The following is a 131,783-nucleotide window of genomic DNA, read 5'->3' as shown; positions in this document are numbered from 1 at the left end:
CAGTTGCTAAGAAATTTTGTACAGCTCCTAATATCATATATTGTTCTTAGATTTATACATATAGGTATGAATAGAGAAAAAATTTTATCATAAAATAGAAAATCTGACATCTTTTTAGATGTTTATTGAGCATCTGCATGTATCTTTTTTTGGGGGGGGAGAGGGTCACACCCAGCAACGCTCAGGGGTTACTCCTGGCTCTACGCTCAGAAATTGCTCCTGGCAGGCTCGGGAACCATATGGGATCCTGGGATTCGAACCACCATCCTTCAGGGATGCAAGGCGAATGCCTAACCTCCATGATATCTCTCCAGCCTCTGCATGTATCTTTTGGGGGACATGTCTGTTCAAGTTCCTTGCTCACCTTTTTTTTTTTTTTTTTGGTTTTTGGGTCACTCCCGGCAGTGCTCAGGGGTTATTCCTGGCTCCAGGCTCAGAAATTGCTCCTGGCAGGCACGGGGGACCATATGGGGCGCCGGGATTCGAACCGATGACCTCCTGCATGAAAGGCAAACGCCTTACCTCCATGCTATCTCTCCGGCCCCCTTGCTCATCTTTTAAGGGAATTGTTTGTTTTTTTCTCTGTGTGGTTGATTTATAGTAGTTCTTTTTTTACTTGTTCTATTTTTTTAAGTTCCATGAAAATAATTCATTTTAATTTCTTTTTTTTTTTTTTTTTTTTTTTTTTTTTTTGGTTTTTGGCTTTTGGCTTTTGGGCCACACCCAGCGGTGCTCAGGGGTTACTCCTGGCTGTCTGCTCAGAAATAGCTCCTGGCAGGCACGGGGGACCATATGGGACACAGGGATTCGAACCAACCACCTTTGGTTCTGGATCGGCTGCTTGCACGGCAAACACCGCTGTGCTATCTCTCCGGGCCCTCATTTTAATTTCTTGAATTAATAACTGAAAGTCAAACACGATTCTTGCTTTATACTTTATTTCCACATATTATTAAAATTTTGTACAATGTTTTCCCAAATTTAGTTGAGCAAAGTAATCACCTAGAGTTTCTTTTCAACACTTAGGATTTCAGAGAGTATGAGAATCTGTAGTTTTTATTTTATTTTTGGAGGTTCTGGGGTCACAGCTCTTTGCTCAAGGGTTGTGGGGAGTGGTTTTCAAGGAATACTGCAGTAAGTAGGATCAAATTGGAGTAAGTCACAAGGCAAAATCCTTCTCTTTTATCAATTCAGTCAAATCTTATATAAAAATTCTTTTAAAAATAATGTTTAAGGACCGAGAAATAGCACAGCAGTAGGGCGTTTGCCTTGCATGTGCCCCACCCAAGACGGATCCAGGTTCAATCTCCCGGCATCCTATATAGTCCCCGAAGCCTGCCAGGAGTGACTTCTGAATGCAGAGCCAGGAGTAATCCCTGAGCGCCACTGGGTGTGGCCCAAAACGAAACAAACAAAAGTTTAATTGTAATATTATTTAAATCTTACGTATGAATAATTAAAATCAACATCATAGATATTCACTTTATCTTTATTCCAGTACCATTCCGTTTGAACTTCTATGGCTTTGTAGCTCCCAGTTCCCAGTTTATTATTTTTCTGTATGGTTTTGGGTATTTTGGGATCTTTTATGATTCCACACAAACTTTATAATTCATGGTTCTAAATCTTTGAAGAACATCGTTTTCATTCTGGTCCAAACACTGAATTTGGATAGGAATGCATTGAATTGATATAGGTAAAGTGGTCATTTGGACAATATTAATTCTTCCAATCCATGAGCATGGTATGCTTTCCTATTTCCTAAGATCTTCCTCAATTTCTTTCATAAAAAATTATTTTGTAATTTTTGTGGTATACTGCACTATTTTTTGTTTTGTTTTGTTTTGTTTTTTGGTTCACACCGGCAGCGCTCAAGAGTTACTTTTGGCTCTATGCTCAGAAATGGCTTCTGGCAGGCTCAGGGGACCATATGGGATACAGGGATTCGAACCACAGTCCTTCTGCATGCAAGACAAATGCCTTACCTCCATGCTATTTCTTCAGCCCCAGTATACTGCACTTCTTTTATTAAATTGATATCTAGGCAGTTGATATTTTTGGACATTATTTTAAATGGGATGAAATCTTTGACCTCTTTTTTCCTCTGATTTATTATTTGTATGTAGAAATGCAATCAATTTTTGTGTATTGACATTGTAGCTGGCCACTTTATTTCATTGATTTATTGTTTCTAGATGCTTTCTGTAGAGTCTTCAAAGTCAAGTTATTTCTCTGTAGTGTCATTTGATGTTATTAAATTTGCTGAATCTCAATTTTATCTTTTTTTCTTTTCTATTTTTGGTATCATGTCAGAAGTGATTGCCAAATCCAGGCCATGAAGATTGATCAGGTGCTCTCTAGGAATAGTTGTCATTTTAACTTCTCTATTTAGGTCATTGGCTCAATTATTTGATTTTTAAATATGAGATAGGAAAGACAATTTTATTCTTTTGTTTTTATGTTTTAGTTTTTGGGATCACATCTGGCAGTGCTCAGAGGTTATTCCTATCTTGGCGCTTCATAGTCATTCCAGATGCTATAGCACCATGGACTGATTCTGGAACTCCCATATGCAAGGCCTGTGTTATTTGTTTGACCCCAATCAACTTCATTTATTTCACATGGAAATTCAGTTATTCCATTACTATTTGTTGAAGAGTCTATTCTTTTCCTGTTGAATGGTCTTAGCATGCATTGCTTTTCTTTTTTTTTTTATGTTAAAAATTGTGGTGAAATACACAGAATATAAAGTTTAGACTTAAAAAATTTTGTTTGGGGCCGGGCGGTGGCGCTAGAGGTAAGGTGCCTGCCTTGTCTGCGCTAACCTTGGACGGACCGCGGTTCGATCCCCCGGTGTCCCATATGGTCCCCCAAGCCAGGAGCGACTTCTGAGCACATAGCCAGGAGTAACCCTGAGCGTCACCGGGTGTGACCCAAAAACCAAAAAAAAAAATTTTTTGTTTGCAATAATTATAATTAAAAATTTATATATAAAATATGGGGGCGGAGAGACAGCTTGGAGATAAGGCATTTGCCTTTCATGCAGAAGGTCATCGGTTCGAATCTCGGCATCCCATATGGTCTCCGGAGCCTGCCAGGAGCGATTTCTGAGTGTGAAGCCAGGAGTAACCCCTGAGCGCTGTGAGTGTGACCCAAAAACCAAAAAAAAAATTTTTTTTTTTGATGTTTCATACATAATTTTATTTTCCTAATTTTTAGTTCATTTTTAATATAATTTTTATTTTGATCATAGTGGCTTACATATTGTTGACAGTAATATTTTAGGTACATATTTACATAAAATCAGGGGGGATTCCCATCACCAATTTGTCCTCTCTACACCTCCGTTTTCGTCCTACCTCCCATATCCTCTTCCCTCACTCCCGGAGCTGCTAGAATATGTGGTCCCCTCTGTCCCTGGCTTACTACTTAGTAGTCTTGCACCTGTTTGGTCTTAGTGCCTCCCTTATTTCCCCCTCTAACTGGGAGGCAGGACTAGCTAGTTCAAGTTACATGGTTTTGTTTGAAGAAGAGAAAAGTAATAAACTGGGGTAAGTCTAATACGCTGAAAATGGGCGGAATCCTTCTAGAGGCTCTCATCATCGGTTTGAGAGATGAAGGAGAAAAAGAAGGTGAAACACTCCACCAGTACAAAAAGAAGTGTCAAATATCCAGTGAGGACTCCAACAATAACGATAAGCACCACACACACACACACACACACACACACACACACACACACACACACACACACACACACACACACACAAAACCATGGTCTTGAGATAAGAAACATGGCAGAGCACATAAAGAAAGAAAAGAAAAGAAGAGAAAAAAATAAGTATAAATGGGGGTAACAACTTCAATAACCACACCAAAACAAAGAAATCGACCAAAAATAGATAGGTAAATAATAATAATAATAATAACAATAATAATAATAATAATAAATGAAGATAAAAAATAATATATAAAAATAAGCAATGTTTTGTGCTTTTTGCTTTTTTTTTTTTCCCTCCTGCCCTGGCACAGTTAATATTGGGATCATTCAAAAAGGAATTCACTTGGCCTAAGAGATATGGGGTTTCTCCACCCTTGGATTAACTATAGACTTTGTTCAGGATCATTTACTCTCCCGCTGGTGCTTTCGTGGTGTTTGGAAGACTTCTGCTCTGTCCTGGGTGATAAAATCAGACCTCTGTATCTAGAGATCTCAGTATCTGCACAGGTCCAGGAGTGGGAAAAAAATTTTATATATAAAAATATAACTAAAAACACTTAAGAAATCTTCTGTAAAGTTCAAGCACACACCCCAAAAATAATTTCCAAAATCATAATACAGCATTCATAGGTTACAAGTACTTAAAAGTATTCACACATATTGACAAAATCTGGAAGGAACTACTGTGGCAAGATTATGTGACTCTTTTTTCTAACTTTCTCCAATACTAAGTAACTTTACAAAGTTTTTCACAATACACTTTGCAGGCATTCAATGTTCAAACACCAATCCCATCAACAGTGTGATCTTCTCTCCAGCATTGTCCTGTTTCTCTTTCCTCAAGCCTGCCTTCTTTGCAAGCATAAAATATTTTATTTTATATTGCTTTATATGTGGAATTAGCAAAAAAGAAGTTCAGTAAAATGAAAATTTGTGGAAATTGTTCTATCTCACAATAGAATTATTAAAGTCATTGTTTGAGTGTTTACCGAACTGTTGAGCTTTCTATGTTATTGTTTTGGCTTCCTAAGTTTAGTTGGCTTCTATTCTACTTTCAGACCTAATTGGCTGTGTTCCTCCTGGGCTGTCAGTATATTGTAGAATTTGGAAGTGTTCTCCAGGATTTATAGAACTGAGAAGAATTCTCAGGACTGAGAGAAGGTCTCAGCCTAAGGAGGCCCCAGAGTTTTCAGCCCGAAGACCAGTGTACCAGTGACTTCCATTGGCTTGGCATCTCTTCTAAGATTAGTTGTGAAGCTGTGAGTTGGGGAATTTATATATCTTGGGCTATGGGATGTGGGTGTGGCTGCTGGGGCTTTTGGGGGAGTGGTGGTAAAATGAGGCTGCCAGCCCTATTCCAAGAAGGCCCTAGAGTTTCCAGCCTGTGAAAACTGGAGTACCTCGAAGTTTTGTCAGCTGGGCATCTCTTCCAAAATTAGTCCAATTTTTTCACTTTTTTTTTTTTTAAAACACCCAGCAGTGCTCAGAACTTACTACTGTCACTGTGCTCAGGAATCACTCTTGTCCTGGCAGTGATCAGGGGATCATATAAAATTCCAAGGATCAAACCCAGGTCAGTTGCATGCAAGACAAGTGCCTTACCCAGTGTACTATGGCTCTGGCCTCAAAGTTTACACTCTTTGGTTTTGCTTTTGGGTCATGCTCATTGGTGTTCAGGGCTTATTCTTGGATCTTGATCATTCTGAAAGTTCTCAGAGGAACTGGGATTGACTGCATGCAAAACAAATGCCTTAATCATGTACCAAAAGTTTACCATTTTAATAATCAAAAACTGGAAGCCGGAGTGGTAGTGCAAGCCTTAAGGCATCTGCCTTGCCTGAGCTAGCCTAGGAGGAATCACGGTTCGATCCCCTGGCGTCCCATAGGGTTCCCCAAGCCAGGAGCGATTTCTGAGCCCATAGCCAGGAGTAACTCCTGCGTGTCACCAGGTGTGGCCCAATAAACCAAAAAAACAAACAAACAAAAAAACAAAAAAAATACTGTACAGTTCACTTGTTAAGCATAACATATTGCTATGCAACCATGATCACCACCCATGCCCGGAGTTCTTTTTATTTTTCAAAGACTCTGTGCCAGTTAATACAAATTTTCTGTGGCCTTTTATTCCCCTCCCTGTCATTGGCTCCTTCTCCTATTCCCCTCCTTTGCCAACACATTAGCTTTCTTTGATCTGAACCATTCTCATAGATGTGAGATGGTCACACACTGTGACTTTGTTTTATGCTAATTGTAAGTGATGAATAGCATTTTTCCATGTTCCTTTGGCCATCTATGTATCCTCCTTAGATAAGGGTCTATTTGGATCATCTGTTCACTTATGTGTTTTGATCATGTTTTGTGTTGTTGACTTCTATAGTTTCTTTATAGACGAATATTAAACATGTATGATGTACAAATATCTTCTCTATTTTAGTCAGCTGGGAATTTGAATCAGGTATTTGAATCATAGTAAGATGCAAGGCAAGTGCCTTTACCTTTGTAATATTCATCTGGCTCCTTGTTTCTAATTTTAAAGGAAACACTTAGGTTTCGTTGTTGAGTATGATATTAGCAGTAGGTTTTAGTATATGATCTTTATTGTGTTGAGGTCATATGCTAAACAATGAGATATTTAGTGTGTTATTCCCATTTGATTAGTGCTTGAAACTCACAAATGGGTACTGAATCTTGTCAAATGTTTTCTCAGCATCAGTTGATGCAATCATATGACTTTTATCTTTCATTTTGTTGATGTACTGTATTATACCCTAATTGATTTTTGTATTTTGTGAATGTATTTTCTTATACACTAATTGATTAGTATTATATTGATCCAGCCCTGCATCCCAGGATAAATCACAATTGGTTTATGAAATATGATCCTTTTTATTGTCTTAGCAAAAATGATCTGTATCTCCTATTTAAAAAAATTCTGAATTATGAGGATTGGGGATGTAGTTCAGTGGTAGAGCATATGTCTCATAAGTGTGAAGTCCTAGGTTTGAGCCTGGATACAACCCCATCTCCCTAAAGCCCCAAAGCCACTAAATTATGAAAATAACCTCCAAACTATTTTTTCAGTCCAACTTGATGTCCATAATATTTTAACCAGCAACCTAAAATGAAATTTAATGATTTTTCTAATAATTTTTTCATAACAAAGTGATGGTATAAGGTGCATAAAAGAACTTTTAATGAAATCCTAAACTGATTCAATTCTTTTTTTCTGGCTAATTCTTATTTTATCACTGAAGTATTCTTGGTCTTTTTTTTTTTCAAGGAAGATCCTCAGATTGAAAGTAATCAACTTTGGGGCTGAAGAGATAGCACAACGATAAGGCCTTGCATACCTTGCATGCAGAAGGACAGTGGTTCGAATCCCATCATCCCATATGGTCTCCTGAGCCTGCCAGGGGCGATTTCTGAGCTTAGAGCCAGGAGTAACCCATGAACGCTGCTGGGTGTGACCCAAAAACCAAAAAAAAAAAAAGTAATCAACCTTTCTAATTCTCAATACTTTGTCCAAACTCTCTTATTAAATATGCCATATTTCAATTTAGAAGTAAATAAAAACTTAAAAGCATATATAACTTTTACTTAAAGGTATATAAGAACCATTTCCCCTTTCCTTCATTTCCCTTATTGTTATGATGAATGGTTGTCATACCCACACACACTTGACTGTGATGCTTACATATTCAGTGCAGTGCTTGCCAGGGTTTGTGGGGCTTACACAATCAGTGTGGTAATTACTGAGTTCAGGGTGATAGACTCACCCAAGCTTTTGAGGCCTTTTAGCTGTGGAGTTTATGTACAATCAGGGTCTGCAACAGTGCTCACACAAGCTCGATTATCTTGCTTAAAGCCAAGAGGAGCAAAGCCATAGTAAAATGCAACTCCTGATTTTTAGGGTTATTATTTATTAACTATTTTTGGGGGGTCACCCCCAGCAGCACTCGGGTCATTCATGGCTCTACACTCAAAAATTGCTTCTGGCAGGCTTGCTGGGACCATATGGGATGCCAGAATTTGAACCACCGTCCTTCTGCATGCAAGGCAAACACCCTACCTCCATGCTATCTCTTCAACCCCTTATTAACTATATTATTAACAGTTTATTAAATATTGGAGAATGCCAATAACCAAATACATAAATTATTAATAATGTCTCACATTTTACATTCTAAATTCCATCGAGAAAGTGTTCTTTGTCTTTTAAATTCCTTCCTTTCTCCCTTATTCTTGAAATTTTTCTTAATCTCAAAACTCTTTGTGCTTCAGAAGCAGGTGAGAGTGTCTAGGCAGAACCCTTTGTCCCTAGAAGCAATTTTCATATACTTGAGGAACTGATACCAACAGCTGAACATCTCTAATTTTAACAGCTGGGTGGCTGATTGTTGACAGAATTTGGAAGTCAAAGACACATTTACAGGAGAGTCCTACAGAATAATAAGAGATGTACAGATTCCTTTTAAAATTGTTACATAAATTATGTATTCTTGCGGCCGAAGTGGTGGTGCAAGCAGTAGGGCATTTGCCTTGCATGCGCTGACCTAGGACGGATCGTGGTTCGATCCCTCAGTGTCCCATATAGTCCCCCAAGCTAGGAGCAATTTCTGAGTGCATAGCCAGGAGTAACTTCTGAGCATCACTGGTGTGGCCCAAACACCCCCCCCCAATTATGTATTCTTTAAATTCTTTTACATGCTCATTTATACAATTTGTCATATAAATTACTTTAGTAGTATGTGTATCAGGGCCAGAGTGATAGTGTAATGGAAAGGGCATTTGCCTTGGATGTGATTGACCTGAGTTTGATCCCTAGCACCACATATGGTCCTCAGAGCCCAGCCAGGAGTGATCCCTGAGCATAGAGCTAGGAGAAGTTCTTGAGCACAACTGGTGTACATCCCAACAACAACAACACCCTTCAAAAAGTATATCCAATGTCTATACCAAGTTCAAGCTTCCTGAATTTCATTCCTAATAAGTATTTGCAATTATGTACTTAACTGCAAATTCCTATAAATAGCAGATAAGGGCCAAGAGATAGCATGGAGGTAGGGCAGTATGCCTTGAACGCAGAAGGACAGTGGTTCAAATCCTGGCATCCCATATGGTCCACTGAGCCTGCCAGGAGCAATTTCTGAGCATAGAGCCAGGAGTAACCCCTGAGCGTTGCCAGGTGTGACTCAAAAATAAAAAAAAAATAGCAGATAACCTAATTTATTCTATCAAACCTAGTCTACCATTATCTCTGAATCATTCCAAGGGAAACATTTTCTCCCTGTGTTCATACTGTATTGGTGTATGAGTGTAGAAAAGAGCAGATCGGTCTTCATGATCATAGATTTTAAATATTTACTTGATAGTACTACATAATTTAGCACACTGGTGTTGGAAAGCAGTTTATATGGTAGCTTATGCCATGTCAGTGTTCCAGAACATAATTTCTCTCTGTGACTTCTATGTGAAGCTGTAAAAATGAAAAGCATTGTGCTCCATTTTTCTAGTCAATTAAAACTGTACTTTGCTGTAAATTCACAAAAAATCAATGTTGTATGCCCTGGATTTTATTTTGTGTAATTACCATATAGTTTAAAAGCTAAACAGTTTCTCATAGGCTGTTAATGTACAATATCAAAGAATAAAACGTTCATTTTTGTAATCCACATTTTAATGAAAGCAACAAGAAGAAATCTAAATAGTTTGCTAGATGCATGCTGTTTTTTGGAAGACAAAATAATAGAATTCTGTATTTCAAAATTCTGTATTTCAAAACGTGGTACCAAAGACTAAATGCCTCTTTTAAATTGGCCTTTTCATCTTTTCATTTTCCTTTAAATCTTTCTTACTTCAAAACTCCCTGTACTTCAGACATGGGCAGCAGTGCTTTGCCCCTAGAATTTAATCTAATAAGGCAAAAACCCCAATATTTTTAGTGTGCAAGCTTTATAAATATTGTATTTGTGATTTTTGTTACATCTTTGTATGATTGGTTATTTGGCTGCCCTACTGCATTAGTAAAGAATAGCTCTAATGGAATTAAATGAAAAAATAAAAAGAATAGTTCTAGTGATCACTTTTTATGAAAATAAAGGAGACAATATAAACACTTAAATACATTAACACTAGAAAACATGTTTAGATTTAATTTCGATTTAGAAGTTTCTGACTCCATATTTTGAAGGGTTTTCCTGCTCAAGTAGCTTCATGGGTTATGGACAGTTAATTTTTTTCCTTCTAGCTCTTAGGGCAATTTCTATGCAAGTCAGGAGCTTGTCTGATATTTGTTTCAATGTAATATTGTAGGACTGGAAGAAAGACATAAGATTAGCGCAGGAGTGATAAAAGCAAGCGGTAGGTTGTTTGCCTTGCATAGAGTTTGATCCAATCTGAGTTCAATCCCCGAATCCCAGTAGCCCAACTGGAGTGATCCCTGAGAGCGCAGATCCAGGAATAAGCCCTGAATACAGCCGGATGTGGCCCCCAAAATATTTCAAAACAAACATAGGATCAAATTATTCAGCATTTTCCTCAACGTTCCTAGAATCAGGATACAAATTTCCATGTCAAAGCCTTTATAGTCTGTCTTCTTCCAATTCCTGAACATGATCTGGATGTGGAAATGCATGCACACATTCCTAGAAATTTTAATTTTACTTAGAATCCCAATTTTAATCTTCACGAAAGAAACAGTGATTAATTCATATTTTTTTGGAGGGGGGCGCACCCTCACGCTCAGGGATTACTCCTGGCTCTGTGCTCAGAAATCACTCCTGGGTGGGGGGAGGAACTATATGGGCTGCCAGGGATCAAATTTGGGTCCGTCCTCTGTTTGCAAAGTGCAAGGCAAACGCCCTACCGCCCTACCACTGTGCTACCACTCCGGCTTCTTCATTTTTTTTTTTTAACCAAAGTTGGGCTTGTCAAACTGATCGACCTCAATCTAAGACATTTCAACTATTCATTGAAATCCCAAGTGGGATGTGCTGGGAGCCAGAGGAGGCAAGAAGGCGCGAGGCATGCTGGGACTTGTAGTCCTTAGAGCGCTCTGTTGCATTGCATGCTGGGAATTGAAGTCCAATTACTCCCCAGGAACCTGCACAGGCAAAAGTTCTGAGAAACACCAACCAAGATGGATATTTTCCTTTTAGTTCTGCCTTTGTCGCACTCATGACTTAAGAATTTTGGGTGGCGAGAACGAGGGAAAAAAATGAAAAGAGATAGAAAAAAACCCCAAAAGAACAGGAACCAGGAAGAACTCACCCGGAAAATAACTTGGTACCCCGGAAGTGAATAACCTCGAGGGTTGTCAAACTGGGTGGGCGTGTCTCTTCCTTCACTACGGTGGCCGGGAGCGGTCACAAGTGTCAGTGTCTGCGGCGACAGAGAGTGCGTTGCTGCTGCTTTTGTGGCGGTGGCTGCTGGAGCTGGACCATTACCCGGGTTGGTGGCTCATGCAATATATATACATTTTTTATTTCTTTTAACACGTCTCCTCTTTTCTTTTTCCAAGGCTAGTGGAGTTCGGACAAGGTTGGGACTGAGTGATCTCTGGTCCCCCCAATGTTCACTTTGGGTTTTTGGGTTTTGGGGGGATGCTGCCCTGTACTGTCATGTCACCCTCCCTTTGGGTCCTGGAAGGGTGTCAACGTGTCTGTCGCTGAGCTCTTTCAGATCTGCTGTCATTTTTGTCTTGCCTGGAAGCAGGAGATGATCCACCACCCACTGTAAACCCCCCTGCAGGCAGCTCTTGTTCCTCTCTTGGGGGGGGGGGCTCTTCTCAGGAATTGCAGGCTTCCCCCTCTCTGTCACCCACTCTTTTTCACTCCTTTCCCCATTTCTCTCCTTTCCAAAGATAAATCTCAACAAAACTGTCAATTCAAGTCAGATCCTCTTATGGGGGGTCCATTTTCCTTCCTACACCTAACCCCACTCTTTCCTCCTTTTGGCCGTGCCCCCTGCTCCAGGCACCTGCAGACCCATGATGGCTTTTGCATGCACACCCCACGATGTGCCATCAGTGGATGTCGTTCCTTGCATGATTCCACATGATTCCAGCTCTGTCTAGCAACCTAAGGTCTTTCCAGGCTCCTAACACTGTTCTAATGAAGAATATGGGAGCTCTCAGACCCAGCTCATCCTAACTCTGTTTATTGCATTTATATTCAGATTTCTTTGACTTGTATTTTTTTCGCATTTTCAAGGGGTTCACTGCTATCCTCTGGTTGGAGGCGAATCTGGTTGCTTATGGAAGCTGGTTGACTTCAGGAGGGTTTTTCTACTCGATCCTCTGTCCCCAGAGGCGTTTTGGGGGCAATGATTTTCTGTCAGTTAATAACAAGCACCGGGGAATGGTCTTTCCTTCTTGACTGCTTCTAATTTGTAATTAGATTGTGAATCATTGAAAGTACCCAGAGGGATTGGAAAGGCTTTGAAAGATAAAGTGTCTGTGTGTTTCCAATTGAAGGTAAATAGAACTTCTTTTCTGAACAAGGAAGACTACCTACTTAATCCAGGAATCTGATCCTATAGTCAATTAATATATTTTCTTGCATTATAAAATTTTGGGAACTGATTTAATGCTAAAACGTGCCAAAAATAGGAAATTGTATAGTTTAGTAAAAAGAATTTTAAAGATTTTTTAATTGATCCTCTTTTCCTATAAATGGGAATACAAATATATAAAAGTTTTTTATTATAATTATGATGTTTCTATATTTTGATAGATTATTTGGTAAATGATTGTAAAGTCATTATTTATAAGCAGAAACTTTATGTTTAACATTCTGTGGACTGTGGGACTCAAATAAGTTTGCATCTTTAGAAAAATATGACAGTTGCACTATATTCCGGTAGTAAGATCATCATATAAACAGTCAAATGTAGATGTCATTAAAATGTAAATACTAATTTTTTTAAACACTAATAATTATATTAATACTAATTGTATTTTGTCAATTAAGTTCACTTCTTTTTTTTTTTTTTTTTTGGTTTTCTTGGGCCATACCCGGCGCTGCTCAGGGGTTACTCCTGGCTGTCTGCTGAGAAATAGCTCCTGGCAGGCACGGGGGACCATATGGGACACTGGGATTCGAACCAACCACCTTTGGTCCTGGATCGGCTGCTTGCAAGGCAAACACCGCTGTGCTATCTCTCCGGGCCCAATTAAGTTCACTTCTAATCATTCTAAAATGGCTGAGATTTGGGGATAAATATAATAATTTAGAATTAACTTAGGGAATATTTTACATTGTCATGGATAAGTGGTAATAGGCTAGATATACACAAATATTTTGCTTTCCAGAGTTTTTATTCAAAATTCAGTAGGCACTGAATACTTTTTACTTAGCTTTATTATTTTTAAAACTATCAAGCATATATTGAGTATATCCATTTGTCTTCATCTCAGTACTGAATGTTATTAAAACATCATTACATTTTTGGGGTAGAGAGAGAATATAGCAGGGAAGGTACTTGCCTTGCACACTGTCTTGTTTGATTCCTGGCATTCCATATGGTCCCTTAAGCCTGCCAGGAGTGATTCCTGAGTGTAGAGCCCTGAGCATTGCATGGTATAGCCTAACAAACAAAAAATACCCCATAATTACATTTTGCTGTATGTTTCTATTTGGTCTACACCTGGTGGTGCTTAGAGATTACTTCTGGACTATTTGAGGACATTCCTTTCTGAAAGTTTTCTGGGGACCAAGCTGTGTCTGGGATTAGAATCTGATCCTCCACATGCAAAGTAGCAGTACACTAACTAGCTCCTTGAGCTAACTCCCTAGCCCCAGATATTACTACTTTCAGTGATCACAGATGTGTAGCTTTTGACTTTTGTTTATATTTAGTGGAAGAGGAAACTGAAACTCAAAGAGTTCAAGTCATTTTCTACTATACCACATTGCAGAGATTTGTTCTGTATCCAGGAAGACTCAGAGAACCTTCTCTTAATAACATAGTTCCTGAACAACCAGATATTCACCTTGATGCAGGGGTTAAAGCAATGAACAGAAGGGGAAGTTTCTTGCTTTTAGGGAGCTTATGAATGTGTAACATATAAATCTGGCCTTCAAGAAGAAGGACAAACTTAGTCTGTATACTTTGGCTTACTGCTTTAGCCTGGGATCTATTTTATTGTTTTTCTCTTTGTGTGTGGGCACTTTTATTGGCCAGACATGCTCAGAATTCCCCCATCTATACTGGAGGTCTAGGGGACTGGGGCCTTTTACAAAAAGGCATGTGCTCTGTCACATGAACCACAGATTTTCTGTGTTTTCTAATGTTAATGCTGACAAAAGGCATCAATGAGGATTGACTTCCTGAAGATGAGATTTGGTCAAGAACTTCAGTGAAGAAGGGTTTGAGGAGGAGAAATGAGAGTGATTCCAATTTGAGGCATACAAGGAACTAAATTCTGAAGGCTGGAATTAGGGATCCATTTCATGACAGATGGTCATGGAACTGTTTTGTGTCTTTAGTTTGTTGCACATGGTAGTACATAGTGTTGGTTGAATTGGAAGCAAACGTTTACGGTGTTGATGACAGTGCTGTAGTTTGTGTTTATTAAGTCATGTTCGGTGTGAGACACTGGTGCTATGCAATGCAAGAGCCTCAGCAGTGGGTCACTGAAGATTGAGGTGGATCTGTCTTCAGATAGACTAGAGGGAGGGAATAGATTATAGCAATTGGGAAAAGAGCCTGGTAATTATTGAGTGTGATATAGGGTGGTGGGCAATGGAGAATGAATCTGGATTTTTAGATTTGAGCAGAGGGAACCATCTGAATAATAGGTCTATCTGTTTCATTAAATCATGATTTGAACAACTATCAGTATGTCTCATTTTATGGAGTACCATGAAAGAAAACATTCTGCCAGTTGGACAGATTTTTCAGTAAGATTCCATTTTAGAGTTAAAAATGATAAAGTGTGTCATCCAGAAATGATGAAATAAACTCCTTATTGGGGAACCTAAATTTACTTTATTTTGGGTGACTACTTATTTATAAATAAGTCTGCAATCTGACATAGAACTGTGTAACAGGAGAAGCAGGCATTCGTTAAATATTCTATGGAAGAAATCAAGAAATGCAACTAAGAGCTGGGACAAAAATAACTTGATGATCTAAATAAAGAGGAAAAATGGATTATAGAGGGATGATTTTGGAGGAGGAAGACCAACTAGAGATGGTTATATCTTGGACAAAGTAGTGATGATGATGGATGGAAGTGGATGGGATTTTGAGATGTTTAGGAAGTGGAATTGAGTGACGGATTAGATATGAGAATTGACAGAGAGGAAGCCACTGTTAGCTTTTCGGCTGATACAGTGGAATGGATTGTTAAACAGTTATATTGCTATGCAGTTCTTTGAGAGAATGCACTGTAAGATGACCAAGATTGGAGACATTACTTGGATAATATTTTTTCATTATAGCTTTGATGTTCAAGGATAATTTCCTTTCCTTTTTAATACCATTGTTGTAGATAAGTAGTTTTGAGGACTGTTATACCTGAAAGTATTTCTTTTTTGTCTTTGGTTTTTGAGCCATTCCTGACTGCTCAGGGATCACTTCCTTTGGTGTTCAGGACATCCTATATATAGTGCTGGAGATCAAACTTGGGTTACCTATGTGCAAGACAAGTACCTTACCTGTGGTGCTATTTCTGTAGCCCCTGGAAATGAGTATTTTCAGCAATTTTTTGACCGCTAATGAACCGGCATGACTTTCTAGATTTGAGAAAATGTTGGCATTTATTTTGATTTATATGTTTATATTTAACTTGCTTCTGACATATTTGAATAGATAACTGAATAATGCAATTATGTATCATCTTTGTTTTCATCTGGGATTTGGCAAGTTGGGCATCTGGTTAAATTATGATTTTGTTTGTTTTGTTTTTGGTAGCGCTCAGGAGTTTCTCCTGGTGCAGCTGAGTTTTCCTGGCTCGGCGTGAGTTTCTCCTGACCGGGCACTCAGAAGTCACTCCTGGCAGGCTCAGGGGACCATATGGGATGCCGAGAATTGAACCAGGGTCTGTCCTGTGTTGGCCGCATGCAAGGGAAACGCTTTAAGGCTGTACTATCGCTCTGGCTAAATTATGATTTCTTTCAATTGGTGTATATATGTAAATATGATAAAGTTTGGGGAAAAAGGCATACTTTATATTTCTTTGAAGATTTTCTTTGTGTAATTTATCATGGGTATTGAATCAATGCAATTGGTTTTAGTGTTTGCTTTTCAAAAATTTTATTTTAGACACTTGTTTGCAGAGTTATTCATAATACAGTTATTTCTGGCATTCAATAGTCCAACACCAATTTCACCACCATTGTAATATTACCTCTGCCCTTCTCATCAGTTTCCCAACCTCCCCTAAGCCTGCTCTTTGGCAGGTATGAATAATTTACTTAATATTGCTTTGTACAACCTGATGGTAATTATAGGAAGACTAAATTAAATTAATAATTTGTCAATTATTAAATATCATTTATTATATATTATCACTTAATAGTAAATATGATGGAATTATCAAAATAAAAGCTTTATTAAAGAAAATTTTGTGAAAATTTTCACATCTTTTAAGGGGGTCTTATGTCATTATATGAGGGCCTACTAAGCTGAATATTGCCAGTTGAGTGAGTTTCTATTGTTGATTTTATTTGTTGAGGTTTGGTGGCTTCTATGATAATTTCACATCAGATTTGGTGTATTCATACTAGGAAATCTGTATTAAAATTATGGAGGTGCCACACAGCCATGTGATCCAGGACTTTGAGGAGTTGTGGAGATAGGCTGATGAGTGATGGTGCATAGGTGTGCCTCAAAGGGCTTCAGCAGGGTGGGGGACTTGCCCCAACTATCTCTGAAGATGATCAACCCAGTGTGATCAACCTTAAGGCTGATATGTCTATGAGTTTTTCCAGCTAGTTGGGCCTCTCTTTCTAGCTACATGTGTTTATGGCATTGGCCCCTTGAACAGACATGGCAGAAGGCGGCTCTGAATCATAGGACTGGAACTGCTGGGATTCCTGGAAGTACAGAGATGAGGGAGGTAGGAGGTGAGGGTTGGGCTGGGGAAGTGGTGGGGTTTGGGGAAGGGGGAAGTTGCCCAGCTTGGTTCCAAAGGTCCCTGGAGATGTCAGCCTGGAGTTGTTTGGTGGCTAGGAATCTCAGCAGAAAGGTTTTTATTGTTTTCATTGTACAGCAATGAATGTGGGGTAGATGGGAGAGAACATGGATATTGGAGTCGAGAGTCTAGGTTCAGGTTTCTTGCAATATAATATTGAATAAATGTAGTTCCCTATTTTTTTTTTTTTGGTTTTTGGGTCACACCCGGCGTTGCTCAGGGGTTACTCCTGGCTGTCAGCTCAGAAATAGCTCCTGGCAGGCACGGGGGACCATATGGGACACCGGGATTCGAACCAACCACCTTTGGTCCTGGATCGGCTGCTTGCAAGGCAAACGCCGCTGTGCTATCTCTCCGGGCCCTAGTCCCCTATTTTTTATTTTTAAATTTCTAAAATGACTTGATTAGTATCAAGTGGGTTCACTTTATAAAGCTGTGGGGGATGACATGAAAGTTATGATATCTATACCTTTAGATAGAGCACAATTCCTAGTATATGGTCTGTTTTTTTTTTGTTGTTGTTTTAGGGCCACACCCAGTGTTGCTCAGGGGTTACTTCTGTCTGTCTGCTCAGAAATAGCTCCTGGCAGGCACGGGGGACCATATGAAACACTGGGATTCGAACCAACCACCTTTGGTCCTGGATCAGCTGCTTGCAAGGCAAACGCCGCTGTGCTATCTCTCCAAGTCTGTGCTATCTCTCCAAGTCTATATCATCTGTTTTTTTTTTTTTTTTTTAATCACATGAGCCCAAGGTCATCTGGACTTCTTTCACAGCATTTTAGTTTTTAGTTCTTATAGATCACATGTGGAGAAAACTTTGTCCTATTTGGTTGTGGAGACAATAAATCTTCCTTAAGTTGGCTTTGTTTATTTACCTGTCTAATATATCATCTCCCACAGAATTCTCCTCAGAGATTATGCATAACCTATAGATGTCAATGGTAAACAGCAGTGTCTTAGTTTGTGGTTACTTACTAAAATTATTACTTTTATTTTGTGTGTTGTGCAATGCCTTGACTTGAACCTAAGACTTCATATGTGTACAGTATGTGCCTATTACTGCGCCATTCATCCCGTCTGCTTTTTTTTTTTTATGTTTAGCCAGATTTTTCTGAAAATATACTTGCTTTGATCTTGTTTGATTTGATCTAGAACAGTCCTTTTCTTGTTCCTAATATATCTCCCACCCCCTTTAGATTTGAGGGGGGACTTTCAAGATCCTGCCATTTGTTTTTGTTTGTCTTGTTTTGGTCACTTTTGGCAGTACTCAGGACTTACCTTTGCTTTTTGCTCAGAGATCACTCTGATGATTTATATATATATTATATGTCATATATCATCTATCTGGAGAACCATATATAATTATGGGGATCAAACCCAGGTTGACCATATATAAGGCAACCTCTTGTCTGTCATACTAGTTTCCCAATCTTTACTGCCATTTAGTTTGATGAGTCAATGACAGTTATTGTGTAGAATGCCTTACAAAATGAATTTGATACTGTCTTCACAGAGAGTTTCAGGTAATATGTTTTTTCAAAACCATTATATCAAATTTGTTGAGTTTCCATTTCATCCCATTAAGAGTAATATAATAATAGTTTGTCTCATTGATAAGGTCCATCAGGTCAGGCAGGTTTCTAGATTCTAAAAGATCTATCTATCTATCTATCTATCTATCTATCTATCTATCTATCTATCTATCTATCTATCTATCTATCTATCTATCTATCTATCTATCATCTATCTATCTTTGGGCCATACCGGCAGTGCTCAGGGGTTACTTATGGCTTTGTACTCGAAAATCGCTATCATCTATCTATCTATCTATCTATCTATCTATCTATCTATCTATCTATCTATCTATCTATCTATCTATCTATCTATCTATCTATCTATCTATCTCTCTATCTATCTATCATCTATCTATCTTTGGGCCATACCGGCAGTGCTCAGGGGTTACTTATGGCTTTGTACTCGGAAATCGCTCCTGGCAAGCTTGGAGGGCCATATGGTTGCCAGGGATTGGACCCGGGTTTTTCCCAGGTCGTCTGCATGCAAGGCAAACACTGTACCGCAGTGCTATCACTCTGGCTCCTCTAAAAAATATTTTTCCCTTTTATTCATAATCTGGGGAATGATACCTTGAGGTTATTGAAATTGTGTTTTTCCTCAATTGACTCTTGCTCCCATCCATTGCTTTAATTTTTTTTGGCAATCAGTATTCTATTAAGTTATATGAATTTAGAATACAATCTGTGCTCATGATATTTTTCAAGGTAAGAAACATAATTATAGGGGCTGGAGAGATAGCATGGAGGTAAAGCGTTTGCCTTTCATGCAAGAGGTCATCGGTTCGAATCCCAGCATCCCATATGGTCCCCTGTGCCTGCCAGGAGCAATTTCTGAGCATGGAGCCAGGAGTAACCCCTGAGCACTGCCGGGTGTGACCCAAAAACCACAAAAAAAAAATAAAGAAACATAATTATATTATATTAATATGTTATTTAACGATTGCCTATTAAGTAATTTCTTTATGATATTCTCATATAATTGCTAGTACTACTATTGCTTGTAATAGTTGATGGTTCTTGCTGGATCCATAATTTAATTGGTGGTTGTCAAATAGTGGTTTTGTGGTTCTCTTAATCCTTTTGCATGTTAACTGCTTGTCTTCTCATATCTGTTCTCCTCTTCCCTCCTGTTTTAGTAGTATTATGTGTCCAAAGATCCTTCTCTAAAAAAAAAAATTATTGAAAAGCCCAGAGCAAGTAAGACCCTTCCTTTTCTGGCGCACAGCCAATCCAGGTTCCATCCCGGCACCCCAGATGGTCTCCCAAGACTTGCCAAGAATGATCCCTGAGCACAGAGTCAGGAGTAAGGCCTGAGTACTGCTGAGTGTGCCCAAACAAATTATCTAGTTTCCCATAGTCTGTGGCCATCTTTTTTTTTTTTTTTTTGCTGTTGATCATCTCAAATTTGGTTAGTTTCCTTGGGCTAGTTTTGATGACCTTTGTTATTGTTTACCTCGGTATTCGCTTATGTCCCGTAGAAGCACTCACCTGAGTTGGTATGCCAGTGTGTTCTATCTTTTTGGTGCCATGAAATTGAGGCTCATTTATTATGTCCTTGCTTGAAACTTGGCATCAGCTGTTTCATCCTGGAGCTCTGGTACCTTTCTGTTGAAGATGGGATTTAGAAAATCGTGACTTGGGAAATGATGATTCTCATTGTGATTGGCTTTTCTTTTTTTTTTTTTTTTTTTTTTTTTTTTTTTTTTTTTTTTTTTTTTTTTTGTGGTTTTTGGGTCACACCCGGCAGTGCTCAGGGGTTACTCCTGGCTCCATGCTCAGAAATTGCTCCTGGCAGGCACGGGGGACCATATGGGACGCTGGGATTCGAACCGATGACCTCTTGCATGAAAGGCAAATGCCTTACCTCCATGCTATCTCTCCAGCCCCGTGATTGGCTTTTCTTTGTCATCTATGTCTTTCATGGATAACCCTTGGGCACTTTTATATGATACCTTTGATTCAATTCAAAGCCATTAAGTTCATATTTACCATCCTTCAGTTTTCTCATTTCATTGTTTGTATTTTTTCTCCAGTGAGAAATTTGAGTCATGGTCATGTCAATATATATTTTTATTTAGCCTAGCCTACAACACAAATATAATTTTGGATTAAATATACTGATACTTTCTTTTTTCTTTTTTCTTTTTTTTTTTTTTTTTTGGATTTTGGGCCACACCCTGTGGTGCTCAGGGGTTACTCCTGGTTATCTGCTCAGAAATAGCTCCTGGCAGGCACGGGGGACCATATGGGACACTAGGATTCGAACCAACCACCTTAGGTCTTGGGTTAGTTGCTTGCAAGGCAAACGCCGCTGTGCTATCTCTCCGGCCCCTGATACTCTCTTTCTACAGACAGATTTGCCATATATAGATTCTTTGCCATTTTATTCTTTTAGCTTATATTCCATTAAAATATGTACAGAGTAGGTTCGAAGTGTGTTCAAAGTAACTTAATTATTATTATGTGTATGTAATTATGGTATCAATTAAAAATAAAAGCTGTACTAAACCACTTTTAATCATTTTTTCCCTAAAAAACCAGTTATCTTTCAAACTCTTAGACATAATAATTTTTTTATTTAAACATTTTTTTGTTTTTGAGCTGTCTCTGGCGGTGATCAAGAGTTATTCCTGGCCACAGAAATTACTCTTGGTGGACTCAGGAGATCAAATGGGATGTCAGGGATTGAACCTGGGTCATCTGTATACAAGCACCCTACCTTTTGCACTATTGCTCCAGTTCTTTAGACATAATAATTTTTTTTTTTTTTTGGATTTTGGGTCACACCCGGCAGTGCTCAGGGGTTCCTCCTGGCTCTATGCTCAGATATCGCTCCTGGCAGCTCGGGGGACCATATGGGATGCCGGATTCAAACCACTGTCCTGTTGCATGCAAGGCAAATGCCTTACCTCCATGCTATCTCTCTGGCCCCTAGACATAATAATTTAAAAATGAGCTTAATATATAGTTGGTGGAACTCTAAAACAGTTACATATCAGATTGTAAATGGGAGGTTTTACTTGTTTACTTATTTTGATTTTGGGGCCATACTGTGTAGTACTGAGGGGTTACTTCTGGTTCTGCACTCAAGAATCACTCCCAGTGGGCTCAGGGGACCATTATGGGATGCTGGAGTTCCGAGTTGGCTGAATGCATGACAAGTGCATTACCACTGTACTCTGGGCCCCGGGAATGTATAATTTTAAAGGTTTTCTATTGTAGCTCTTTTCTTTTTTTCTTTTTGTTTGATTTTGTGCCACACCCACCGGTGCTCAGTGGTTACTCCTTACACTGCGCTCAGAAATCACTTCTGGCAAATCAGGGGACCATATGGGATGCCAGAGATTGAACATGGGTCAGCCACATGTAAGGCAAAACTTACCCTCTGTGCTATTGCTCCAACCCTATAGCTCTCTTTTCTTTTTTTTTTTTTTTTTGTTTTTTCGGGCCACACCCGTTTGATGCTCATGGGATACTCCTGGCTATGTGCTCAGAAATTGCCCCTGGCTTGGGGGGACCATATGGGACACGGGGGGGGGGGGGGGGGGGGGGGGGGGGGTTGGCTAGCGCTTGTGAGGCAGACACCTTATCTCTAGTGGCACCTCCTTGGCCCCAAGCTCTCTCTCTTTTTTTTTTTTGGTTTTTGGGCCACACCCGGCAGCGCTCAGGGGTTACTACTGCCTGTCTGCTCAGAAATAGCTCCTGGCAGACTCGGGGGACCATATGGGACACTGGGATTCAAACCAACCACCTTTGGTCCTGGATCCGCTGCTTGCAAGGCAAACGCCCCTGTGCTATCTCTCCGGGCCCAAGCTCTCTTTTATTAAATGGCTTAATATTATCTTAAGTTAGAAGCGATAGAGAAAAATAATATGAAAGCATTATGTTTGTGTGCACAAACAATTGTGTTGTGAACATTTAAGACAATGCCCTCCCTTTTGCTCCTTGGTACAATTCCAGCATTAATCTTTAACAATAGACGGTTGTTTATAGAGTATTTAAATTCATTCCTAACAAAACTTTACAGTGTTCCCTTCCCACCCTGTATTTACACCTAGAATATAAAGATTTGTTATTTGTGTGTATTTGTTCTTTGCATTAAAAGAAGGCCAGTTGTGACTCTGTGTTACTCTGGTAGTTATTGTGTGTAAATATTCTTATTGGGAAGGAGGGAAATATTTCTCTTATTATTTTTAGTGGGGGGCTTCCCCACCAGTACTTGGTAGCACCGGCTGATACTAGGATCTCGTAAATGCAGGGCCTGCCACGGTTCTAGCCCTTTGAGCTATCTCCCTGGCCCAGGAAATATTTCTTAATAATACTAACTGTTTGTATTTGTAGTGTGAGCTATTACCATGTTTAGTTTTGTGTTGCTTAGTTATAATTGTCTTGTTTATTAAAATGTAAGATTAATGAGGATAGGAATAGAGTTTCAAGGTTCATTGTCTCTCCCATGGTGCCTTGCAGAAGTAACAACTCACAGACTTGGTGAATGAATAAATGATATTTTTTGTTTCAATGACATGTAATTACCAGTCATAATAATATGGATGCCTTTTATTTGGCAAATGTAACTAATAGAAAGGGGCTTGAGAAAGATCTTATTTACATAATTGATCAAATTTTACCACATCTACTTGCTCTAAACCTCAAAAGTTAAGGTTTATATTGAATCCCCCCCCCCCCCCTTCCCGGTGTATCACACCTGGAGATGTTCAGGGGTTATTCCTGGTTCTGTGTTTGGAAATCTCTCTTGCTAGTGCTCAGGGGACAGTATGAGTGCTTGCTGGGGATTGAGCCTGGGTGGGCTGTAGGCAAAACTGGTGCCCTGTTCGGTGTACCATCTTGTGGGCCCTGAAATTGCTCTCTTCCCCTCAGCATATTTCTCTTGGTTTTTCGTTTTCTGTTGTTTGATATTATGATCCTGCTGGACACCAGATGTCAAATTTTAGTCTGTGGATGTTCTACTTTGTATGTTTGAGAGGCAAGAGCATCTATAGTTCGTTGATGGCATCTTTACAAAGTCATTGTGTCTTGTTCTAGTGTTTGTTCCTGGCATGTCATCTTGGAGAATCACAAAAAATGTTTATGATGACTGTCCTGGAGGCAGTGCTATCCTGTTGTATCTGAGAATGAATGCTGGGGAAATTTCTGGGCCACCCCAGCAGTACTCAGGGACCTCTAGAACCACTCGTGGTGATACCAGGGACTATGTGGGGTTCAGGTGCCAGCAAGGCATTGCTTTAACCCATGTGCTATCTTTGATTTTATTGTTCCTTTACTTATTTATTTATTTATTTTTTGCCATTGTAACCCTTCCCCCAACTTCCTGTTTCCCTAACCTCTTCTTTTGGTAAGTAAAAGTCCACCTGGATTACAGGCCTTTACCCCACCCTGATGGGTGGTGTTTCTGGATAGAAAAGAAAAAGTGTCAGTTTTTGGCTGGAGAAAGAGAAAGCCTATGGATTAGGCAGTAGAGGGCAGGGGGAGCTCAGCAAAGAAAACACATGGCAGAGACTCATGGCAGAGAAAAACCTTGAGGAATAAAGCTAGCTGACTCCAATGAATATCTTTCCTAACTGCTGTGTATTATTTCTTCCCTGCAACTACCTTGCTTCATCTGACCTGTCGGCCAGAGGGGTTAAAAACACAGTGCCTGGGGCAGCCTCACCCAACTTGTGGACTATATATATATACATATATATATGTATGTATATATACGTATATATACACACACATATATATACACACATATATATATATACACACATATATATACATACATATATATATATATTTTTTTTTTTGGTTTTTGGGTCACACCCGGCAGTGCTCAGGGGTTACACCTGGCTCCATGCTCAGAAATTGCTCCTGGCAGGCTCCGGGGACCATATGGGATGCCGGGATACGAACCTATGACCTTCTGCAGGAAAGGCAAACACCTTACCTCCAGGCTATTCGGCCCCTGGACTTTATATTTTTATTTTTATTCTACAGGCCATACCCAGTGATACTCAGGGATTGCTACTGGCTCTGTGTTCCACTCCTGGTGGGCTCGGAGGAACCATGTGGGATGCTGGGGATTGAACAGGGATCATCCACATGCAAGGCGCTGGCTCTACCCGCTGTGTTATTGCTCCTGTCACCCATTGTTCCTTTTTAAAAAGTCAGTTTATGAGTATGTGTCATGCCTGTATTATGTTATTTTTTCTTTTGAATCTTTTTGTCTTTATTTCTTCTTCACCTTACAATCTGATAGTGTATAGTCCAAGCATAGCCACTGCTCTTCTTTTTTTTTTTGTACTTGCCATTTTTCTCGCCACTTTTCCCAGATAAGCACACTAAGCTTACACACAGCTAAGTTTTTTTGTTTGTTTGTTTGTTTGTTTGTTTGTTTTGTTTTTGGGTCACACCTGGCGATGCTCAGGGGTTACTCCTGGCTGTCTGCTTAGAAATAGCTCCTGGCAGGCACAGGGGACCATATGGGACACTGGGATTCGAACCAACCACCTTTGGTCCTGGATCGGCTGCTTGCAAGGCAAACGCCGCTGTGCTATCTCTCCGGGCCCCACACAGCTCATTTTTAAACTTGCGGATTGAATGCTAGGAGATTGGTAAGTAAGTAAGGAGTTGAACAACAACAACAACAACAACATAACCAATTGGAATTTTAATAAGTGATGATGATTTCACTAATATGGACAAAGTTAATTACTGTTTTATGTTTCAACTGGGGGAGCCTATTCTACTCCCGGCCCCCAAAGGTCTCAAGATATTCTGTGAGGACTAAGGTAGATATCACATAACGGGTGGATGGCCTGATATTGGAGGGCCAAATGGTAGAAAAGGGGACACAGGAAGGAAGCAAAGTTAGAAGGGGCCATAATTGGAAAAACGAAGAAGCATAAGTTAAATAAAACAAAACCAAACTTATAGCCTCTAAGACCAGTTAGTAGTTACTAGAAGGAGCTGGGGGGATGGGAGTGAGTAAATGGGGCAATAAAGGGTGAGTTGTCCTGAATCTCTTAGGCCATGGGAATTCCCTTTCTTCCCCAATGCTTACTGTGCCTATGCAAAAAAAAAAAAAAAAAAAAAAAAAAAAAAGTGGGGGGAACGCCAAACCCTACCACTTCAGCACCCATACTTTTTCTTGTTTTGTTTTGATTTGTTAGTTTTTGACTTTATTTTCCTTCTCTTTTTTCTTCCACTTTTCTCATTCTTTTTCACTCTTGTGGTTATTATTTAGAGATCTATTTTTATTTTTATTTGCCAGGTCCATTTTTTTTCTTTTTTCTTCCATTTTTCTTTTCTTTTTTTCTCTCTCTCTCTCTCTTCTTTCTTTTTTTGGTAGTTGTCACCAAATTTTTTTCTCCCCTTTTTCTTATCCTTTTTAGCTCCAATGACTGTGGAATAGATGCTCAATCTACAACAAGCTGTAAAGTGGAGACCAGTTGCACTAGCATACTGGGGGATAGAGGAGGGAGATATGGGATGCATACTGGGAAAGGGGTGGAGGGAGGACAGCACTGGTGGTGGGAAGGCCCCTCATTCATTGTCACTATGTACCATAAATGATGCAGTGAAAGATTTGTAATGCACTTTGGTCACAATAAAAATTAAAAAAAAAATAAAGGTGAGTTGAATGGTAAAGTAGGTAGAATTGAACATTTTTTGCAGGATATGGTCCCTCTAAGCATGGTGTTTGGGGCCTCTTCTTGTGATACTCATCAACCAGAGTGGGTAGTTGATTGCTGGGACCCAGGAACAAGGTGCTGTTCAGACCCTGTTATCTTGGAGATCAACAGGCCTTACCTCCATCTGCTGGGAGGGCCTAGAATTTGAGTGAGAACCTAAAATAGTAAATACATCTGAAGGTTTTGAATGACACACTGGAAACTTCCCAGCGTTCTAGTTCAATCAAAAAAGTGATGATTCTGTCAACCCAAAACGGAATCAGGGTGAAGAAACAAGAGAGTAGAGAGGGGGCCCGGAGAGATAGCACAGGGTGTTTGCCGTGCAAGCAGCCGATCCAGGACCAAAGGTGGTTGGTTCGAATCCCGGTGTCCCATATGGTCCCCCGTGCCTGCCAGGAGCTATTTCTGAGCAGACAGCCAGGAGTAACCCCTGAGCATCACTGGGTGTGGCCCAAAAACCAAAAAAAAAAAAAAAAAAAAAAAAAGAGTAGAGAGGACAGAGCCCCACATTTAGAGCCTTTCAAGGTCAGACTGAGAATTGATATTTTTTACTGAAAATGCAAGCAGCTAGAAAAGGTTTCAGTTGATGAAAAGCATGGAGCAGGCCTCACAGTTCATTTTACTTGAATGTATAGCTAAGAGCACCTCAAAAATTCCCAATCAATATCTCTATTTCATTGTGCTGCAGAATAGCACTTGGGAAAGATGCCCGAGCATACGCAAATTCTGGAAGGCTGCCGAATTTTTATCGCATCGTCCGACTCTGAGTCTGAGATATATTCTGTGGAATCAACGCCTAAAGTTCTGTCAGGAGCTTTAAGTTGGCTTTAAATCCTCAGTGGATAAAATATTCTCTTTGTTGCCAGATGGGAGAGGCTGATTACCTTCACCTGCCCTTCAAGGACCTTGGTTTGAGTACTTTTTACATTTATCAGTTTATAATTTATCGTCTGTCTTAATGCATGATTATGGTTAGAAAAAGTGACTCGAAAAATGACATCTAGGTCTCAATCGGTGATTTTCAGACCATGCTGTCTGTGGCTCTTCTTTCCTGAAGAACTGTGTAGTTTTTAATCTGCTTTTCAGATAATTAGTGATACAGTTTAGGAATTAAACTTGCCTGGTTGCTTTATATGTTTACTGAAATGCTCCTTATTTTATATTGGGGGAGGTGGGCTACATCTGACAGTTCTCAGGGCTGACTCCTGGAAGGGCTCAAAGGATCATATGGGATGTTGAGGATCAAACTCAGGTGAGCCACATGCAAAGCATGTGTTTTTGTTCCTGCCCTACCAACATGTATATGTTAGGGAGTTTTTGTTTACTCTTTAGCTGATGGGAAAAACTAAAGTTATTTTTGTTGTTGATGTTTGGACCGTATCTGGGAGTGGCTTAACCTTGGGTTCTCAGGCCCCAAGACTATTTTTTGACTAAAAATGTGTTTTGGGGGCTGGAGAGATAGCATAGAAGCAGGGCGTTCGCCTTGCATGCAGAAGGACGGTGGTTCGAATTCCAGCACCCATATGGTTCCCCAAGCCTGCCAGGAGCGATTTCTAAGCATAGAGCCAGGAGTAACCCCTGAACGCTGCCGGGTGTGACCCAAAAAACAAAACAAAACAAAAAATGTGTTTGGGCCAGAGTGATAGAACAGTGGTAGGGCATTTGCCTTGCATGTGGCCTACCCGGGATGGACCCAGGTTCAAATTCCTGGCATCCCATATGGTCGTTCAAGTTTGCCAGTCATGGCATTTCATCTCGGATATTTTCTTTTTCTTTTTTTGCTATTTGTGCTCCTCCCAGCTCAGTGCTTGTGGTTTGCGTCCAGGTTCTATTTGGTCCCTGAGCACCTCTGGGAGCAAACTACATGATTTAAAATCATCACAAAGGGGAGTGGAAGTGATAGCACAGCAGGTAGGGCACTTGCCTTGCATGTGTCTGGCCTGGGTTTGGTTCCAACCATCCCATATGGTCCCCTGAAGACCACCAGAAGTTATTCCTGAGTGCAAGCCAGGCATGGGCCAAAAAGAAAAGAAAATAAGAAAAATCACAAATGATTCAAAAATATAGTGCATGACTTATAGGTATGATCCCCCCAAAACAAAAGAACAAAACCAAATAGATTGAACAAGCATACGTATTAATTCCCCCCATCCTCCTTACTCTACTCTTATTTTAAGGAGAAAATGTTTTACCAATTGACAGGGACTATTATCCAAGCCCGTTAATGCAGCCTTAACTGCTCTGGAGAGTCACAAGAGAGAAAGTAAAGTTTATGCTTGTGACTAGCTGGGAGAAGGACTCTGTCTAAGCAATTTCATCTTTTTACAGACCATTGGGAATTTTGTAATGGAACATCTTTGCAGATTCTCATTGAGTGCTAGAGTTGTTTCTGTTTGAAGTTAACCTGACCTAGGCCCATCTTTCATTTTATTTACCCCATTTTTCAGTCACACACTGTATTTTTGAATCATTTGTGATTTTTTTTTTTTTTTTTTTTTGGTTTTTGGGCCACACCCTGTGACGCTCAGGGGTTACTCCTGGCTATGCGCTCAGAAGTTGCTCCTGGCTTCTTGGGAGACCATATGGGACGTCGGGGGATCGAACCGCGGTCCGTCCTAGGCTAGCGCAGGCAAGGCAGGCACCTTACCTCCAGCGCCACCGCCCGGCCCCCATTTGTGATTTTTGTTTTGTTTTGTTTTTGGCCCATGCCTGGCGATGCTCAGGGGTTACTCCTGACTGCACTCAGGAATAATCCCTGGTGGTGTTCAGGGGACCATATGGGATGGTGGGGATTGAACTCAAGCCAGACACATGCAAGGCAAATGCCCTACTTGCTGTGCTATCATTCCTGCTTGCATTTGTGATGATTTTAAATGAGGCTCAGTAGAAGTGACCTAATCAAGATAAGTGAAGAAAGGAAATGTGGCCTTTCATCTTGGATATTTTCTTTCTTTCCTTTTTTTTTTTTTTTTGTGATTTTTGGCTCACACCCGGCAGTGCTCAGGGGTTATTCCTGGCTCCATGCTCAGAAATTGCTCCTGGCAGGCACGGGGGACCATATGGGACGCCGGGATTCGAACCGATGACCTCCTGCATGAAAGGCAAATGCCTTACCTCCATGCTATCTCTCTGGCCCCTTGGATATTTTCTTGTCCTTTTTGCTATTTGTGCTCCTCTCAGCTCAGTGCTTGTGGGTTGCTTCCAGAGGTGCTCGGGGACCAAAGAGAACCAACCCTTGGAGTCAGTCCCATGTGATTAGCCAGTTGGATCCACACTTCTATGCTCTGGTTGCTGCTTCACTTTCCACATTATAGGCTCCTAGACATGGTTTTCTGCATGCATGTATAAGTTGGGGTACATGTGTATGCATACATATTTCACTTTCATATACTTGCTGGTCTTTATTATTTTTTTTACTGTTTTGAGTATCTATTTTTTAAACTTTATTGCTTGCTTGATTGATTAATTGATGATTGATTGGTTTTTTGGGGCCACACCCAGTGGCGCTCAGGGTTTACTCCTGGCTTTGCACTCAGAAATTGCCCCTGGCAGGCTGGACGACCATATGGGATGCCAGGAATCTAACTGGGTCCTTCCTGGAGTGGCCATATGCAAGGCAAACGCCCTACCTCTGTGCTATCTCTCCGGCCCCCATTTTGGGTATTTTTTTGCTTTATTATCTAGAGCAATTTTAGATTCCCAGAAAAATTGAGTGGTAGTTATACAGCTATCTGTGTATAACGTGTAGTTGTACCCGTGGCTTTTCTGCACCTCTAACATATTTCTCCCTCTGTCAACATCTCGCACTGGAGGGTAGAGCTGTTGCAGCTGGTGAGCCTCCATTGACATATTCTTTTCACCCCAGAGTCATACTTTACAGTGAAGGTTTATGCTTGGTGTTGTACATTCTGTGATTTCAGATAAATGTTTGACGTGTGCTCACCATTATAATAGCACAGAGAATAATTCCTTTGCACTAAAAAACCTCTATCTTATGCCTGTTCATTCCTTATCCTTCCACCCCCAATCCCTGGCAGCCACTGATCTTTTTACTGTCTCCATCATTTGGCCTTTTCCAGAATGTCAGACAGTTAGAATCATGCAGAATGTAGCCTTTTCAGATTGGCTTCTTTCATCTAGTATTATATATTTAGTTTTCTTCTCTTTTCCTGGCAAGATAGTTTAGTTTTTTTCCCTTTAATGCTGAATAATATTCAGTTGTCTGCATGGCTCACAATTTATTTATCTGCTCACCTACTAACGGATATCTTAGTTGCTTCCAAGGTCTGGCCATTCATCATAAACCTTCTAGAAACATCTTTGCAATTTTTTTTTTGGTGTGGATATAAAATTTCAGTGTCTTCGAATACATTTCAAGAAGTGTAAATTGCTAGGTAGTAAGGAGAGAAATAGGTAGTTTTATAAAGACTCTCAAATCAGTCGAGAGTGGCTGTACCATTTTTGTACTAGCAAGTACACATCCTAACCAGTAAATAGCGATGGCCAATGTTTTGGATTTTGACCATTCTGATAGGTAAGTATCCAAATTAATGTTCTCATTAATGTTTCTGGTTTTCCTGATGGCATCTGATGTAGATGTAGGTTTCTCTGCTTACTCGTCACCTTCATTGATCAGCTGTCCTAAGGTCTCCAACTCATTTTGAGATTGGGTTGTGTTTGTCAGAATTGTCCTTGAAAATGATTTCTCTTAGTCTGTGACTTAATTTCTATACCTAACAGTTTTTTCAAAGAGCAGAAATTATGAATTTGAATGAAGAACATTTAGATTATCATTGATTTCTGTGGGGACTGTGCCTTGGGTATTCTAGTTAAAAGTCATGACCATACTCCAGGTCCTTTGGGTTTTATTTTATGGTATGGTGCTGGGGAAAAGGGAGGATTTGGTGCCAGAGATTGAAATTAGGCCTTTGCATATGCAAGGCTCGTGCTTTCCCCATAAGCCATATTCTTGTCCCTCTAATTTACTGCGTTCTTCAGTATTTGGTCCTGTGTTCTGGGCTTTTTGCCTCTGTATAAAGTTTAGAACTAATTTGTTTGTATCTATAAAATAAACAACTTTGAGATTACATTAAAGCTAAAGATCAAATTGATAAGAAATGATAGCTTGAGAGCATTGAATCTTCCTGTTTGTGAACTTTTAATATTTTTCCATTGCTTAGTTCTTTTGGTTTTTGTTGTTGTTGTTTTAGTTTTTGGGCCACACCTGGTGGTGTTCAGGGGCTACTCCTGGCTCTAAACCCAGAAATCGCTCCTGGTAGGTGCTGGGGATCATATGGGATGCTGGATTCGAACCAGCGTTGGTCTTGGTCGGCTGCTTGCAAAGCAAACGCCCTACTGCTGTGCGATCTCTCTGGCCCCTGTTTAGTTCTTTTGTTACCTTTTCAGAACTTTGTAATTTTCTTCATGTTGCTCTTGTGCATGTATCTTTTATATGTATGTATATATTTATACACACATGTATTTCAAGGTTTTGAAATATATACATAGGTATAGGTATATATATATGTATAAATATATATGTATTTCAAGGATCTGGGGTATATTATAAATGATAGTGTGTTTTTAATTTCAACCCTAAGTTGAAAGGAAAGTGATTGGTTTGTACTTCAATCTTGTATCCTGCAAACTTTTTCATTTATTATTTCCAGGAAAATTATTTTTCTTTAGAGTGGTTGACTTTTCCCTCTAAGTTTTCAGTCACAGTGTCTTGAAGAAAAACATTTAATTTTTTTCCTCTCAATCCTATACAACTCTCACTTTCTTTTTGGGGGATTATGTTACTATATTAGATAGACTTTGTGTGCAATTTAAAAAAAGAGAGGTGAGAAGGAATGCCCTTGCCTTGTTCTGGATTTAATGGGAAGACTTCAAGTGTCTCAACATTTTGCATTATGTTAATAGAAGGTTTTTTAATTTCTTTTGATTTTTGGACTACACATGGTTGTACTCAGGCTGATTTCTGGCTCAGTGCTCAGGGATCACTCCTGGTGGGTTTCTAAGGACCATATGAAGTGCTGGGGATGAACCAGCGTTGGCTGTGTGCAAGGCAAGTACTTTAACTCTTGTGCTTCTATTTCTCTAGACGTAAATTTTTGGACGGGGGGGGGGGCACACCTGGTGACACTCAGGAGTTACTCCTGGCTCTGTGCTCAGAAATTACTCCTGGCTTGGGGACTATATGGGATGCTGGGGGATTGAATCGAGGTCCGTCCTAGGTTAGCATGTGCAAGGCAAATGCCCTACTGCTTTTGCCACTGCTCAGGCCCTAGATAGACCTACATTTTTCTTGAAATTTTAATTTAGGTTGATGAAGCATTGAATATAGGAGTAGAAATGTTTCTATTTATAGGCACATTGTTGCCACCACCACAGCCATCACCATCCAAGTACCAAAATCCTTCACCATGGTTCATTGAATGCTCCTAGGTCCCTCTGTCTTGGTCACCTCATGGACAGTGGCTCTTTTGTTTGTCACCTACCAGTCATGTATGTCCTTGTCCTGCCTTATTTCACTTAGTACAACACTCTCCATTTCTGTTTGTGTTGAAGCAAAATGCAGGGTTTTATCTTTTTGTAGTTGTTTGGATGCCATATTTGACACTTTTAGGGCTGCTCCCAACTCTGCTCAGGGGAACATATGGTGCCAGGTATTCAAGTTGAGTTTTTCTCTTGTAAAACCTGCATTTCAGCCCTTTGGGTCACCTCCCCAGTCCAGTGCCTGGAGTCTGGCTGTTTTGGAGCCAGGTTCATTTCCATCAACACTAGGGTTCACATGGTACTGAGGATTGAACTCAAGGCCTCACATATACCCAGACATGTGTGTTCGTTCCTCTTGTGACCTTAGTTCTGACTCTTGTAGCTTAGTTCTTATATTGTAAAGAAAAAGTCATTCTACTTTGAAAAATAGATTTATTTCTTTTTCTCCTGATCTCTCCCTCTTAAATTTTTTTTTTCTTTTTCCTTCATTTTGATCAGAGGTTGCATGCACTGGATTTCAGAATTTGCACTGGATTGAGGTGATTTGTATGCATGCTTGGTTGCGGGGCTTGCTCTAAGCCATTTTATTTTCAAGTACAATGTGGTGGCTTTAGGCCCAGAGCCCAACTCAGTAATAGCATGCCTGCACTGATGATGAGGCAGGGGTTTGTCATGCCTGGTGCCGTAAGCAAAGGATGTGGTTTCCAGCACATTCCAACCAAGTGTCCTAGTATGTAAGGCCAAGCATGTGACCCTCATATGTATTGCAACCAGTGTTTGAACCCTAGGAGCAAGTATGGTCCCTAGCTAGTGAGTGACAGAGCAAATGAAGTAGGAAAAGCTGCAGGAGTGATATAGGAAGGTTATGTATGAACTATCTTACTTTAGAAAGTAAAACACTATTCCTCAAAAAACTGGAAATTGAGCTGTCATATGATCCTACAATACCACTTCTAGGGATATAACCTAGGAACACAAAAACGCAATACAAAAATGCCCTCTGCATGCCTATGTTCATTACAGCACTATTTACAATAGCCAGAATCTGGAAACAACCCAGATACCTTTCAACAGATGAATGGCTAAGGAAAATGTGGTACATATACACAATGGAATATTCTGCAGCCTTCAGGAGAGATGAAGTCATGAAATTTTCCTATACATGGATGGACATGGAAACTATTATGCTGAGTGCAATGAGTCAGGGGGAGAGAGACAGACACAGAATAGTCTCACTCATCTGTGGGATTTAAGAAAAATAAAAGACAATATGGTAATAACACCCAGAGACATGGAAGGACCAGACAGACCATGATATGAAGCTTACCACAAAGATTGGTGAGTGTAGTTAGAGAAATAACTACACCAACAGCTATCATGACAATGATAATGAGTGAAAGAAACAGGGAATGGAAGGGGTGAAAGAGACAGGGGGTGGGGGAGGAGGGAGATGGGAAGCATTGATAGTGGAAAGGTTGCATTGGTGAAGGGGGTGTACTTTTTTTTATGACTGAAACCCAACTACAAACATGTTTGTAAACGTGGTGCTTAAATAAAGATTTTACAAAAAAGTAAAGTTTAACAGAGAAATATTTCACTAGAAGTATTTCCTGAGTGTTGAGCCAGGAGTGACCCCTGAGTTTGGCCAGGTGTGGCCCCCAAACCAAAAACAATAAAGAAAAGAAAACTAAAGAACTCTCTGAAAGAAGAGCCCATCCATTCCAGTTAGAATGGAAGCCTCCATTCTGAAGAGCCATTTTTCATAAGACTTCAAATCACCTTCCCTAATTACAAATAAATCTTGATGGTCTCATTAGCACCAAAGCTGAACAGTGTTACTAGCTGATTTATTTACTGTACTTAATTGTGAATGCCTGGGGGAAACGATTGGTGTTAATTTTATTGTTGTATATTTGGTATTAAATGTTTTTGTAATTAAAGTATTTATGGATGACATAATATTCTGTTCTGTAAAATGAGAGATTGGTTTGCATTTTCCCAGCTCACGTTGAATCACTTAATAAGTAAACTTAGCAAGCATGGCAACATATGAAATATACTTATTGCTACTTTTTTCTCTTTTTCTTTTATTCTTTTTAATTTTTTTTAAGTCAGTACAAAAGGTTAAACTCTACAGAAGAATGCAATCAAGTGATGGCTAATTTTTTAGAATTTGAATATGGAGGCCACAGGAACAGATGAAGTCGACAAGCTGAAAACTAAATTTATATCTGCTTGGAACAACATGAAATATAGTAAGTACCATGACTTAAAAATCATGTAAGCTCAAGGATATATTTGACGATGTGTATCATTTACCTACTCTTAATTTAACATTTAAAAATCTTTTCATTTTGGGCTGGAGCAGTGGCGCAAGTGGTAGGGTGTTTGTTTGCCTTGCACGTGCTAACCTAGGACGGTTCGATCTCTTGGAGTCCCATATGGTCCCCCAAGTCAGAAGCGATTTCTGAGTGCATAGCCAGGAGTAACCCCTGAGCATCACTGGGTGTGGCCCAAAAAACAAAAAAAGTTTTGTTTTATTTTAATAAATGACATTTATTTATTTATTTATTTATTTATTTATTTATTTATTTATTTATTTATTTAGTTTTGGGGCCACACCCGGCAACGCTCTGGGGTTACTCCTGGCTGTCTGCTCAGAAATAGCTCCTGGCAGGCACGGGGGACCATATGGGACACCGGGATTCGAACCAACCACCTTGGGTCCTGGATCGGCTGCTTGCAAGGCAAACGCCGATGTGCTATCTCTCCGGGCCCAATAAATGACTTTTTAGTTGAATCACTGTGAGATAATTACAAAGTTGTTAATATTGAGTCATAGAATGTCCAAAACCCTTCACCAGTGCACCTCTCTTGCCACCAATGACCCCAGTTTTCCTTCTGCCCTCCCCTGTACTCTCTCACCTGTCTGCTCTGTCTTTACACTCCCTCGCTATAATTTTTGGGGGGTAAGACATGGAAGGGGGGATACACCAAGTAGTGACCAAGTCTTACTTCAGGCTCTATGCTCAGGGGTCATTCCTAGTGGTGCTGGGGGGACTATAAACCATACCAACTTGTTTGTGAGTAAGGAAGTGCTTTAATCTCCTGTGCTATGCCTCCTTCAGGCAATTCTTGGTCAAGGGTGCCAGGAGTTCAAGGTCATGGTGCTACTGGGCATGCTGGGATTTCCTAGGCACCCCCTGTGGCGCTCCAGTTTCTGTAGTGCTTTGCCTGGTTATACTTGGGAGGCCATCAGGACTGGACCTGGGAATACTCGAGGCTACTTTGTGGAACTGAGATCAAACTGGGGTCATCCATGCATCTTAACCTTATGTTCTCTCTCTGGCCTTTTTCATATTTTTTTGATGAGTGAAACTGTTATGTAAGGAATGTAGATAGAAGAGTCAAAAATCAAATGCTTTACCACTAGGCTGTATTCCTGGCCACAGAGTTTCTGTGATTTTAAAAAATCAATTCTCATTGTAAATTTTTGTTCTTTCTGGGCTACACCTGGCAGGCTCAAGGGTTATTTCTGGCTCTGCATTCTGGAATTACTCCTAGTGGTACACAGGGAACCATCTGGGATATGCCCTACCCAACTTACTTGCTGTACTATTGCTCCAGCCCTGGGTTTCTGTACTTCATCTATCTCTATGTTTATTCTCTACCAATAAGATACTTGTTTCATTACATTAAAGCTTTGTAAGCTTTAAAATTGGATAGTATGGGGGCCGGAGTGATAGCATAGTGGGTAGGGTGTTTGCTTCTCACACTGCTGACCCTGGTTTGATCCCTGGTATCCAGTATGGTCCCCTGAGCCTGCCAGGAGTGATCTGAGCACAGAGCCAGGAGTAACTCCTGAACCCCACTGGGTGTGACCCCCAAAACAAAAACAAACAAAAAATTGGACAGAAAAAAATTCTGGCAGTACATAGAGGTTCAGTTTGATTTTTTTGGTTTGTTTTTGGGCTGCATCTGGTGATGATCAGGGACTATTCCTGTCTCTGTGCTCAGGAATCATTCCTGGTGCTGCTCAGAGGACCCTATGTGGTTCAGGGCTTTGAATCAGAACCAACCACATAAAAGGCAAGAAGAGCCTTACCCCTGCACTATCTCTCTGGTCCTATCAGTTTGATTTTGATTCTAAAATGTTTTTCATATTTTCTTGTTTTAGAGTTTGTATAGTATGAGTGAGTGGCATAGGAAGATCTAATAGATCATTTTCTAGCAGGATAGGTAATTAATGTACCTTCTTATTTAAATAGTTTATCTCTTTTTTGGGGGGATTGTTGGGGGCATACCCAGTGGTGCATAGGAGCTATATGTAAGTCTTGTGTCTTAAGCTTCATGCTCTCTCTGGACTAATCTCCTCTCTCAGTTATAGATAATGATACTCAAGTTTTGTAAATTAGAAAGTTGAGTTTGAGTGACATATTCAAGTTCACATAAGTCTTGAAATGGTATCCAAGTGGCCTTTGTTACTTCCAGGTCTTACTGTTCCCTAAATTATTGAACACAACTTAGGGTTATTTATTTATTTTGGGGAAGCCTCCCAAGCAGTAGTTTGGGAGTCTGGGGACACTCTTGATGATTCTTGGTCAATTGGGCTAAGTAGTTCGGTATGAGATTCTGAGTATGCAGTGCTAGTGATGACCTCAGTGGTGCAGAAGGGCCTCCAAGAGCTACATCTAGTGATGCTTGGGTTTGGGGACTATGTAGGCTGAGGATTGAATTCAGAATGTCACATGTAAGACTGGCACATGCAGACTGTCACCTTAACCCCTATACTGTTTTCTTCTTTTTGGCTCTTATCACTGTTAGTCTTGTGTTGCACTAAAGACAAACCATCACATAGAACTGAAGAGTTAAGAGCAATATATGGGGCCTGGAGAGATAGCACAGCGGCGTTTGCCTTGCAAGCAGCCGATCCAGGACCAAAGGTGGTTGGTTCGAATCCCGGTGTCCCATATGGTCCCCCGTGCCTGCCAGAAGCTATTTCTGAGCAGACAGCCAGGAGTTACCCCTGAGCACCACCGGGTGTGGCCCAAAAACCAAAAAAAAAAAAAAAAAGAGCAATATACTTTATTTTTTAACCTTCCTTTATGAGTTTATGAGATATAGAAACTTGACATTTTAATTTTTATTTTTGGGCCACACCTGGTGACGCTCAGGGGTTACTCCTGGCTATGTGTTCAGCAATAGCTCCTGGCTTGGGGGACCATATGGGATGCCGGGGGTTCGAACCTTGGTCCGTCCTGGGTCAGCCATGTGCAAGGCCAATGCCCTACCGCTGCACCATTGCTCCAGTTCCTAGAAACTTGACTTTCTTTAAACATATTAATAAGGAGGGGCCGGGAAGGTGGCGCTAGAGGTAAGGTGTCTACCTTGCAAGTGCTAGCGTAGGACGGACCATGGTTCGATCCCCTGGCGTCCCATATGGTCCCCCCAAGCCAGGGGCGATTTCTGAGCGCATAGCCAGGAGTAACCCCTGAGCATCAAACGGGTGTGGCCCAAAAACCAAAAAACAAAAACAAAAAAAACCCCACAAAAACATATTAATAAGGAAATGACCTTTCTCTTGGGTCCTTGACAGTATAGATATCAGCCTTATTATTTCTGTGTTCTTTGTGTTTTATTTTGTGTTCTTTGGTTTTTTTCTTTTTTGTTTGTTTGTTTCTTTATGGTCACACCCAGCAGTGCTCAGGGGTTACTCCTGGCTCTATGCTCAGAAATTGCTCCTGGCAGGCTCAGGGAACTATATGAGATGCTAGGATTTAAACCACCATCCTTCTGTATGCAAGGCAAACGAATTACCTCCATGCTATCTCTCCGTGTGTTCTTTGGGTTCTTGCAAATCTTACCTACTTTTTTTTCTTTCCTTTCTTCGTTTCCTTCTTTTCCTCTATCTTCTCCTCCTTCCTCTCCTCCCCTTTGTCCCTACCACCTCACCTGGCTGTGCTCAAGGCTTAATCCTGGTTCTCAGTTCAAGGATCACTCCTGGCAGTGCTAAGAGGAACCATATATAGTGCTTGAGGATTTAACTGGGGTCAGCCAATTGAATGAAGGCAAGTGCCTTCCCCATTGTACTCTTGTACCAGCATTTTACCTATTTTTCTTAGGTTTCATTTAGAAAACTGCACCTTTTAAATTTGCCTTTGTTTCATCTCCTTGTTGATATAGATTTCAACTTATTTATTTATTTGCTTTTTTGGGGGGCACATCTGGTGATACTCAGGGTTACTCCTGGCTATGTGCTCAGAAATCAACCCTGGCTTGGGGGACCATATGGGATGCCAGGAGGATCGAACCACAGTCTGTCCTATGTTTGTGCATGCAAGGCAAATGCTCTACCACCTGTGCCACTACTCTGGCCCCTAGATTGAAATTTAGAATTAAAAATGGGGCCGGAGAGATAGCACAGTGGTGTTTGCCTTGCAAGCAGCCTATCCAGGACCTAAGGTGGTTGGTTCAAATCCCGGCATCCCACATGGTCCACCGTGCCTGCCAGGAGCTATTTTTGAGCAGATATTCAGGAGTAACCCCTGAGCATAGCTCAAAATCCAAAAAAAAAAAAAAAAAAAATGGAGTTGACCCACCAAGTCTTGGGGGGAAAAAAAAATTTGGAGATGGGTTGGAGAGAGTAAAAGATTGGGCTTTGTGTGTGAGCCCATAACAGTTTGATCCCCAGGACCAAATAATCTACTGAAAACACAACTGGGAGTAACCTTCAAGCACTGCTGGTTGTGTCCCTAAATGACCTCTCACCATGTTAATTAAAATATTTAAAGAGGGGAGAGGGATTGGGGAAGAGCATAAATTCTAATACTTTCTTTTCATTACATAGAAGAGGAACTTATCATTCTTCTTACTATGGCTCTTACCTATACTCCCATCTGTGTGTTCCTATGCAGTCTGGTTTTTATATCCTTTATTTTTTGTTTTTTGATTTTTGGGCCACACCCGGTGATGCTCAGGGGTTACTCCTGGTGATGTGCTCAGAAATCGCTCCTGGCTTGGGGGGCCATATGGGATGCTGGGGGATCGAACCGTGGTCTGTCCTAGGTTGGTGTATGCAAGGCCAACACCTTCCCGTTTGTGCCACCGCTCTGGCCCATGGTTTTTATATCCTTAATTTTTTTCTCTCTGTAATCTAGTGTTCTGGTAGCTCGATTAGTAGTAAGCCTAGGCAAAGAGCAGTGGTACATTCCTTACAGGGTTTTTTAAACATGAAATGCAATTTAATTTTTTTAAACATTAATATGCAAACCAGCCAAGCAAAACTAAATAACGAAACCAAAAAGAAATTCTGTAATTCTGTAAATCATTTGTGTGTTTGTTATTGGTGGATTTTCAGTTCTGCCTTGCCTTCATAGACAAGTAAAACTGTAGTCTAGGCCTTGGGAGAAATCCTTGTTTTCTGTCCTAGCCTCCTGGAGTGCTGAAGGAAGTACAGCTTGAGGTTTTGCATGATCTGCACAGGAAATAGAAATAGGGAGAGAAAATAGGCATCACATGAGTGTGGCTGAGCTTTGAAAGTACCACAAATCCGGGCTTGTGAAATGTGTGTCCTTGCAGGGCCTCAGGCGTCGAGTAATCAGAATTTTTTTAGGGGCTAGTGACTAGGGACAGAGGATTGCCAGAGGCTAATGCTGGGAAGGAATCTTTTTCTTAAAGGGTCTTTCTTTTCATTTGAAGCTTATTTTTTTGGAAGTGATTTTTAATTATATTATTTTCTCTCATCTTTGAAAAATGAACAGACGGGAGTTACTTTTTTTCCCACTGTATTTGAAAGGACCACAAATGGCTTTCATTTTTTAGCTTATTGTCTAGATATTTTGTAACTCGGTGAACATTACACATTCATAGTTGATCATTGATGATTTGAAATTAAATTTAAAAATACTGTTGAACTTTTAGTTTGAAATCCTTTAACTTGAAACTATTTCTCCTCTCTCTCTCTTTTTCTCTTGTTGTTTAGGTTGGGTATTGAAAACAAAGACATATTTTAGTAGAAATTCCCCCGTTTTATTGCTTGGAAAATGTTACCATTTTAAATATGAAGGTAAGTGCAAAATTTTTTTTTTTTTTTTTTTTTTTTTGTGGTTTTTGGGTCACACCCGGCAGTGCTCAGGGGTTACTCCTGGCTCCATGCTCAGAAATTGCTCCTGGCAGGCACGGGGGACCATATGGGACGCTGGGATTCGAACCGATGACCTCCTGCATGAAAGGCAAACGCCTTACCTCCATGCTATCTCTCCAGCCCCGTAAGTGCAAAATTTTTAACTCCTTTTAAAAGGGTGTAGGGATTTGCTTTATGACTGCTTTCAGGATTTTATTTTCAGATTAATCTACTTTTAGTCTTTTTTCTTGTATATTTTGCTTAATACTTTTATTGTGGAAAAATACAGTATAAAATTTACCATCTTAATAAGTTTTAGGTGTAAGTTCAGTGAGATTAAACAGTCTTAAAGATGAGCTCCCATTATCACTGCTGTCTCCAAAACTTACTATCTTGTAAAACGAAAACTCTGACCCATTAAACAGTGACTCCTCACTCCTTGCCTTCCTTTCATACCCTGGTAACTACCTTTATATTCTTTTATGCCTATATTTTGGGATATTTATTTTAAATAACTATTTTATATAACATTTAAAATGAAGCCACAGTGCCATGTGGCTGAGATTTTTTGTGAACTCCTCGAGGATAATTTATGATCATGTCCATTTTTCTTTTTTCTTTTTTTGTTTTTTTGGGTCACACCCGGTGATGCTCAGGGGTTACTCCTGGCGATGCGCTCAGAAGTCACTCCTGGCTTGGGGGACCATATGGGACGCCGGGGGATCCAACCACGGTCCGTCCTAGGCTAGCGCTGGGAAGGCAGACAGGCATTTTACCTCTAGCGCCACCGTGCCGGCCCTCCATTTTTTTTTTTTTTATTATTCATGAACTTGGACTTACAGTATGAGTGCTAGCTCAGACTGCATCTGTCTTGATATTTTATTAGCAAATTCTCTGCTGATCGCTTTAAAATATATGAAAATAATTAAAACTGTCATCCAAATTTACTTTAAAAGGATATATTTTCTATTGCATAAGTATGCTCCAGGGCAGAAGAAATAGTACAATTGGTAGGGTTTTTGCCTTGCATGAGGCCCACCTGGTTTCAGTCCCTGGCACCACAAATGGTCCCTTAAGCCTGTCAGGAGTGAACCCTGATCCTGCCAGGAGTAAGCCCTGTGCACCGTTGGGCATGGCTCCCCAACAAAAACAGGTAGGCTTCAAATTAGGAAATTATTGAATTTCTGAGATGTTTCTGAATCTGATCTTTGTTTTAATAATTGCCATATCTCTTGATAATTTATGCGACCTTTTTGGGGGTTAAAACATTTTTTATAACACCTTGATTTACCAAGTTATTCTTTATTTTATTATTATTATTATTATTATTATTATTATTATTATTATTATTATTATTATTATTATTATTATTTTGGTTTTTGGGTCACACCCGGCAGTGCTCAGGAGTTACTCCTGGCTATCTGCTCAGAAATAGCTCCTGGCAGGCACAGGGGACCATATGGGATGCAGGGATTCGAACCAACCACCTTTGGTCCTGGGTCGGCTGCTTGCAAGGCAAACGCGGCTATGCTATCTCTCCGGCCCCCAAGTTATTCTTAGTACAGCTGTTTTAAATATTCATATTTAATACCAATCAAACCACCAGTGTGATTTTCCTTCCACCAATTCCCCAGTTTCATTCCTATCCCCTAAGGCTGCCCTCTTAGCAGGAACAAACAAATTTTACTTGATATTGATTGTCACAACATAATGGCAAAAGGGATTAACAAAATAGATCTATGGGGCCGGAACGATAGCACAGTTGGTGAGTGTTTGCTTGCACGTAGTCGACCTGGGATGGACCCAGGTTCGATTTGCAGCATCCCATATGGTCGCCTGAGCCTGCTAGGAGTGATTTCTGAGTGCAGAACCAGGAGTAACCCCTTAGCACCACCTGGTGCTAATATATATATATATCAATGAAAACAAGTTTGTGATTATTAGTATGTCTTAAAATGGTGTTACAAAAGTCATTGAGAGGGCCGGAGAGATAGCATGGAGGTAAGACGTTTGCCTTTCATGCAGAAGGACAGTGGTTCGAATCCCGGACTCCCATATGGTCTCCCATGCCTGCAAGGAGCGATTTCTGAGCCTGGAGCCAGGAATAAGCCCTGAGCACTGCCGGGTGTGACCCAAACAAAACAAAACAAAAAACAAAAAACAAAAACAAAACAAAAGTCATTGAGGATTTACAGAACTGGTTGGTACTAGTTAAACCTTCACAGAGCTTGAGTGTCTTCTACACAACCTGCTCATCAGATTTGCTGTGGTCTTAGTGGGCTGACATTACTATGAAATTTGGAGGTATGTAGCGTTGTGCTCCAGGAGTTGTGGAGCTGGAATGATTTTGTGGCTTGGCTGCTTGACGAGGTTCCATTGTGGAACTGGGCAGATTCTATCCCTGAGTGGCTGGTGACTGCTGTGCCTTTAGACAGAAAGGGGAATCTGTTCACCCCCATTTCAAGAAGGACCTGGAGTTTTCAGCCCAGCCCAGTCTCTGAAGATTCAGCAACACCCAATAACTTTAAGGGGTTACTCCTGGCTCTAAACTCAGAACTCACACCTATTAGGCCCAGGGGAAGCTGGGGATTGAACCTGGGTTGGTTGCATGCAAGGCAAACTACCTACTGTGCTATCACTCTGGCCCCTATTTGGCAGTTTTTTTGGTAATTCATTTTGTTCTGTTAAATATACTATTATTTAACTATAACCATGCATATCCTACTTTGACACATTATGTGCTGGATAGTTCGATTGCCTTTCAGGTTAATGGCTTTCTGATCAAAGATATGGACACTAGGTCCAGAAAGATAGTACAGTGGGTAGGGCATTTGCCTTGCACTCAGCTGACCTGAGTTCAACTCCCAGTGTGCCATACAGTCCACCCAGCACCATTAGGAGTGATTCATGAGTGCAGAGGCAGGATTAACCCCTGAGCATTTCAGGGTATGGCCCTCCAAACCACCCCCCACACTCCCTATAAAGGATCTGGGCACTTCGCAGAACTTGTTCCTGTATTGTTTTTTAATTTTATTCCATTGTGGTCAGAGAAAATACTTTGATTGCTATGATCTTTTTTTAAGTTAGTTGAAACCTGCTTTATTATTTTATAAATATGGTAACTTGATAAATCTTTGGATACTTAAAAGAATAAATGTTCCTGGGACCAGAAAAATAGCACAGCAGGTAGGGCATTTACCTTGCAAGTGGCTGACGTGGGTTCGATCCCCAGCATCACATATTGTCCCCCAAACCTCTCAGGAGTGATTTCTGAGTGCAATTAGGAGTAACCCTTGAGAACCGCCAAATGTGGATCAAAACCCCCTTGCCCCCCAAAAGAATATATGTTCTCTAAGAGCAATTAGTTGATATTATATTCAGTTCTCCTTTAGTTCTTCTCATCCTCTCTCTGTGTCCAGAGATCACTCCTGGCACGGCTCAGGGTATTGGCAGGCAAGGCTCAGGGTTTCCTACATGCAAGGCAAGTGTTCTACCTGCTGTACTATCTCTTTGGCCCCAATAGTCAAGTCTCTTCTGTCCTTGTTCTCTTCAATTAGTTCTATCTGCTATTGTGAGTGCAGCAAAGAAGTGATCACCCATCCAAGATAGGAGATTCAGGATCTCTGTGTTTCAAAAGATACAGGTTGAGGTGTGTGGGTTATTTGCTCTGTCTTCCTTCAGACACATTTGAATATCTCGAAAGTGGGAATTTTGCCCAGATTTGCCCAGCTGTGTTTATATCCAGGCAATTTTCATTTTGTAACTAACTTCACCCTCTGATATAAAGAGAAGCGTAGTGGTGATAAGGCCCCGACATTCATTTTCTCCCTCCTTTTCTGTCATCATTGAAACTCTGTGCTGTAATTCAGCTCAATTGCTCCATTAAACTGAGTTTAAATGGAAGGAAGTTTGCTTGATTGTAGTTTACTTCAGAATGAAGTTGAGCAAGGTGAGTTAGGCAGATTTGTTTCTCTATCCATTCTCCCCACCTGCACCAGCCTTTGTTTGGAGTTACTTGTGCTGGGTATTGTACTTTCTGCTCCTCTGTGAAGATCATTCATTTCTAGCTTTTAGTGTTTTGAAAGTTATTGGTCCAAAAGGGACCCTGGTTTCCATAGGAATTGTACTTGAGATGTTCAGTTTGGAACCGGCTATTTCCAAATATCTAAAAATGGATGTTGAAAGTGGATGGCCATAAGTTTACAAATATTATTTGAACATAAAAGATTCAAAGTCTGTATTTTTAGCATCTTAGAGTCTTGCTTTTTGGGATGCTTTATTTTATAAGTTGTATGTTCAAGAGAAATTATACTCTCCACATTTATTTGATTTTAGGAACCAAGTTTATGTGATTATATGTATTTTTTAAGCATATTGATAAATCATGATAGTTTATTTGTGCATCTTGTTTAAGAGAGCACTAATATCTATTCTGAGTCAAATGAAGCAAAAAGAAAATTTTCTATCATCCCTCATAAAATAGCTTATTTTATTTTGAATATAAGGTTTCATAAGCAGTCCTATTAGAAATAATATCTTATATTTATAGTAGTGTATACAAAACATTTCACTATTCACTTTCATTTTTTATTTTAAATTATTTATTTTTTGGTTTTGGTTTTGGTTTTTGGGCTATAGCCAGTGATGCTCAGGGTTACTCCTAGATATGCGCTCAGAGATCACATCTGGCTTGGGGGACCTTATGGGATATCAGGGGATCGAACCGAGGTCTGTCCTAGACTAGGGCGGGCAAGGCAAACACTCTACCACTTGCACCACTGCTCTGGCCCCTCTTCTTTTTAAATTATTTAAAAAAATTTGAGCCTCCCAAGGTGGTGGTCAGGAGACCTGTGGGTCCCTCCCAGTGGACTGTGATTCTTGAAGGACCAGATGGTGCTGGAGAGTGAACTGGAATTGGTCACTTGAAAGGTGCACCTTAACTATAGACTTTGTGCAGCCCTATTTTCTTCCTTTCTCCCTTCCCTCCCTTCCTCTATCCTTTCTCTTCCCTTTCCCTCTACCTTCCTTTCCCTCACCTCTTTCTTTCCCCTCTCCTTTGTTTTTCCCCTCTCCCTTATCTTTCCCTTCTCCCTTTTCCTCCCTCCCCCTTCACTTTCACCTTCCCTTTCTCTTTCCCCTCTCCCTTCCTTCTCTTTACTTTCCCTCCCTCCCCCTTCTCTAATCATTCCTTCCCCTCCTTTCTCTATCCATCCCCTTCCCTCCCCTACTCTCTCCCTTTTCCTTCCCCACCTCTCCCCTTCTCTTCTCTCTGTTTCCCCTCCTCTTCCTTTCCTCTCCTTTCCTTACCTTTTCCTTCCCTTCCCATTCATTTCCTCCCCTCCCCTCCTCTTCCCTCTCTTCCCTTTCTTTCTCCTCCCTTCCCCTTTCTTTCCCCCCTTCCCCTCTATACCTTGGTGGTACTTGTTCTGTATTCAGTAGTATTGCCTGAAAGTGCTCTGGAACCATCGGAGATACCAGAAATTTAAACTAGGGTTTGCATGTAGGGCAAAAAAAAATGTCTTTTCTCTTGTACTCTTTCACTCTCTCTGCACTAATTTGATTTTCTGTAGTCTGATTAGGCATAGTAAAATTTCTTTTCATTAAAATAGAAAAAGGGCTGGAGTGATAGCACAGCGGGTAGTCTATTTGCCTTGTAGGTGGCCGACCCAGCATCCCATATGGTCCCCTGAGTCTGCCAGGAGCAATTTCTGAGTGCAGGAGTAACTCCTGAGCATCACTGGGTGTGAACCAAAACCAAGACTAAAAACAAAACAGAAGAAAGGATGGGGAAGATCCTCTGTACCTGCTGGACAGCCTGGGGAGATGCTGCCATATTGACTTTTCTTTGCCTATCCTGAGATTCTAGTTTAAACTTTTATTTTGTAGATGAAAACAAACTGTTGCCTGCACGATCAGGAAGCACAATAGAAGATCACGTAGTTGCAGGAAACGTCGAAGAATTCCGTAAAGATTTCATTTCGAGAATATGGCTGACCTACAGGGAAGAATTTCCTCAAATCGAAGGCTCAGCTCTGACAACAGACTGTGGTTGGGGCTGTACGCTGAGGACTGGCCAGATGCTCTTGGCTCAAGGACTCATACTGCACTTCCTTGGCAGAGGTAAATCAGATCTATGTGCTTTGGGTTGTATTTTTATTTTTTAAAACCTTGAACCCCCTCCAGAACAAAAGGCATAACATTCTCCTCAGTTAATTTCTTGATTTCCTGATTGTTTTCCCCAATTAAAGTTAATGTAACATAATCATGTCCCTATTTACCTGGTAGGACTTATACGTGCCTTTTCATGATTTCTCCTTTTATAAGTACAGGTTAATAGCTCCTACATAGGTGTGAAGCCCCAATTTCAGTCCCTGGCACTGCACACCCCCTACCTCAGTTTGGTGTGGCCCTTTTTAAAAATACCAAGAATATGGGTTTTAGGGGCTGGAGCTATGGCACAGCATTAGGGCATTTGCCTTGCATGCAGCTGATCCAGGACGGATGTCAGTTTGGATGTCAGTTTGATCCCCAGAGTCCCATATGGTCTCCCGAGCCAGGAGTGATTTTTGAGTGCATAGTCAGGAATAACTCCTGAGCATCACTGGGTGTAGCCCCAACCTCCCCCCACCCCCAAAAAAAGAACAACCCAAAATCAAACCCAAGAATATGGATTGAGTAGAGCACTTGCCTTGTGTGAAGCCAACTCAGCTCTATTTCCAGCACCCCATGTAGTCCCCAGAGTATTGCCTGGAGTGATTTCTGAGTACAAAGCAAGGAGTAATCCCTGAGCATCACTGAGTGTACCCCTCAAGATTTCCACAAAACCCACTAAAATAGACATGAAATACCAAGGGGATACCAAGATATCATTCTTGGCTAACACCATACACTAAGAAAATTCTATTTTTATTCACCTTAGCACATTTTTGTTGTAACAATATCTTTTCTTTTTCATTAAATTTACTGGATTCAGGGGCTGGCAAGATAGCATGGAGGTAAGGCATTTGCCTTCCATGCAGAAGGACAGTAGTTCGAATTCCAGTATCCCATATGGTCCCCCGTGCCTGCCAGGGGTGATTTCTGAGCATAGAGCCATGAGCGCTGCCGAGTGTGACCCAAAAACAAAAAAACAAAAACAAAAAAAATTTACTGGATTCTTTGCAATTCATTATGTCCTGGGGAAGGCAGTACCAAACTTTCAATGGATAGTTGACATGTTTGTATTGAAATCTTATGAAATTTATCATTTATTTTTTTCTACTAACAAATATTGCTTTAGCATTATTTTTATAAATATGATTATAATTAAATTCATTACATAGACTTATGCCCAGGGTACTCCCAAACAGTGCTCAGGAGTTACTCTGGGCATTACTGGGCCATATGGTCTAATGGTAAGGGCCAATGATGTGCTGCTCTTGCTGTTAGTGCAGGAAGCTATCTGGGCCACTCCATTGGTGTTGGGCCCCCAGAAGCAAACCCAGTAATACCTGGAGGGTTGCTATATGAGGTTGTGCTTCAAACCCTGAACCTAAACTCCTCCCTGCCATATTCTTTTTGGTAATCACTCTTGGGTTAACTTGTTCTATTTTTTTTTTTTTTTTAGTTGGAGGGGATGTGATGTTTTGGGGCTACATCAGGCAGTATTTCAGGGCTCCTCCTGGCTCTGTGCTCAGTTCCTGGTGGTGCTTGGGGGATCCTAGGCAGCACTTAGATTGAACCAAGGCCTGTACAATGCAGGCAAGTGTCTCAACTCCTGTATCATCTCTCTGGCCTGAGTATATTTTTTTAATATGCTTGTCATAATTAGTCTTTCAGACTCAAAAAAAAAATAATGAATACATGTGCCTTTTTTTTTAAGGGCTCTCCAGCTTAATTTTTTTCAGCTCTAAACTTTCTATTTTTAAGGGATTTTTTATTTTTTTACTTATTATTTTAAATAATATCTTTATTTAAGCACCATGATTACAAACATGTTTGTAGTTGGTTTTCGGTTATAAAAAGAACACCACCCCTTCACCGTGCAACATTTTCACTGCCAATGTCCTCCATCTTCCTCCTCTCCCATCCCCAGCCTGTATTCAAGACAGGCATTCTACTTCTCTCACTCATTAGCACCTTTTTTTTTTTTTTTTTTCGGCCACACCCGTTTGATGCTCAGGGGTTACTCCTGGCTAAGCGCTCAGAAATTGCCCTTCGCTTGGGGGACCATATGGGACACCGGGGATCGAACCGAGGTCCTTCCTTGGCTAGCGCTTACAAGGCAGACACCTTACCTCTAGCGCCACCTCACTGGCCTCACCTTTTTTTTTTTTAATTTTTTTTTTAGTAATGTGGTACCTGGTTCACCATTTCTTTTTTTTTTCTTTTTTGGTTTTTGGGCCACACCTGGTGATGCTTAGGGGTTACTCCTGGCTATGCGCTCAGACGTCGCTCCTGGCTTGGGGTACCATATGGGATGCTGGAGGGTTGAACCACGGTCTGTGCTATATTAGCACATGCAAGGCAAACGTCTTGCACCACCACTCTGGCCACTGGTTTCTTTTAGTCCATTTTTCAATAATGTTAAATGTGCAAGACGATTTTAATTTGTCATTTTAGGCTAATGTATGTGGTTATTACTAAGTGCCATCGTGTTTTATTTATATGTTAGACAACTTCCAGACAATCAATGGCATCTATTTAGTAACATTTTTGCAGGGTTTATTGATAAGATGTCATTTAGCAGTTATGCTTATTCATGAGTGGCTTGGCTAATGCAAGAAGTAAGTTTTGAACTTTTTCTGAGGTGATTTATTTGCAGTCTTGTGCAGTCATGGGCACTTGAATTGGAATATTTTTCACAGGCCTGCTGAGGTCTCTGAACCTATAACTCATTTTGCTAACTTAAAATTACATGTATGTTTGGGGACTGTCTTGTTATTAAAAACATTGAAGCAGCAGATGCAGTTGATTTGGGGGGGATCTTTGATCCGTAATGACTTCATTTATTAACTTTTCATTTGCTCGAGAATTGCTATTACTCCCTAACCAATGATTAAGTTATTCTGAAAGGAGTGCACGCGAAAAAAAAACATTGTGAAAAGAAATGTAAAACTTTCATGGTCAGACTTCTATTTTAACATATAGTCTGTCCACTCTCTGAAGTTACTCTCTCATGAATACTATGAATGTTAGTGAATGTATTTATGACGCCTTTGGGTAGTCAAGACCGGATGTGTGCTAAGAAGTGGTGGTAATGGAATGCAGAAGTCTTTATTCCATCTCAGTAATGTCAAACAAAGAAAAGCATATTCCAGAATTTATATTGATACCTGAGTTAACCATTTCTTTCTCTTTTATAACTTGGCAACTTTTTTCTCGATTATGTATTTGTATATCCCATTTTATAGAGAAAGCCGAGAGAATAAATATTGTCACTAATATCATTGATAATTATTGGCATATTTTCTCTGCTCATGATTTTTTTTATTTTTGGGTCACATTTAGCAGCACTTGGGTTGCTCTGGGCTTTGTGCTGGGGAATACTGCTGGTGGGCTCAGGCACCATATGGGATGCCAGGGATTGAACCTGGATTGGCCTCATGCAAAGCAAATGCCCTACCTATTATACTATCTCTCTAATCACTGTTCATAATTTTTTAAAGTAGCTTTATTGAGGTATAATCTACATACCAGAAGTTCAGTGGTCGTTCATACCCGAACAATTCAGTAGTTTTGGTATATTGACAGGGTTCTGTTATTATCACCATAGCAATCACTTAATACCCTCACTTTCAAATCTCCTAACCATGAATCTATTTTCTATTACTGTAAGTGTGTCTTTTCCCAAATTGACTCTTTTGTTTTAATCATGACCTTATATGTTATATACTTATTTTAGTAGCATTATTTAAGTCTTAACTGTTTATAAGATCTGAACCTTTTGCTTTTAATTACTTACAGCTTGGACCTGGCCTGAAGCTTTGAACATTGAAAATTCAGACTCTGATTCTTGGACTTCCCAAACTGTAAAAAAATTGGCCGCATCTTTTGAGGCATCACTCTCCGAGGAAAGGGGACCAAAGAACCCCACCATTTCTCGGAAGGAACCAATTGGGAGAAACTCTGATGAACGGGAAATCCAAAACGAAATGTATCACAGGAGAATTGTCTCCTGGTTTGGTGACTCCCCCTTGGCTCTCTTTGGTTTGCATCAGCTCATAGAATATGGGAAAAAGTCTGGCAAAAGAGCTGGAGATTGGTACGGACCAGCTGTGGTAGCTCACATTTTAAGGTAAAATGGTTTTCAAATTCTTCATCTTAAAATTTGAAGTCCTCAAGGTCATAGATAACTGACTTCTGCAGGGCACACTGCATTTAGAATGTTTAAAAGCTTTTTGCTTTTGAGTTTTGGGGACACATCTGGCAGTGCTCAGGGCTGACTCCTGGTTCTGGGCTCAGAAAATATTCCTGACAGTGTAGAGGGACCAAATAAGATGTCTGGGGATCGAACCCAGGTCTGCTGCAAACAAGGCAAGTTCCCTACCCTTTGTGCTATCTCTCCAATCCCTTGAAGCATTTCCAGTCTTAATTGAAAGTGTTCATAGAGGAGCCTTTTCATTTGCTAAGAGTAAAAAACCGGGGCCGGGAAGGTGGCGCTAGAGGTAAGGTGTCTGCCTTGCAAGCGCTAGCATAGGACGGACAGTGGTTCGATCCCCCGGCGTCCCATATGGTCCCCCCAAGCCAGGGGCGATTTCTGAGCACATAGCCAGGAGTAACCCCTGAGCGTCAAATGGGTGTGGCCCCCCCCCCAAAAAAAAAGAAGAGTAAAAAACCAAAACCAAAACATTCATCAGCTGACAATTTTTTTTTCTCTTTCTCGTTGGCCTCTTAACCAATTTCTATTAGACTGCCTCCTTGTGAAGTGTTCTAAAATCTAACAACTCTTTTTGATCTTGGATCATGCATAACATTATGGATCATGCATAACATTTTTTTTTTAATTTAACCATGTAACTGGGGGCTGTAATGTACTGGTAGTGTAATGAAATGTCAAGAGTGAAAATGGATGTTTTCAACATTTCTTTGCACACATAAAATTCTTGTGAATTTGGGGCTATTAATATTATAATGATAGTAAAAGTTAAGGGTCTGTACCAGGATCCTTAGAAAAAAATTGAAGGTCTGATTTAACTATTAACTACTATCTTAGTGTAGTATATGCCATTTGGATACTATATAAGTTAAAAAATTGTCTCTTGGGGCTGGAGAGATAGCATGGAGGTAAGGCATTTACCTTTCATGCAGAAGGTCATCAGTTCGAATCCCGGCGTCCCATATGGTCCCCCGTGCATGCCAGGAGCAATTTCTGAGCACAGAGCCAGGAAAAACCCCTGAGCACTGCCAGGTGTGACCCAAAAACCACACACAAAAAAAATTGTCTCTATTTGTTGTGTCCCATTATATTATAAACTGAATTAGTAGTATGTCATTAATTATGGTACATTATAGTAAATGTAAATTTACTATATATAATGTAAAATAATGTAAAAATACATTATAGTAAATTTAAAACCATACATAAATTTCAAATTATTTTGCATATAGCATGCTTTTCTATTTATAGGCAATGCTTACAGTTGAAAAAGTATTTTCTGAATATTCCGAAATGGGTAGTTAGTACTATTTAGTCCAACTTGATATAAGCACTTACAGAAATTTAAGATTTAGGATATATTCTATATGTACTATGTCCCAGGGATCAGAAAACTAGTAAGGAAATGTTTGGTTTAGCCAGGTAAGTAGTAGAAAGAAATCCTTTTACAAGGGTTGGGATTGTAGCTTTATATACAAATGTTGCATGTTCGTACCTTATATGTCCATATTCTGTGATTAATATACTATTCTACACTGAAAAAATTGACCTGATTTTTGATATTTTTTAATACAATATTCTTCAGGTGATAGTTTTAAAAGCCAATGATAGAGCTGGAGAGATATAGTACAGTGGATAAGTCACTTGACTTACATGTGGCTAACTTTGGTTCCAAATCCCAGCCACTAATATATATTGTCCCTTGAACACTGTCTGGATTCACTTCTGAGCACAGAGCCAGGAATAACCCCTGAAACTTCCGGGTATGACCCCCTTGTCACTCTCCAAAAGAAAAAACCCTACAATATAGGTTAAATATGAAAACTGGGAAAGTGATACCCCCCCCCCAAATCTCTACTAACTGGATGTGCTAGATTTATATTTTATTTCATTTCATTTCATTTCATTTCATTTTTGGTTTTTGGGCCATACCCGACAGTGCTTAGGGGCTACTCCTGGCTCTGAGCTCAGAAACCACTCCTGGCAGGCTCGAGGGACCATCTGGGATACGGCGACTGAACCTAGGTTTGGCCTGGGTCAGCAAATGCCTTACCACTGTGGTATCACTTCAGCCCCATGGAAGTGTTAGATTTTTCTTTTCCCAGTCCCACCTCGGAAGTCTTAGATTTTTTTTTTTTTTTTTTTGTGGTTTTTGGGTCACACCCGGCAGTGCTCAGGGGCCACTCCTGGCTCCATGCTCAGAAATTGCTCCCGGCAGGCACGGGGGACCATATGGGACGCCGGGATTCGAACCGATGACCTTCTGCATGAAAGGCAAACGCCTTACCTCCATGCTATCTCTCCGGCCCCAGAAGTCTTAGATTTTTAAAAGATGATTGCTTGTGTTTTTCTTAGAAAAGCAGTTGAAGAAGCAAGACACCCTGATTTACAAGGACTAACAGTTTATGTTGCACAAGACTGTACAGGTAGGAATGTCTATAATTCTATTTTTTTGTTTGATTTTTGTTTCTAGGTCATATTTTGCAGTTCTCAGGGGCTACTCCTGGTTCTTTTCCCAGGAGTTGTCCCTGGTGTTATTGGGTGGAAGCAGGCAGTGTAGGGGATCGAACTTGGGGCCTGGCATGCTTTCAGCCCACTGAAATCTATTTCTGGCACCTATAAATCTAATTTCTGTCTCTTTATGTGGTCAGACTTTTCGGTATGTATTTATCTTAATCTGATTATATTATAATTATAAATCTAGAGATCTTATTTTATTTCCACAGAGCACTCAATGCATGGAATGCATTTATTAAAACCCTTGATATGCTACAAATTCTGTCGCAATATTTAAATATGCCTTAAAGAAAATCCTTAAAGAAAATACTTTCAAAACATATAATTGTAGACTTTTAGCACAGTTGTATGCACGTGATCTATCCCCTAGGTAGATGTCTTTCAAGGAGGAAAATTTTAGTTTGAACAAATTTCTCTCTAACTTCAGTTATTCCTCTGAGAGTGATATAACATATGGGCTCGCAGGGGTCTCAAACTCACGGCCCGCAGGCCTTTTGCGGCCCTCCACACAACATTTTGTGGCCCTGCCCTAGAGGAATATTTTTTTGTTTTGTTTTGTTTTGTTTTGTTTTAGTTGTGTGGGTCACACCCCCCCAATGTTCAAGGCTTACTACTGACTTTGCACTCAAGAATCACCCCGACTTTGCCTCCTGCGGCCCCCAGGTAAATTGAGTTTGAGACCCTGCAGTGATGACTAACCTTTTAGAGCCCGAGTGCCCAAACAGTCCTGCCCTGTTGCCAGGTGAGCTGCAAAGCAGACACCGGCACACTCACCTCCCACCACGCTTCATATCTTGATTGCGGACCTTCCCGTGTGCCAGCTGCAAGGCCTTTGCGTGCCACCGCTTCGTGCCATAGGCTCGCCATCAAGGGGCTAGAGTTTTACTTTTTAAAAAGTTATTGTTTTGGATTTTCTGTTTAATGATCAGTATTTGTAGTCACTTTGGAACTTCGTTGGCGACAGAAGCCTTATTTTCCCTCATTAACGTACTTTCAAAATAAGTCACTTCAAACATCTAGTTGTACTCAAAGGCTATTTTTGGATCTTTGCTCAGGAGTGACTCCTGGCAGTGCGTAGGAGACCATATGTGCTACCAGGGACTTGATTGGGGTTGGCTGGATGCAATGTGAGTGCTTTAATCCCTGAACTCTCTTGTTTTAAATGTACTTTTTAAAAAAAAAAATAGAAATGCTGTAGGTAGGATAAACTACATTGCTGCTTTTATGAGGGAAAACATGCTTAAGCCATATTTATAGATAAGAATATTTGGACTGGAGAATTTGTACAGCAGTTACTGCAATACTTTCCTGGTATGTGGTTGATCCTGGCACTCCAATTGGTGTCTCAAGTCCTGACAAAAGTGAGCCCTGAGCCCTGAGTGCAGAAGTAGGACTAATCCCTGGCTTACTTGGTGTGGCTCGAAAACATTATATCTGTATAACTAATAGATATCTATATTTCTACCCATGTATATGGGTGGTAGTATATGTCACATGGAATGGATAGTTACTACATACATAAACATTTTTATTTGATCATTAATTTTCTTTCCTTTTTATTTTTTAACAGATTTTATTTTTACAAGTCTTTCACATTATATTTAAGGGTACATAGTGACAATGAATTAGGGCCATTCCAATCACCAGTGTTGTTCTCCCTCCACCCCTGTTCCCAGGATGCATCTGGTACCTCCTTCCTTTGCTCTCTGGATTGCTAGTATAACAGGTGCCCTTTGTGTGTAGCTTGTTGTAGATTGGGGGTCTTGATTCTGTTGTTGTTGACTCCCGCAATTTATGAGGCAGAATAAGATGATTCAAGTTCTGTGGTTCTGTTGGAAAAACAAAACAAAACAACCAGCAATGGCAAAAGACAGCAGCAACAGGGCCAGAGAGATAGCATGGAGGTAAGGCATTTGCCTTTCATGCAGAAGGTCATTGGTTCGAATCCCGGAGTCCCATATGGTCCCCCGTGTCTGCCAGGAGCAATTTCTGAGCATGGAGCCAGGAGTAACCCCTGAGCACTGCCAGGTGTGACCCAAAAAAACCACACACACACACACACACACACACACACACACACACAAAACCAACAACAGAAAACAGCAGCAACAACAGCAGCAAAGTCATTAATTTCTTAAGGGTGCTAGTCATATGAAAATAATTTCCAGACAAGTGTATGAATTTTGCAGATATTATAGTATTTGTTTCCTTCAAGTAAAAAACCTTAAAAATAAAATTAGTTGTGTTACCAATTCTTTTTTTTTTTTTTCCTTTTCTTTTTAAGGGGCTGCACTACACAGCTGGGTTTTCAATAGGAAGTTCTTTCTTTCTTTTTTGGTTTCTGGGCCACACTCAGCGAAGTTCACGGGTTATTCCTGGCTCTGTGCTCAGAAATTGCTCCTGGCAGGCTTAGAGACCATATGGGATGCCAGGGATTGAACATGGTTTGGCTGCTTGCAAGTCACATGCTCTACCCACTGTGCTTTCGCTCCAGCCCTTTGTGTTACCAATTCTAATTAATCCAAAGGATGTGCTTAAATAATCATTGTATTAATTAATGAATCTTTTCTGCTTTTATTATCACTCATGGTCTTCATTATATATTGTTGTTTAATTAAATGAGACAAGTTCCTCATTAGATAAAAAGTGGCTTGTGTAATTTGAAGTGATTCTTAGAATTTGTAATAAACTTAAGTTTTAATATATTAACATTAGTTTCTTCCCATCTGCCTTTATTCATTTTTTTTAAGATGGCATCTTACATTCATTTCTTTCTTTGCTCATTCTGTATTTTCTTTCTTTGGAATTGCACTTCGCTTATATTTTCAAATAGTTAGAATCCAACACTGTGAGTCAGGACATATAAGCCTAGTTTTCATGCTCCTTGAGTTAATATCAGATTACTAATGTTTCCCTCAAATAATTTCCTCCTTGACATATTACCACAATGTCAAATCTCACATGTTGAGACTAAGTTTATAATTTCCTTGCTCTCTTTTTCTTGCTCTCTTGATCTCTCAGAAACAGTGTCATGCCCATCTTAGTCACTCATTGTTCCTTCATCTCTCCTCACTTACATCTGACCAGTCCACCACCACTGCATAACCAGTGAGAGATTTTATAAATGCTTCTAAACCTCTCTTTCTTCGTTTTTTTTTCTTTTTTTTTTTCAGGCCACACCCATTTGATGCTCAGGGGTTACTCCTGGCTAAGCGCTCAGAAATTGCCCCTGGCTTGGGGGGACCATATGGGACGCCAGGGGATCGAATCGAACCGCGGTCCTTCCTTGGCTAGCGCTTGCAAGGCAGACACACCTTACCTCTAGCGCCACCTTGCTGGCCCCTCTTTTTTCTCATGTCGATCAGATGCTATCTTTAAATTGGGCTTGAAACTTGATTTTTCCTGTCTTTTGAGTCTCTCTTTTTGATTCCTGTATTAAAATAAATGGATTGTGTTCCCTCATTCAAAAAGCCATGTCTGTCCAGTCACTCTTAGCACCATTATTTTAGCATGTAAAGCACATGTAGTACTTTTCATCTTGGCCCGACTTTCATGTTCAGGGTCGTCTTCCATGCGATGCTCTGAAGTGTTTATCAGCTGTCAGACCATTCTTTAGACGTGCTATTATCTTTCTTCTAAGACTTTGTAGTATTATTGTTTCCGATTAGATACCCTTTATTATACAAAATGCTTCCTGTTAACTTTCTCTTTTTCTTTAAGATAAATTCTTAAATATCCACCTTTGCTGAAGGCTTTGCCAACTTCCATCCCACACAATTAACTTAATTAACTTAATTTCTTTGTGGCAAACATGTTGGAAATGCCTGTAAAATACAGTTAAATACTGCTTTTGTAATTCACTTGCCTTATCATCTTGCTGTCTAATCTCTTCTCTTTGTGTTGATATTAATAGCAGAGGCATTTAGTTGGAAATCATTGCCATAGTTAGACGTGGTTATGAAGTCTCACTATTCTGTAGCTTTTACATATATTAGCAATTGAGATATTAGCATATATTAGCAACATTTTTGTTTGTACAACAGAATCTCTTCTCTGTGTTTAGTTTATAAACATATGCAGTTTCTGTCTTTATAAATTAAGATAATAAAAAACAAACAAACAACAAAACCACAACTCACACACAAATACTGCAAAAAGAAACAAAAGACAGAATAAACAGCTGCTTCTGGGCAACATTAAGGGGTGGAAGAAATATGAAAAGCAATGTAGCATTGGTTCCTATTTGTTTCAACAAACCATTAAAAATTAAAACAAAAGTAAAAACTTTCTTGGGAATTGACACTAAATCAGGATTCGTTGGTTTTCTCAAATTCAAAATAGATGGAATTTTTAAAAACACTTTTGTCTTTTAAAAGCTCAGCAAGTCACATTAACACTTAAAACATTCTCTCCCCACCCCAAAAAAGAAAATAAAAGGCTCAATTTTAAAATCAAATTTGTTTTTGAAAATTTGAGGGACAGATGGAGTTGGGACAATAATTAAGCCAGATATTTTAAGGAGCCTATTTGCTTTTGTACTCTCAGAACACACTAAACTTTATTAAAAGTAGCAGGTTCTCAATGTGTGAGTGTTAGCCAGAGATGAATAATGTTGAAGAGGAAATAACAATAAGGAGAAATTGGTAGTATGTGCAGGTAGAAATATTATTTTTTTTGCTGATATTTTATTTTATGCTGATATATTTTTATGCTGGATGATATAGACTTCTCAGAAGGAAAAGTTCATTTTTCATCTGGCCTCAGGGATGTGGGGAGGGACTATGTGGTGCCAGGGATGGAGCACAGGACCTTCTGCATGCCAAACATATATGCTCTGCCACCTGACCTTCCTCCCCTGACCTCCCAGCAGGACAGAGTTATCTAAAAACAATTTTTTGTTTTGGATTTTGGATCATTTCTGGCTGTGCTTATGGGTCACTCCTGGCTCTGCACTAGGGAATCACTCCTGGTGTGCTTGGGGAACCTTATGGGATGCCAGAGACCGAACTTGGGTCACCTGCATGCAAGGCAAGTGCCCTACCTGCTGTACTATCTCTTTTGTTCTAAAATATTTTTAAGTTAATTTTTTTTTATGGGGTTCACGTTTGGGAGACATCAAGGCGATGTTTGGCAGTGCTCAAAGGTCATGTGGGTTCCGAGAGGAAACTCAGGGCTTTGCACATTGAGCACATGAGCTTGTTCCTTGTCCTTGGGAGCACTCATCTGACTGCGGTGTGCCTTTGTCCCAAAGAGTCAAAGATAGGGTGCGCTGCTTCAGGAAGTCAGGGAATGCCAAGGTCCTATCATTTCTATGTAGTCTGGAGAAAGTGAGACATTAGCACAGAAGCGTGGCAATAACAATGGTGGCATTTTTTGCTGCTCTGATATAGAATGACAGGAAGCCAGGGCATCTGGTGAACAAAAGAATTTGATAGCATTGACTCTCAGTCTGCCAGATAAAGGGCAAAATAGCAGCACTTATTTGGTAATGAAGACAAGGAGATTTTAGTGTAAAGGAAGAGAGCTTTCTTTATAAAGGAAGTTTTCAGTAATTTTTTTGATTTTCTTTTGGGCCACACTCGACTGCGCACAGGGGTTACTCCTGGCTGTGCGCTCAGAAATTACTTCAGGCAGGCTTGGGGGACCACATGGGATGCCAAAGAACGAACCTATCTGGGTCTGCTGTGTGCAGAGCAAATGCCTTAACCTCTGTGCTATTGCTCTGGCTCCTTCAGTAAAACATTTTATCTCGAATGAATGACTCCTCTTAGCTCTCATGGCCATCACTCTGGTCATCAGTGAAGTTTTGTTAAGTCCAGTGGTCACTTCTCTGTTGTTTGTGAGTTACAGGCATTGTTCTGAACATGTGTCCACGGCTTCCTTCCTCCTCCTCCCTGTGCCCTGTGGGTCCCTCAGTTCCATAGCTCTATTTGGAATTTCCATCTCCCTTTCTCTGCATTCTTGCACCATTTCCTTTGCTGTTCTCCCTTTTCTTGCCAATTGCTCAGTTTGCTGATATGTGGTAATGCTAGGGGTCTCAAACTCAATTTACCTGGGGACTGCAGGTGGCAAAGTCGGGGTGATCCTTGAGTGCAAAGTCAGTAGTAAGCCTTGAACGTTGGAGGATGTGACCCAAACAACTAAAACAAAACAAAACAAAACAAAGATTCCTCTAGGGCAGGGCCAGAAAATGTTGTACAGAGGGCCGTTTGCAGCCCGCAGGCCGCGAGTTTGAGACCCCTGTGAGTAGACCTCTCTCTCTCTCTCTCTCTCTCTCTCTCTCTCTCTCCCTCTGTCTCTCCCTCTCCCTCTCCTTTCTCTCTCTCTCTCCCTCTCTTCTCTCTCTTCTCTCCTCTCTCTCTCCCTCTCTTCTCTCTCTCTCTCCCTCTCTTCTCTCTCTCTCTCTCTTCTCTCTCTCTCTCTCTCTCTCTCTCTCTCTCATGCTTTCATTTAGTATCATGTCTTTACTTCTGACAAATCTCAACTCCAAGTTACAAGCCCCTTCTAGATCTTATCTGCCTGCTCATCATCTTTGCTTCCTGGTCTGTGAACTGCTGCTCAGATTTAGCATGAGTTCCCAGGCCTTCAGTCGATACTTTTTCCTTCTTTAGTCTTCTGTGTTGTGAAATAACCCGATGCACCGTATTTCCAAACCCCAGATGAACAGATCTGAAGCAGGTTAGCCACAAAGAATGAATAAACCAAGCCAGTCAGGAGAGAATCATGGAGTTGGTTTGCTTCTTGTTTTGTTGTCTCACTTAGTGCACCAAGCTGAACCCGAAACCTCTCTTTATTCTACCAGTACAAATTCAACTGGGAGGGGAAGAGTCAAGAGACATCCAGGTGAACTTTTACAAGTGGAAGGGCTTGGTAAAAAGAAAGAGGAAGTTGAGGGACTGCCTTTGTTTTGGGTAAAAGCAGGGTATAAACTAACACCATGTCTTTGTTTATTTCAAATCTTTCAAGTCCTCCTTCGCACCTCCTTTTTTCTCTTCTCTTTCATTGACCTCCTTAGGCAGTTCTTTCTTTCTAAGCTGATCACTATTACGGCCTCCAGGTGACTGTCCATGCCCAAGCCCTGCCTCCACAGCTCCTGTGTTTGTTCAAGTTCCCTTAGTGGTCTCTCACCGGAGTCCAGCAGTGGCCGTCTAATTGTCTTCATGGTGCCTCCCATCCCTGTGTCTCTACAGTCTTATCAACATGGGAGCCAGGCTGACTAATTATGAATCAGTTCAGGACATTCCATTTTTTTCTTAAATCAGTAACAATAACAATAAACCCTTTAGCAGCTTTCTGTTATGAAGTGAAATCAAAGTCTTTGCATGGCCTTTCGGAGCTTGTTTTGTCTGTCTTTATCCCCCTTCTACCCACTAGAAGTTTTACTTCCTTAGTTTCATTTCCTCATTCCTCGAGAGTTTCTGCCCTCTTGTTCTTAGAGCCTGCCAGCTGGGGTTCAACCTAGGGTTCAAGACTTGGGTGTTTGCTGATCTTTCTGACTGCAATAATCCCTTTCCTCTTTCCCCAGACCTACAGTTAGTTACTCAGTTTCTTACTTTTTTTTTTTAAAGTCTTGTTTGAAGTGATAGTTTCTCCTGAGACCTTCCCTTACCACCATAGTGAGGCCCCTTTCAGTCTTCTGTTTTTCTTCAAAGCTTCTATTCTAATCTGCTGTATAATATCCAGCTAGTCTCCATTTCCCTGTATTAGAGGTTAGGCTTTCCAATGGCAGGGATTTTTGCTTTGTTGACTGCTAAAATCCAGCAAGTTGTCACTCAATTAGTATCATATTACATTACAAATACTATAAATACCTATTGTGTCTAATGAGTCAGTTGAAGCAGGAAAGTGTGGTGAGATAGTGGAAGCTTGGGTTGTTGCATCAGAGACCAGCTGACATGTGTGTATGTGTGTATGTGTGAAAAATTTTTAAATAAAATTTGATAACCATGAATTATGCTTTTCTCAGTTTACAGTTCTGATGTAATTGAAAGGCAGTGTCCCTCGATGGCCTCTGATAACAGAGATGACAAAGCGGTTATTATTCTAGTTCCTGTCAGACTCGGTGGAGAAAGAACCAATGTTGACTACTTGGAGTTTGTAAAGGTATGAAACAGGTGTTCAGTTTTTCGTTAATCTCTTTTATTGAGTTAATATTGGTTTACAGGAATGTAAGTGTTAAGGGGTTCATTATTTCTTGTTTGTTTATTTTTATTTTTATACTTTAATTTTTGGTTTTTGGACCACACCCAGTAGTGCTCAGGGGTTACTCCTGTCTTTGTGCTCAGAAAGCACTTCTGGCAGGCTCAGGGAACCATATGAGATGCCAGACATTGAACCCAGGTTGACTCCTTACAAGACAAACACCCTACCTCCTGGACTATCGTTCTGACCCTCTTGTTTATTTTAAAGCAGATATGACTAACATGAAAATCACAGCTCTAGTCCTCTTATCTCTAAGATGAGTAATGATGTTTTTTATGACTGTAGATAGTAAATATATGAGATTTTTAAGTTTCAATGCTATAAAAATAGATGTGTTTTGAAGAGTACAGTCTTTTTTTTTATCTTTGTAGTTAATTATGGAGACACAGAGACAATAGTTATAATAGGTGATGTGGCAATAGTTCTTATATTCTTCTTCTTCTTCTTCTTTTTTTTGGTTTTTGGGCCACACCCAGCGATGCTCAGGGGTTACTCCTGGCTGTCTGCTCAGAAATAGCTCCTGGCAGGCACAGGGGACCATATGGGACACCGGGATTCGAACCAACCACCTTTGTTCCTGGATTGGCTGCTTGCAAGGCAAACGCTGCTGCGCTATCTCTCCAGGCCCGTTCTTAAATTCTTTTATCTCTGTGTTTTTTTTTTAAATACACCTCCGGGGCCAGAGAGATAGCATGAAGGTAGTGCGATTGCCTTGCATGCAGAAGGACGGCATCCCATATGGTCTCCGGAGCCTGCCAAGAGGATTTCTGAGCGTAGAGCCAGTACTAACCCCTGAGCACTGCCGTGTGTGACCCCAAAACAAAACAAAACAAAAAAACCAAAACCCTCTGCCTATTTATAAAACCCACAGTAAGCTATATTTGCATGCTTTTTTAAAATAACAGCCTGATTTTTTTTTTTATGATTTACCATCAATAATTTGTTTTCTCTGTGACTAAAAGGTCAATAAGAGGTGAAAATGATTACTTGATGGTATGGGTACAGGTCCCAATTTTGTTGTCTTCATATTAACTAGTTAAAAAGACCTGTTCTGGGAACAAAAAGGTGATGAATTTTGCATCCAAGCACAGAGCCCGGAGTAAAGTCTTGAACACCAATGGGTGTTTCCCAATAAACCTAACTACAAAAACAAAAACAAACAAACAAAAAAAACCAAAAGAGAAAATCTCTTCTAGTTTGAATTTTCTTCTAGTTTCTCTTCTTGGTTTTTACTGGGCTTTCAGTACTTTGAAATTTGGAGGTAGCACAACTGCATGTGTGGCTGTGCTCACTAGAAGTTGGAAGATTTGAGGACTTGATAAGGCTCAGTTGTGGAGCTGGGCTGTTTCGATGCTGGAAAGTGTCTGGTGTGACTGAGCCAGGAGTTTGTATGTGGGGCAGGGGGAATCTATGGGTACCCATTCTGAGAAGGTTCCAGATTTCTTAGTCAGGACTGGTTCACCTGGGAGATTCAGCAACTTGATGCTTCTTTCTGAGAAGTATATTTCATTGTGAGAATCCACTGAAGACTTAAGACACTTCTGCATGTTGTCATGTTCTAGTCATGAACTTTGGTCAGCTCTAATTATTATTTTTTTGTTTTTGGGCCACACCCAGTGTGAGTAACTCAAGAGTTACTCCTGTTTTTGTGCTCAGGGATTGCTTCTGGCATATGCTGGGGATCGCTCTATGGGATGCTGGGGATCAAACCTGGGTAAACTGCGTGCAAAGTAAGTGCCTTACCCCATTGTACATGGCTCTGGCTGGCCCCAGATCAACTCTTATCTAATCTGAACCATCTCACCTCTGCCCTTTTACTAGATAGGATTAGAAACAGGATGGAGAGATATTATAGGAATTAAAGCATTTACCTTGCATATGACTAACTCGAGTTAGAACCCCAGCACCACATGATCCTCTGAGCAACACTGGGAGTATCTTCTGAGCACAAGTACAGGAGTAGTCCACAAACACTTCTGGGTGTGACCCATTGTCACCCTAATAGTTTAGAAACGGAAGCAATCTTGGAACCAACTTCTGTACCTAAATCCTTGTTTTTGGTGGAACATGACTCTAGGCACATTTTATCTAACCAAGGTCTCTGGTCTTCAGTGATATTGATATATTTATCAAGTGGCAGACTGTTTCAGTATTTCCCTGAGTGAATTTTGTAGTGAGACAAAGTGTGAATAACTTTTGTTGGTTTTATTTTTGGGCCACACCTGGCAGTGTTCAGGGGTTACTCCTGGTTTTGAGCTCAGGAATCACTCCTGGGGGGAACAGGGGGCCATATGGAATGCCGGGGAATCAAACTCAGTTTGGCCATGTGATGTTACAAACATGCTCATAATACAGTTATTTCTGACATTCAGTGTTCCAACACCAATCCCACCATCAGAGTAACATCCCCTCCATCATATGAATTGTTTTCACTGGATCTTTGCAAGATATAGTATTATTTCCCCCAACCTAAATAGAGTTCTGCTGAGAATACATGCAGAGAGATATATGAAAGAACTTAATGAATATTCTAATTTTCACTGGATTAAATCGTTTTTATTAGTATTTACATTCATTCCAAGAAAATAGCACACAAAATTTGTTAAGTGATTGCTATTGATTAGAAAATAATTTTAGGGGTCGGAGAGATAGCATGGAGAAAAAACATTTGCCTTGCATGCAAAAGGATGGTGGTTCAAATCCCATCACCCCATATGGTCGGTCTCCTGAGCCCCCCAGGAGCGATTTCTGAGCTTAGAGCCAGGACTACACCCCCCCCCCCCCGTGCTGCTGGGTGTGACCCAAAAACCAAAAAAAAAAAATTCTTTTTTTTAGTTTGCTTTTTAAGACCAGAGTTCATTGAAAACGAACACAAGAAACTTTATTTATTTATTTATTTATTTATTTATTTATTTATTTATTTATTTATTTACCACAAGAGACTTTTAATATTTCAAAAATACTGATGAAAATATTGCATTGAGTATGAGGCTGTACTAGCTAATATTTTTAGTGCTTTATTTGGGGCCACACCTAGTAGGGCTCAGGGGTTGCACATGGTTCAGCACTCAGGATTACCCCTGGTGGTGCTCAGAGGGCCATATGGGATGTGGAGTTGGCTGTGTGCAAGGCAAAATCCCTAACTTCTATAATATTACTCTGGCCACTAATATTTTTTGACATTTTTTTTGGAAGGTGAGGAGTTTTGTGCCACCTCATTCGTGCTCATTGTTTACATTACAAACAAGGCCCTATGCATTGTTTGGGGGATCCTATGCAATATTGGGGATTAAATCTTGGTTAAGGTGATCACCATATCCTCTGTACCATATGTTTTCATTGTGATAACATTGGTTTATCAGAGTATATTTATTTGCCTTAAGAATGCATTATTACTACACCTAACTTAATAATATCAGAGTGCCAGTATCCTTCTGTCATTGCCCGTTGGACCCTTTCATTGACACCCCCTCTTTCTACCTTCCCCTCACCCAACCTCAATTCTGTATTGTTCAGGTTTGTTTTCATTTACCTGACTGACGTTCCTTGTTTTTTTTTTTTTTTTTTTTTTTTTATGGTCCACCCATGAGTGAGATCACTTTAATGCTACTGGACTGTTTCCCTTCTAACTGATTTTACTTAGCGTGGCCCTGTGTCTGGAGTTAATGTTCTTATGTTCTGGTTAGATAACGAGTTGTAGAATTTCTGTATCTTATGGTAGTTCTATTTTAAATTTTATGAGAACTCTTGATACTTTTTCCATAGAAAAGGGTGCTGAGCTAGTTTGCATCTGACCAGCAGTGAATAAATGTTCACTTCTTTGTATTTTCACTTGGTATTTTTTTAAAATTATGGCTTTTTATTTATTTAATTTAAATAGAGGCCACCCCTACTGGTGTTTGGGCACCATTGGGCCACACCCAACAGTGCTGTGGGGCATACCCAGAAATGCTGGAATAATGTGGGGTTGTGGGGGTTCAGATGCAGACCTCCAGATGTTAGATAAGTGCTTGTCCTGCCTTTGTTTTTGACTCTCATAATTGTTATTTTGTACTCTCAGGTGTGGGATGACAGCTCATTGTCATTTAGATAAGCATTTCCCAATAATCAGTGATGCAGAGCATCTTTTCATATGCCTGTTGTCCATCTATAGGTCTTCTTTGGAGAAGTTTCCAGCTCGTCTCCCTGTGTGTTTAGTGGGATTATTTGTTTTCTGTTGTTGAGTTTATGGGGAATCTTAGCTCTTTGTTTAAGTCTGAGATATTTCTCTCCCAGTAGTATGACTTTTGTTTCAGAGATCATCTGCTTTACAGTGAAGAAGCTTTTTAGTTTGTGATCTCACTTGTTTATTTTTGTCTGTTGTTTCTCTGTTGCTTAAGTTGAATTGATGATTATGGAAGCCAGTATCATGGAGTGTTTTTACACGTATTTTAATCTGGATAATGAATCATGTTGTAACATCTAAGCCTGCAATCCAGTTTGAGTTAATGTCTGCATAGTGTGTACTCTAGTTTTCTTCTTTTGCATGTAGTGATTCGGTTTTCCCAGGATCATTTATAGAAAGCATTTTTTTTTGTTTTTTTGTTTTTTTTGTTTTTTTTTTTTTTGGTTTTTGGGCCACACCCGGCAGTGCTCAGGGGTTACTTCTGGCTGTCTGCTCAGAAATAGCTCCTGGCAGGCACGGGGGACCATATGGGACACCGGGATTCGAACCAACCACCTTTGGTTCTGGATCGGCTGCTTGCAAGGCAAACACCGCTGTGCTATTTCCCCAGGCCCCATGCTCCTTTGTTGTAAATTAACTCTTACTCCTGGTTTGTGCTCAGGAAATCACTCTTGGTGGGGTTTGGGGAAAGGCTACCTGAAATAGATTGTATAAAGAGCATTCTTTTTTTTTTTTTTTTTTTTTGGTTTTTGGGCCACACCCGGTGACGCTCAGGGGTTACTCCTGGCTATGCGCTCAGAAGTCGCTCCTGGCTTGGGGGACCATATGGGACACCGGGGGATCGAACCGCGGTCCGTCTCCTAGGCTAGCGCAGGTAAGGCTTACCTTACCTCCAGCGCCACCGCCCGGCCCCATAAAGAGCATTCTTGAAGATATGTGTTATAGTAATGAGCACTGTATGGGGAGTATAATACTATGTAATATTATTCATTGTGTCATGTGAATCACGATTTCTTTTCTAGAGGCACAATTATGAGCATTATGGTATCATGGTTGACTAAGAAGGTTTGGGAGAAAAGGGCTTATGAGGAGGGGAAAATCTCTTTCATAAGGCCTGCGAATGTTCCAGGGCTGGGGCCCTGGCAGCTGGTCTCCCAGCCCAGCAGAGGCACATGGCTCTCAGATGGCAATGGATTCAAGCATTAGTGACACTGGGAGCTAGGGCCTAGGCCGGGCTTAGTCTACCTGAGTTGCATGGACCTTCATTTGTATATTTCTGTGATGTCATAAATTAAACCCAGGTCTTCATGTTTGTAAGGCATGTAACTCATGTAACTCCCAGTGGAGTTTTATTCTCTTAATGTGGTGACACTATCCATCTGCTTATAATGTTCATGAGGAGCTGATGAGAATGCTTTGATTTGCTCATGCTAATGTTGAGAGATTAGTAGACTAAAGGATTTCACAACATGGGGCCATTATAATAGAAATAAGACTAGAAGTAAAAATTTGGGAGCTACTGTTACTGGTAGAAACAATTTTGCTTATTTTGAATAATTGCACTTGCCTTTCATCTCTAAACCTGGATTAATTTCTTCTTAACAGGGAATTTTAAGCCTGGAATATTGTGTGGGGATTATAGGCGGCAAACCTAAACAGTCATATTACTTTGCCGGATTTCAAGGTTAGTGACTTAGTAAAATGTATGTTTTGTTTTTTTTTCCCATTGTTTTCTTTCACAAGTCAGAAAGTTAATATTGTATCTTCTGGACACCCAGTGATAAATTAACAGAGCAAAATGAGCACCTTGTAAATTCATCAGTCCTGACCTAGCGCCTCATTTGTCATTTGGTCCACAACATAATTGGATTCTGTAAAATGTATGTTTAATTTCTGTTATTGCATAAACAAGGCATAATTTATTTCACTAAACTTCCCAAGACATTGATGCTCTCGTCTGGCAGTTTGCTATTTACATATTTACTTTTTTTGCCAGTTTTGGTGGTGCTAGTTGATAATCAGATGACAAGCAATATGCTCTCCCTGTCAAGAGAAAGTAGCGTGATCCATTTTTCATATACAAACCGTAGAATCTAATTGTGTGTTTGTGAAAGTAATTTTATCACCAAAAATTAAATGACAGCCTCATCACTTTATAAAAATTCTGCTTATACAGGCATATTTGATTATGCAAGATTTAATCTGTCCTGTGCAAACCTATGTTTTAGTCAATGAATATCAGTCTGGCAAGCTGTTATCATCCCAGCTTTTTTTTTTTTTCCCAGCTATTCTACATAGAAATTGGATTGTAAGCAGTGTAATAATATGGTGTTTTTTGAATTACTTGTCTTCTGTTTTGTCCTTGTAGATGACAGTTTGATTTACATGGATCCTCATTACTGCCAGTCTTTTGTAGATGTCAGCATAAAGGATTTCCCTCTTGAGGTACTAGATAAAGAGCTGGTACTGTTTTCTTACTTATCTAGCAAATTGTAATTATTGTGAGATGTGCTGGACAGCTACGCTTTCGTGGCATTACAATTTCACGCTAATAGTCAATATTTTACTGTTTCTAGAGCCATCATCAACACAGAGGTCAAAGATTAAATGATTTGTTGTTGAATTTTAATTTATTATATACTTTCGTCTTCATTTATCTCTGTCTCTAACTTGTTAGCTGCCTTAGCCTGACCCAAATAAATGAGCAGGCCTCCAAATAATTTTATAGATTTATAACTGAACAATTTTAAGGAATTTTTAAATGTTAGGTTTTGAAAAAAAAATAAACAAGGGGAAGAAAATGGATTTGGGTTAAAATAACACAATGACTAAAGGATGATGTGACTAAATTAAATGGTTTTAAGTTTATTAATTAAATCTTAGCTGCTCATTAAGATGTGAACAACTTTGAAAATTGTGGTGCCTTAAAAAACTAGGTTGGGTTTCCAGTTACTTGTTTTAGCTTAATTTATTAATATCTTTTCCTTTATCCTTTTGTGATTTATATTCAGTGAATTTTGACCACAGACAAATGAGAATTAATTACTGTGTTGTTTTGCTGTTTATGACCCTACTGATGCTTTTTTTTTTTTTTTTAACAAACTTTAAACCAATTCTATCACTTGAGCAGTGTATGCACTAATTCTTGAGGATGTGACAGGCTGGAAATGTACTTTGTTTTAGAATTAGCTTGTTATGAATTATAGTTACTAAGTAGTTCTTCAGGTGTGGATATGAAGCAAGATAAGCTGGCTGATCAAATCTGGCTTAGGAGGATGAATTATAAAGCATCCTGGCAGCCTTTGTAAAATCTTTGTTTTAAATATATATTTTTATTTAACTACCATGTTTACAAGGTTGCTCATAGTAGTTTTTTTCCACAGATAAAGTTGTTCATGATTGAATTACAGTCCTACTATGTACAACCACCTTCACTAGAGCACATTTCCCACCACCAATGTCAACAGTTTTCCCTCTCACTCTCCTTGATGTCATCGTTCCTCCCACCCACCCTCTCCTGCCTGCCTCTGGTGCAGGCATTCTACTTCTCCCTCCCTCCCTCCCTTCTCCTCCCTCCCTCCCTCCCTCCCTCCCTCCCTCCCTCCCTCCCTCCCTCCCTCCCTCCCTTTCTCTGTCTCTCTGTCTCTCTCTGTCTCTCTCTGTCTCTCTCTCTCTGTCTCTCTCTCTCTCTCTCTCTCTCTCTCTCTCTCTCTCTCGCCTCTCCTTTGTTTTTAATTTTGTTTTTTACTTTTTATTGTAACCAATTTGCATTACAGGTCTTCCACAATTGTGTTTCGGGCACATAGTGACAGTAAATTAGGGCCATTCCCGTCACCCGTGTTGTTCTCCATTTTGCTCCTGTTCCCATCATGCACCCTATGCCTCCCCACTTTGTCCCCTAGACTGCTAGTAAAACAGGTCCCTTTTGTATATAAATTATTGTAGATTGGGTATCTTGATTCTGTGTAAACTCTAAATGTCAACTATCTTTGAGACCAGAAACCAAGTTTTTTCTTACTTTCTTCCTTTATAGGATCTTGCTTATAAACTTTAAGAAATAGGGGCCGGAGAGATAGCATGGAGGTAAGGCGTTTGCCTCTCATGCAGGAGGTCATCGGTTCGAATCCCGGCGTCCCATATATGGTCCTCCCGTGCCTGCCAGGAGCAATTTCTGAGCCTGGAGCCAGGAATAACCCCTGAGCACTGCCGGGTGTGACCCAAAAACCACAAAAAAAAAAAAAAAAAAAGAAATATTTGCTAGTTGAATGATAGCATGATAGAATTATGATAAGAGAAACACTTTGATTCATACATGCATTTGTGGCTGCGGCCCTGTAACCCGATGATGCAGATTCCCAGGTCCAAATTATCTATTAGTGTATATGTGCCCAAATGATTCTCTTTTTCTGGGAGGGAGGGGGTCACACCCAGCAACATTCAGGGGTTACTCCTGGCTCTCTGCTCAGAAATCGCTCCTGGCGGGCATGGAGGACCGTATGGGATGCCAGGATCCAAATGATTCTTTTGAAAAATTCTAGATATTGATTATTCAGTGTATGGCATAACTTTTCCTCTTTGATAATATTATATAAATGTGACAAATTATTCTTGTACACTAATAAAATTTCACTAGTTTACTTTTTATCATATTTTCTGTTTAAAATGCTACAAGTAGAGATATTTTAGCTACCCTGTATTCTTTTTTATTTTCAATACAATTTCCTCTTTATTTTAGTTAGATTTTCTGACAATTATATCAGTGTTACTCTGTTTTTAAATAAGTATTTGTTAATTGAATCACCATGAATACACAGTTATGAAGTTGACCATATTGAATTTTAATCATGCAATATCCAACATCCATCCCTTCTCCAGTACAATTTCCCTCCAGTGATGTTCCCAGTTTCCCTCCTCCTCTCTACCCCAGCCGGCCTTGATGCCATTCACTTCACTTTTTTTTCTCTCTTTCTCTCTGTCTCTCCCTTTTTTTTCCTTTTAGACACTGTGGTTTGCAATATTGTTACTGAAGCAGTAATATCTATCACTTTATCCCTTTCAGCACTTAGGTCTTGTCCAGAGTGATCATTTCCAGCTCTTTTTTTTTTTTTTTTTTTTTGGTTTTTGGGTCACACCCGGTGACGCTCAAGGGTTACTCCTGGCTATGCGCTCAGAAGTCGCTCCTGGCTTGGGGGACCATATGGGACGCCGGGGGATCGAACCGCGGTCCATCCAAGGCTAGCGCAGGCAAGGCAGGCACCTTACCTCTAGCGCCACCGCCCGGCCCCTCATTTCCAGCTCTTACTGTCATTGTGATGACTTCTCTGCTCTAAATGCATCCCTGAAGTTTGTGTCAAGCTTCCTACCATGGACTGGTCCTCCTGACCATCATCTTTATTGTCTTATATATTAATATTATCTTTCTTTAATATCCCACAAATGAGTGTGATCAATTTTGCCTATCCCTCTCTTACTCATTTTGCTCAGATAATATTCTCCAATCTATCCATGTATAAGCATATTTCATGACTTTATTTTTCCTAACAGCTGTGTAGTATACCATTGTATAGTTATACCACCATAGTTTCTTTATCTATTCATCTGCTCTTGGGTACATAGGTGCTACTCTGTATTTTTACCTTATGTTTTAACTACACTATATTCTTGCATTGGATTCATGTTATAAATTATATGCACACTCTTATATTTACTTAACATACATCATTCATCTTTTCACCAGTGCACATTTCCCACCACTATTGTCCCCAGTTTTCCTCCTGTCTCCCTCCTTGCCCCACCCTGCCCCTGCCTGTCTCTGTAAAATTATTTTTTAAAGTAAGATTTTGGGTCAGTACTTCTTTGAGTCACAGATGAGAAAGTTAAAGTCATAGCTTTTTAATTCAATTTCACATAAATAATTACTGATAATGTCTTAAGTTATACTGGGTTATGAAATTTTAAGAAGTTGTAAATTAGAATATTTTGATTGAAGAGGTTTAAATAACAGGTTCTATATTTATTATGCTATAAAATTTCTGTATTTCTACAGCTCAACCTTAAAAATACTGAAAATCCATCAAACAGGTTTTTTCTTTGGTTTTAAATCTAGCATTTCTTTCTTTCTCTTTCTTTCTTTCTTTCTTTCTTTCTTTCTTTCTTTCTTTCTTTCTTTCTTTCTTTCTTTCTTTCTTTCTTTCTTTCTTTCTTTCTTTCTGTCTTTCTTTCTTTCTTTCTTTCTTTCTTTCTTTCTTTCTTTCTTTCTTTCTTTCTTTCTTCTTTCTCTCTCTCTCTCTCTCTCTCTCTCTCTCTCTCTCTCTCTCTCGCTCTCTCCTTTTTTTTTCGTCATACCCAGCAGTGCTCAGGGGTTATTCCTGGCTCTATGCTCAGAAATCTCTCCTGGCAGGCTTGGGGGACTATAAGGGATGCTGGAATTCGAACCATCAACCTTCTGCATGCAAGGCAAGCACTTTACCTCCATGCTATCTCTCCAGCCCCAAAGCTATCATTTCTTGAGTTCTTTCTGTGTGCAAGATACTGCCCCAAGCACTTTTAAGGCCTCATTGGAGCTGTTTTCTTCCCTGTAGTACCAAGTGCTTGGATTATGTGAGTGTTAAGTTTTAAATTTCTAGGATATTTTTTTTTATGAGTGTAGACTATGAAGTTTTTATACTTTTAAGGAAATCTTTATCTTTGACTCTACTCACTGCATGGTTTACAATATGAAGTGAATGCCAGTAGATCTGATTAGATCTCCCATGTACCAGTAGAGATTTATGAGGGTAAATTGGTAAGAGGATATGAGGGTAATTGGGAGGGCAAATTATACAGACTAGCCTCAGGTTCAGTCATTTTCAGATAGAGAATAAGGATTGTGGTGGTGGTGGTGGTGGTGGTGGTGGTGAGTGGCAGTGTTCACACCCTTGAGGGAGAAGATTAGCCATTAGACAATTTGAAGTTAGAAAGGAAATGAGAAAAACTCAGTTGGGTTTCAGCAATGAGGCTGTGTTGAACTGTGGATTCAACAGGAAATAGAAACAGGGTAAAGACTCAGCTGCTGGAATTAGCAGATAGATACTTTCCTGAGTAGACATACAGTGTGTTTAAGAAATAAAGATGATGGGGCCAGAGCACAGTGATAGGACATTTGCCTTGTACACGGCTGACCCAGGATGGACAGGAAATTGCCAGGAGCAATTTCTGAGCGCATAGTCAGGAGTAACCCCTGAGTGTCACTGGGTGTGGCCCAGCTCCCCCCCCCCCAAAAAAAAAGAGAGAGAGAGAAATGAAGACGCCCTGGATGAGATTGTTGCATTCTGTTTTGATATACTTTTAGAATAACTGGCTCTAATAATTGACAGGCACTCAGTTTTATTCGTTTTAGTATTCTTTGCCTTATTAGAATATATATGAGTCTTTTCTGATTTCTGAACCCCCCTCAATTGCAAGTTTCAGAAGAAGGTTTATACAGCGGTTGACTGTTGTCCTCTGTCCTACTGAACTTTGAGAAGTCTCAGGATGACATAAATTCTTTTATTTTTTATTTTTTTTTATTTTTGGGCCACACCCGGCGATGCTCAGGGGTTACTCCTGGCTGTCTGCTCAGAAATAGCTCCTGGCAGGCACTGGGGACCATATGGGACACCAGGATTCAAACCAACCACCTTTGGTCCTGGATCGGCTGCTTGCAAGGCAAACGCTGCTGTGCTATCTCTCTGGGCCCCAGGATGACATAAATTCTTAAAGTCATCAGGGTGATGTGATTAGCGGGTATGTGAGCTTGTCAACGAGCGATGTACTTGTTCTCATTTCCATGTGGGAATTGTTGCTGGTCTGAGTGCTTTTGAGTAAGGGCATTCTCTAGCTGTTTTAGGATGCTTCTTGTAAGTTGCAACAATTATAATATAAACTCATGCACATGTCTGAAAGCTTTTATGAGAGTATTGCTTTGTGTTCAGGACCATAAATTTTACTATTCAACTAAGAAACCGAGAACACCTCTTTCTTAATAGGTGACTATTAGCTGTTTAGATTTTGGGGTGGGGGGGTTCATAATCTGTTACTATTCAGAGTTTACTTCTGGCTCTGCATGCAGGGATCACTCCTGGCAAGCTCAGAAGACTGTATAGGGTGCCTATATAGTCTTGGATCAGCTGCATGCAAGGCAAACACCCTACCGTCTGTATTGCTGTAGTCCCACTGTGAATTTTTTGTTTGTTTGTTTTGATTTGGGGCCATACCTAGTGATCATTGGTGCTCAGGCTTACTCTCCTTGCCCTGCACTCAGGAATCTCTCCTGGTGGTGCTCAGGGAACCATATACAATGCTGGAAATTGAACTCAGGTTGGCCACTTGCAAGATAAGTGCCTTATTCTTTATTCTATTTCAATTATATTATTATTATTGTTATTTTGGGGGCCACACCTGGTGACATTCAGAGGTTACTCCTGGTTCTGAGTTCAGAAGTTACTCTTGGCAGGCTTGGGGGACCATATGGGATGCTGGAATGGAACCTTAGTCAGATGCATGCAAGGAAACACCCTACCCACTGTCTATCACTCGGTCCCTCTCTTATTTATTTTTGAGACAATAATAATGCATTAAATATTCTATCACTAAGAATTTACTCACTCAACTTTTTCCTCCCACAAGTTTTATTTTATTATCACAAAGTATGTCTATTGAAGTCAGGCCTATTTGTGTCATAGAATTGGCAGGTTTTTTTCAAGTACAAGGGAAATCATTGCAAGTGCAGAGGTCAAAAAATGATCACAAAGTGAACAGGCTGGTCAATACCACTTGGGACAATATTTGAGAGTTGAATTTATTCTGCAAGGGAAAGAAATGATTCTCAGTTTTTTTTTTTTTGATGTTGATTTGGCTTTAAAATCTTCTGGTGAACCAAAACATTTAATTATTGAGTTTAATTGTTATCAATTGCTTCTCTAAAAGAGCATGGATGCCTATGGACCAATATGAGCACTGTAACACCCAGTAGCAATTCCATTGTTCAGCGATCAAAGGTTTATGTCTGTGTTTCTGCAAATAATATAAAGTTCTTTGTAGATATCAACACAACCATGAATAACAATTTATTGTTTGTCATTATCGTGCTGAGCGGAGTGAGGCAGCTTCAGAGCACTGAGCCTGCTCTGCTTTAGACTCTTTGGTTTTTCCATGAAAATTTTGATCAATAAGGTAGTATAATAAGAGAGAATATTTTATTGGGTTTTGTATAAGCTTTTCACCTTTTTTTCTTCGTTATCAAGTAGTAAAGACTAGAAAATATTTCTTACCCTTTGCTTCAGAAGGACTTGGCCAAATCACTACTTTTATATGTGTTTCCCCGTTCCCCTCTGCTATCTAGAATAGTTGCTTTTCAAATGTCATCTATATACTTTGCTTGTTCTCTGCTTAGCAAATGGAACACATTATAAATCAGATCATTAGGAAGCTGGGGAATATTAAAAAGTGATGTGATCGATTTGCCATGAACATGGCAAATATGAAAGTTCATAATCTACATATTAGGGTTTCAAGTTAAAATTCCTTAGTTTTAAGCATTGAATGCTGGGAACATTTGAGTTCATGAGTTTAAATCCAGCCAGGTTCTTTCCCCTTCCCTTTCCTCTCCTTAAATTCCCCTTCCCTACCCTTTCCTTTACATTTCCTTTTCCATTCTCTCTCTCCCTTCTTCCCTTGCTCCCTTTCTCCCTCTTTCCCTCTTTCTTTTTCTCTTTCCCTCCCTCCCTCTTTCCCTCTCTCCCACTCTCCCTCTCTATCTCCTTCCCTCCCTTTTTCCCTCCCTTCCTCATTCTCTTTCTCTCTCTCCCTCCCTCCCTCCCTCCCTCCCTTCCTTCCTTCCTTCCTTCCTTCCTTCCTTCCTTCCTTCCTTCCTTCCTTCCTTCCTTCCTTCCTTCCTTCCTTCCTTCCTTCCTTCCTTCCTTCCTTCCTTCCTTCCTTCCTCCCTCCCTCCTTTCTTCCTCCCTCCCTCCCTTCTATTCTTTCTTTATAACTTCCTCCTTCCCTCCCTCCTTCCCTCCCTCCCTCCCTCCCTTCCTTCCTTCCTTCCTTCCTTCCTCCCTCCCTTCCTTCTATTCTTTCTTTATAACTTCCTCCTTCCCTCCCTCCCTCCCTCCCTCCCTCCCTCCCTCCCTCCCTCCCTCCCTCCCTCCCTCCCTCCCTCCCTTCCTTCCTTCCTCTGTATTCAGGAGGTCATTCATGGTCTTGGGAGATAATGAGGTGACAGGGATGGAATCCAGGGCTCATGCATATGCTCCAAACCCTTCTCCAACTATTTCCCCAATCTCAAATTCTTTCTTGGTTTTGTGTACGAAGGGATTTGGGTTTTAATGCTACACTCAGCAATGTTCAGAAACAGATTATTTCTTTTGTTTTTGTTTTGGGGCCACACTAGTGGTGTGCAGGGCTTACTTCTGACTCTGCACTGAGGGATCACTCTGTTGGTGCTTAGGAACCCAATGGGGTGCCAGGGATAGAACTCGGGTCTGTTGTGTACAAGGCTAATCACCTTACTCACAGATTATTCTCTTTGACCCCAAAATTACTTATTAATTGAAAATTTTAATTTAAAAATATAAAAATTACAAAGACTGTCTCAAAATAATCCCAGGGTCTTCTTCTCTCTATGCCTTTAAATTTATGCAAACAAACATTTTAGTCTGCATTGTTATGATTTCTACTCTATACTTACACCTTTCAAAATCATATACACAATAAAAGACTTGGTAGTACCTGTATAAACATATAAATATATATATATATATTTGACATAGAAGTTGTATCAAAATATAGCCATTCTCATTAACACCATTTTGTTGCTGGGATCATACCTACAACAGGACAAGATATCTGAGTATGGGAGTTTTCCTGCTTTGTTTTATTTTATTTTGGTGGCACCAAGGATGGAACTTTTATGTACAGGAGGAATGTGCCAAGCAGTTGATAGCCTTGAAAGTATCAAATATAGGGCCAGAGTGATAGCACAGTGGTAGGGCATTTACCTTGACGCAGCCCAGCCAAGACAGACCCAAGTTCGATTCCCAGCGTCCTGTATGATCCCTGAGCCTGCCAGGAGGGACTTGTGAGCACAGAGCCAAAGTAACCCCTGAGCACCACTGGGTGTGATCCAGCCCCCTACAGAGTCAGAATTAAGGCCTGAGCACAACTGGGTGTGGCCCCCCCAAATAAGAAGGTACCAAAAGTGATGGTGAAGGAAAAAGATAGTACCAGGCAGCTTTATTCCCACCTTATTTTCCTCCTTTTGTTCTGGAAGATGTAGAGTCCAATAGTTACTGTTTCTCTGAGCAAGGGAAGAAGAGAGGCCTGACTTGGAGCCCTCAAGGGTCTATGGCGATGACTTTGAGAACTGTGAAGTCTGGTGGGGATAGAAGGACCAGGAAGGCAGGGACATGGCCCGCTGAATTAGGACTTAGACTAGAGCTCAGGAGGGGCAGGCAGGGCTGGCTATGAAAATTGTCAAAACTTTCAGGTCGGCTTCTTGTCCCTGGGGAACTGGCATGTGATTCTGGGTGTTTGTTTTAAAAGCTTTTGGTGGTGATAGTGGTAGGTGCTGGCTATATCGGGCAGTACTCAGGGCTTACTCCTGGTTCACTGCTCAGGCTAAGCTTGGAGGAGGAACTATAATGGGGGAGTGGGTAGTAAGGGATCAAACTCAGATTGGCTGTGTGTCAGGAAATACTTTATATTGCTATTTATATTGTTCTGTGTCCTGGTACCCCCCCCCCCCCCAAAGTGGTTCTCTTCTTAAAAAGGGTCATGTTGAAAAGCACTCAACAGGCTGCATGGCACTTCTTGGCAATGGCTGATTTATTCTACACCTGCCCACTAGCTGCTTCAAGACTTCCTCAGTAACATCTTCCCTGTCTCTTTGCAAGGCTGGTGGCACGCACTTTCTCTGCAGAGAGGCACGGTGGTAGTACTCCAGATCTGAGATGGGGGATTGGGCAGTGCTCCCTCATGTGTCACACCTTTGGAGTTTGGGGAATTGGACTGGGCTGCACCTTCCTTTTTTTAAAATACAGGTATTGTTGATCATTTAGAGGAAAACTAGGTAGCAGGTTTAAAAGGAAATGAAATTGGCATACATCACAAAGAACAAGAACAGTCAGTGCTGGCATGGATGTGGGGAGAGAGGGACTCACATTCACTGCTTGTGGGAATGTAGATTGGAATATTATGCAGATGTTAAAAATGAAGCCATGAAATTTGATTATACCTGGATGGACATGGAGATTATTATGCTGAGTAAAATGAGTCAGAGGGAGAGGGATAAACAGGATATTCTCACTCATTTGTGGAATATAAGAAAAATAAAAGATAATATGGTAATAATATCCAGAGACAATAGAGATGAGGGCCAGGTGTTCAGTCTATTGTAGGGAGCTTGCCACAAAGAACAGTGAGTGCAGTTGGGGTAGAGAAGGGTCCATTCTGACCATGATAGTTGGAACTGATCATTCTGGACAAGAACTGGGTGCTGAAGGGAATAAAGTGATATGCTTGGTATCCCTTCATTGACAATAGTGTCAAAAGGAAAGAAAATAAGAGAGAAAAAATACATGGTGAGAGAAAGAGAGAAGTAAAATACCTGCCCCAGAAGCAGGTGGGGTATGGGGTAGATGGGAAAGAAACTGAGAACATTGGTGGTGGGAAAAGTGTACTAGTGAAGGCTGTTGGACATTGTATGACTGAAACTCTATCATGAATAACTTTGTAATCATGGTGCTTAGATAAAATAATTATAGAAAAGAAAAATTCTTGTCTTACGAATACAGGAAATGGAACTCCCAGTACAGTAATTCCTGGGCTATTTTCCCATTCTGCAGACATTCCACTGTCCTTCTCCCAAAAAGATGTCCTTCCGGAAAATGGACCCAAGCTGCACTGTCGGATTTTATTGTCGGAATGTTCAGGATTTCTGGCGAGTTTCGGAAGAAATCACTAAGGTACTTTCATGGAGGATATTCTGTTCTCATGTTGGTAGATTTGGTGAGGAGCCAATTTTTTTAAAAATGGGGTGTCCAGCTTTGCAGGAGTCTTGGGGTTGATTTGAGTGTGTCACACCTATGGTCCAAATGCCACAAACCCACTACCATGGTCTTGAGAGTAATAACCTCTTTCTTATGATAGCCTATCAAAAGAAAATATGCATATAAATATAAGATATAAGAGATTTTTATAACATTGTCCTTGGAGTGTTACTATGATAGGACCTGAAAAATTATTGAATTCCTTCCAGCTTTTGAAGGCTTTTTGTATTGTTTTGTTTGGCGCCACACTCAGCAGAGCTCAGGGGTTACTTTAGAAATTACTCCTGGCCAATTGAGGGGACCATATCGGATGTTGGGGATTGCACCCTGGCTGGCCACATGCAAAGCAAACACCCTACCTACTGTGCTCAGGCCCCTGGACTGGTGTCTGAAGATTCTAAACTAGTGACCAGGAGAAAATACTGGTTGCTACACTAGGTGGCACTGTTGAAATAAAAATCCCGTTGTTAATGGTAGCCCTGCAATTAGGTTCTATTTTATTGGAAGAGGATTTTTAAAAGGGCAATACCCTGGGGGAAAGAAAAAATTAATGAAGTATTTGATCAAGCCAAATTGTGCATTATTTCTTGTTAGTGCAAGTGCTTCTTTGATTTTTTAAAAGAGAAATGGTATTTTTGGATTTCTTAGAACTGCTTTATCAAATGAGCTGTGTTGTTACTTCCAATAAGCTTGTCTAATCTGATCTATTCTACTTATAGAATCTTTGAAATAGGTTTATTTAACACCTTCTCATTACCTCTAAACCTCTGCCTTTTTTTTTTGGTCCTTGTGTCCTGCTTGAGTACATTTATAGAACCTTAAGTCCGTCTCTATTTAGTATTTTAGAAAAATAAAGAGGATTGCTTATTTAGGAAGGAAGTACACTTAATTGGATGATTCTCCTTAAAGGTATCAATAGTTACAGGTCATTTTATGGTAAGTAAAATGAATACTCATTTTATTTTGGGGTATTCTTTGAGCTCAGAGACATAAGCATAGTACCTTGTTTTACTTCTCGTTAATTTTATTCAGGAAAATGGACAGCGTGGGTTGAAATTTTATTTTTGCAATGTATAACTATAATAAAAAGTTAAATATAGCGTTTCATATAGGTTGGGTTTAGTTTATTTGACCTGCTATGTGAAGTAGGAAGTTTCACAGGGGTATGCCAGAGAAATGAAGAAGAGGAGAGAATGAGGTAAGTCAGAAGCTTTGCCTGGTTTTCACTTCTCGCCTTTGTCTTTTCATCTCCGTTTACAACTTGGAAGGCCAACTTAGCATTTCAAGCATTACTTGAAGTTAGTCTAAATGTTTGTATGAACTAGTTTGACATTTTTGTCTTTACAGACTAATGTATATGTATTTACTCTCCATGGAAAATTATAACAGTTATGGATGAACACTTTTTATTAAAAAGTCTCATTTCTGTTAGTTTCTTTTCTTTCTTTCTTTTTTTTTTTTTTTTTTTTGGTTTTTGGGCCATACCTGGTGACACTCAGGGGGTACTCCTTGCTATGCTTTCAGAAATCGCTCTTGGTTTGAGGGACCATATGGGACACCTGGGAATTGATCCTCAGTTCGTCCTAGATCAGCCACGTGCAAGCCAAATTGTCTACTGCTGCGCCACCGCTCAGGCCCCAGTTTCTTTTCTTTTAATCAAGTTTAAATAAATATGCTTAGAAAAGCAAGGCACTCTTCTGGGTTAGAACCAAATTTTTTTTTTTTTTTTTTTTTTTGGTTTTTGGGTCACACCCGGCAGTGCTCAGGGGTTATTCCTGGCTCCAGGCTCAGAAATTGCTCCTGGCAGGCACGGGGGACCATATGGGGCGCCGGGATTCGAACCAATGACCTCCTGCATGAAAGGCAAACGCCTTAACTCCATGCTATCTCTCCGGCCCCGGTTAGAACCAAATTAAATTGTCAGTTTCCAAATTGAAAAAAAATTTATAAATGAGTTGCATATTGATATTTTCTGATTAAATAGTTTTTTTTATAGTAAGAGTTAACATGTTTAAATAGTGAAAAAATACTTAGAAATTTTTTATTTGCTTTGTTTTGAGACCCTACCTGGCATTGTTTAGGAAACTATATGTTGTATAGTGGATAGAACTGGTGTTGACTATGTGCAAAGCAAGAGCCCTAGTCTGTACTATCTCTTGGGACCCGAGATTATAGCTCTTGCTACATCAGAGTAATTGCAATATTAAAGCAAAAGAGAAGCCATATTGAAATGTCATGTGAAAGTACTGATAATTTTTCCAGAGTCAATTAACTTTGCTTTAATAGTCATGTTGTTCTTATGTTAATAGCTTTTGGTAGCAGTATAAGAAACTCACTTTATCAATTAATAACTTGATCATTTACTTTTGCTTGAAAGGTTATAAGTTAATAAGCTTTTTTTTGTGTGTGTGTTTCTTCTTAAAACTGGTTTTTTTTGGGGGGGGGGCTGGAGAGATAGCACAGTGGTATTTGCCTTGCAAGCAGCTGACCAGGATCTAAGGTGGTTGGTTCAAATCCCGGCTTTCCATATGGTCCCCCGTGCCTGCCAGGAGCTATTTCTGAGCAGATAGCCAGGAGTAACCCCTGAGCACTGCTGGGTGTGGCCCAAAAACCAAAAAAAAAAAAAAAAACAACCAAAAAACACCAAAAAACTGGTTTTGGCATTTTTGGTTGGTTTTCATTTGATAATGTTTCAGTTAAAAAATTAAAACTGCTTATTTCTTTATAGGGAGCTAGATAGTATAAATCTTCATGTATTTTTGTTTGTTTTGTTTGTTTGGGAACTACAACTGGCCAATCCTGGTTCTACTCAGGGATCACTCCTAGCAAGCTTAGGGAGCAATGGGGTTCAAACTTGGGTTGGTTGTGTGTAAGGCAAGTACTCTACCTATTGCACTATCACTCTAGTCACTCATGTTGTTTTTTATTTCATTTGTTTTGGATTTTTTTTGTGTGTGTGATTTTTGGGTCACACCGGCAGTGCTCAGGGGTTATTCCTGGCTCCAGGCTCAGAAATTGCTCCTGGCAGGCACAGGGACCATATGGGGCGTCGGGATGCGAACCGATGACCTCCTGCATGAAAGGCAAGCGCCTTACCTCCATGCTATCTCTCCAGCCCCTTGTTTTGGATTTTTGGGCTATACCTGGAAGTACCTGGTGAATACTCCCAGCACAGTGCTTGGGGATCATTCTTGATGTTCATTGGAGCATTATCTAGGTAGGATACATACATGTATTTAAGAACTTTGGGCTATCTCTGGGCACCTTGATTTTCATGGTTAATTTATAATATGGCGTGAATAAATATAGTAGTGTTTTATGCTGTAAGACCTCTGTGTGTGTGTGTGTGTGTGTGTGTGTGTGTGTGTGTGTGTACTTGCATGCCCACACATGTGTACTCGCAGAGTACCAGTGATCAATCCCGGGCTTCCTACATATGAGGCATGCCCTCTACCTGCCACCCGAGCCTAGAAGACTCATCCTGGCCTCTTTGATTTAAAAAAAATGTCAATAAAAGCCATTAGGAGCTGAGAAACTGTCACATTGAAAGCATAAAATGACCAAGCTATGATCCCTGCTTTTGAACAACATCTGAGACTTCTTGTCTTCAAGTACCATTTATAGTGCAGAAGGAAAATGAAACAAGCCAGGGAAATGTTAAGTCCGAGACATACTGCGCTGTGGTAGGAACACATGGCTGGGGAAGACCAGGCGTCATGTGAAAGAGATGCCACATGCAGGGCCAAGCTTTTGACATGACAGTGATATTGGGCCTCAAGGTACAGGCTTAGTTTCTGTTGGCTTATGGAGAAGGAATGGGACTTGGAGTTAAGGAAATTACACAGGAAAGGCATTGGAAAAAGAAAATTCTGGGGTTGGAGCAATAGCACAGTGGGAAGGGCATTTGCCTTGCATGCGGCCGACCTGGGTTCGATGCCTGCCATCTCATATAGTTTCCCAACCTGCCAGGAGTAATTCCTGGGCAGGGTCAGGACTAATGCCTGAATGCTGCAGGCTGTGACCCCCCAAACCCCTGCCCCAAACAAATATTACAAAACTCATCTAAAGAAGGGGAAACAGTCCAATTTGTGAAGTGACAAAGCTACTTAAAAGGTAGGATTTCTTTTTTCTTTTTCCTTTTTGGTTTTTGGGTCACACCCAGCAGCGCTCAGGGATTCCTCCCGCCTCTACGCTCAGAAATCGCTCTTGGCAGGCTCGGAGAACCATATGGGATGCCAGGATTCGAACCACATCCTTCTGCATGCAAGGCTAACGCCTTACCTCCATGCTATCTCTCTGGCCCCCCAAAAGGTAGGATTTCTAACAGAATCAGAATGCTGATGGCTATAGCCTGAGAGTCTCCATTAAAAATCATTTTTATTCCCTCCCTTTCCCTTTCTCCCTCCCTGTGTTGTTTTGCTGTTGCTGTGACAACTGCCTATCTTCACACCCCCCAGCTGTTGTGCTCCTGACATTGCTGGGCTGGTTGTGTTCAGGCCAACTCAGCTGCTATGTTCTCCAAAGCTCTCAGGCCTCTGTGGCTGGTGCCCTCATCAGTGCCCACTGAGAGGACCACTCTGAGTTAGTTGATTCACATACGTGAAGGTGGTGGCTCTGGCTGGCTGGGAGTGCTGAGGGGTTTATGCAGTGATGCTCAACCTGGTATTTGTTAGCAGTTGCGTTTTCAGGTTGTGCCTGCTAGAAGTTGTGCCTCCTTTGGTGGCACCCAACACACCCTTGGCCAAGAGGCATATGTGGAATCTGCAGCTTTCCACTCATCCTCACATGCTTGCCAGCAGCTGCTCAAGGCCTCTGCCCTGTTTTTCTGGGCCTTGGGAGTCTGCATCGTCAGCAGGTCTCGAAGGTAACATAATACTATGCACCACCTGGGGCCAGAGAGATAGTACAGTGGGTAGGGCACTTGTTCTGTATGCAGCCAACCTGGGTTTGATCCCCAGCTCCCCAAATGGTCCCCCTAGTGTCGTCAGGAGTAATTTTTGAGTGCAAATCCCAGAGTAACCCCTGAGCACTGCTGGAATGTGACTCAACCCCTCCTCCTTAAAAATACTATGCACCAACTCTGAGTAATGCAAGTATAAGAAAAAGTGTGATGCTTAGATTTTTTTTTTTTAGGTAGTATGTGAACACATTTTTTAAAATAAATTCTTGGGGAGGAGGGAAAAATAAATTCTTTAATTGAATCATCATGGGATATATAGTATTCATGTTTGAGTTTCAGTCATACAATGTCCAACACTCTTCACCAGTGCACCTTTCCCACCAACAATGTCCCCTGTCCACTCTTTGCCCTCACCCCTGCCTATCTCTATGGTAGACATTTCTCTCTCTCTCTGTCTCTCTCTGTCTCTGTCTCTGTCTGTCTGTCTGTCTGTCTGTCTCTCTCTCCCTCCCTTCCTCTCTTTTTTTATCCTTTTAGACACTGGTTTGTTACTAATGTGGTATCATGCATATCTCTTTCCCTCCTTTCAGCACCCACTTCTTTTCCAAGTGATAACTTTCATCTATCATTGGAGGACAAATATTTTAACAGTTATATCTTTACTTATAGTCACATTAGCATAATAAAGGCAGCATATTAAATATTTTCTTGTTTGTTATTGATTCATGCAAGGCTATGGCAGTTAAAAATATTGAAAAGAAAGATATTCATCAATCATAATGGAAATCATGCTCATAGTCAAATAATGAAGGAGGTATATAAATGTCTAAGTTTTAGGGAACTCTGCTCTATGAGTCAGTAATGAATGAGGCTGGTCAAGGAAGTTATAATAATATTGTGGAGAGTCTTGAATGCCAGAATGAAGAAGTTCATAGTTAAATTTTATCATACAGAAAGTAATATAATACATATCATCTTTAAGTATAAATATTATAAAGGCCTATTGCTACCATAGAGCTCAAGAAAAGATATAGGGAGGTAATTCAAAGGGCTTGAGTGCATGTTTTGCATACAGGAGATTGGTTTGGCCACCACACGGATAACATAACCACATGGTCACATAACATGGATAATCACATGGTCCCCCGCACACTGCTGGAAGTAATTCTTGAGCACCTTTAGCTGTGGCCTAAAACAATGAAAAATAAAAGAAAAATGAATTGCATATATAATTTAAATGTGTTCCCTTATTCTTTCTTCCTTCCCAGTCTAGGGTAACTACTGGGCATCCCGAGAGGGAAATAATAAATCATAAATCAGTTTATAATGCCCAGACTTTCTGTATCCATTAATAACTTTTCTGAATTCTATTAATATTATTAATATAGTTTTATAAAATATATATCCTTTTTTATGACTTAGAAATTATAGACATGTTGACATTCACTTAAATGTTTCTACAATATACTAACTTTTAAAGTTTTGATGGTCCTTTCAGTTGTTTCATTTTTAGATTATAAATAATTTTTTTTTAATTTGGATTTTGGGCCACACCTAGTAATGCTCAGGGTTACTCTTGGCTACGTGCACAGAAATCACTCCTGGCTTGAGGGACCATATGGGATGCCAAGAGATCAAATCATAGTCTGTCCTGGGTCAGCTGCATGTAAGGCAAATACCCTTTCACTGTGCCACTGCTCCGGCCCCACAAATAAAGAAATTTTTGTGCATATCTCTCTACATGTGCATGCATAATAGTTTGGGATTACATTAAATATAATATATATACATATATATATTTACGGTTTTTACAAATATTTGTTTATTTTAATGAAGCTGGTACAGACAATGTCCATTTAAATCCCATCTCCCAGGCCAGAAAGTACAAACAAAATAAAAAAAGAGCAGTGTTCAGTTGTATATACTTCTGTATGAATGGCTTTAACTGCTAATGAAAGAACTTTTCTGGGATCTTCTGACAAGCTTTTTTCTCATTAATCTTAAAATGCTTTCTCCAGTGAAACCATCTTTGAAGTTAGTCATGACTCTCATCACAGCTGTCATTTATTTTGTTTCCAATCTGATCTTGTTCCTCTTCATTTTTTTTTTTTTTTTGGTCCATACCCTCAGATTTTAAAAGTAGCGTCAAGTTAAGGAAAGGTCATTTTCCACAGTTCAGTTCTGAAAAACTTCCATCTCCCAGTGAAAGTCATAGTCCAGGAGTGAAGCGATCACATGCTAGAACATCAGGGCCAATTGAAAAGTCATTACGGACACTCGCATTGGTCAGTCCTATTGATCACAAGTCTGAAAATGCACAGTCCCTGCAAAAGATGGCCACTCTGTGCACACGTCATTTCTAAAAGGAGAGCAATGTCAAGGGGCTGAGGTCTGATCACCAAATATCAGCACAATGAAAACAAATGATAATGAATAATGGGCACTAGAATTCAAATTACCAGATGTTTTAAAGAGACTGGGTGCCTGTTCTCAATTCTTTTTTGAACACTACATTACAAAAGAACTATTTTTAAAAATAAAAAAGGATTGAGGATAAAGAAAAAAATAAAAAGAATAACTAAATCCTTGAGTGACCCCCTGTTTGTTCCTGATAAACTTCAATCACATCTTCTTCCTCCATTCCCAGTTCTTTTGGAGTGTGGTTATCAGCAATTCTCTGACCTTCAAAGAGAAACCTGAGTGAATTCATTGGAACTCCCTGTCTTTTTTTTTGTTTTGTTTTGTTTTGTTTTTGGGCCACACCCGTTTGACGCTCAAGGGTTACTCCTGGCTATGTGCTCAGAAATTGCCCCTGGCTTGGGGGGGACCATATGGGACTCCGGGGATCGAACCTTGGTCCTTCCTTGGCTAGCGCTTGCAAGGCAGACACCTTACCTCCAGCGCCACCTACCCGGCCCCGGAACTCCCTGTCTTTGACAGTAAGATTCTTTAAGTTTCTTGAGATGTGTGGTCATTTTCACTTTAAAATGAATCTCACTGCTATCCTGTCCAATAACTTTGAGTTTTATGTATTCTCCTTCCTTTTTTTTTTTTTTTTTTTTGTTTGTTTTTGGGCCACACCCGGTAACGCTCAGGGGTTACTCCTGGCTATGTGCTCAGAAGTTGCTCCTGGCTTGGGGGACCATACGGGACACCGGGGGATCGAACCGCGGTCCATCCAAGGCTAGCGCAGGCAAGGCAGGCACCTTACCTTTAGCGCCACCGCCCGGCCCCTCTCCTTCCTTCTTATCTCCCAAGTCCTCAGTTGAAGGTTTTGCCTCCTGATCCGACATGATGGCGCTGGCTCCCCCGGCTGTCCGCACGGCCACGGCCCTCGGGCAGGCAGGACCTCACTGGGGCTCCGCAGTGCAGACCGTCTCCGGCCACAGCACAACACGGTGGCGCAGCCACTCAAATATAATATATATTTTAAGTGTAGAATCAGAGGATGCATACTTTTAGGTTTCTTTGCAAATTTCTTGTAAATATTCTTTGAAGTGATCACTCTAAATGCAGTATGAGGATTTACAATGCTTCATATCCATGTTTGCACTTGATATTGCTAGATATTTTTTTTGTTTGTTTGTTTTTGGGTCACACTGGGCAGTGCTCAGGAGTCACTCCTGGGTCTATGCTCAGAAATTGCTCCTGGCAGGCTTGGGGGACCTATGGGATGCCGGGATTCAAACCACCGTCCTTCTGCATGCAAGGCAAACACCATACCACCATGCTATCTGTCCGGCCCAGATTTTTATATTTTTAACCAATTTTACTAATTTTATCAGTACCAGTAATTTTAATTCGTGTTTCCCTGATTGCCAGTAGATTTCACCAAGGTTTATTTTTCTATTTACTTCCCTTTTTGTTAATTTCTTGGTCATTTCCTTTCTTTATTTTTCTTTAGGGCTATTTGATCTGAAGTCACATTACATTTAAAGTTCTTTTTTTTTTTTAAGGGATGGGGACAGGGTGGGGAAGGATAGGGGCTAGGGAGACCCCGCCAAAGGGTCCAGGGAATGGGATGGGTGGCAGGGCTGGAAAGGGAGGTGGGAAAGGAAAGGGAAAGGTGGAAGGAAAGGGAAGGGACTCACATTTAAAGTTCTAATTATCTACTATTGTTTTTTCCTATGGGCTTTAAATATATTCATCTTTGTTTCTCTTTTCCCCCTTTAATTTCAGTCATATATATTGATATTTTTCTGGATTTTGAATTTGTATTTAAGAAATCTTCAGAACATAGTGGTCCTAAACATATAGCCTCCATTCTCCTCCATTTCTTTTACAAGTTTATTTGACATTTAAAACTTGTCTCTATGTCAAAGAAGGATTTTGTTTGTTTGTTTACTTATTTGTTTGTTTTTTTGGGTCACACCTGGTGACACTCAGGGGTTACTCTTGGCCGTTCTCTCAGAAATCGCTCCTGGCTTGGGGGACCATATGGGATGCCGGGGATCAAACTGCAGTCTGTCCTAGGTTAGCGCCGGAAGGTAGACACCCTTCCACTTGTGCCACTGCTCCGGCCCCTTGTTTATTTATTTTATCTTAACACAGATAACTATTCCTTTCAGCATCCTTTACTAGGAGTCTAATCTTTCAGGGCAGAGCGATAGCACAGTGGTAGGGTGTTTGTCTTGCACGTGTCTGATCCAGGACGGACCTGGTTCAATCCTCGGCACCCCAGATGGTCCCCCTAGCCAAGAGCAATTTCTGAGCGAATAGCCAGGAGTAGCCCCTGAGCATCACTGGGTGTGGCCCAAAAACTAAAAAAAAAAATTTGCCTTTCTTCATTGAATTGTGTTGTTTTCTTCTAAGATCTGATCTAGGATATTGCTGTAAGATAGAAGAGGATTGGTTTTGAGAGAGTTTATGAGAGTAGAATCAATAATAGCAAGAAACTGCTTGAACTCTGAGCCAGGGACAAGGAGAGACCATCAAGTCTGTTCTACATCAGAAGAGAAGGTGAACAGTTCACAGGTAGTTCATTTGGTCAACAAATACAAACATTAACACTGCATAACCAGTGAGAGATTTTATAAATGCTTCTAAACCTCTCTTTTTTCGTTTTTTTTTTTTTCTTCGGGCCACACCCGTTTGATGCTCAGGGGTTACTCGTGGCTAATCGCTCAGAAATTGCCCCTGGCTTGGGGGGACCATATGGGATGCCCGGGGATAGAACTGCGGTCCTTCCTTGGCTAGCGCTTGCAAGGCAGACACCTTACCTCTAGCATCACCTCACCGGCCCCCAAAATTTATTTCTTTTCCAAATTACAGATGGCATATGTACAACTGCTGTTCAGTATCCTTTGTATGCCTGATGTGCATATCAAAAAATGAAATTTCTGGTCTTCATTTTCATGCCTACTTTATTAATAGTTTTCCTCATCTCATCTGATGGTAAATTTGTCCTTATATCTGCTTAGAGTAAAAGCCATATAAAATTATAATTTTTTGTCACTGCCACTTAATCCTGTCTTTTATTTTGTCTTGGGGGCCACATTTAGCTGTGCACATGGCTTACTCCTGGCAGGACTTGAGGAACCATATGCAATACTGTGCATTAAACAAGGGTTGACTGCATGCAAGGCAAGCACCCAACCGTGTATTGGCACTTTACTCTCTCTTTTAACTGTTTCCCTAGCACTTACTGGCTTGTGATACCCAGGATAATTTATTTATCCCTTACATTTATCATTATCCATCTTCCTTCAGGGAATTAAAAAATATACACAGGCAGGAATATTTTGTCTGTTTAATTCATTGACAGATGCCAAGGCCTCTAGAACATGGCAAACATTTAGTTTATTTATTGATTGGGTGTTTGAAGCAAGGCAGTTATAATTCCCATCTTTGAGAAAAAAAACTAATGGATATAATAAAAGTAAAAATGTTTTACGGAGCAAATAATTATTGTGGGAAGGAAAAGAAAAAATAGAAAAATGGGGGCCAGAAAGGTAGTACAGTGAGTAGGGCACTTACTTTAATATGCCGTCAACCAGGTTTTGATTTCTAGCATCCCAAATGGCCTCCCAGGAGTGATTCCTAAGCACAGAATCAGGAGTAATCCCAGAGCATCACTGGGTGTGGCCCCAAAAGAAAACAAAATTGGAAAGAGTTTAATTTGGGAAATATAAAATATTGAATATATCTTTTTTAGGTTTCAGCATCTTTTTAATGTTCTATTTGATACCTACCTCCCTTCTTCCTGTTAATAATCCTCTGCTCACATTCTTCCTTCTTTCATATCTCTGACTAGCTAATCCTATTGTTAAATTCTTCTTCATCTTTCTTTTTCTTCGTCCTTCTTTGTTGTTTTTCCCAAGCAATTTGTAAGTTTTAAGAGATTTGTGATGAATCTTTCCAGTTATGAATGTGGGTTTGCTTAGTTCTGTTATAAGTTCTATATGTATTTTAGCTTTTGAGACTATATTATGAATTATAAAAAATTTAGGACAGTTGGATCTTCTTATTGAATTGGGCTTTGGGCACTGGATGTCTCTCTACCACTAATAATGATTCTTTCCTTAAATATGTGTTTGTTCTTTTACCACCTGTTCAACATAGACTTTGCCCTCCACGTCTAGTGTTTTGAACACTCAAGATTGCCCTTTTGGATTTCCTTCTTGCTCTGGTGGATTTGCTCTGCCTCTTTCTGGAATCATTTTGCTTCACTCGGAAGAAATTCCTTTCTTGTTCCTTACTATGCTCCTTGCCAGTGATAAATTCTCTTATTTACCCTCAAACAAGAATACGTATTTATTTTGCCTCCAATAAAAAAAACACACCTGTGTAATTGCAAACTGATAGAAAACTTGTCAATGTAGTACCAATAATGTTTTATTTATTTGGAAGTAAGTTGCTGAGATGATGCCCACATCACCATGGAGACTCTTTTTCCCCTCACCAGAGCTGCCAAAGTCAGGAAAGGTGCATTGAAGACAAGCACCATAGACTCCTCTGAAACCATTCACGGTTTGAGGATTGTCCATATACTGCTATGGCTAGTATAAGGATCCAGTTCAGAGAAATATGTTGCATTATGTCTTCCTTATAATTTAATTTAGAACATCTCATCTTTCTTTGAAACTTTTATAGGACCTGGTCATGTCAGATCTCAGGACAGTTTTTTTTTCCTGTGTTCTGTAGTGTTTTCCATGAGGTACTCTTGAAAATTTGAGTTATTTTCTTCAGTTTGGTTGTGCTTGCTATCTTTTTTCTCATAGATATTTAACTGAAGATAAAAGTGATGCTCTGTGTTCTTCTCATTCTACTCTCAAGGTTGACACAGATTTCAAATTGTCCATTATTTGCTAAGGGGAGTTTTGGTCACTTGCTGAAGGCCATACCTACCCTGTTTCAATCAGTTTCTATGCACTAAGTAGCCCAGAGTGATTCCCTTCCCTGCCTCCGCCCTAAACCCCAGCCTTATCTTATGGCTTTTGGAAGTAATAGGAAACTCTTTCCTTAGATTTTAAGGAAATTAAGAAATATCTTACCAATAAACATCTGGGTTATACTGAATATAATTCAGTGCTAGAAATTTTGTTTTAGTACCTTAGAATATATTCTCACTGTTTTTTAGCTTTCGTCATTGTGGGTTTTTTTTTTTTTTTTTGTGGTGTCAGGGATCACCACAACCTTACATATTTTAGGCATGTGCCCTGCCCACTGAGCCACATCAGTGGCACTTCTGCCATTCCCAGTTGTACATCCTTATATTCTTTCTCAAATGTTTTTATTCTAAAGATGTAATTGGTTTTGGGAGCTTTCCAACAACTGTATTATCTCCTTTATTCGTTTCTTCTTATTATACCTAGTGATTGGATTAATCTCAACATAGTCCTCTGAAAAACTGTGCTTATAAAATGTTTGTTTTAGCTATAAAGATGTAAGCTGTAACTATAAAATAAAAAAAATTGTGACCGAGAGATAGTACAGAGGTTAATATGCTTGCTTTGCTGACCAGAGTTTGATCCTTGGCACCATGTAATGATCCCCTAAGCACCACCAGAAGTGATCCCTGAGCACAGAGCCAGGAATTAGCCCTGTGCATCACTGAGTGGGTCCCCCTCAAAACCCAAAGTAAAACCCAAAGAAAAACCCAAAGTAAATTATAATAAAATAAAACCTGCTACAAAAATTTCTAACTCCCCAAAGTACACCCAGTTCTATATCTCATGGGAATTTCACCATATTAACCATACTATTCATAGAAAGAAACACAAGATTGTATAGAAGTGGAATCAGACACTTAACAAGGGTTCGATTTTATTTATTTATTTATTTTTAACCAAAATAAACATTAGTGTTGAGCTTTGGGCTTCAGCACCTGAACTCAGGACTTGAACTGAACACTTGAACTAGCAAGTTGAACTCAGGAATCTGTGTCCATAATGACTCTAGGAAGTCTCTCTACGAAGACATCAGTGTGTGGTTTGGGCACTTGCTCTCGCATCTTGATTTCAGCTTATGGTGAACTCATGACTTTTCTTGGATGTCTCTTTTGGGGGGAGTGTGTGTGCAGAGCCTTAATGTTGAGAAAAAGCTTTTCTTATTCTGGTGATATACCAGCTGCCTGTGACTTTTATTTCTTCATCTCAGAGAATAAGAAGAGCTGTTTGTGTCCTCTCCTAGGACACACACTTCCGTTTCCTCCAAGGGCGCACCATTTCCCCACTCTTCACTATTTTGATAATGCCTTTTGGAAAACATTTTACTGCGGGAGCTTTGTGCTCCTGATTACTTCTCCCCTCCTCCCAGCTCCATAGTCTCCAAGTGAAATCTGAGAGGTATTTTTTTCTTTCCAAGGTCTTTTTTTTTTTTTTCTTTTTGACTTCTGGATTTTAATGATAAGAACTCTGATTTCTTTTCAAATCTTCAGGGGCTTATCATGTCATTGGGAAGACGCGACAAGGATATTAAAGACAAATGACTGCACAATAGCATATTTAATAAATGCCAGAAGAATAATCTGATAATAATGGCAGTAATAATGATAATAGCCAACACGTTAGCTACCAGGCAGTGTGCTAAGTGCTCTTCATATATTAGCTAGTTTAATCATCACAACAGCCCTGAAAGATAGATGCCACCCATGCAGACATGTTTTCCGAAGGAAGATGAGGCTGGTTGAACAGCTTGCCCAGAGCCATAGGATCCTGGGTGGTAGCCACCTTTTGAACTGGGATTGTCTAAGATCCTTGCTCTCTACTTGATACCTTAGCATTGCACAGAGAACCTCTAGGACTTAACTGATAGGAGAGGCATGGTGCAGGCTTGAGGTCTTTGGAAGGGGAACTAGGGCTGAGATTGGGATTGAGGAATGGGAGTTTGTATGATCTGAAAGGAAGGAGGAAGGGAATAGCGGGGTGATAGAAATGTCAGGCTGCAGTAAAAGATTGGATGTTGGGGTCAGAGCAATAGCACAGTGGTAGGGTGTTTGCCTTGCACACTGTCAACCTCGGACAGACCCGAGTTGGATTCCCAGCATCTCATATGGCCCCCCCAAGCTTGTTAGAAGTGATTTCTGGGGCCCGGAGAGATAGCACAGCGGCATTTGCCTTGCAACCAGCCGATCCAGGACCAAAGGTGGTTGGTTCGAATCCCGGTGTCCCATATGGTCCCCCATCCCTGCCAGGAGCTATTTCTGAGCAGACAGCCAGGAGTAACCCCTGAGCACCACCGGGTGTGGCCTAAAAACCAAAAAAAAAAAAAAAAAAAAAAAGTGATTTCTGAGCACCGAGCCAGGAATAACCCCTGAGCACTGCCGGTGTGGTTCAAAAAGCAAACAAACAAATATTCCTTTGCTGCACTTCATTGTTTCAGTGACCTGGGTGCTCGCCAGGGCACCCCATTTTCAGTGGTGGTTCTTGCACCTGGCAGGCTATGTAAATGGTGTTGCTGCTGTTAGAAATAGAGATTCAGAGATTCATTTCTGGATGAAGTGACTATATTACATTGGGATGGTCAGTTTGAGTTGATGGTACTTCATGACTCCCCTTACTATCGGGGTTAGTGCTGTAGGGTTTGGAACTGAACCAGCTGCCTTAATGCTTAAATCCTGCCTCTTCTCCATTACTCACTCTACGAACTTGAACAAGTCACCCAACCCTTTTGTATTCGAAAAAGCTCACGTAGACATCATGGCACTAGAGAAAATGGTTGACAGAGAGGAGATAGCGTTTTTGAGAATATAGACTATATAGAGAAAGATAATTGAGTCATAGCTGCATTTTTCAAAAATCCAGGGGGAAAGTGCAGTCATGAAAGAGACAGGAAAGAAATCGCTTAGAAAATAGAAGAGACAAAAAGGCAAAATATTACAGAAATCAAGGGCAATGACTATTTTAAGAAAGAAATGCTCAGCAGTATTGATTTTGATATAAATATCAAGAGACTGGAAATTAATAAAAGGCCTTTTTATTTGAGAACTAAGAGAGTATTTTTAGTATAGTAGTGAGGGGTCAAAAGTTGATTTACAGGAATTTTAGATTGAGTGCTGAGGGGTTCAGTAAACAGCAGAGGCATATATTTAACTTAACCTGAATAAGTGACTCAACTATATGAATTCTGGGGGCAAAAAAAAAAAAAAAAGAAATAAAAAAAGAACAAATAAAATCCATACCATAAGAATTTGTTTTAACTTTTTGAGAAGCTGGTTTTAGTTTCTTGTTTTATTTATTTATTTTTTTTAAGAAACATTGCACAGTAACGTAACTTTCAGTGTGCATCATTAAAAATCCTCATGTCTATAGACTGGACAGATAGTATAGTAGATCAGAAACTTGTCTTGCATGTAGGTAATCTATGTTCATTCCTGGCACCCCATAAGCACCTTCAGGAGTGATTCCTGAGCCCAGAGCTAGAATCAAGCACTATGCACAGTTAGGTCTGACCCAAAACCCAAAAAATAAAATAAGATAAAATAAAATAAAGAAAAAAATCTATTTGTATATACTTTATTAAGTTCTCTACAGAAAGTCCAGTTCATCATAACAAGGGCCCTTTTTACCCAGCTTACATACACTCTTTTTTTTTGGTTTGTTTGTTTTTGGGTCACACCTGGCAGTGCTCAGGGCTTACTCCTGGTTTTGCACTCAGAAATCACTCCTGACAGGCACGGAGGACCTTTTGGGATGCCAGGATTTGAATCACTGTCTGTCCTAGATCAGCTGCATGCAAGGCAAACACCCTACCACTGTGCTATCTTTCTGGCCCCCTCACAAACACTCTTATTCTTCATTTCTGGTAACTGCTCAGTGATCTTACAGTCTAAATATTTGTTTACTGTTAATTAGGTCATCAGATGATTTGAATTTGTACCATGAAGAATGAAACCTGCAGGGTTTTTCTTAGTTTGATTTTCTTAAGTATAATATACAATAACTTAGTCCATGTTGTTAGAAGTGCTAGAATTTCATTTTTTTTGCACAGCTCTCTGTATATAAAGAGAAAGAGGGGAGTGTCCCATTGTATACATGGACCAGAGGGGAAAGACACTTAGATCATATACTTGGGGTGGGGGATGTGGGTTAATAGGCAAGCACTTTTTCTTTTTCTTTTTTGTTTTGCTTTTGGGCCACACCCGGTGACGCTCAGGGGTTACTCTTGGCTATGTGCTTGGGGACCATATGGGTCACAGGTGATCGAACCAAGGTTCGTCCTAGACCAGCTGCTTTGCAAGGCAAATGCCCTATAATTGTGCCACTGCTCCAGTCCCAATAGGCAAGCACTTAGCTCACATGGGTTTAACCCCCTTTTTTTTTCTTCTGGCACTGTCAAAAAATGGTTTATGATACTTGTGTAATTTGTGGTAGTGGGGGACTGCATTTGCGCTCTCCCCTATTAAAAAAAAAAAGAAAGAAACTAAAGGGGTCAGAGCCATAGCACAGTAGGCAAGAAAGGCATTTGCCTTGCTTGTGGCTGACCCGGGTTTGATCCCTGCCATCCCATTATGGTCCCCTGAGCCAGCCAGAAGTGATTTCTGACTACAGAGCTAGGAGTAACCCCTGAGTGCCACCAGGTGTGGTACAACTCCCCACTCCCCAAGAGCAACTAAAATAGTAAATTCATTCATCTTAATTTAAAAGCAAATTGTGGAGCCAGAGTGATAGCACAGCAGTAAGCTGTTTGCCTCGCACATGACCAACCTGGAATGAACCCGAGTTCGATCCCTGGCATCCCATATGATACTGCAAGCCTGCCAGGTGTGATGTCTGAGTGTAGAGCCAGGAGTAACTCCTGAGCGCCACCAGGTGTGCCCCCAACACCAAAAAAAAATGTTGTTACTTTATTTAAACACTGTGCTTTACAAAAACAGTTGCTGATAATAGTTGTTTCTGGCATTCAGTGTTCTAACACCAATCCTACCACAAGTGTGACCTTTCCTCCATCATTGTCCCCATCTCCCTTCACCCAACCCTAAACCTACTGCCTTGGCAGATAAGAATAATTTGCTTAATATTGCTTGATTGCTTGTTATAACTAAATGGTAATGGAATTATTGAGAAGTCTTACTTTGTTTCTTTGGGCCATACCCAGCAGCACTCAGGAGTTACTCCTGGTTCTGCACTCAGAAATAACTTCTGGCCGGCTCAGGGGACCATATGGGATGCCAAGGATCAAACCAGTGTCTGTCCTGTGTCAGATGTGTGCAGGACGAACTCCCTACCACTGAACTATATTTCCCTGAGAAAAGTCTTTATTAAAAGAAAATTTGTGAAAATTATCTCTCACCGTGAGGTTATTAAGTCTTTGTCTGAAGGTTTACTAAGCTGTTTGCTGCTAACTGAGCATTCTGATTATTGGTTCTGTTGATTGAGCTTAGGTTACTTCTATGATAATTTCACATCTACTGGTGCATTCCTTCTGGGATGTCAGTACTGAAAATGTTGGAGGTGTCTTGTGGCCACAAAGGTGGCTGCCTGCTCCAAGAAGTCCAGGATCTGTGGAGCTATAATTCTGTTTTGTGTGTGCAGTTGCTATGGATTCAGCAGGCTGGGGATTTGCCCTATTCCCCTCCAGAGCCACTACAGAGTTTTAAAGTGGCTTAGCTTTGCCTCTCTTTTAAGAATAAAGTGAGTCAGTGGAACTGACTGATGACCTGACATGGTGGGCTTTATGGGTCAAATCTTACATATTTATTTATTTTGCAGAGCTGGCGATCAAATCCAGGGGTTCACAAAAGCCAGGCAAGAGCTCCACTATTAACAGCATCCTAGTCCTCCCTTCTTATTCAGAATGGCATGCTGCCTTGTTTATGAATCTCATATTGGCCAAGGTTAAAAGGCTATCGATGTTCTACAGAATTAAAATATTGTTGTTTAAAAAATCTTTTAAATTGAAACCAATGTGAATTACAAGCTTTTCACAGTTGTATTTCAGGCACATAGTGGCAGCAAATTAAGGCAATTCCACCCCCTATGTTGACCTCCCTCTGCCATTGTTCTCAGCGTGTGTCCCATACCTCAACCCTTAGCTCCCTCGACTAAGCTAATGTAACAGGTCCATTTTGTGTAGAGCTTGTTATAGTTTGGGTCTCTTGATTCTATTTAAAATATTGTTTTGCTCACTTTTAAGTCATGTGATGAGGCTTTGGAAAGGTATGTGGGGTGTGGATTATTACTGTCTGTAAGAATGTTATTTGGGGCACAGGGAGACAGCTCACAAGACTGGAGCACATGTTCTGCATGCATGCTGGTGTTCTGAATTTGATTCCTGGTGCCATTTGGTCCATTGAGTACCACAAAGAGCAATCTATGAGCTCTTAGCCAGGATTAGCCCTTGAGCACTGCTGGATATGGTCCCAAACAACAAAAAAGTACACATTTCTTTTTCTTTATTGCTTGTATTATTGAGGAAATAGTTGTCCAGATACAAGAATCTGAAAAAAAAACTTGAAAAACATGACTTTATTATTGCTTTTCATCATCTTAACAATCATCTACAATAAAATTTGTATCTCTCTTACCTCTTTTGCAGTGATACACAGGTAGAGTGACTTTAGATTATATCAAGGTACAATATGAACCTGAGATTAGACTGGCCTTTCTGACTCATGTTGTGCTGCTTTTTTCTGTGTTATGGTACAGAAATCTTCACAGTGCCTTACTGTAGTTGACAAACCATTTTGTTTCATTGTATTTTACTACCAAAAGGGAATCAATTTGACTGTTCAGTAAGATTTGAAACTAATCTGACTAGAAAACTTACTTTGGAGGGTGGTATTAGTGAGGAATGCTAATATTCCTTTTTATGTTTTGTTTTGTTCTATTTTGGGGCCACACCTTGCCATGATCAAGGCATTTTCCTGACTGAGCTCAGAAGTCACTCCTGGCAAAGGTCAGGGTGGCCATTTGGGGTACAGGAGATCAAACTAGGTCAGCTGCATACAAGGCAAGTGCCTTACCTGCTGCACTGAATCTCTGGCCTGGGAATGATCATATTCTCAATTTTATTGAGTTTGTTCTAATAGAGAAGCAGTTATTTAATTGATAACTTTTTGTCATTTTTGCCAGACCTATAGGGTAATTGCACTGGACAAGTATTCACAAAGAAGCTAATGAGAGAAAAGGCATTTTATTTCACCATATGGTCCTGCTGGACATTTGCATTCAGTAAGGGGTCTTCTCTGCTTTCTGTTCCAGATGCTGAAAATTTCTTCTAAGGAGAAATATCCCTTGTTTACATTTGTGAACGGCCATTCCAGAGACTATGATTTTACATCGACTACCACCAGTGAAGAAGACCTTTTTTCAGAGGAAGAAAAGAAAAGGTTGAAACGATTTAGCACGGAGGAATTTGTTTTGCTTTAGAGACGCACCTTTTCGTTGGGTGAGAAGAACTCTTTTGAGGGGCGCAAAAAAATGAAGAGAAACATGTACTTGGAACTGGTTTATTTTCACACAAATATTTAATTTTATATGTTCTCTAAAAGAAGAACATTTTAAAATTATACACGTTTTAAAGGTATTTTTCTGAATGAGAAATGATTTAATGAATCTTGATTTCTAATAAATATCAAATGACTCTGGCTGAATTTCTATATCCCTAAGGCTTGCTAATGATAACTCTACCTTATCTGCTACACTGTCAGACTTCACATTCTTAGGTCTGAAGCCACGAGTCGCTAAAATGGGTTGTGAATTGGAATAATCAAATAATCAAATCAAATAATTCCAGAATTGGAATAATCAAAGTTGTTTTCTTTAAATACCAATGAACCAGACAGACAGAAAATGAATCTTTAGTACTGCCTAGTGTCCTGATTTTAATGCCGCCAAAGCCATAATTTTTTTTGGGATATATCTTGACCTATTATGTAGTAAGCATTATTGTGATTGGCATAGTTACATCCATAAGCACAATTGTGAGTTCAGGAAATTTTCGAAAATATGATTTTAGAATGGCTCCTCGTTTTGCTAGATGTTGAAACTTCATTGTGGAGTCAATATAAAATACTGGTTTTCCCCAGAAATTGAATGTTGTTATTGATAATAACAACCCATTTGATATATTCTATCAAATGGGGTAAGGCAATTATAAGACAGAGAAGTATTTGTTCCCTATCTCAAAAACGAATTGGATGGGATCTATCCTTTTTATATAGTTTTTAAATCTCAAGCTCTATCAAGAGGTCAATCGATGTTCCTCTGTGTGACCTTTGCTATTTGTATAAATCAGTGTAGTGGTATTAGAAGCTGAGGCCATCTGTGAGGTAAGTCTGCCATGTTTACAATGTGTTATTTGTAGGACAATTTGTGGTATAAAAATATGACTTATAATCAAGCCAGGGTTCTAAAATAAATGTTCTAATAAAGATATGAGAACATAAAATGTGGTTTTGGTTTTCATGGGATTATTTTGATCCTTTCATTTGAAAAGTTATCATCTCAGATGAATTCTGTTAATAATGAGGGCAAATAGTACTGTTTCTATGAAAGTAAAATATTAGTTTACTGTATAGAACTTTGTGTTTCAGTATGGAAAGGGGACTTTAAGAGCACGAAACTGTGTGCTATTTAACATCATTGATTTCTTCCATCAGAAAGCCTGTTTGTGGGGTCAAGAATTGCATGCTGAACCCCAAACTTCATTCAGTAAGAGCACCCCAGTCTTCAGAGGCACCAAAGCTGATTAGTCTCTCTCCATTCTGGGGATCACACCTGAAGGTGCTCAGGGGAGGGGAACTCAACCTGGGTTGGCAACATGCAAGGCAAGCAACATAACCTCAGCACTATCTTTCTGACCCGATAGGTATTCTCTTTCAAGAATTATATAAACATTTACAGTTATATATAATAGCATCATTACTTTCTCAATATATTTCAGAAATAATTTTGAAACAGGGTTTTGGGATGAAACCAAATTACACATGGACCAAGGTGAGGTGAGAAGAGACAGAAGCTTCCTTTCCACGGACTACTGCTGAAATCCAAGACTATTGTACAAACAAAATAAACAAATCTGACAGCCACCATCACATGGAGAATGGAGAATAAGGGTTTCGAATCTGGTAATATGTGGATAACATGCACATAAAACTACTCAATATTATTTATGAATGAATGCATATAGACCTGAAAATTGAGGGGCCCAGAAGCTGGCTCAAGGGCTCGAGTGCATGTGCCACACAAGAGAATAAGCCTCAAGCCTAAAATCCCAGCACTGTGTGGTTCCCCCGACTGTGCTGGGAGTGGCCCCCCACATAAAATGAGGCACTTATCCATTTACCTTGCATGTTACTTGACCCTCATGTGAGGACAGCCATCAGGGGTGCTATCTTTTCTTGCAGCTGCAGCCACCAGACTACATCATGAGATTTAGAACAGAAGATGAGTGTGTTCTTTGCTTCAGACTCGGGTTTTGAACACAGATTTCATTTCTAGTACTGACAGCCAGTAAACTCGATCAGGAAAGCTTATGGATGATTTCTTTCATGCTGGGATAAAGGGACATAAAAACGGACAAGATTCCAAGTGGAATGTTTTGTTCGAATTCTGAGAGCAGGATCTTCCGTTTGAATGTCAATATTCAAGTACTAGATTCTTGCCATTAACATTTAGAAATGAATTTTTTAAATTCCTGATGTGACTTTCTGATGGTGAAGGTTTCTTTTCCTCTCTCCCTCATAAGATTTGACACTTTGAATCCCCCCCTTTGTCAGTTTATTAACCACCAGCAGGCAATCTTGAGAGACATTTGCTGAATGAGTGAATGAAAAGATCTTTTATAGGATAAGTATACCTGAAAGAATTTCCCTGGGGTATCCATTTTTTCATTTTTATATTAAAAATGAAGCCCATTAAGTCTGTACTAGTAGATGAAAATTCTAGATTACTTTTGGGTTAACCTTAACAATTGAACATTGTTTGAGAGCAAACATCTCTAAAGATAGGGATTTGAATGCCACTAAAAAGTAGGAAAATGACTTTTTTAAATAATAGCTCCTCAAACCTAGGCCAGAATAACTGCACTTTCACATATGTCTAGTTACTTCCTTTTATGCTATCCCCAACGTATTGTATTTCTGGTCAAACTGTGTTAATCCAGCTTTATTTTTTACTTCTTCCTTTGCTGATTTTTTTTTAGCTATTAATAAAAAGTTTATTTTCATGGTTTGCCACCGTAGCTTGCATTGCACATTGAGGTCTATATAGCCATATAAAACCAATAAAACAATAGACTGGGTTTCCTAAAAACAGGAAACAAGAAGAGAAGGTAATAAAAACATTTTGAAGGGTTGACAGCAAGGAAGGCACTTGCCTTGATTCTGCCTCCCACCCTGCCCCCATAGGATTGCCTGAGCCCTGCAAGGAATGATTCCTGAGGACAGAGCCTAGCATAGTAAGCCTTGAACACTGCTGGGTATGGCCACTTCAAAAAACATTTTGAAAATATTAAATAACTGTATTAATTCTTGTTGAAATGGATATAAAGAGGAAACTGGAATTTAAAATAATAGTGAAGCTATGCAAAATATCCTGAATATTTTAATAGGCACCTATTTTTGGAAGGGATAAGAAATTCTTGTTTGTTTTTGTATAAAGCAAATGTTGTAAAATTTTTTGGGGGGCGGCCAAACCCAGTGGTGCTCAGGGGTTACTCCTGGCTCTTCGCTCAAGAATCACTCCTGTTGGGCTCGGGGACCATATGGGATGCTGGGGATTGAACACGAGTCAGCAATGTGCAAGACAAATAAATGCCCTACCTCTGGTTTCTTTCTTAAATTTTTTTAGAATAAATGTGATATTTTTATGGCTTTAAAAATTGTCAATCAACCACATTTAAAGTACTCTGTTCAAATGAGCATTTAGTTAGAATATCTTGAGATGCTGAATTGAAAAGGTAAAACATCAGACTAGGAAAAATTGGTAGCATCCTATTGATTCTAAAATATAAGTTTTATATCATTTGATACTTGCATCTTAAGTCAGTTTAGAATCTTAAATATTTTTGTGTGGTTTTCATGATTATGTAAAGACTTCCTTCTTGCATATAAACTTTAAAAACCATTGTATTTTGGGTTGGGATTGCACACACCTTTTTGAATAAGCATTTTGCCTCTTTTTTTTTTTTTACACTCCTCAATATTATTCACAGCAAGCAATGGCCCAAAACATTCAACATTCACAACCACAGTAATAAAATCTCACTTATTATCTCACAATAAGAAAATGGTTAAAAGTAGAGAATATTTATGTTTGTTATTGTGTAGAAAAATTACTCTCCTCTATCCTCTAAGCAGTTCCTTTACAAACTTAGAAGCTCATTCATCCTTCCATTTTAGTCACCAGTCTTCTGTTTTACTGTTACCCAAGAGAAAAAATTTTTTAATATAATTTTTATTTTAATCATAGTGGCCTACATATTATTGACAATAATATTTTAGGTACATATTAACATAAAATCAGGGGAATTCCCATCACTGAATTGTCCTCTCTCCACCTCCGTTCCTTTCCTACCTCTCATATCCTCCTCCCTCACCCCCGGGGCTGCCAGAATAAGTGGTCCCCTCTGTGCCTAGCTAACTACTTAGAGGTCCTACACCTGTTTGGTCTTGGTACCTCCCTTATTTCCCGCTCTAGTTGGGAGGCGGGACTAGATAGTTCAAGTTATGTGGTTTTGTTTGAAGAAGAGAAAAGTAATAAACTGGGGGGGAAAATCAAATACGCTAAAAATGGGCGGAGTCCTTCTGGAAGCTCTCATCCTAGTTTTGAGAAACGAAGGGGAAAATCTTTTAAAAATTTTCTCAGAGTGCTGGAGTAATGGTTCAGTGGAGAGGGTGTTTGACTTGCATGCGGTTGACCTGGGTTCAATCCCCAGCATTCCATATGGTCCTCCAAGCCCTGCCAGGAGTGATCCGATCCCTGAGCACTACTGGGTGTGGCAACAAAACAACATTTCCTCAGAAATCAGATTTCATATAAATTATTAAATTAATAACTAGAAGCATAGTGCATGTTTGTATTTAATCCTAAGGCCATATTAATATTTAGGAAGAATTTATGTCTTTAAAGTTGTGTTTTGTTTTGTTTTGGGACCACACCCAGCTGTGCTCATAATTTACTCCTGATTCTGTACTTAGGGATCCTTCCTGATAGGGTTTAAGGAACCATAAGGAATGCTATCTTTCCAGCCCCCTGAAAAGTTATTTTCTAGGTAGCAAAGGTGAATGAGGTCAAGTTAGAAATCCAATAGAAGTTTGGTAAAGAAAGAATGGGAGACGTATCAGAAAGTTTTAGATTATCTAGTTAAATAATGTCATACGAATGGCATAGAAAAAATATGTGAATTAATAAGACTCGTAAGCAGGGAATGGTTAAAAATTTGATTTAGGGGCTAGAGAGACTACAGGAATTACCTTGAATGGGGCTGGCCTGGCTTTGATCTCTAGCATGGAATAGGGTCAGTTCCTGAATACCACCAAGAGTGACACCTTAACTCAGAAGTAGGAGTAATAAGCTCTGAGTACTGCCAAGTGTGGCCACCAAAACAGAATACAATACAAACATAGAAAACTTTTTTTTTTTTAATTTAGAATTTGGAAGAATGTAAACTGATGTAGAGAGAATGACCAATCCTTGTTTGTGAATCTTCCATGTGGCACACTCAGAGACACCAGTGTCAGTACGTGTGTGTTTGCACGTGCACATGGTGTGAAGAGGAATCCTGGAAGGAGGATTGCATGCATCTCTGTAGCGAATATTTGCATGCTACTTGCTGTGGCTTCAGCACCGTTCCATCAATTCACTTCTATTAAATTACTGCTAATGAATGCAAGACGGGGAATTAGTTCGAGGATTAAGAGGACAATTAATGTGTGTCTTGGGATTCACCTGTTCATGTAATAAAATAGGTCTGGGGAGCCCATGGTCAGAACTCCAGTTTATTTCTAGAGGGTTTGATTAGAGAAATGCACATGTATATTTGCATTATTTTTAAAATACTTAAAATATCCACTCCATATCTCTGTTACTCATTTTTGTTGTCTCTATGCACTTCAATTTTGTGTCCATGTTCAAGCATGTCTAATAGGTTAAAATAGTAAAATGTAATGGCTCCCTTTGGTGGGGAGGACCACCCCATTATTCAATGTTTATATTTTGTTTGCATACTGATGTTGTCTGGCACTCTGGCTTGCATGGTTCTCTTGGCTGTGATTACTCCTGACCCTTTGTGCCTGGTATTTTACTGGCTGCAGTGCTAAGGATATCAGCTCTGTCCCAGGCTGTAAAACTTCATAAAAATATTTAACATGTTATAGAAGTGGGGCTGGAATGATAGAACAGCCAGTAGGTTGTTTGCCTTGCACATGAGCAACCTGGATTTAATTGAATATCAACCCATATAGTCTGTTGGCCGCCTCTAGGAGTAACTATTGAGTCCAAAAGTAATTAACCCTGAGTATCACTGATTGTGTCCCCCAGTTGTTATAAAAGTATTTCTGGGGGGCAAGAGAGAATGTACAGTGGGTAGGGCATTTGCCTTGCTTGCAGCTGACCGAGGTTCATTCCACACATCCCATATGACCCCTTAGGAATAATTCCCTCAGGAGTAATTCCTGAGCATTGTTGGGTATCTTCCCCAAACTCCAACAAACAAGAAAAAGTATTTCTAGTCCTATAAGCTTTCCAAATCTTGGATTTAGGGACCCAGCATTTCAGACATGTTCTTTATTTTTGTTCTTTTATTATTGAACTTGCACTTGGTTGAACAGTTCATGGAGGCAAAATAATCTATTGTAGCAGCAGATACAATTTTTTGTACTTTAAAGTTAAAGGACATGCATCACATAGTTGATCATAATCCATTGTTTCTAGATAAATGAGAACAAAGTTATTTTAAATAAAGACTAGAAAGAAAAAGGAAAAAAGAAAAGGAAGAGAAGAAAGAAAATAATAATAATAAAATGACAATGATATTGAGAGAAAGAAGTAGAACTGCCTGTCCTGAAGATATATAGGGGATTTGGGGGGAGAGAAATGGGGAAAATTGGTGGCGGGAAAGTTACACTGGTGAAGGGTGTTGTACATTCAATGACTAAAACCCAACTGTGAACATTTCTGTAACAATGGTGCTTAATTAAGGAAATTATTTAAAAAAATTTAAAAAAGTACAGTGACAAGCAAATATGTGAAAATTATTGTATCCCCAATGAGGTCATTAAGAAATACATTTGTGGGGCCAGAGAGATAGCATGGAGGTAAGGCATTTGCCTTACATGCAGAAGAACGGTGGTTTGAATCCCGGCATTCCATATGGTCTCCTGAGCCTGCCAGGAGTGACTTCTGAGCATAGAGCCAGGAGTAACCCCTGAATGCTGCCGGGAGTGACCCAAAAACCAAACCAAACCAAACCAACAAACAAAAAAACATATTTGTAGGGCTGGAGCAGTAACACAGCGGTATGGCATTTGCCTTGCATGTGACTGACCTAGCATGGACCGTGGTTCGATCACCTGGAGTGATTTCTGAGTGCAGAACCAGGAGTAACCCCTAAGTGTCACTGGGTGTGGCCCAAAAAACCAAAAACCAAAAAAAAAAAACAAAAAACAAAAAAACCCAAATCAAACACAAAAAGAAATTCATTTGTTTCCAGATAAGTGAGAGCAAAGTTATTAAAAAGAATAGAGAGAAAAAAGAAAGAAAAGGAAAAGAAAGAAAAATTTAAAAAAAAAGGAGAAAAGGGGAGGAGTGTTTGGGGTTCATTAAAGCAAAAAGAGAAAAAAGTATAGTCACAAGCAAATTTGTGAAAATGATTATATCTCCAATGATGTCATTAAAAGATTGGCAGAAGGTTTAATAAACTTTTGTTGTTTAGTTATTTTATTTGCTTCTTAATATTAGGTGACTAGATACACATTGGCATCTAAATTGATGTGCTTCTTTGGGAATGACAGCATTAAACAAATGAAGTTACCCAGGAATTCAAAGCCCTATTACTGATGCTGTGGCTTTTGTGGGGCATGTTCTCAGAGGCATTAGAAATACTTAATTTATATTAAAACATATGAGTTCTCTACTTATTGCCCTAAGTTTTAGCACATTCATGTTTCAATTTTCCTGTCATGTTCTAAGATCAGGAGAAATGACATGTAGAATCCAGTTTTGGATGAACCACTGGTGATGCACCATAGACTCCTATCAGGCCACACAAAAATAGGTGCTCTACAGACCTGGCAGTGTTGGCTGGCAGGAAGAGCCAGGAGTAACCCCTGAGCATCACTGGGTGTGGCCCCAAAAAACAATCAATCAATAAAATTCAGAAAAATAAAGATTTCTTTAGGAAAGCCAGATGGAGTGTTGGGGATCGAACCTAGATTGGCCATGTGTAAGGCAAGTGCCCTGCCTGCTGAACTATCACTCCAGTCCTGAATATCTTTTTTGTTGTATCTATCATAGTACAATCTAAGCCTGTAGGGTAGGCCCAGCCTAGGGCATGAAGTTGTTGTTTTATATATTTTCTAAATTTAATTGAGTTTTTTATTTGTTTATTTGTTTTTTTGTTTTGTTTTGTTTTTTGGGCCACACCCGTTTGACACTCAGGGGTTACTCCTGGCTATGTGCTCAGAAATCGCCCCTGATTTGGGGGGACCATATGGGACGCCGGGGGATCGAACCGTGGTCCTTCCTTGGCTAGTGCTTGCAAGGCAGACACCTTACTCTAGCGCCACCTCGCCGGCCCCAAGTTTTAAAATTTTATTTTGTATCACCGTCTCCTCACTTCCCTCTATTGTTGTGATGACTTGGGGGTAAACACACACCTTGCTGGGGTGCTTGCTGGGGCTTCCACAGTAGGTTGAGATGCTCCCCTGATTACCTGCAGTGCTGACCACAGTAGGTTGAGATGCTCCCCTGATTACCTGCAGTGCTGACAAAATGTGGTGCTTCTTTTTTGTGGTTCTTGCACATATGCTCTCTAAGGGTCACTATCAGTTAAGGAACATAGCTTCTAAGTATAGTTTTCACACTTATTCACGACAGTGCTCACACACACCTGCCCGAGTTCACACTTTCAGAGTGCTCACACGCATTTGGCTGTGCTGTGGCCAGAAATATAACTTGTTTGGTTTTAAATTTGAGGGAAAACAGGAGTTGGACTATGCCCTGCTTTGCTTGAGGTTTACTCCTGGCTTGGTGCTCAGGTGTGATGCCAGGGTCTGAACCAAGGTTGACTAGGTGCAAGGCAAGTGCCTTACCTGATGTATCAGGTAAGGTATCAGATGCATCCATGGCCCCAGAGATCACAGAAGCAGAACTCCAGGATCATATTTCACACATGTTGGACTTCAGGGTTCAGGGTCAGAATTTGTGACCATATGTTTACACAAAAGACTTTCTAACCACTATGCTAGTCATTTCTCTGGCCCTTGTGTATTTTTCAAGTAATAGAGATATAATTGACCCTTTTATTTTATTTTATTTTTGGGATTTTGGGCCACATCTGGTGACATTCAGGGATTACTCCTAGCTATGAGCTCAGAAATTGCTCCTGGCTTGGGGGACCATATGGGACACTGGGGAATTGAACCTCAGTTTGTCCTAGGTCAGTGCATGCAAGGCAAACGCCCTACCGCATGTACCACTGCTCCGGCCCCAGAATTAATCTTTTTAAAGTATAAAGTTCAGTGTTTTTGATAGTCACAGAATTATGCAATACACGCTGTTAAATTTCATATTTTTGTTATTCCAAAAATGAAGCCCTTTCTAAAGAAACCCTATTAACTAATCCCCTTTGCCTTGTGTTGCTATTCCAAACATTTCCTGTAGGTGGCGTCAAGCAATACATGGAACTTTAAGTCAGACTGGCACTTGTCATAATATATTGAAGGTCATGTGTAACATGTCGTATCAGCACCCCTTCCTCTTTTTGTGAATGAATAATATTACACTGGAGAGGAATACCACATTTTGTTCATTGACTGATGGATATTCCAATTGTTCCTATTTTTGGCTATTATAATAATGCTGTTGTGAACATCTGTGTACATCATTTTGTGTGGACATTTGTTTTTATTTTTCTTGGGCATATGCCTAGGAGCGGAATTACTCTCATATGGTAGCTAGCTCTGTGTTTAGCCACAGAAGGAACTGCCAAATTGTTTTCCAAAGTGGTTGTACCATTTTGCATTTCACTGGCAATGTAAGAGATTCCAGTTTTTCTACTTTAGAAACCCTCGTTGATGCCTTTCTCTTATTTTATCATCTAGTATGTAAGATGCCATACTGTGATTTTGATTAGTATTTCTCTAGTGACTAACAATATTTGAACATCTTTTCATGTTTACGTGGCCACTTGTACAGAGGGGAAACTATGTATTCATATTATCAATTCATTTTTAATTAACTAATTGCTTTTCTGTATATTATTGGGTTGTAGAGTCGACATTCAAATTATTTACCAGATATATAACTTTTTTAAACATATTTTTTCATCCTATAGGTTGCCCTTTTACTATATGGTATCTTTGAAGATGTTTTTAATTTTGACATTTTTTTTTTGAATTTGGTTGTGTTTTGGTTTCTCACTTAGGAAACTATTAATCATCACTTAACTTAAGATTCAAAGTATTTAGTTATTTGTTGTACAAAGCCTTAGATCATGTCCAAGGACTCACACATGCTAAGCAAGTGCTCTACTGCTGAACTTCATCCCCAGACAGATCCAAAAATCTTAACTTATGCTTCCTTTTTCTGGTGTCACTCTTACATTTAGGTGTCTTATTTTTGCTAGTTTGAGGGTTACACCAGGATCAGGGAGCTAGTTGTGACTTAGTGCTCAATGGGGGAGATCAATCTTTAAGTGTCAGGGATTGAGTCCAGGCTTTCTACATGCAAGCATGCTTTCTAGTCCTTTGTACTGTCTCCCTGATCCTATTATTTTTTGTTAATTTTAAACTAAGATACTTTAAAAACAAAGATTATTTTGAGTTGACTTTTGTACATGCTATGATACCGTTATCTAAGTTCCTTCTTTTGCATATCAATTTCCATTTGTACCTGCTTCTTTTGTTGAAAAGACCATTCTGTCCCATTGACATTCCTGATCAAGAGACCACAAAGAGGGCCCGGAAAGATAGCACAGCAGCGTTTGCCTTGCAAGCAGCCGATCCAGGACCAAAGGTGGTTGGTTCAAATTCCTGTGCCCCATATGGTCCCCTGAGCCTGCCAGGAGCTATTTCTGAGCAGACAGCCAGGAGTAACCCCTGAGCACTGCCGGGTGTGGCCCAAAAACCAAAAAAAAAAAAAAAAAAAGACCACAAAGAAATAGTTTCTTTCTGGATTCCCAGTTTCATTTCTCATGTCAGTGCCACAACTATCTTGATTGCTATAGGCTTGTTTTTAGTAAATTCTGGAACTGGGAAGTGTAGAATCATGATCTTTGTTCTTCAAAAAAATTCACATCGGGGGCTAGAGAGATAGCATGGAGGTAGGGTGTTTGCCTTGCATGCAGAAGGACGGTGGTTTGAATCCCAGAATGCCATATGGTTTCTCCCAAGCCTGCCAGGAACAATTTCTGAGCATAGAGCCAGGAGTAAACCCTGAGCGCTGCCAGGTGTGACCGAAAAACCAAAAAAAAAAAAAAAGTTCACATCATTTTTTATATTTTATATGAATTTATGATCAGCTTTTCAATTTCTATAATTTATTTGTCCTTACTTAGTCTCCACAATAGCATGATGCAACTCGTTTAGAGATGAGGTTAGTTAAGTTGCTCAAGACCATATAGCTAGTGAGAAAGTCCTCAACTGAGCAGAACCAGCATAATTTAGAGGTACATGACGTTAATCTGTAAAAATATTTTCCACTTATAACTAGCTGAACTATATAGTATTTACTCCCACAAAGGATGTGGCAACAAAGTATAATAGTGTCAGTTATACTTTATTATTTTGTGTTTATTTTGGGGCCATATCCTGTGGTGCTCAAGGCGTCTTTCTGCAGGGATCACTTCTGGTGGTGCTTGTCATATATGTGGTGCCGGGGAGCAAACCCAGGTTGCCTGAATGCAAGACAAATGCCTTATTGTGGTATGATCTCTCCAGTCCCTGGACATTATTTAGATAATAAAAATGTTCATATAGTTAAGGAGTTATCTCTCTCAATGTCAATGGTCTAAACTCCCCTTTAAAAAGCATAGAGTGGCTGGATGGATCAGGAAAGAAACATTTATCCTTATGCTGATTATTGGAAACACACCTTAATTCAAAGGATACATGCAGATTTAGAGAGATTAATGATATTTAATATTTCTACTTAGAATATGTTGCCAGGGGCCGGAGAGATAGCATGGAGGTAAGGCGTTGCATACAGAAGGTTGGTGGTTCGAGGCATCCCATATGGTCCCCTGAGCCTGCCAGGAGCGATTTCTGAGCATAGAGCCAGGGGCAACCCCTGAGCACTGCCAGGTGTGGCCCCAAAACAAAACAAATCAAAAAAGAGAATGTATTGCCATTGTTGTATATGTGTGTGGAATCAAGCTGTTTTTGCCAGAGTCTGTTTATTTTTAGAGCTGACCTTTTTAGTAATAATTGGAGAATTGGTTTGGTTGTTGCAAATGATGTCAGTTCTTGTTTATCTGAAAAGGTCCTTATCCCTCCCTGAAATCTAAATGATAGTCTTGTAAGGTAGTGGAAGTTTACTTCATTTGAATATGTTATTACACTCTTTCATGACTTGTATCATATGGAAGGTCTATTATGTTGCTTCCCTTATATTTGAAGATTTTTCTTCTCTATTCTGACTTTTGATTTTAACCATTTTAATTACTATATGATGGTGTTTTTGATTCTATTTTGTGTAGTATTCTTTTTTTTGGGGGGGGCACACCCGGCGGTGCTCAGGGGTTACTCCTGGCTGCTGGCTGTCTGCTCAGAAATAGCTCCTGGCATGCACGGGGGACCATATGGGACACCGGGATTGGAACCAACCACCTTTGGTCCTGGATCTGCTGCTTGCAAGGCAAACGCCACTGTGCTATCTCTCTGGGCCCGTGTAGTATTCTTTGAACCTCTTCAATTGTTGTAGGTGCCTCTCTCTATAGATATTGGGAAAGTTCTCAGTAATTATTTCTTCTATTAGCTAATTTCCCCTATTGCTTTTTATTCTCCTTCTGGTATTCCTATGATTAAAAGATTATTCCTCTTGCTATTACCTGTCATGAATCTTACATTCTCTTCCATTCATTTACTTCCCTTTTCTTGTGTCACTTCATTATTAGTTGGTGATGACCAGTACTTTGTCTTCTATATTACGAATAGTCCTCTACATGTTGAGTTCTGTTGCTATAACTTACTGTTGTAATTTTTTTAACTTTTTACATTTCATTTGTATGGAATCTTTGATACCCTTAGATTAATTTATCTTTCAGTTGGTTGAATATTTCTTCTAGTGATTGCTTTATTTCCATGGCTGTTGGATAGAGCATAAATTTATATTCCTCATTGATGAGACTTGAGCCTATATTTGATTTTGATGACTTGTTAGCACTAGTGTCCCTGTCTGCCAGAGTAGGTGAATTCCTTTGTTTACCCAATTGTTTTTTTTTTTTTTTTTTTTTTTTGGTTTTTGGGCCACACCCGGTAACGCTCAGGGGTTACTCCTGGCTATGTGCTCAGAAGTTGCTCCTGGCTTGGGGGACCATATGGGACACCGGGGGATCGAACCGCGGTCCGTCCAAGGCTAGCGCAGGCAAGGCAGGCACCTTACCTTTAGCGCCACCGCCCGGCCCCTACCCAATTATTTTTAAAGATTTTGTGAGTGCTGTGATTTGAGCTCCAGACTTTCAATTACCTGATATTAATCTGTTTTCTTTTTTTTTCTTTTGGTTTTTGGTTTTTGGACCACACCCGGCAGTGCTCAGGGGTTACTCCGGGCTATCTGCTCAGAAATGTCTCCTGGCAGGCACGGGGGACCATATGGGATGCTGGGATTTGAACCAACCACCTTAGGTCCTAGGTTGGCTGCTTGCAAGGTAAACACTGCTGTGCTATCTCTCCGGCCCCCTGTTTTATTTTTTTCAACAAGCTGTTACTTCTTATAATATATCTAATGTGCCCTAAAGATGCTATTTTAATGGTCATGGAGGTAAATATCTAATAATCCTGTTTGCATAGGGAGTTATTATGGGAATATTCAAAGCAAGGTATCAAAACCAGCAACCCTTAAAGTAAGTGTGGTTGAAGGAATGAAATTGTTGCACAGACACTTATACATCAGCACAGTTTTGTGTTCAAGATCTGGTGATGGATCCAGGGGACCCAGGGAGAAGTCACACATAGAACAGGAGCAACAGGCAAGAAGAAGATCTGAGTCATTGATGTACCTAGATGTTGAAAGAAATTGGTGTCAGCATTATGGGCTGGTCAGGCTGTATTCTGTGTTTGAGAGTTAGGGGGCTTTCTTGGTTCAGGGACCCAGGGTGAGGTCATGCACAGTGCAGGAGCAATGGGACATGACGAAATATCAAGACTATTTTAAATGGGGCCGGAGAGATAGCACAGCCGTAGGGCATTTGCCTTGCATGTGACCAACCCAGGACAGATGGTTCAATTCCCAGCATCCCATATGATCCCCTGAGCCTGCCAAAGGTGATTTCTGAGTGCAGAGCCATGGGTAACCCCTGAGCACCTCCGGTTGTGACCCAAAAAACAAAACAAAACAAAATAAAATAAAAATATTTTAAGTATATTTCATTGAGAATGACACCATGGACTTTAACAGACTAAGGATTTATAGCAGGGAAGTAAAAAGTGAAGGAAAGACAGTTGTAAGAATGATCAGCAAAGGAGATTCAAGCTGAAATTTGAAGCTGGTACTTTCTGCATGTTGGAAGTAATTGGTCAGATATCAGTAGGGAAGAGTCTGGGAAGTCAATGGAGTCAGAAACTGGATATGCAGGTGCAAAGCCACTTCCCTGCATGAGAGAGATTTAAATGGGAGGAAGAATTTTTACTGGTTGGGTCTAGGACGGAAATAGTATTGTTAGGAAAAAGAAAAGTTTGAGTTAATGTGCTCTGATAGAAGATCAGTGTTTGTGTTAACAATTCAGTGGCAACAACAGTCATTTACTGGGCACTTATCGCATATTTTACAAAATGATCTTAGGTTCATTCTTCATATAAATCTTAGGAAATAGGCCTTGTTATCTTCTTTCTTGCCCTTCCATTGAATTAGAGGACCCAAAGTTTGGCGAGGAGAGGGCCAGCAAAAATGGCGCCTGTAGTGGAGAAGGATTGAGTTGATTAGGGATATAAAGAGGGTGTCTGTGGGAGGAAAGTTTTGGATACACCAGTATTAAAAACACAGTTTGGTAGTAGATTGGAGAGTTTATGAAGAGATGAGATGGCACTTAACAAATTTACGTATAATTTATTAGCTCTAAGAATTAGGTTTCATTGTTCCAGAAACTTCTAGATAGAAGTTTACGCAGAATAACCTTTTCCTCTTCCCTTGGTCTCTTCTTATATCTTGCTGTGCTGAGGTGGAGAGAGAGTTTGAGCTTTGCAGCCCTCTGAAGCGACATTTTATGCCTGCTCCTCTTTGCCCGGCCTCCAGACCCCAATTTTCCAGAGTCCACAATTGAGAAAGACCTTTTGTTGCTGTACAATAAGGGGGGAAACCCCCTGTGGTTGAAAACAGACTGAGGACTTTGCAAAATATAGCAAGTTCATGTCTGCTAATATGTGAAGTTATTTGGCCTCCCTCCTCTAAGGAATGATTTGTTGTTTTCATGCTAATACAAATTCTTGTATTAATAGGAGCATGGCCCTGGGTCTCTTCATCCGCCTGGGAAAAAATTGCTTGTTTGATGGTAAACAGAGAACAGAAGAATCGGTTCCCTGTCCTCATTTTAAAAAAAGATGTTATGAAGCAATAGTGGAATAATTTTAATTGTAACCCTCTAACACTTGCCATCAGTAAGCTCATTTGTGTGCCGTTTTAGGAAACGGAGTCTCGAAGAGTACATAGTGCATTAGAAATGTAAAACATGACCACATGTTCTCAGTATTTGGTCAGTGTTACATGAAAGGGCACTTGTGCGGGGAGGCCCAGCTTTGAGGGTATTCTCTGTTCAGTGTGTATTTACAGAGATGTATGAATATTTGATTAATGAGTCATGGTCGCTGGAGAAATTTAATAACTGTATTGCTGTACAAAGCGAGGCCCTTCACTGTTAACACAGCTGCCAATAGTGTCACTGACATTGCAGCCCTTTCTAGATCTAATGTATTCTGGGGAGTAAATTCCTTTGCCAAAAAGGGATCTGTGAGGGACATTATTCCTTTCTCTGTTTTGAACTTGACTCAATTTACAGGCTCTGACTTGTAAAGATTTTTTCAATGCAAACAAGCAGGCATATGGAAAGTTAAAGATGACCAATTTTTTTTTTAACAAGGGCCACTTATCCTCCAAATCAGTTGAAAAAGCATTGATAAAGAAAGAAGCATTTGATTATCTGTCCCCAGAGGATTTGGGGGATGCTTTTCACTTTGCTGAGCGGTCAAAGATCAGGTTCTATTTCTGATGATATAGATCTCACTTCTAGGTGGCTACTCGTTTAAATTCATGATGAAACATCAGTTCCTGCCTTTCCCGAAATTATTGGAGGATAATTTACCCTCGCTTCATCTATCTCTCTATTTTGTTTTTAATATCTATGGAGAAATCAATGTCTAACATTCCAAGTTAGATGGGTATTTTAGTAACGTTCCCTCATGGAACTGCTCGAGTATCAGGGAGAAATGTCAAAAAAAGATAAATTCAGTGCAGGCGCTTTTGCTGGAAGCTGTAACTGCAGGTTAGAATTACCCATGCTATGCAGAATTTCCTGCAACGCTTCTCCTTAGGGCCACAATGCATTACAGGAGACGTATAATGAAGCCGCTATGAAATCTCTGGTAATTAAGGGGGATTTGACAGTAATTGCAACGGTGAATCAACTTGATTATTACCTGCTTCAAAGAGGGCTAACCTGATGTTATAATCTAACCTTTTCTTCTTTTAAAACGGGAGATTAAACAAGTATATGTAGCATTTAAGAATTAAATCTGTTGAGATAAAATCGCGTTCATATACTTCCAATATCCATTTTATGCACAGGTACACAGCGACTGCCCAAGAAGCAGTGGCATGGGGTTCTTTGTGACCCACTTGAGTTACTGCTCTGGAAATGGAGCCCCACCCTCAGAGTGGAGGTGTCTCCCAGACTGCTAAGAGAGCTCTTGACTTTTCCCACCTACCACACTCCAGGGAAGGATCTTAGCCTGGAAAGGAAAACAAACAACCAATGTATTATCATTGTTGATATTAGGTATCTTAGCCCTTAGAATCTTAAAATCTCAAGAGAAGAAATGCAAAAATTATGTTCATTTGACAGAGGTCAAAGTCTCATCAGGGGCTGATAAGAAGCTGAAAAATTAAGACTGTCTAAGAATTTTACCGTCATCTGGAAAGCTGTAGCCAATCCTGTATATTGGGGTACACAACCCAAGTCACCCAAGTTCAAATGAGCTATCTTTGTGGTCAAATCTTATAAAGTGTCTCCTCCTTTTGAATGGGCCTTGAGGAATGGCCCTCCATGCAGTTCTCAGGAGTCCTTCTGGATCATCTGGGGGAACAAGGATGCTTAGGAGACTGTTTGGTGCTGTACATTGACCCAGAATCTGTTGCATATATGACATGTATTAACTCCTGTACTGTCTCTTCAACCTCTCCTCTCATTTAAAAAAATTTTTTTTGGCTTTTGGCAATGCTCAGGGATTACTCCTGGCTCCGCACTCAGGAATCACTACTGGCGGTGTTCAGGGGATCATATGGGATGTCAGGGATTGAACTCAGGTTGACTGCACACAGGCAAGTGCATTACTCACGGTGCTATCTCTCCAGCACTCCTCACTTTAAAAGGTTCACTGCCAATTTTGCCACAATGGGAGTGGAGAAGACCTAAGTATGCACTATGGATCTAAGCTCATTTCTTCTGCACTGTATTTCAGGGAACCTAGAATATTTAATGCTAGGTTTTGTGTTTCTAGTCTAGCCCACATTTTTTTTCTCCTTAGTGTTCTTTTCTGCTTTTTAATTCCTTTTGTTTTTAGGCCATACCTGGCAGCACTCAAGTTACTCCTGACTTTGCACTCAGAAAACACTCCTGGCAGGCTCAGGGGACCATATGGGAGACTCAGAATTGAGCCTGGGTGAGTTGTGTGCAAGGCAAATGCCCTACCTCTGTACTATCACTCCATCCTTATCTTTTCTGCTTCTAAAATCTTTTTTTTTTCTGCTTCTAAAAATCTTATAGTTTTGCCTTCAAGTTCAGGTTTACCAATAGTCATATGTATAATTACAGATAGGCTGTGGTAGTTTTGTTTTGGAGTGATCTTTTTCCTTGGTTTTGTGCCTGCCATATGGAGAGAATAGAATCTGATCATTTTACAGGAGATAATAAAGTATAGATTTGGTCTAGTTTAGGGGTGAAACAAATTCATTTTCAACTACAGCTTCATACTCACTAAATATTTAGGTCAAAGTCAACCAGAATTGCTGCTGTGTTCAGACTCATAGGACCAACCCCTGGGCAGGCTTTGATCTTTGCTCTTTCGAAGATCTCTTTTTTCTCAACTATTCCTAATTCACTCTGACTTCCCTTAAGAAAGATGGACAGCAATAGAACGGTGATTAGGGAAATCAAACTGTGACTTCTGATTTCAGTTTAGTCATGGACTAAAGTCATAGGCCCAGTCATCTAGAAGCTTCTGTTTTATTCTTCCAGCCAAACTGAATTATAGCCAACTCCACAGGGATCCCCTGAAGCCCAATTTATTTGTTTTCTCTTAGAAAACTTTCACCAAAGCAGAAGCTCGACATAGTCATGGCCTTTGGAAAAGCAATTAGCTCCTCTTCCCAAGGCACCTATTTTGGGATTCAGGAATACCCCCACCCTGTTCCATGTGAGCTGTGCTTAACTTTAGTTGATGCTCTTAACCTTAAATTTACCAGAGATCAGTGATCTATGTAGTGAATTTTGTATTTTAGATGGTTTGTGTCTTGATAGTACTGAGCAGAGGAAGTAAAAAAAAAAAAAAAAAGACCATGAAATGGAGCTGGAGTGATAGCACAGTGGTAGGGCATTTGCCTTGCACGAGGCTGTCCAGGATAAACCTGGGTTCGATCCTGGCATCTCATATTATCCCCCAAGCCAGGAGCGATTTCTGAGTGCATTGCCAGGAGTAACCCCTGAGCTGACGTCACCCGGTGTGGCCCAAAAACCAAAACCAAAACCAAAAAAAAGACCATTAAATGCATATCAGATGATCTTTGTTTGACAAACAACAAAATAAGGCCCAGGAAAGAAAAAATTGGAGCTGCTGGCCAGAGTATTGTTCTGAGCACATGACATGAAACAGAACAGGCAAAGTCTTGATTCCTCCAAGCTCTCATTGAATTGTCACTTCTCTTCATAATGTGTTGGCTGTTCTAGCCACTTTATAGGCCTTATCTATGAACTAGATGGTTCTCCTCAATACCATACTTATTATGACAAACATTATATAAGTAATGCAACAAGGTTAAAAATGTCCAAGTTTTGACTTTTTTCCTCCTTCGTTTTTTTAGTCAGTCTTTTGTGATACATTAGTGTGTTGTGCTTATGTGACATGTGTTTAAACCCAAATTAGCAAGACTTCATGAACCTCAAAGTATAACTGACCTTTATTTAAAATTAAAACTGTATAATTTTGACTTACTCATAATCAGCGCAACTTTTATCCATTTCACCCTCAAAGGCAGAATTTTGTTTACTTATAGTAGAGGATTATTATTATTATTCTGTGTGTGTGTGAGAGAGAGAGCACAAGGGAGAGGGAGAGAGAGAAACAAGATGGTTTAATTGATAGTTCTACATAGAAAGATGTGAAAGCAGAGAAAGGAAATGTATCCTTGAGATAGCATAGGCTTCCCCAGAGTATAAATTACTAAGCAAAGAACATACAGACAAACAGATACTTGTTCAAGGGTGAACTTAGGCTTGAAGAGCAAATCTAAAGTATTATTATTTTGTTGTTGTTAAAGGTTTTTATAATGGTGGGTGGTAGAACATATCCAGAGGTGCTGGGAGCATATTTCTAGTCACTGCTTGGGCATTCACTCCAGACAACACACTGCTCAGAAATGAATCCAATTTTCCTGCATACATGGTATGTGCTCCAGTCCATGGAGTCATTTCCCCAGTCCCAGGGCTGAGAAATATTTCACTGAGTTCCTACAGCTCTTGGTCTAGTTTTCTGTTAATGGGCATGTAGGTTGATTCCATGTTTTGACTAATGAAAATAAAGAAGCTTTGAAAATAGAGATTGAAGAGATCCTTCCCGTTGTTTGCATTTCCTCTAGATGCCTTGGATTGCTGGATCATATGGAATTTCCATTTTTATATTTTTAAGGCATGTCTGTATTATTTGCACCAATTGACATTCCCATCTCAATCATGCCCAGAGTCCCCCTTTCTCTGCATCCTCACAAATATTTATGAAATACTATGCATGGCCAATGCCTACATTTTTTTTCATACATGATACAAGAACAATCATGCTTCAAAGTTCCTACCTTCCACACTAAAGCGAGTCCCCTCTCTTAGATCCTTCCTCTTAATTTTTTCCATAAGCAAAACGTGTATGAACTTCTGAACTTTTTGAAGGTAGGTATTCTTGGAAGATACCTACATGCTAAAATAAATTGCCATATTTCTTTGATCTCATAGAGTGATGGAATAAAATAGTGATCTGAAAGTTAATTTCATAATCTACCACAATTATTCTGGGGTAAAATATTATATTGAGAGTAGTCCATCCTGCCTTGCATGACAGAAAAGGAATTTTTAGTTGACACCCAAGGAATCACAAGATGTCACTTGAAAAATGACATACATTTGGCAAGATGACAAAGTTTTGAAGGAATTTTAGATTATCCATACCAAGTTATATATACTTATATGTATAGTTAGTATATAATGGTTTTTTTTTTTTTTTTTGGTGTTTGGTTTTTGGGTCACACCGGCAGTGCTCAGGGATTACTCCTGGTTCCATGCTCAGAAATCGCTCCTGGCAAGCACAGGGGACCATATGGGATGCCGGAATTCGAACCAATGACCTTCTGCATGCCTTACCTCCATGCTATCTCTCCGGCCCCAATATATAATATTTTAATTAATTATTTTATTTTTAGAAATCAGTAAACTAAGGCCCCTGAAGATCAATTAGTTGTCCATTTACACAACTACTTTGACTGAGGTCTGACTCATATGTAGGTCATTTTGTTAATGAGGAAAAAAAATCATTTTGAAGAGTTAGTATTTAGCAACTTTAAATAGCAGAACATCTAGCAGTGTCTTTAAATTTTTTTTTATTTTAGGCACTGTGATTTACAACGTTATTAATGGTAGGATTTCATCATACTTACTGAGGTTAGTCCAGTGGTGTCTGTAAGCCAGTTCTCAAGCCCAGTCTTGTGGAGCAGGGGAGAATTCTTATTTCAGAAAGTGCCTTTTCTTTGGGCCTTAGTATGAGCATTGATGTAGGGTGGGATATTGTATAAACCACTCTACACCCCAGCCCAATTCAAGGGTGTGAGTGGGGGAGTTCTTTTCCAAGATGTCACTTCAAGAGACAGAAAGAAAACAAAAAGATTGTGAGTTGACATAACTTCAAAAGTTTAGGGTCTGAGAACAAAAAGTATGGTGTTTTATCATGGTAAAATCCTTTCAGGGAGAGAGAGAGAGAAAGAGAGAAAGAGAGAGAGAGAATTTTAGCACTGTCAGGTCCCATTGAGTCAGGCTTAGCCACTGAACATCGCTGGGTGTGACCCCAAAACCAAATAAAATATTTATTTTAGTTATCTATTGCTATTTTAAAAACTTGCCTGAAAACTTCTTCGCTGAAGTGCATACATATTTGTAACTCCTGATGATACAGAGAGCTGATTGAGCTCAAAGACAAGGCTCTTTCCTTCCTCACATAAAGTTATAGCCATTCTTTCATCTGCTTTGAGTTGGGTCTTTGCCTGGAATTAGAATGTTCAAATAAGATGCCATCCCACTGATGCCATCCCATCAGTGACTGCACATCTTTTGGTAGGAATGTTCGGAATCTTTGTAGCTGGCTCCCAAGAAGTTCAAAGGCATTGACTTTGAAGTCTACATGGGACTGGGAGCTCACAGAAGTCACTTTGGCTAAATTCTCTCTCTCTTCTCTCTCTCTCTTCTCTGTCTCTCTCTGTCTCTGTCTCTCTCTGTTTCTCTCTCTCTGTCTGTCTCTGTCTGTCTCTGTCTTTCTGTCTGTCTGTCTGTCTGTCTGTCTCTCTCTCTCTCTCTCTCTCTCTCTCTCTCTCTCTCTCTCTCTCTCTTCCCTCTCTGATTCTGTCTCAGTCTATCTCCACACCTGGCAATGCTCTTTGCTCAGGAATCACTCCTGACAACGCTCATGTTCCAGGGATTAAACCCAGGTAGACGGCAAGCAAGGCAAGCTCCCTGCCCACTGTACTCTCTCTTCAACTCCAACAGCTAAATTCTCTTGGGCAAAATAACTCATGAGACCATTCCAGATTCAAAGGAAAAGAAAACGAACTCTTTCTGAATAGAAGGCATCTATTCAGATGCTACCTCTAATTCTCAACAATCTTTGTTTTTTTTTTTCTTTCTTTAGGATGTTGATTTCTGTTTTTCAGTCAAATCTTCTGCTTAAACTTTCTCACTAGTTGAACATCTACTCTAAACATATTTCAACGGATGCCAGTATTTTCTTATCTCAGGCAGCAGCTTATATCTTGCCTCAGTTTCCCCACAGACATTTACTAATGTCTGACTGGAGGAAAACACTTGAAATATGACTCTGTGGGGCCGGGCGGTGGCGCTAGAGGTAAGGTGCCTGCCTTGCCTGTGCTAGCCTAGGACAGACCGCGGTTCGATCCCCCGGCGTCCCATATGGTTCCCCAAGCCAGGAGCAACTTCTGAGCGCATAGCCAGGAGTAACCCCTGAGCGTCACCGGGTGTGGCCCAAAAACCAAAAAAAAAAAAAAAAAGAAATATGACTCTGTGAACCCTAACACTTAGAAATGACAAAAGCCTTCCTCATAAAAATCTGCATTCAGGGAGAATACTTCTTGGAGAAGGGTTTTCAAGTCCCTTTTGCTTTTTGGGGTGTCCAAAAATCAAAGCCTCAGGGAAGTCCTAGAAAATTTAAATTTTGGAATATAAAGTCATTGGAGCTTGTGAGAAAATTTTGATTGGGGATTTAGCTGGATAATTCAATCCCTTTTCCTGTTGGTAACTTAATTTCTCATTTCACTAACTGAGTCTGAGCCAAAAGAATCAGCTTCCTGACCAGCTTCTCCTCTGCCAGGACAACCACCTGCCTTTTCAGTGCTGGCCAGTGTGACCTGGAGACGTGTCCACATAGAAATGAAGTGGACACAGCTTAGATTTCTTTCTACTTGATGTTTTTTCGTGCTCACAAAGGCAATGCACACAGTCTTTGCAGCCAAAAAGGCAAAGGGGGGGGGCTATGCAGCCTGCAGGGCCCCTTTGCTGAAGCATTTAGACAATGGGGAGGACTGGCAGTAGGGAGTGGATTACACTGGGAAGACAGCGAGGTGATTTCAAATCCCCCTTTCCCTGAAGGCACTGACAGAATCACCAAGAGGCAGCCTAGCCCCCCTCAAATGAGATACAGCAGTTTATCATGTCATAGTCCGCCACAGAGGGTTAAGGCTATAAGGGCTTCTGGCTGTCACGAACAGGATTTCATCTTGGGGCCCCGCAGGCCAGATGGAAGGAGCGGAAAAAAAGTTCATTCTGCCTTTCCCCCCATTGTCTGGCATCTTGTCTTCATTTTCCCAGGCCTGTGTCGCTGGACCAACCATGGAGCCCAAGTCTCAAGTGTGGGCTGACAATAGTGCCATAACATTTTCTGGATCCGTTAACCTCCTGATAGTATCCCTATGTATTTAGTAAAAACCAAACCAACAAACAAACAAAAAACTCAAGGAGTGGATTTGAATTTTCAGCTATACCTCTTAATAGTTGGCTTAAACTTTGGGCATTCTCTTTTCATGCTTGGAACTGCTCTATGAAAAGATTTAGAAATTATGCCTATCTGATAGAGATGGCATTCATGGAGGCAGGAAAAAAATATTCATATGCAATTCATATTTTTTTTGCAGAGCTTGGCATTAAGATTCATTTTAGGACTTCTATTAGTGCTCATCTGCACTATTTCAGATTTTATACCCCATTGTCACGTCCCACTGTAAAAACCTTTTGTGTCTATTTGCGGAATTGCTATGTTGTCTATAAATATTTAGTGATCCTTCACGATCGGGTTGTATTTACCCCTGTAGATATGTCTTCCAAAGTGAAATGACAGCCTCTGCCAAAATTAAAAGTGGCCACATTTTCACGGGGCGCTTAATTAAATGCCAAAATTTATCTACATTAACAACGAAGTGGTGAAATTTATTGATCAATTCACATGATGGAAGTTGACAAATGGCTTAAGCAATTTCCATAATTTTCGACACGTGTTAAAATGTGGAATGAAAAAGAACACTATATTCACATTAAATGAGAAATGAAAGGGAGGTTTTGTGCAGGGGGGCCGGTGCCCCGGGGCACAAGACTTTGTTTGCCGGCCCTGTCCACGCTGCCGTTGGATCTGTGTACAGATGGGGCTCTGACAGTCCTACAGCTGTTCCCCTAATTGTCCATTAAGTGTTCTATTGATTCTCTGATTCCAAGTACATGTCTTTCAGCTCAGGCTATCGTGTGAAGTGGCAGACACATTCCTTGTAGAATGACAGAGCTGCTTGAAACCTAAAAATGTGGTCTGCCAGTTTCAATCGAGGGCCCTGCTTTCAAAGGAGAAGGCTTGCTTAAAGGCGCTTCATAATCACTGGTTAGGCTTTATTTTCTAAACTTTTAGCACCAATCAATTAAAGCCACAGCAGCATGAAGAGTTTTAATTCCAGGATAAGCTTGGAGAAAATCGCACCGGACTGATTCTGGACACAGCAAAAGGGTCCATCGATGGGGTGGGGGAGAAAGATCAGTCTTTTTGAGCTGTAGGCAGATTATTTACAACATCCACCCCCCAACTCCTGGCTATATACCTGACATGCGCGCAGTCATTTTCATCTGACTCGCAAGTTCACTTTTAGCATTTTTTTTTAAAATTGAGATCATCTGCAATTCTAGATTATGCCAGTCAGAAGCCGGTTTTACAATCATCTCTCTTTAATCTGGAATGTGAAAGATAAGATGCATATCTGTGGTGAGGACCATAAATCTTCGGAGAAACAAATAACCCTAGATAAAACTGTAAAAGTTATTTAGTTCTCCAAGGGAAGAGGTTTATTAATCTAAAATTTCCAGGCCATTGTATCATGACTTGGGGAGCACTCAGTATCTCCGTGTGTGCAATTGGACCTCAGGCAAAAAGGGCTGATGGCTTCAGTTTTGGAACTTGATCGGCTGGGTAGTGTGGGGGTAGTGTGGGTCTAAGCCAAGTGCCAAGGATTCAGCTGAGAGCCGTAGTCCGAAGTCCAAAAATTAGTGGTGTAGAGCCCTCTGTATGTTTGCTTTAATTTCTGAGACATCTTGATATATTTGAGTATTACTCTTAGTTATTTTGTCATAATATTTCATTGCGCAGGGGCCATGCTAATCTTCTCTGTATCGTTCCAATTTTAGTATATGTGCTGCCAAAGCGAGCACAAATAATTTCAATAGGTAAAGCTGATTTATGGGACTGGAGAGGTAGCACAGGAGTAGGATATTTGCCTTGCTCATGGCTTTGACCCAGGATGGACACAGGTTTGATTCCCAGCATCCCATATGGCCCCCCAAGGCTGCCAGGAGCGATTTCTGAGCACAGAGCCTGCCGTATATGACCCGGAAACAAAAACAAAAAAGAAAAGATCAATTTAGTGATCATTGGATACAAAGTGTAAGGAGTAAAAAATATTTATTACTTAATTAGGATCTAATAGTTTTGACACAGTTGAGGTTCTCTGGTGTGATTGTAGCTAACAAGTTACCAGATTCAGAAGCTGGAGAGATAGTACAAGGGGTATTTGCCTTTCACACAGCTCACCTGGGTTCATTCCTCTACATTTTTATATTATGGTCCACCAAGCACTGCTAGGCTTGATTCTCAAGCACAGAGCTAGGAGTAACCAACCCGTGATCATTGCCAGGTGTGCCCCCCACCAAAAAAAAAAGTCATCAGATTCATCAAGATTTTTAAAGTGGGAAACAAGACCACCAGACTCTTAAACATATATGTACAGGATTGCATATACATATTTAAATATTTAAAAAAGAAAAATTCAGATTCTTTATAGAAAATGGCTTTGGGAGAAGAATTCATTAAAAAGTGCCTTTTCCCACAAATACCTTGTCATTTTTTTCTCCACAGTCGTTGGTGGATAGATTTTGCCGCTTTCTTTTCCTCTCCTGGTTGCTGATAAGGGAACTGAACTCCTTTCTGTTTGTCAGAAACCAGTGATTTGCTCCCAGTCCTCCCTCTAAAGTAGGATCTGCCTTCTGATGCTTTGACCTTCTTTCCAGAAACTCCAGACCTCAGTACCCTGGACTAGAAATGAGTGGCCAGTGGTAAAAAGACATAGCCTGGGGAGAAAGGAAGAGGGATATTTGAATTTACTTCTAGTGTGATGTGTGTGGAACTTAGAGGCACTCAGAATTGTATAGTCTGTCGGCTTTTAAAAATATTTATCTTGAAATTGCATGAACGGTGTGAATGAGTGAAACAGGTGGGCATGCCTTCCAGATTCAAATCTGAATTTAAGGGATGTGTATCTATTTTTTTCGGCTAGGAAATCTTAAACCAAGTTGTCCTCTTCCCAAAGGTGAATAAATCTTTCCTCTCTGCTTTTGCTTGGGAAACCAGAGAAAAATCTCTTTCCAACATGGTAATAGAGTGTATATTGATACCTGCAAAACCTTATATGAATCTACTTAGAGGCCAGCACTTTCAATTCCACTGTTAGCCCATTTTTTAAAAAAGATTTTTAGAAGCTTTCAACTGTAGACTTTTGTCTTGTTGAATGAACTTCAGCTACACTAAATTTTAAGTAAATTTGTGATGACTGAGCAATATACATTGGCTGAGCTAGAATCCAATAACCCACAGGACAAATTAATTTTCAACAAAAAGGGCAGAAACCTCAAGTGCCATGAGTATATGGAGTCTCATTCTATCTCTCTGGAGCCATTTTTGCAAATCACTACAGCTATTCATAATCTAAATCAGTCTCCTTTAGCAGCAGAAAGATCTTTTTTCATGACAAAACAGAAGATGACATTCATTAGTGCCTAACTTGCATAAGCTACCTTAAATTTATTGGTGCTCTTCTACTTATCTGAGAAAGAATTCCTTTGTCTACAGCTATAGGAAAATTCCAGTTGTACTACTTAAAAATATAAATTGTCACTTTTATCCGAACTTTTGGCAGTTTACTTTATTTTAGAAGTAAAAGTGGTGGTTAAGGTTTTAAGACTTCCAGTGGGCGTTGTTTCAATCATATTTAATAGGTGCCTAGGATAGTAATAGGGTTATGTTGAAGCGTCTCTGCTGAAAAAAAAAAAAGAACCCCCAAAAAGCCACATTTTCGTGCTTGTGCTGGAAGGTTTTTGGAGAAGCCAACCTTTGTGCTGCTGTTGGATATGATGAGATACATTATATATCCTGCCCACTGTGTATGGACTTACACAGAAACAACCCTGTTGTTTCTTAGACTCAGAGGCTGTGCGTGATTGAAAAGGGACACAGAAAATTTTAAGGTGTCATCTTGAAATGTTCCTTAAGCTATTCTAAACCTTTCTGCCTAAAATAGAGGCTGACCCAGAAAAAACTTTACCTCTCCTCTCTCATCCTGAAAACTTGGACCTATATTTTCAATCTTTTGGCAAGGCTTTCTTTTGCTGATCAAAATTTCTCCTCAGTTTAAACGAATTAAAACTTGTTGCGATGTCGGGGCCGGAGATATAGCACAGCGGTAAGGCGTTTGCCTTAGATGCAGGACGGTGGTTCAAATCCTGCCATCCCATATGGTCCCCTGAGCCTGCCAGGAGTGATTTCTGAGCATGGAGCCAGGAGTAACCCCTGAGCACTGCCGGGTGTGACCCAAAAACCATAAAAAAAAATTGTTGTAATGTCATGAGGACCGTGTTTTTGTTTCTTCCCAACTCAATGATGCTGATTAAAAAGGATATAAGGAAAAACAAAGAATACATGTTTGTTGTTATTGTTTGGGAGCCATATTTAGCAGGGTTCAGGGCTTACTCCTGCCTTTGCTAGGGAGACCATCTGTGGCCCCAAGGGTTGAACCTGGGTTAACTGCCAGCAAAGCAAGCAACTTGCCCATGGTACTATTTTTTTGAGTATCAAAATACCCAACTTTTTCAAGGATAATTTGGGCATGTTTTTGTTTTCTTTTAAGAGCATCAGATGATGAGTCTGGTAGAATTATCAAGCAGGAATTATTTTTTCAGGGCAAAATGGCACCATTGGAAGAGGATGACAAAGCACACTTAATTGCATCACGATGGTGGTGGAAGAGAGTTAGATACTGGAAGCATCATTCCCAAAGATTTTTTTCCAGTGTCTAAGGTATCTGGAATGCTTTGAGCTCCCACCTCAATCACTGAATAGTGCCACAGGTGGATGGTCCACGGCTGGGAGGAAATCATCCTCTGAAAGCAACCAAAAGTTCAAGATAGTTATTTAGATGGAAATAGCAGGGATTTGGAGTCCTAAGGAATGGGAAAAGAGAGCAATGATACTTACTAGAATGCTGGTATGATGGCTGGGGAGGTGTTTCAGGCAACTCAGCAGCACATCTCAGATAGAACCAGGCCTGGCAAGGTCGCCAAGTGGTCAGCACCCTATGTTTAAATGAGGGAACCCATAGGTGGGGTGAAAGTTTCAAGTGACAACTCAGGACTCTTTCAGATATGAAATAGATTCTAAATCATTCCAAGCCTGTAGAATTGCAAACTGATCTGAGTTTGGGTGAAAATGTCATCAGCCAGGTACAGTCAAGTGAGGAGTAAAGTGGGTGAGTGTATGGATGTGTATGTGGCCCTTGGTCACCGGAAGTTATTAGTCGAGTGAATCCACTGCCAAGAGCCTCCAAGATGAGACCAACAAGAACAAAATGAGCAGTTGAAACAATTTAATAAAATACTCAGTTTTATTTCCTGTCTCCAGGATTCTCTAGCTGTCACTGCAGAGGAGGACAGGATCCTGGTTGATCTCTCTTCAGATTCGGACTCTGTCTGTGATTTCATGATATAGTCTAATTCACTTTTTTTTTTTTATGGTAAAAAGCAGTTCTTCACTCCCTCAAATAGAGTCACATTCGTTTACTAGTCGAAGCTCTGGAGATTACTGTCTTTTTGTGATTATGTGGTCAAAGCAAACTCTCTCTCTCTCTCTTCAGCACTGAAAAATGAAAGCAATATGCACCACCACCCCACCCTGGTCTTTCTTACTTCAATTAGGAAAGAGGAACTAGTGATTACTTATCAACCAGAATAGACACTCTAATGCAGGGGTCTCAAACTCAATTTACCTGGGGGCCGCAGGAGACAAAGTCGGGGTGAGGCAGGGCCGCATAAGGGATTTCGCTTACCGAATATTCGCAATAAAAAATCGCATTAGTAAGAAAAAAATCGCAAAAAATAGCATTAAACATATGCATACCCCGAACAGAACTGCTTGGGGTATGCGAATGTTTAATGCGATTTTTCCCTTACTAATGCGATTTTTATTGCGATTATTCGGTAAGCGAATAATCGCGAATACTGCGATATTTGAAGGCCGCGGGCAACAAAATGTTGTACGGAGGGCCGCAAACAGCCCGTGGGCCCCGAGTTTGAGACCCCTGCTCTAATGATTTATTTTCCAGGAGATGCCTGCCCCATGGAACCTACGCAAAAGATATTTGTGTAGGGCAAACACTTTGGTCAGTGCCTCCACAGCAGGAGCTCTGATAGCTGTGACTGAGTCATATCTCTGCAGTTCTGTGTTGGTTACTGGGGTCTGACCATGTGAATGTGTCCAGCCAGTTATATTTAGAGAGAAACAGTCCTAACAGTAGACATTTTTTTGCCAATATGTGCTTTTCTTTCATGAATTGGTACAAAAAAAGTTTTACAGCAGATATGACCAAGACCAGTAGAATTGACATCATCATAGGTTGAAAACAAGCTCTGCTGTATGTGCCAATGAGTTGGCTTTCCAGGAAAACTATTGTGAATTTCCCTATGTCTCCTGGCTGGCTATCCTATTGGGGGCAGCACAGCTCTGCCACTTTCTTGCTATGGGATCTAGAAAGTTATTTCCTCTTCCTATGCCTCAGTTTCCCCCTCTGGGCAGTGATAGTAGGAACTGATATGGAGTTTTTTTGGGGGGGTGTCCTAAATGATTTGCTATTACTGGTACTAGCATGAAACTCTTTCTCTTGTGTATGTGTTGTTAAAGGTCACAATCAAGTATTAGTTTTCATTTGGTCCATAGGTGCTATTCAATAGTTTTTGCTTTCTCTTTCTCAAAACGCTCTTTGCTTAATTTGTAGGATACTTTGTTTTGTTCTGACTTTGTCCTTCTCTGTTCTCAAGGAAGTTCTTTCTGTTTCTATAAGTGGAGAGCTGGAGGTCAATCAATGTTTTTTGTCTTCTCAGTCCATCCTCCTTGATAATTTCCTGTGGATTCTTAACTTGTAAATACCATTTTAAGGGTTTAATCCTGAATTTTGTCACTCCAATTTGAGTACCTGCCCTTAACTAGCTACTTCCTGTCTCTAACTGGATCTGAAGGTGGCATCTAAAATGAACACAATGGGAGCTGAACCCCTGATCTCTTCTGGCCTTCCTGTAGCCATCTTAGCCAATCTTTTGTCTCAATGAATTGCGATGCCATTTTTTAGTGACTCAGGTCTCAAATTGGGAAGTCATCCTTGACCCTTCTCTTCTTATATATGAATTCTATAAACAAACTTTGCCCTTTCTACTTAGAAATACATTGAGAAGTGGCCTGAGAGATAGCACAGTGGTAGGGCATTTGCTTTGCAAACAGCCGATCCAGGATTGACAGTGGTCCAAATCCCAGCATCCCATATAGTCCCCTGTGCCTGCCAGGAGCGATTTCTGAGCACAGATCCAGGAGGAACCCCTGAAAACCATGTGTGACCCAACCCCCCCCCAAATACATTGAGAAGCCAAGATCTCAACACTCTATTGCAAAACTTCATTGCCAAAGTCTTCCATCTCCTAATGTTTTATAAGACTCCTTTATGTTCCGTTTGTATCATCTCAACACTTCATTGCCCTCATTTTGTCCCAATTCTCTGTTCCAGGTGCAGGAATTCAATAATCAACAAAACACAGAAGACTACCACCTCTCTGGGAGTTGATATTTTATTGAAGATAGAGCCAACAAGACAGAGAATGACACATGGGATGCTATGGACAATTGTATAAGAGAGAGGCACTTTTCAATGGTCAATGAGAAGGTGATGCACAAGCAAATGCCTGAAAGAGATCAAAGAATTGAAGTTTTATTGGGGGAAAAAGTTCTAGGCAGAGAACAAAGTATGGATTATTGTAACAGCATCTACTCTTCAATATTGCCTACTTATACTGTATTCTCAGTAGATAACAGAAAATGGCACTTTAAAAATGATGTCAACCCCCCAAATGGAGTCCCCGCTCAGCATAGAACCACAGTCTTTCATCCTCCTAATGTTTCATAAGACCACCTTATGTTCTGTTTGTTCCTTGTTAAATCATAGTTATGTTTACTCCAATTCTGCCCAACACTCACTCTTCCTCATTCACTCTGGCCACTTTGCTCCTCAAACACACCAAGCACTTTCTTGATCTCAGAACATGCTTTGCACTCTGCTAGAACTTTTTCAATATAGTTTCTATTCTTCTGCCTCTTTAAGGCATTTTCTTGAAAAGTTTCCCTCTCTTCCAGATACTCCTATTTTTTTTTCTCTGTCATACATAGCGTCCTATGCGACATTCTCTGTCCTTTGCCTTGTTGGCTCTATCTTCAATGAAATGTCAACACCCAGAGAGGTGGGAATCTTGTTATTTGTTAATTGTTGAATTGTTAGCACCTGGACCATGGCCTCAATAATTTTTGTTGCATGACATGCTTACAGTAGTTCCTCATATATCATGTGCACCCACAAATTCAGCTGTTATGTTACACAGTCATGTAACATGTCAAGTTGACATTGTGCTTAGTGTTAGGTGACTCCATGAAGGTAGTCTCTCCTCTGAATGTTAATAACTCTAAACTTTTGTAGAAAATCTCTTATTATTGTGTGCCAGCCTTAAAATAATGTCATGTTGGCTGATGTAATGACCTCAATGTTTAGTTCTATGCTTTGTTTATCTTTAGGTAAATGTAGGGTAAAGTGAGTGGTTTAATTCAGTTTCTGAATGAGAAGTCCAAAAGTAGAAACCCAATGTCCTGGGACCAGAGAAATAGTATAGGGATTAAAGTACTTGCATGTGGTTCAATCTCCAATACCACATAGTCCCCTAAACACTATCAGGAGTGATCCCTAAGCACTGGGCCAAGTAGACCCTGAGCATTCCAGGGTGTGGCCTCAATTCTGCATCCTCAAAACAAACAAATCCCAATATATTGGGACCAGCTTCTTGATGTAAATTAAAGAAAAAGCAAAAAGGTTGTAGGAATCTGTGGGGTAGTAGTTCCTCCTCTCATTATATTATTTGTTTCTTGTACTAGATTTATTTTAATTAAAACTGCTGGTCACTTTCAAAAGTTTAACTGTTTTCCACTCTAGAACTTGATGCCTTGTGTACTACAAGTTGTCAATGACATGATAGTCAATGACATGTCAGTGACATGATAGCCAATGACAGACATCATAGCCAATGGCATCATAACCAATGAAAGGCTTTTAACTAAGATTTCCTTTTGAAAAGTGAGAGCAACAGAATAAAAAAAAACTACTATGCTAAACACTGTGCTAAGTACTTGGAAAGTACTTAGCACATTGAAAGGTGAGTATTACTTATCTTTAAGGATCCCAAGAACATAAAAGACTTGTAAGAGTAGCATTTCCTATAAAATAAATGCTGTGTGAGAATCATAGACAAAGGCTTAGTGATAACAGATAAGAAAGACAATGTCTGTTCTATACTCTATAGAGGTACACTGAGGAAGCTAAGGGCAGACCTAAGAATTCTACATAGAAGACTATTGATCCTTTATGGAGGTT

At 40.1% G+C, this 131,783-nt stretch overlaps 2 protein-coding genes and 1 non-coding gene across 4 annotated transcripts; 1 reads left to right on the top strand and 2 right to left on the bottom strand.

Moving 5' to 3' along the window:
- The first annotated feature begins 11,098 nt into the window (after nt 1-11,098).
- On the top strand, nt 11,099-99,774 carry ATG4C (autophagy related 4C cysteine peptidase). Of its 2 annotated transcripts, none has more exons than XM_049774413.1 (11): nt 11,099-11,170; nt 34,744-34,883; nt 40,610-40,693; nt 46,637-46,870; nt 50,696-51,026; nt 53,463-53,533; nt 61,591-61,727; nt 67,597-67,675; nt 68,360-68,436; nt 78,855-78,974; nt 98,601-99,774. In XM_049774413.1, the coding sequence occupies exons 2-11, from the start codon at nt 34,808-34,810 to the stop codon at nt 98,766-98,768; spliced, it is 1,377 nt and encodes a 458-aa protein (XP_049630370.1). In that variant the 5' UTR covers nt 11,099-11,170; nt 34,744-34,807; the 3' UTR covers nt 98,769-99,774. The 2 variants fall into 2 exon arrangements, with proteins under 2 accessions (XP_049630370.1, XP_049630369.1); XM_049774412.1 differs by having other exon boundaries at nt 34,740-34,883.
- Nucleotides 85,757-87,264, bottom strand: LOC126010820 (small ubiquitin-related modifier 1-like). Its single transcript, XM_049774423.1, has 3 exons — nt 87,182-87,264; nt 86,883-86,992; nt 85,757-86,677 (listed from the first exon to the last, which is right to left on the bottom strand). The coding sequence occupies exons 1-3, from the start codon at nt 87,249-87,251 to the stop codon at nt 86,537-86,539; spliced, it is 321 nt and encodes a 106-aa protein (XP_049630380.1). The 5' UTR covers nt 87,252-87,264; the 3' UTR covers nt 85,757-86,536.
- Nucleotides 99,775-124,108: 24,334 nt separating the features above from the next.
- On the bottom strand, nt 124,109-124,212 carry LOC126012333 (U6 spliceosomal RNA). The gene has a single exon (XR_007496846.1). It is a non-coding gene; the product is annotated as a U6 spliceosomal RNA (small nuclear RNA).
- Between the last annotated feature and the right edge of the window lie 7,571 nt (nt 124,213-131,783).

This window comes from Suncus etruscus, chromosome 6 (assembly GCF_024139225.1).
Source record: "Suncus etruscus isolate mSunEtr1 chromosome 6, mSunEtr1.pri.cur, whole genome shotgun sequence".
Classification (NCBI taxonomy): domain Eukaryota; kingdom Metazoa; phylum Chordata; class Mammalia; order Eulipotyphla; family Soricidae; genus Suncus; species Suncus etruscus.
This window is presented reverse-complemented; position numbering and strand designations above follow the sequence as displayed.

Coding starts and splice junctions, on each gene's coding strand:
- LOC126010820 (XM_049774423.1), bottom strand. CDS start 87,251: ATGTCGGATCAGGAGGCAAAACCTTCAACTGAGGACTTGGGAGATAAG. Junction 86,993..87,181: donor GGAAGGAGAGGGGCCGGGCG/GTGGCGCTAAAG, acceptor AAAAGGAAGGAG/AATACATAAAACTCAAAGTT. Junction 86,678..86,882: donor CTTACTGTCAAAGACAGGGA/GTTCCGGGGCCG, acceptor AAAAAAAGACAG/GGAGTTCCAATGAATTCACT.
- ATG4C (XM_049774413.1), top strand. CDS start 34,808: ATGGAGGCCACAGGAACAGATGAAGTCGACAAGCTGAAAACTAAATTT. Junction 34,884..40,609: donor TTGGAACAACATGAAATATA/GTAAGTACCATG, acceptor CTTGTTGTTTAG/GTTGGGTATTGAAAACAAAG. Junction 68,437..78,854: donor TAAAGGATTTCCCTCTTGAG/GTACTAGATAAA, acceptor CCCATTCTGCAG/ACATTCCACTGTCCTTCTCC.